Source organism: Typopeltis vanoorti, chromosome 14 (assembly GCF_054136105.1).
Source record: "Typopeltis vanoorti isolate ZY-2024b chromosome 14, IOZ_Tvanoo_1.0, whole genome shotgun sequence".
NCBI classification, from domain to species: domain Eukaryota; kingdom Metazoa; phylum Arthropoda; class Arachnida; order Uropygi; family Thelyphonidae; genus Typopeltis; species Typopeltis vanoorti.
In genome coordinates, this window is record NC_143562.1 from 70,656,022 (window position 1) to 70,800,200 (window position 144,179).

The following is a 144,179-nucleotide window of genomic DNA, read 5'->3' on the forward strand; positions in this document are numbered from 1 at the left end:
TAGATCACATAAACGTCCGAGCACCACCAAATATTTACACTGCATCAATCATAAAATGCAAAGTAGCAGATCATTACTTCACAGCTCTAAACCTGAACACTAAGACAACATCCATGAAACGCTCCGCAGAAGAAAAGTAACACAAATAATAATAGACGAAGAAGTAGTCAACCACGAAATAAGAAAATCCAACTGGCAATCCAAAATCCTTGGATAACACAAAACTTAATCCTAGAAATACACAGAAAGGACGCCCTATGGAAAGAATTAAAGCGACACCCAAATAACACAGCTTTAAACACTGAATATATGATAACAAGGAATCGCCTTACAACAAAAATAAGAAATGCAAAAAGAAAGCACTACAGAGACAAATTAACCTCTGCACAAAACAACATGAAACAAACCTTTCACTTAATCAACGAAGTGCGAGATTGTGCTCCCAACACCACCGCCTCCGACACCATAAAACCCACATTCATGAAAGACGCAAAACCTATCCAACAACTAGCAAATAACTTTAACCAATACTTTGCAGACTCCATCCATGAACTGCTCAGAAATATTCCCCAATTCACAAAACGTGATCCTCCACTTGGACCACAATCAAATCGGACATTATGGTTCCCAACGATGAAAGAAGCAGAACTTCTCTCTGCAATACATCAAATCAAACCAAACAAAGGCTCAGGAATTGATGGTATAAGACCTTTCAAGCAACATGCAACTAGCTTAGGTCCTATCCTACTAAAATTAATAAACAAAATATTTAAAACAGGAGGGATACCAAGTATGGTAAAGGTCGCCATAATCACACCCATATACAAACATGGAAAAAGAAATTTCATCAGCAATTACAGACTCATTTCAACATTACCAATTATCAATCAAATTATGGATCGGATTGTACTGAAGAAACTCACAGCATACACTGAGACCTTTCATATTATCCCCAAAACAAAACACAATAAGGTTTTCAGAAAAATAAGGGAACAACATCTCTCTTGGAAGACTTTACAAACGCAATTATTACCGTCTTAGACAAAAACAAAATTGCTATGGTAGTCTTTATTAATCTAATTAAAACATTCGATACACTCACACATCAAACCTTGTTAGAAAAGCTGAGGCATGTTGGAATAGACTGCCTCTTCACAGGTGGTTTACAAACTACCTCCAAAAGAGAAAGCATATCACACGTATCGGGTGAAACCGAAGTAGAGAGCTACGAGTAACCTGTAGTGTGCCACAGAGAGCAGTACTCTCCCCAACTCTATTCAACATTTACGATATTAATCGGCTACCTCTCAAAGGTAAGATATTCCAACATGTAGACGATACATCAATAATATCCATTCATAATAACAAAAATATAGCCCAAACAAATATGCAACATGACATAAATGTAATCACAGAGTGGCTCTCGAAAAACTCCACACACCTAAACTCAGATAAGACAAAATTAATGATATTCAGAAATCCACTGACTCGACCAGTTGTTAACAAATATATAACCATCCAAAATCCACTCTCCAACATAAAAAACACACAGGACAGCGAAACCACTATAATCACTCAGATTGAAACAATACGATACCTTGGAATTTACTTCGATGCAGATAAGAACTGGAATAGCCACATAAACCATCTACACAACAAACTCCGAACAATAACTGGCAAAATCTACAACTAGGATGTAGAGTTTGACAGTAATTGTTCTAAGAACTATATCTTTTAACTAGAGTGAAAGATATAGTTCCCACGTGCCTAAAACACTAATATACAAAGCACTATTCCAAAATATACTAAGATACGCCATAACAACGAATGTTTTCGGTGCACCCTGCACACGAAATAGATTTATCTCGTTACAATACAAAATCATGAAACTGATCTCTGATCTTTTGGTAACAAAGAGACAGTAACGACTTTACATGCACTGCAATATCAGAACACAAAATACTGTCAGTAAAACGTTTATGTCACGATGCAGCTTTGCTAAAACATTATTTCGATGCCAACTAAAGGACAGTCAGAAACATATATCGTATAAGAAGACCTCAGACAACTAATTGTATCACATATAAACACAATAATCACTACGGAAAGGCCACGCGAAACTTCTACATCCCAGACATGATAAACAAATTACCTTTCGATTACAGAAACCTTACAAACTACAATAGCCTGAAAAGAGCTCTAAGAACATAGTATGAACAAGAAACACGCACCCAAAATACCATACAAACTTAATGAAACACAATATATTCGCTCATGCTTCCACTTCAGCGACGCATCAATACATTCCAAGTCATCGTGGGGGGAGGGGTGGGGGGTACGTGCGTGCGTGCGTGCGTGCGTGCGTGCGCGAATTTCTCAATGATATATTTCGTAGCTTCCCAATACAGCAAAAAAAAATTACTTCTCATCCAAGAAATTACTTTTCATCTAAGATGTATCATATGTAATGAAATGCATATAATGTACGTATCACATCTAAACCAATATATGTAATGTATGTATTATATGTAAAGAAATATATGTAATAACTTATATTTACGTAATTATTATTACGTAACACCTGCCGGAGTCCGGAAACTCATGGAGGGCACTTACTCTACAACACTCTGCCTCCAGCGCTCAATCGACCAACTACCTCGAACCGCAACTATCATCATCATACACACTAACGCCATCTACGCCGAACATCACCACTGGTATTTTCACAGACAACCAAAAATCTCCATCCCCATGGCGGGATTCGAACTCGCAGCCTTTTGGCTGGAGAGCGGCCTGGTTGACCACTTGGTCAATCCGGGCGGCTGTTCTATATAATGCATAAGTATTTTGTCAATTTTACACTAAATGATTATATATATTAAAGATTATTGTAATCTAACCTGCCATGCGAGAGCCGTACTCTAAATAAAGAAAATACATTCTTCCTATCAACAGGATTAATGTATTATAAAATGGAGAAGGTACATTTAAGACCATTTTTTCAGAAATTCCTCTAACATAGGGTATGGCTATGGCATTCTAATAATCCCTTTTGGTTTTAGTGGTATTTTTATGGGGGATGTTTTGAATTTTTTTTTATTTTATTATTATAGCTATTTTTTATAAATGTATGGTTAATGATTTTGAATTCTTGGTTTAGAGCTTGTTCGTTCGATAAAATAGTTAGTACTCTCTGTTGGAGGGTGCTTATGACTCCTAGGTTTTGTTATGTGGTGGTATGAATTTTTGTGTAGGCATTGGTCCAGGTGTGTAGGTTTGCGGTAGATAGAGAATGAGAGACACCCGGTGGAAAGACGTATGACCAGTGTGTCCAGAAAAGGAAGAGAGTTGTTAGTTTCGATTTCAATGGTGAATTGGATACGTTTGTTTAGTTTGTTCAGGTGGCTAAGGAGTGTATTTAGTGCTTAGCGGCCGTGGGGCCAAATGGCGAAAAGATCATCAACGTATCTAAGCCAACTTTTGGGCTTAAGGCACGCTGACTCTAGAGCTAGTTGCTTAAAGTCTTCCATATAAAAGTTAGCTATTAGGGGGAGAGAGTGGTGAGCCCATGGCTGTATCTTCTTTTTGAAGATAAAAATGTTTTGCCGCATTAAATATCCAGAGAGGAGTATGTGGGCAAAGAGAGCCGTGATGTCGTGTGGAAATATGTTCTGTAGGAGCACAATAGTATCATTGATTGGGACATTAGTGAAAAGGGCAGATATGTGAAAGCTGACTAATAAATGTTCGTTGAGTGTGATGTTTTTTATTTTGCTTATAAAATGTGTAATTTTTATGTAGGAGGGAGAATGACCTATCTTGAGTGTGGGCACTAATTTCTTGGCTAAGTGGTAATTACGGCTTTCGGTTCCTTCAAATATCGGACATAGTGGAATGTTTGTTTTGTGTATTTTTGGCAGGCCATAAATTATGGGAGCGCAGGCATGAAAAAAAAAAACGACTGTATAATTAATCAATTTGATTAATTAATCAATTGATTAATTTTATAATTGTGTAAATATTAATTACATGGATTCAAAACAAGGAATTATCATGACTTTTAAATTAAAATTATATAATAAAACACAAAAATAATGTTACAAAATATGCATGAAATTTGTTTTAAGTAGAAGAAACCAGAGCCCCTCATTCGATTTTTGTCCCCGTGGGGGGATAGTTCCTGTGAATATTTGTGGATTGTGATACAGGGTAAGGGAAGCTTTTATGTCTTGATAATTTGTTAAAATTCTTAGTCAATAATTGGCAATTCGCCTGTTCATTGTTTAAACAATTTAGCTATTCTGATAACGTTCTTGAAATTCTGAGAAACGATGTGTTCATAAATTATAATTATTGCTCTATGACGTGCAACTTCTGCTGCGTTTCACGTGTTCGTGACGTAATATTCTCAAATTCAAGAATTTGCGAATATTAAAATAACACTTAACAATTCTTGTTAAATGCTATTTTAATTACATGAGGATCAAATCTAAATTCATTCAACGCAGAAAATATTAGAAACTACTCTATGTTCTTTATATTTATCTTATTTAGAAAAAATATTAATAGAAGGTCAGTTTTTGTAGTATAGTTTTAATGCCTTACATACTTGGTCTAGCTGATAAGCTCAGTTGATAATGTAAAGGTATGTCTACTCATTAACAATTAACAACGGGAAACGACTTATGCAATCAAGGAAGTCGTTTTCGCGTCATGAAAATGCATTTCCCTGGAATTGCTGACTATTATAAAAAGAGAGCTTCATTCTCCTACACATATACTGTCACCTTATTCTCAGAGAGCAAAATGGAGTTCAAGTTCAGTTTCCTGGTTTTACTGGTATTGCCCTTTTGCGTGAATGGAGCGCCTACTGAATCGAGTGAAGAATCAGAACGCCCTAAAGCGAGAAATAGCGACCCTGCATATATTGCTTTGTGTGGTAAGTGTAAATAAATTCATCTATATTTCATTTTTATATTACTCTTACTCAGGAAAGGATGCAAATCTATAATGCATTAGCAGCTGGTGGTTTAGCGACTTATTATCTTTATTGGTGTGTGTCTCATAGCAAAATCATAAGATTGCTCATTGCTTATCCATTAAAATTTTCCCACGTTGTGTTTAACTTAGTTTTCGCTACATGATCATGTAGATGATAATGAGACGAAAGGTATAACGTAGAATTGTATACTATTGTGTGTGTATACACACACACACACACACACACACACACACACACACACACACACACACACACACACACACACACACACACACACACACACACACACACACACACACACACACACACACACACACACACACACACACACACACACGCTTGTATTTTCTTTACCACTGGTTGCTGTTTACCCCACAGACCACTCTTAATAAACCATTGTATTGTTCTAATATGATGATAACTCTGCTTTGAAGGTAACACTGACAGCTGCTCTTCGTTGTCAATAATCATATTAAAACGAAATTAGCTCTTCCTGGTGCTGCCTTTCACCTTAATTTAGTTTTGCACACCCAGGTTTTTGAGTTTCCTTTCACCGCTACGTTTCATGTTTTAATGAGTAAGTCAAAAATTACTTCAGCTGTTCTGAGTGTGTTACAGCTGTACAAAATGATTGCTGCATAATATGAAGGTACTATAACACCTCTTTGGGAGTACGTTAATTCTAAACACTCCCTATTTCTAACAAACGTTTCTAACTGCAGTCAGAAGTTGAGATGATTTCATGCGCAAAGCGAATTACCAATTATGGACATTGACCGAATTAGTGATAAAACAGTCAGTCCTGTTTTTTTTATAACACTTGCGGAATACAACAGTTGCAGTGTGGATACAGTTTTAAGCACACCGTAATATTCCCACATATCTGAATATTATAACTACATTAATGCATCCAATGTATCACATTAAGCTAGTTTTTAAACAACAAAGATCTTTTTCGAAATTTATTGTCCGGAGACCTCGAAGACTGTTTTCTGTTCATGTGTACCAATTTTCACCGAAATATTCAATAATAGAACCCATTCAACAGAAAAAATTAACCTTTGCATTGATATCTTGTAGTCATGTATTCATGAGTGCTTAACTTTTGTTTTTTTCAAGGTGTGCCATAAAAAAAATAAAATCGAAAGAAAAACATTTATTGAGCATCTTGTTACCTAAATTATAATGGTTGAATATAAGATCCAGTTCTTAATCATATACTCTAAAACCAGATGAAATATCTCCACGGATATCTACTACGATATTATGCTTTTTCAATTTTAGAAATGAAAACGTGAATACGCTAAAATTGATTTCATTGAACTTCCTTTAGCTCTTTTTAATGCATTCTCTGAAGATAAAATATGAAAATTGGATAAAATATCATATATAATTATGTTGGAGGGTTTTAATTATGATAAAATCCGTTTCTTTATGCTTATTTGAATATATTATTTTATTTCAAATTCTTTTTCTATATTTTATATTAGAAATTGGAATAATCCAGCCAGACGTTGCCGGATGCTTCACTTTACTCACAGGAAAGGTATTAATTAAATATTTCTTTCCATTATTTTTATTGTTAAAAATAAATCCGCAGTTTTAATGGCCTAAAGCAGTGGTTCTTAACCGGTGTTCCCAGGAACACTTTTGTTCCATGAACTGGTTACAGCTGTTCCGCTGGTGAAAGATGTAACCTGACACAGTTCTGAGTGTAATTGACTACTCTGATCCTAACAACTGAAGACTGCTATGCGCGTTGACTTCCAAACCAATAGAATACCGTTTATAGGTCAATGGTAGGCTCTATTAAAGGATTTGTTACTCTTGCAAAGAAAATAAATCCAAATATTATATCTATGCACTTTTTTTGCACAGAGAATCCCTAGTTTCAAAAACATTACCGGTAATAGTAAAACCTGTACAAGACCGAGTTGTAAATATGGTAAATTACACCAAGTCAATCCCCACCCCCCCCCCCCCCCACCCCCCCCCCCCCCCACCCCCCCCCCCCCCCACCCCCCCCCCCCCCCACCCCCCCCCCCCCCCACCCCCCCCCCCCCCCACCCCCCCCCCCCCCCACCCCCCCCCCCCCCCACCCCCCCCCCCCCCCACCCCCCCCCCCCCCCACCCCCCCCCCCCCCCACCCCCCCCCCCCCCCACCCCCCCCCCCCCCCACCCCCCCCCCCCCCCACCCCCCCCCCCCCCCACCCCCCCCCCCCCCCACCCCCCCCCCCCCCCACCCCCCCCCCCCCCCACCCCCCCCCCCCCCCACCCCCCCCCCCCCCCACCCCCCCCCCCCCCCACCCCCCCCCCCCCCCACCCCCCCCCCCCCCCACCCCCCCCCCCCCCCACCCCCCCCCCCCCCCACCCCCCCCCCCCCCCACCCCCCCCCCCCCCCACCCCCCCCCCCCCCCACCCCCCCCCCCCCCCACCCCCCCCCCCCCCCACCCCCCCCCCCCCCATAACCTTTAGTATACATCTGACCTATGTCAGCAAATAATAAAGCTCACGTGTGCAAAACTTACAGAACAAAGAAATCGCCTCTGACTGGAGCCAATCTCTTTGTCTGACCTACTGGAGTTTATTCTCAACTGAATTTGGAAAATTTATTTAGTTTCTAGCTGAGCCAACAAATTCGTGCGTGGGAGGTGAATCTCCCACCCACGAATAACATACAGAATAACATATAGTAAACCACACGGAGCTCAATTCTAAGTAAATCAATTTAGTTCCTTATCATAATCAATTCTAGAAAGACCACGTGTCTATAATTTTCTCTCGTTAAACATGGTAATACTCAGATCAATTTTTACATAACTAAAGAAGGGATCATTCGCATTGAAGACATTTTTGGACCTAGTGAGTGAAGCGAAATAAACAGGTTATATATTGTGCTTCTTTATATGTCACCATCATCAATCTAACTGTTAATTTTAAGGAAATACAACGTATACTATTATATTAATTAAATAACTTTAATTAATACTTCCAATATTTCGGTATAATGTTACATTACCATCTTCAGGAACATAAAAATTAATCAAATGTGCACGCAGGCACTAACACTGAACAAATATGGCTGAAGACAACAAGTGTAGTCAGTCCTAGGGTCCTAAAGGGTGCCATCTAGTGGTCCAAATTGGTATTAATCTTGGCTGTTGGGCTGACGTTCTAAGAATGCATGCCTTCCATATTTGGAGCAGTCTCATGAATCGAATTTTATTGTGGTTTGGGGAGTTTTTTCGAGCTGAGGCTGATTCCAGGAACAATCTCTCATATTTAAACTTGCTGCGGTGTAGTAAAGAAGCTTTCTTCCAACGTATTTTATGGGAGTGTCGAAAGAATGGTCAGCAAGTCCTCAGTGGCTGTAGTGGTGGAATCGGATATAATCCATGTGTTCAGATATCCTGATATTAGCTCTCCTGCCTGTTTGTCCGTAGTAAGACAGTTTACAACTATAAGGGACCTGGTACACTCCAGGTAGGTCTAGAAGAAGTGGCTGGTCCATGGGAGAGCGGATAAGAGAAGCCAATTTTTTATATGATTTGTAACAAGTTGTCAAGTCATATTTTTTTATTTGGATTTTTTGTTAATTTTTCAGAACTACCCCGAATATAAGGAATAGTGATAGATTTAGAGTAGTCCCCGTTGTGTAGAGGGGAGGGGGTTGAGGTTAATTGGTTTTAATATTTTTTGGATTTTATGGGGGCTGTATCCATTGGCTACATGGTGTTAAGAATATGATTAAGTTCGGTAGTAAGGGCCTTGTTATCTGAACTGATAGGGTTTTTATAATTCCACCTTGTTAGGAGTCGGGGAGGGTTTGATGGTTGGTGAATGTATAACCTGTATGTGTGGGTTTTGTGTAAACTGAGAAAGCCAGGGATCCATCAGGCTGGCGTGTAATCAGAGTGTTTAGGAAAGGGAGCTTGTCATTGTTTTCTTTTTTCAAGGTAAACTGGATCCTGGGGTGTTGATTGTTTAGGTGTGATAGGAAATTTTGTAATGTGTCCAGGCCATGTGGCCAAATAGCGAAAATATCATCTACATAGCATAGCCCGACAATAGGTTTAAGTGGGGCCGAGTTTAAAGCTTTTTCTTCAAAGGTCTCCAAAAAGAAGTTGGCCAGAGGTGGAGAGAGAGTGGAGAACCCATGGATCTCCCCTCTATTTGTTTATAGAATTTTCCTTGCCAAACGAAATAGCCTGAGTTCATGGTAAACTGAAATACGGCTGGGATATCAGGAGGAAATTTGTCTTGGATGAGGTCCAAAGTATCTTTGAGTTGGACATTGGTGAATAAGGAGGAGACATCAAATCTGACCATTATGTCACTGTGTTGGAGTGAGAGGTTTTCGATACTGGCTTTAAAGTGGGCTGAATTTTTTATGTGTGAAGGTGTGTTGCCAGTATATTGTGTGAGCACTTTGGCTAATTTGTATGGGGGGGGGGGAATCGATGCCGTCCACAATGGGACGTAATGGCACATTCTGTTTATGGATTTTTGGAAGTCCATATATTCTGGGGGGTATAGAGTTAAAAGGTTTTAGTTTGTTAGTAATTTCCACAGGCTAAGAAGTAACCTTCTTAAGGAGCCTATGGAGTGTTCTGATTTGTGAGCTGGTAGGGTCATATTCTATAGGGAGGTAAATAGACCGATCTAATAGCAAGGAGGAAAGCTTACCTGTGTAGTCGGTTTTGTTTAGAACTACAGTGGCATTTCCGTTATCCGCTTTAGTAATTATTATTTTACTGTTATTTTTTAATTCCTGTAGAGCTTTGAATTCTTCTTTAGACAAGTTGCATTTTTGAGGTTTAGCTTGTGTAAGAACACCAGCTACATCTAGTCTGATATTGTTGGCAATATGGTTGGGAAGGTTGTGGACATTACGTTCTAACTGAATCATTATTTGTTCAGAAGGGATTTTTTTCGGTGTTATAGCGAAGTTGTGGCCTAGGGAGAGTGCGCTGATTGCTTCAGGCTTCAAGATAAGGGATGACAGGTTTAATACTGTGTTGAGAGGCCGTTGGGGTTTGCTAGCTGAGTTCTTTATTAAACTTTCGAATTTTTTGATGTACAGACAACGTACTTTTTAGAATTCCTTTTTTGCTGAACAATTAGAGACGTCGGAGAGGATCGTCCAAAGGGCATCATTCAGTTTGGCGGATAGCTCTTCTTCTAGCGTACGAATAGCCTCTTTAGTGTTGGCTAAGAGAAAGCGAATAGAGGTAATTTGTTCAGTGTAAGTGCTTGCGTGCACATTTCAATAATTTTTATGTTCCCTGAAGATGGTAATGTAACATTACCAAAATATTGGAAGTATTAATTAAAGTTATTTAATTAATATAATAGTATACGTTGTATTTTCTTGAAATTAATAGTTATGTATCACCAACGTATGTCTATCTACATGCATCAATGTACGAGAGAAAAATACGAGATATTTTTGTATCAGTAACTTACGAGTAGTTATATAAGAAATATAATTTAATATCGTTTGAATTTGAAAAGAACAGGTGAACTGCAGTTTGAATTGCTTAGAAAATAAGGTTTTATTTTAACCAATTCTACTTAGCTAGGTAATAAAAATAACTTATTTGCTCACCACATAAATCTAATTCGTTTTTCAATAGGATATAATCTCATTATATGCTATCAATATCTTATTTTATAATGTCAACTTTAGTAGCAAGTCTATAGAAATCCAATAGCACCCCTTATTTCTCAAAGTCAAATAAGGGGTGCTTTTCATTCCCAATTAAGTTTTCTAAACTGGGGGATATCGAATCTCCACCCGTATGCAATTACATATAACTTGCCTAACACCATCAATGGTTTTAACTGACATGCTGAGAAGAGCGCGAATAAACAGTTATCGCTATTTTGGATTACTGATTCGAAAACTATGCGATGTTGTCTGAAATAGTGTGCGTTCTACGGTCGATTTTTTGAATTATTACATTAAAACCTGAGTTTTCTAGATCAAAAAACTCTTAGTGTCCTCCAGTGATGTGCTAATTTCTAACATGAGAAATATGTCTCATCCACTATAGGTTTTAGGAGGGGGGGATTTAATTTTTGGTAATCCGTATATCCGGGGACGGGGAAAACTGAAGGGTTTGAGGGGTTTTTTTTTGTGATTTCAGGAGATCAGGAAGAAACTGTTTTGAGTAGACGTTCGAGGTTTTGATATTAAATTTGGTGCCATCGTAATTTAAAGATCTATAACTGGAGCTGTCTGTGAGAGTGATGTCCATTTTTCCATTGTATTTACTTGTATTAAGAATAACAGTAACATTCCCTTATTAGCTCTGATGATAACTATACTGCTATATTTGCATAGTGTCTTCTGAGCACTGAGTTCGCAAGATGATAATTTCTTTCAAGAGGCGAAGATCGAGAGAGAGAATGCTGGAGACATCAAGCCTAATGTTGTTAAATGTTGCTGTTAAACTTTATAAACTACTATCCGCCTCAGTTATCACCATCTGGACTATACTCTGCGTAATAACTTCTAAGAAGGGCAGAATATGTAAATTTTTCATATCTGACATTCCAAGCCAGAGATTGCTAAACTTAGAATTTTTTAAACTTAGCAATGGAAAACCATTCGAACTTTTATTTTTCCAGTATGTAACATGAACTGTCATTTTAATATGGGATATTTGTAAAAGAAAGAGCCCCAAATGCCCATAAGTGTATAAACAATATCTCGAAATACTAGCACACAAAAAAGAAAACATGCCCTAAGCTATCCTATACATCCAATGACCGTACTGAGAACAAAACGCTGCTTTACTTAACTTAACATTACTTTACTTAACTCTACTTTTACTTACTTTACTTTACTTTACTTAATTTTATTAATTAAACTCGGTTAATCTAACTTTGTGTTTTAACTAACTTGTCTCTTTTGTCTACCAATGGAAAAATTCTATTAATTGTACAAAAAAATTATGGATATTATATAAGCAACAATTTCGAATTTTATTTAAACCTTTTGTGTGTGTGTGTGTGTGTGTGTGTGTGTGTGTGTGTGTGTGTGTGTGTGTGTGTGTGTGTGTGTGTGTGTGTGTGTGTGTGTGTGTGTGTGTGTGTGTGTGTGTGTGTGTGTGTGTGTGTGTGTGTGTGTGTGTGTGTGTGTGTGTGTGTGTGTGTGTGTGTGTGTGTGTGTGTGTGTGTTCTTACGTATATAATGTACATAGCATAAATAATAAAGGTTGATAGATTGATAAAAATGTATTCATCTCCATGAGGTTCTTATGAACAATACAGAACCAAATATAAACCAAAAGACTATAAGTGAAACATGTGACAGGCATTTTTTATGACTGTACAAGAGTTCATGCGAGCGAGGCTGATGTCCTGTTAAGGCAAATATATCTGCTGATTGATAATACGTAACAGGATATATATGCACTTTTTTATGCAGGAAGTCCTTTTCATCATGAGATAAAAACGAATTTCCCCCGGATTTGCTGCTCGATTATAAAGCACTAACTGCATTCTCTTACACGACTGATATCCAAATGTTAAAGAGTAAGATGGAGTCTAAGTTATGTTTATTTGTTTTGGTGATAACCATTTTCTCTGTGAGAGCAGTAACCACTGATGAGAGCGAAGAATTAGAAAAATCTACAGCAGCTGATCATAGTGAAAATGCCAACCCCATGTGCGGTAAGCATTTAGTATAATTTGAAAACTGCCTTGTTTTAATTATTTAAACCAAACTTTGTTGATACATCTTTTAGTTTGTATATAAACTTAAATTGCATACGCTTTAATGATCAGTTCGTATAGTTTATTTTTTTAAGTTTATTTAATCGATTGAAATCCATAACTGATCTTATATAAATAAACATTAGCTCATAATGATTTCACCACCGATATTTTTGGCGATATTCTTTTTAGGAAGTGAAGAGATTCAGTTGAATGCTGCCGACTGCTACATGTTATTGAATGGGAAGGTACGCATAAATTTGTATCATTTCAATTGTTTTATTTTCATTAATTTAATGTTGTGAAATTTCATTTGAATTCTTTATTATTATTTAAGACGTATGATTCATTCTGTCTACATCCAACTAAATGACGTATTGAGTGTATTCGCTAGCGAATTATTATTTCACAATATAGGATAACAGATCTGATGTACAGAGTGAGAATATCTGTAACAGTCAGAAGTTAATATATTCTCGAAATGGAGTGAGTCTGAGAGAGATACAGGGAAAGATATAAAAATGTAATGATCATAGGTACACTTCATAAAAGTATCAAGAAAGAAATGTTTCATAATTGGGCTGAAATATATTGTTTCAGACTCACAGATATTTTACACTCAAATCCTACACGTCTTACAATGGATTATCAGAAGTGTTGTAGGACTGTTTACAATGACCTACTTTATAATAACCCGACACAGTGGCCCTCATTCCAACGTAGTAAGTAGGAATCAGATTAGCACAGAGAGCTTCCTGCCATACAATAGGCATGAAAGAGAAACCTTGCTACATCAAAGTTTAAACTTATGGAGAAAAGGAGACATAATGGACCCTCGGCAGTTTGTGCCCTGTGATCCTTCGAGATATGGTGGAAGCAGATAAAAGATTTTTATTATTAACTAATAAAATCATATTATAGAAAGTTTTTTACCTTGGGTATACTATACGTTAAAGATACATAGCAATTTTATAAACTTGGTTTTAATCCTTTTTCCCAAGTAAGCAAACAGACAGATAATATATATATATATATATATATAAATATATATAGTGATTAAATCTATATTTGAAAAAAATATAGATTTAATGACTATAAGACCGAGATAACATATAAAGATTTTAATGATAAATACTACTAGTTTCGGCATATAGCAGCCTTCTTCAGGTATTTATAAAGGAAAAGAATACTAATAAACTTAAAAAATATAATATCAGGACCTTCTTCACCACACTTCCAAAAATCCGTTCTCTAATCAGCCATCCAAAACCTACTCATCACAACCTTAAGTACCCTGGAGTATATAAATTGTGGTGCGATTGCAATATCCCATACTTTGGTCAAACTAACAAATCTATTGAACAACGAATAGAAGAGCATAAGAGAGACATCTCTTACAAAAGATCTCATGCAACTGCGTTATCCAGTCATGTTCTTTTTTCAAATAATCCTAATGATGACCAACGAAGCCACTCTGTCTGCTGGAATAGATCAGAAAATATCTTTCGCTGTGATGATGAGTTTGAAAGGAAAATCGTAGAATCAAGGGAAATCCTACTGAACCCGGTCCACTTAAAGAACAATTTAAGTTATAACATCCCAGATAGCCACGCTACAGTTATTCAATATTGGCGTTCACGTGAACCTGCACGCACAATTGTAACAAACAATGGCACGCCAGTTGGAACAACTTGAAAAAATACAACGTTTTTATGTATCGATTATGTGAGGCAATTTGTACCTCTAATTTCCAGTTTGTTTAGATAATTCAATGTTTATTAGTATTCTTTTCCTTTATAAATACCTGAAGAAGGCTGCTATATGCCGATACTAGTAGTATTTATCATTAAAATCTTTATATGTTATCTCGGTCTTATAGTCATTAAATCAATATTTTTTTCAAATATATATATATATATATATATGTGTGTGTGTGTTGATATATGGTGATTCTTTTGGTAAGTTTGGAGCTTAGCGGTATATGGGTGTTGACAAGCATCGTATCCGTACATGAGTTAATGAAATTAAAAGAATTCATCTATGGGAAAGCGACAGGAGAAGGCCACTGAGCGTGCGGGGTTATTAACTGTCCGATTTTTTCTCCTCTGAATGACCCCGCACTCTAAGTGCTCCCCCCTTCTACTGTCGCTTTCCCTCCTGTTAGACATTCTACGAAACGATTTAGATTCAAAATCCCGAATATGAGAATAATATTCTAAGATCGTGGGATTTCAGCTTTACAGAGGATCAGGAGAGAAACACTGTTTAGAATGAAAAACAATAAAATAATTTCTGGGGACTGAAGTGGCTATGTACGTGACGAATATATGCCAGGATGCTAGATGTGAAAGTCAAACTAAAAATAATACATTGCTTCACACTATGTCTGTAATCGTAATTACTGATAATAAGAACAACCTCAACTCTGCATGCGAAATTGGGGTTTGATTAGCTAATACATTAAGTTTATGTTGAAACAGAACTTTTTCTAGGCAATAATGATGCATTCTATATATGGAAATATATCATGAGGATTCAACTTGGTATACTGTTTCTAGTAAAGCCCTGGTTTACACTTCACACAGGCACTTACAGGCTAATTTTATCTCTAACAGTTAGTCAGCACCAAAGTGAGTAATTTTTCTTCTTTGTCTACCCCATTTTCTTATAAATACGAAAGATGAATCGCAAAGTAGATGACGAATGCAGGGCAAATCAATGCATACACCCCGCTCTTAATGATTATATTTAAATCTGCTCCAATTAGTTCCATATTTGTATGGTTAGATAAAAACGTACAAAAGCGAACTTAATTTTAGTTCTTATATTTCTTTTTAGGTTAGAGAAGTTATGGAATCATGCATAGAACAATATTACCATCAAGAAGAAAATAAGCTATTGGCATTTGTAAAGGGCATATGTGCCCAAGATTCGACATACCGCCAGGTAAGTTCAATAATATACGTCAGTTATACAAAATAATCAAACGCCCTTAACCAATTGCTGTAGTACGTATTGAAATAAGTATCAGAAAGCATGTAACTAACAGGCATCTTAGGCCCTGGCACACACATCTTCAATATCATGAGGTCTCTATTTTTTCCCATAGTACATTCTCCATCTTGTGATATATTCTCTACTAGATTACAATAATGAATAAGAGTAGTCTACCATTATTCATTCAGCCCAATCCCCACCCAAAAAAGCACTGTTGAAGGAATAAGCTCAGCCCATATCGGAGATTCTAGTTCTCCCAAGAAAGGTGTTCTCTAGGATTTAGATTAAGATCCTGCTCGATGCATTAAAGTTGTTAGATATCATCACAATAGTGCTTGTGCTATGATTCTGGTGTATAGGAAGCATTGCACATCTGTTAGCATTTATCGTTCCAGGCACCACAATCAAATACCCAAATTCAGAAGAAATAGTTCGAAACTTTTACTCATACGCCACCAAACTTCATTTATCAATTGATACATTCTCCAATAGCGCCTTTACCAGATATATAACACTTCTCTACTGCCCACTCTTGATTCCCGTAGCTCATTGTAATCTCTGTTCTTGATCTCCAAGGATGATATTTGGCGTACGTGAAGTTGCTCATCCATAGAATCCAAAAGTGTTCAGTTGTTAGCCACTCTGGTATTAATAATATGTACCCCTTAGACACCTGAAACTTCTGGTAATTAACCCCAATGTCTCACTACCAAGATTTCGCTACAATTCTTCTCATCTCCCTTTCTAATTTGGTATTAGCTTCTGGATATAAAAGTGCATATAAGCGGCATCGCATACTTCCAAAGTGTATAAAGTAGGCGATTTAGCCCTTACTAACTTTTGAAGACTAATTGGCAGCTAGCCTCTAACCATAGCTTTTCACAGAATAACTATCCCAAGATTATTCCTGATTTTAATTGGAATGTGGTAGGAGAGTATGGCAGACAACCGCCGCCATTTTGATCTGGTCCGTAAACCTAATAAGATTGTCTGAAAACAGCGTGAAATCTACTATTGATTTTCTTGAGTTTACTATATGAAAAAAAAATAAATAAAAGTTTCTCTTATAAAAAACCTGCTGACTCGTGAATCGGAAACAAGTTGCTTAGAAAAAAGCAACTTGTTTTGAAGACTATGATGTATACTCGGTAGTGTGCAAAAAGTTCCGATACCAGTCCTAATGCCTACCAATGATATAAAATGTAATATAGAATGGAATGGTTTGATTTAAATTTTCCAGTAGAACACAATTGGAACAAGATGGGCATTCAGCATGAATCAGGAGATTTATACTATTGACAGTTTTATTATTATTATTATTATTTTTTTATTTTTTAGTTTAGTTTTTTTTCTAAGTTAAGGTTTTTCTGAGATATAGTTGTCTTCTAATATTTGCATGATGCTTTCCGTTATGTTTTCTATAATGCTGTTTATAAATATTGTTTGTAATTTCCACTAGAAAGAGAAAAAGCCTAACCCAATGGCACAATACCGTCTTTCGTATTCCCTGCTCTATATTTCTTGAACTTTCAAAACAGTATTCGCATTTGAAATTTCAGTACGCGCAAGTTGTTTGGGTTCGGAATATAGTTTTATAGTATGGGCACTGAATTGTCATTTCCTCAAAATCCAACTAATAGTAAACAAAACATTTAATAATGTGCTTTTGGGCATCACGAATACTATGATAGGAAAATGCGATTCGATTTCCAACTAATAAACAATTTAAAATTTATTATGTTGTGATTCTGATATCCATAATACTAATAGCTTTATTCCTCACAGAATATTCCGCATTTTTTTTTCACTTTAATTAAAGCAAAGAGGTTTTGTTAAAATATTAAAATTCGAAAAGTTAAAAAAGTATTGTGAATAAATGAAATATAAACCTGCAATTTTGTATATTTCGTAATTAATGTGAATGGTAAAGTTTCTCATAAACACAATGTTTCTGAAGGCAAGGGTATTCCATTGTGAAATATCGTTTTCATAAGAGTTGGTATACTTGAAAATATGGTGACAGTTATTGTTATTTTTTATTTCGAAACATTCCATCCAATTTGGTTAATCTACTTTAAGCTGAAACAGTCTCATAAATTTTAAATCCTTGAACATCAAATGCATGGAACTCAACAAGCCTGGGGCGTAATTAATAGCATAGATGCATAACAGTTTATAAATTTGACCCTACGGGGTTGGTCAATTTAAATGAAAACGGAGGAAAATAGTTTGTACAAATTTTATCATCCCAGCATTGAATTTCAAGTACAGACTAATGAAAAAAAAATTATAATTAAATAAATAAAATAAAATAAAACTGAAATCCATTAAGTGCTAATGCATTACTAACCCCTACCAAAATTCTATATTATGAGCTGTTATTGCTAGGATCTTGCGTAATTCTCTACACTTTGTCGTCATCCAACTTTTATTACGTAAGCATGTGAAATAGTCGGATTACAAATCTAATCTTACACAGCCATGTTGTGTAACCAAATATTGTTAATAAATACCTATCGTTCGAAAATGATTGTAGATTCTTGATGTCATCGTAAAATAAGCATCCGAAGCTTATGGCACACACGAAAATATCTTTCAAGCTGTTTAATGACCAACCATTTAGCTTAAATGTGAATTGTAGTGAAGGAGAAAAGCATATTTGATCATTAAAGAAATCCTTTCTCATTGACAAATATTGTATATGAATATAAATGTATTTTCGCCTTTTTATTTTTTTCTGATTATTCATTTTTCCTCTAAATTATTTTCAGGTTAACAACTGTATTATGATTACATATGCATCTCTTGTGAGTATTCAAGTTTTTTGTACTTTTGAAATGTTTAGTAATCAATAATTTGCTCATAATAAAAATATGTGTGTAAATCGATAACAACAGTTGATTGCATAATACTTTCACTAGTGTATTATCTAAAACTGCATTACTTGATAGCTTAAAGACTGTTAATTATCATAGTGTTATGAGTACGAAAGAACGGTTAATACTGCCTGAAAATTATGTTTTGTGTGGACTTTTGGAGGAGACGTAATCAGTGTGGGGTATTACCAAATATAGAAGCGTAATGAAAAAGCTGGTTACAGAAACGCAGGACCGACTTGAAATGATGATCACAATAAAAGGGTAAGGTTCGATCAGATGAAATATATCATCAGTAGAAGGTGGTTCCAGAAGTAGAATTATCATCATTATCATCAGTGGCTCTTTGAATTCAATAAACATTCAGTAAGTTTACAAATTATCACAATTACAAGCAAGCAGAAAGGATTATTAAGTCCACTCTATTGATCTTTTATCGCAACTGTTTCACGTGATAAAATCTCACAAAAGCTCGTCGAAAATTTTCAACGTACCCAAAATGATTACAATATATGAGATTTTCTTGGAAGATAAATGTTACTAAGCGAGTATTTAACACACCAGAAATATTTGTATCAGACAAGAAAAATAAAAATAAAAAATAAATTATCGATCAGACGTTCAAAATATTCCGGAAATATCATACCTTAGAAAAGGTTAATAATTTATATCGATAAAGTAAATGTTTTTAAACAATAGACCATCCAATGTGAAATAATCTGTAAAATCATGCAATATGAAATTAGAAATTAAACTGAAGCTACTTAATTTTGTATTTTGATGAAAGTATGATGTTGTTTACCGCATCTACATGGAGAATTTTTTTTTCGTTCGACTTTTCATGGCAAACGTTTAATTATAGAAGCCATTTTTACTCGGCAAATCCACAGAATTTTCACATCTGGAAAGATTTAAATTAATCTCAGCCTATATCTAGATTGTCCAATTTTTTAATTTTTTTTTACTTAGATTTTTTAAATTTCTTATTTTTAGAGAAAAAAAAATTACAAGACAGCGATCACCTGCTGTAACTACTCCGAGTGTTCTTCCCCACTTTTACTCTGTCCTAAAGGTCATAGTTTTAATTCACATTTATACTATTCTAGTTTCGATGCTATGCTATGATAATAATATGCAAACTAGCATATCAAACCAATACGGGGCGTTTGATTCATATCTCAGACCTTGAAAAACCATTTCAATATTATTTCAACTGGAGGTGGGTTACCTGGTCTCATTGTAAGGTAACAAGGTTTTTTCCCCTTCCAGAAAATCGAGATGTCCCATTCTCAAGACAGCAAGAATATAATGTACAGTTTACAAAAAAAAAAGTGCATATCATCCAATAATAATATATCGGTTTAATAAGTTAATAAGGTGATGGCGTATTTGCCTTTATGGGGATTACCACCATTATAAAAAGCATATCCTATATAAAAAAAATGAAAAAAAGGAAGAAGATGGCATTTTTGACGTGTACTCTAGATGCTACATATATCGGCATTAAACTCACTCCGTACAATATATATATATATATATATATATATATATATATATATATATATATATATATATATATATATATATATATATATATATATATATATATATATATATATATATATATATATATATATATATATATATAGCAACAAATAAAACTGACATGCTTTCAAAAGAAAGGCTTGGATAACACCGAACGATTTTAAATATATAAAAAATAATGTTTAAGACGAGCGTTTCTCAAGTTGTGTTCCACGATCAATGGGCAGCTTGAATTTCTTGGTGGGCTGAGAGATAAGATATTAATATATATACACAGCTTGAAAAAAAGTCAACGGACACTAACTATGAGGAAAAAACAGCCAGAGCACGCATCTTAATAAGATATAGGACCTTCTTTAGTTGCAATTACAGTAGTAATCCTACGGGGCATATTTTCCACAATCGTAAAGTAGCGACAAATGGCAATTTTGGAACATTCGTCCTGTAAGCATATAATAAGATCCTGGACTTTTGTAGCGCTGAAGTACCTTGACCTTACCCGACACTCCAGATCATCTCACACATCTTCGATAGGATTGCGATCTGGGATCCCTGGAGCCCAGTCAAGTGTGATGAGGTTCATGCCCACAAACCACGGAGTTAAAGCAGCAGTAGCCTTATGACACGGTTCATTGTCTTGCTGAAAGAGACATTGGTCAGTTCCGTTAAAACGCCACAAAGTAGGAAGTATTTTCCACTGAAAAATATCGATGTTGCGTGTGTTATGCCAACTACATCTGGTAAAATATGATATTTTGTTTAGGCAGGCCGTGAGGTGCATCTTAAAAACCATTGCTCTAGACAACAACTTTTCAGAATGATACAGTTTCAGAAGTTCAATTTAAAACAATACCAAACCACTTACAACGTAGTCAAATTCTAAATGAAAAATGTATAAACAAAATAATCGTTTATGTACAGTAATTGACAACGGGGTAATTTACTTTATATTATTTTTTCTGCAGAACGGCGAAAAAAGAAAATTAGCAGGTCTGGTTGGCCAAGTGGTTAGCGTATCCGCTCTCTAGCCAAAGGCTGCGGTTCGAATCCCGCCATGGGCATGGATGTTTGTGATTGTTGTGAAAATACTAGTGGTGATAGTCGACAGTAGATGGCGTTGGTGTAGATGATGAAGGTAGTTGTGGTCGGTGGAGTGGTGGAGACGGAGGGTTATAGAGGAGATGCCCTCCCTCAATGAGTCTTTGGACTCCTTGAAGGTGTTACGTAATAATAATAATAATAATAATAATAATAATAATAATAATAATAATAATAATAATATAGAATAAGGAGATGTTGCTTTAAAAACTCTAAGTTTGTTTTAGAAAACCAGCTGCCTTAAATTCATAATATATATAAATATAAATATATATGTTATATATATATATACATATATAACAATTTGAAATCGTAAATTTCAACTTGCTGGAAATTTCAAAAGTATTAGCTTCACGTGAAAAGCTAGCTCTGAATTCCAGCAAAACAGCTACATAAATTAAAGGGCTGGCTGCTCCATATATAAAGACACTACACTTAATGATATTATGATATTTGCATTCTGTGCAGACAAGAAACCGAAAAGAGCAATATCACTAGAAAATTGATTGATAAACAATATGATCAAAGCCCTACCGTGAGAATCTATATCTTAAACTACCACTGTTTTCTATTGTATGTGCAAGTTTCCTAAACAGCGTTTTGAATATATGATCTACTATCTCTGTTTGAGTAAATCATCAAGTTTATCGACGTGCATGTTCAATATTATAAACATATTTCATTCTATTTAATTTTATTAAATAAAATTCTTTCAATTCCAGACTCCGGAAGAAAGAGTTCATTTGCAGGTGCATACACAAATTGATTTTATGGTAAGTATTCACATTATTTTTTGCCACCATTAAATGAGCATATTTCAAAAACAAACAATATGTGCCATATGCAGCATATTTATACATGGAAATATACAAATAAAATATGTCAATTATTTTTATTTACAACTGAATGAAATATATATTCTAAATTAGCAATTTCTTCTTCTTCTTCTTCTTCTTCTTCTTATTATTATTATTAATAGTAGCAGTCGTAGAAAATATTAACAATTAAACTGTTAATTATATAAAAAAACGCATGCTTTGTTATTTGTAATTATTGGGGAAAATTAATCAGTTTCTATGTTGTAGTCTACGTCGAATTTTTATAAGTTGGAGTGCTAAAACGTACTTGCTTCAGATTTTAAAGCATGATCGGAAAATCGCTGAATTAATAAAGTGAATATATTACTCAGCGTTCACTGGACATTTCTTCTTATTTTCCTCATCTAGTCTTATTATGTTATGCACTGAATACACATTTTTTTATTTCTGCTTTTTAATCAATTTGAATAACTTTATTATGCATTTAAATAACCGTTACAAAATTTCACTGTGCAGTTAGTCTTCAGTCTTATTTTAATTCTGATGGAACGAAAGTGATGGATCTCACTGTTAGTGCTGTTTTGTAACAGCGATCATTTCGTAAAATTAATGTAAGACTTGTCACATTTGTTACCTGAAACTTTTATTATGAGCTGCTCGTTAAAATTTATTCTTTGTTATACAGAATAACAATTATTCTTAAACCCATATTAAACGATCGTCATGAGAATGCAATGTGCAGTTAGAATTTCACATACAGTTAGCAGCTTGTTTCGTAATTTATCCGACTATTAGTAGTATTATCCGACCTTTCATTCACAGTAATCAGGTATTGTTTATTTTGTTTTATTATAATCAGAGCACTCAGAAAATCTCAGTAGAACTTACGTTAGATCAGATAATAGTATACCACTTAGCTTTAGGAGTAGGATATGGCAGACTGTCTGGCGTACTGTCTTCCCTAATTCTTCAAATTGTCATTTGATATGAATTTAACTGCTAGCAACGACTATGGATTAAACCGTCTGCCTATTGATATCAAAATGTTTATTAAAGGCTACAATAGTTTCGTATGCTTCCTGTTTGCAACTAAGAGATTATAAAACATCTTTTTATATTTGTAAGCAAAATATAATAAAACAAGTAAAATAAATTCGCAATTTATACCTCTCTTATTCTTGTTATGTTATTATTTTTTTTACTCAGAGATTTTTCTTTATGTAACTTAGCTTACTATTTCTTATATATATTGAATACAAAATTTTGTTTAGATTAGAATTAAATAGAATTACAGTAATATGAATTAGTCTTCTTTGTAATACTCATAGTGCAATTTCCTTAGATAATATTATTTTATTACCTTGTCTGTTTCAGTTAGATATTCTTTATATTGCGAAAAATAAAAAATAAAAATTACACATTAAAAAAATTAAAATTTATTTTATAGAGATGTATGGGCAACATCTTTAATGAATCTGAGTCAGAGGAAAGTGAAGAAGAATGAAAAAAGAATGTCTGAGGCAGCATTTGCTGAATAATAAGGAATTATAAAACAAAAAATATAGTCATGTAGTGCGTGTAATATCTTCATGATCATTTTTGTATAATGATCTCCATTTTGGTGTGTAAAAATAAACTGTAAAATCATTGTATCATTATTCTTATCTGCCTTTTGTTTTTATTGCTTGATACTTTTCAGAAATTATTCTAACAGACATGCTTCTGTATTATTTAATTATTTTCATTATATAGATTTCATTTTGCATTTGATAAGTAAAGCGTTTATAACATTACGTGAGGTAACTGTAAAATTCTGTCTACTCGGCTGACTTTCTGAATATAGGGAAGCAACTTTTTATTGTAAACATCATATATTGTTGTGCAAATCACAACTTATTTTTGATGTTAATGAAAAGTTCAATTACCGTGTATGTGCTATCCAAAACACTGGAAAATGTACATTCTGCTCGACAAGAAAGAAGAAACAAGAAATTGTATACAAAAATGAAAAAAAAAAAGATACATCAAACGAAAAATAAAATAGAAAAGAAATGCGATAGTGCAATCACGGAAGAAAATCCAATTATTAAATACTGAATATTGCCAAAAATACAATAGCTTTTTTTTCCCCAACTTTAATCAATTATTTACATTTTCAAAATAAGATCTTTGTAACGTCATACACTTTTTGAATCTTAGATATTTACCTTATTAAGAGTTTAGTCACAAAATTAAGTAGAGTAATCGAATTGTACATATGAAAGAAATATGCATTTTATTAATACTCATCTCGTAAATCTCAATCACTGAGCACTGATTATGTATAGCAATAAATTTATTCAAATTTATTTCTCACAACAGGAAAGATCGTCGCCTAAAGGATCTGAACTTTACTGGAAGCTAAACTAAACGCAAAATATCTCAAAATCTCGATATGTGTTTTTACTCTCTGATTTGATATTTGAGACTTTTGCAAAAATTTGTCGAACCGTTCCAGTTTTCAATTCAAATATGTCGACACTTTCATATTGCAATAACTCTCTGACTTAGTGGAATACGCACAAACGTGAATTTGTAAAACGCACAAGAAGTTTGTATTATTCAGTTTTAGTTCCAACAGGATCACTTTTATTAGAATATTTCGGTAAAGAAGTTTGGAAATTATATTAATAATTCTGCTCTGGCAGGATAAAATTTAATTAAATTTTATAGTTAAGATCTAAATTAGAATATGTCAGTTATGATTTCAATCTGACCATTGTTGTTGTGAAAAAAATTAGGTAGAACGATCTTTACAGAAAAATGCTATTAATTGGAGCACGTCGTGTGTATTTAAGTAATTTTCGTAGCATATAGTATAATTTAACTTTTTGTGATTGATAGAGAACACAGCAATGCATAGTATACGTGAATTACGTTGTAACGACCATTATGCCGTTAGTGAGCGCTGAGATCGCACAATTAATGAATATCTTGCAATTTTTTTATTCATTTCTATATCAACCGCAGAAGTTATTATGTCACGAGATAAATCACTGTCTACAAAATGAAGTAGAATTACGCTTAGAGAATAATGTTGTTAAAAAACAAGAAAATAATTATAACGTATCACATGACTAGCTACATATGTTGTCTACAACTTGGGTAACATCATGTGTTCTTATCAAACAGCTTAAAACAAAGTTTTCAAGAAAATTCATCTTTCGACGAATTACTAAAGAAGTGAGTGTTTTCGCACATCCTCAAAAAAACATCTTAACTAAGATTTGACTGAAGCACCTTATTTGGCTACGTCATATCAGCAATCAAATGGTCTACCTATTCAAATTCTTGAAGGACTTATTCCAGTAACTCGAAAAGAGCAGCTCTGGAATACACAGAATAATATATATATATATATATATATATATATAAAGGTTGAAACCGGTCTGGATAGTGACCCCCCACCCATAATGTATAACAGTATACATCTCCTAGTGAGATGTGTTTTACGTTGTGGGAAATACTAAGAATAGTGATCAGCACTTTATCCACCTTTACTACGAGTTGCCCTAGTGTTGCACTACCTTTAGATTTGAACTACGTTCAGGCGCAAACTTAACTGTTTTGCTTACTTGGCAGATGGAGTAAAAAACCAAGTTTATAAAATTACTTGGTATACTTAATATATATATATTTCTGTGATAAATATTTTCTAATATATACTCTACGGTCGTTCTTGGACTATGGGATGAAAAAGAAGAGGAACATCGCTGAAATGAAGCCCTTATCCCTATTGCTCTTTCTTCTGCGATACACTACTCCATTTTGTTAGAATTAAAAGTATAGTTATAATTGCAGAACGGCTTTTTGTTTGCTCATGAATAATATTATACTTGTGGGGATATGGTATTATAGTATTATTATTACACGCATAAGCAACTTACCCCGTGTAGAGAAATGTGGAATATAGTAGGAATTCCAGTATGTTTCATTCAAGATAAAATGAACATAGACAAAGCAAGAGAACGAAAGGTAACTACCTTTAAAAATTGATTTACAAAAACAATTGGTCACTTTTGTTATAAATTCATTTCCCTAGAAACAGCAAAAAACAGTCAGTTTTACCTGTCAAAATAATTTGTTCATATTGAAAGTTCAAACAACGACAGACAGTCCTTCTCCACCTTTGGTTGACTACTTTATGGAACAGCTAAATGTCTAAATTTTATATTTACTTTTTAATCTTTCAAATTAAAATCACTTTTTGTCACCAATAACTATACGAAATTATCATGAAGAGAATTATTATTAGTAGTAATAGTAATAAGTAGTATACAGTCATTTTCCATGGAATCATAAGACTCATCGCGGAGGATCCATTATTCACAAAATATCTATCATACCTCTCCTTAAACTTATTTACTGAAGAAGCAATCACAAGCACCTTCGCTAATCCATTGCATCCATTCATCACCCCGAAGCAACAAATCTAGTTCTAACATCCTTACGAACCATATTCTTACACAATTTCCACATGAGACCCCCTTGTTCTGTCACTTCTTTTGATATTGTTTTTTAAAATCGTTTTGTCTATCCCTCCTATAAAATCCCTTTAATACCTTGTAATATTCTGTCATATCACCTCTCTTTCACCTATCAGCTAATATTTGAAACTCAAAAGCCACTAACCTATTTCCGATGGAGAGGACATTTCATTGACTTGCTGTTTAATTTCAACTTTTCCATCGCTAAGGAAACCGGGTGTACCGATCTGTCAGCAGTAGTCCATGCATGACCTTAATAACCCATTATATATGGGAACAATAACCTCTCCTATCCCTGCTTGTTAGTGTGTTATTCAAACCACGTAATCTGATGTGCTGTTTAGGTTCACTTCGCAACATTCTCTCTCAACTCCCTGTTCACAATCGCATCCAAGACACAGGCGTCATCAGTTTCCTGTAATCTTCCAAATGCTTTCTTCCAAATTTAGCATCAACAGCAAACAATTGAATATTTCTTGTCAGAGCATTTCCTATATCACTGATGCACAAAAATAATAGAGGACCAATTACTCAGCCAGTGCTGTTACAGCACTGGTCACTTGCCTTCTTTTGGACACTACTTCTACATAAACGTACTCTTTGTTATCAATCATTTTTTACCGCCCTGCACTCAGTACTTTGTTGTCACCTTTCCATAGTCATTGCTCCTTTAATTTGCTACATAGAAATAATATAATAAAATTATAAAGACCTCTTTATCATTTCCTTTGGCGTCATCCGCTAGCTTTCCCGATTAATTTGATTTGGCCTTCCTTATAATACATGTCACCCTTCTTGCCTGTGCCTTTCATTGCTCATGGGCACATAGTCCCTCCACAACTTTGTGTGTGCAACTCCTGCTTAATGAAGCTCTTCATTAACTTAACTGCTGCCTGATTTATCTTCGTGATTCCGATTCTGGGTATATTTTCTGATATACTGATATACGTTATTATCTTTCTTCAAAGATCTCTTGGGCAATTCCCATGCAGCACCAACATTTGTCTACTTCAAATTCTTATGACAACACTGTTGAAATCTGAATCAGTTAGTTAAAAAATCATTTGCATTGTAATTCTACAAATAACCCATCCTTCTTAAGAGAAACGTTTTTTATCTTTAGCAATCATCTACAAGATTTCAAGGTCACTTTCCCAAGCAGAGGCAGCTCAAATCGATTGTTTAACCTTAAGTTCTCTGATGCTGTGATCAGATCCAGCAATATTTAACCCCGTGTCCTCTTCTTTAGATGCCTTACGTAATTATCTCATGCAAATATAAAAATTACATTTCCTTCCTAGCTTATGACAATTCCTTTCTCAAATCTGTCCCCATAATGAAATCCCACATAATTTCTCAACCTGTACTCGTCATGCTAATTTTCAAGGCATGTAATCTACATTGTCCATTATACCTCCTGGATTATAGCAGAAAGAAGCGAAATATTTCATACTGCGCTACGAATCCCTGTTCCCCTGATAAACATCTATCCTGAAGTACTCTTTTCGGCTTCAGTTTTCCTCTGCTGTCATTATCAAAACTCCTTTCCCAATCCTATTACTTCTATGCACTATTATACTATATTATGCTACTTATACTAACATAAGACTGTTTTAGATCCAACTGATAAAAACAGTTTACCGAATGGAAATACATCGAACGACAATTCATCGAAAAACCATAGTCAAATAAACAATTAATCGAACAACTTAACGAAGAGCAATTCATCAAACGACCAACAATTAATTGTAAATGCAATTCATCGAACGATAATTCACAGCAAATGAGATTGATCGAAAAATCTCCTTTGAAGAGGATCAAACTTTCACTTCTAAATTTATAGATGTACCGAATTAACTAGTGTGTCAATAGTTAATTCAGTATATCGATAAAGAAGTGCAAGTTTGACCCACTTCAAAGAAGACTGAAAACGTTTGCTGGTTTTTGAAATGAGTTGCTAATGACGACTCCTAAATATAAACTGATCTCATCACAAAATTTGAAGTAAGAAAAAGAATAAGTTTTCTCGCCGGTCCTCAAGATAACATCTTAACTAAGATTAGATTGAAACAACTTATGTGGCTTGGTCATATCCGCAATCAAATGGTCTACCAATTCAGATTCTTGAAGGACTTATTCCAGTAACTCGATAAAGAGGCAAAAGCTGTTTATAATTGTTAGCTAGTTATCTATCTAAAGTGATTTTAGTTTCTGGAGTGCTGTTTTTGCTTTTGCAATTTATCTTCTAATATATCATCTTATCTTCCATGTTCATTACAGATATTGCCTACGTATTTAAACTGATCAACTTCTATAGGTGTATCCTCAGTAGGAGTTTTATTTATTTTTTTCCTTTTCTCCTATGGCGCTTCCTTCTTGGTCAGAAGCACAGATATTTGTCTTCGATTCATGGTTATTTATAGCAAAGCCATATTTTTAAGAGTATAATCTAATTCTTTCGTAATTTACTGATGATCTAATCAGTTTTCTGATAGAAGAACAATATCATCAGTAAAGATTAGATGTCCTATTCTTCTTTCTCCTACCGTCACTCCAATATAAGAGTTTTCCAGGGCTTCATTAACAACAGATTCGAGGAAGCCGTTAAATAACATTGATGATAATTTGCACTCCTGTCTCATTCAGAGCTCCATCGGAGAAGGAGTCCTATAACTCCGGTTGATTTCAACCCTAATTTCAGAAGATGAGTACAGAAATTCAATTAGTCGTGTTATTTTGCTGTGTGTTTCATAACGTTGCAGAATGTTCCAAAGGGCAACATGCCAAATTAAATTAAATACTTTCGTAAGTCAATAAATTATGGCACATTGTTATGTGTATTTTATTTCAATGATATAGAGTGTAAATATATGGAACATTTTAGTTCCGTTCATCCTAAATCCAATTTGTTTATTATTCGAAAATGTATATTATTGAGAAATAGGAGATATTAATGATTCAACCTTATTTCAAAGTCGAATTTATGTAGAAAATTCCCAATAAGCTCTCTAACCAAATTTTCGAAACTTTCAAAGTTTCTATGTATATTAGTCTCTCAAATAATGTGGTATTTATATTATAACCTATTTATATATAAAGACTTAATAAGAATATATGCTGCATTCTTGGATGAAATATTTGGCAAAATTTATTATTTTAGAAAGGTAGTTTATTAGGCATAGGTGCATGGATCCATTTCAGAATATTCCTAAAAATTAGGTTTTAATTTTTTTGTTTAAGGGAAAAAAATGTTGTAAATTGTTAAATAAAAATCTTTATTTTAAAGAATAACAAAAGGAAATAAGTCTCTGCACTTGGAACATTGAATGTTTTGATTAATATAGTACATTAAGCAAAATTTGTATATCGCATTACTATGTAATATTTAGTCAGGATTATGTTATTCATAGACTACAATACTCGCATTTACAAACGATGATTCCGTAGTTATTACGGAATATTTCCAATTTGGTTGGATCCATGTTCAGCAATCAACTTCAACAGACATTCCTGTGAAAGCAAAATATAGTTTTTCTATTATTTTATTAATAATTTTAATTGCATGAGTTAAAATAAAAGTCAAATTAAAATTACCAGATAATTCCATGTTAAGTATCGATGAAGGGTTTTCATGATAATGAATTTAATCTAAGATTTGTAAATAACTATTTCTCCATATTTGTAAGATTTGTATTATTTGCATATTTGCATTACAAATTTATAGTTACACTCTACATTATTAAACTTCTAAAGGCACCGCCGAATCATAATGATTATGATTCAGTTGTACACTTTTCATAGCTTCCATAAGTTTCAAAGTTGTGTCCAAAAAATCAAATAAAATAAATGACTGCATCAGGAGGGATTGTTGTATTTTTAAGGAATTAATGCAAATACAAACGGTGTTTTTTCATTAATAATTTTACACATTGTTTTAAAATAATTGAAAACAATGATGGAATATATATAAATGTATCGAAGTCCCATTACAAAGGAATATGAATTCTGCCCTTTGAATTTTAATGCGGTAAAATGGAATATAAATGGAATGTGAGTGCAAGCCACATTCAAATAGATCTTACTTTTCTCTGGAATAATTCTAGTTAAGCACACCTACCCCAGTGATATTTGGTGAAAACAGCATTTGTAAAGGTTGTCATAGCAATGTTCGCTAATATTATTAAAGGGTTATTAATTTCAATGACATTAAGAGTACCCATTATCAGCACAAAGAAACAATACGATTTAACGTGCCTGCCAGTGTGTGTGTGTGTGTGTGTGTGTGTGTGTGTGTGTGTGTGTGTGTGTGTGTGTGTGTGTGTGTGTGTGTGTGTGTGTGTGTGTGTCTTAATAGGTGAATTTTTATTAAATTAAAAACTAATTAAAATACTTACTTCAAGCTGAGGTTGAACGGCAAGCCATGGATTTTGCTGAAATTTAAAGAAAAATAAACATAAAAATACAGAATAAGTCCTATTCTTGGAATCAAACAATTACGCACCGATAGAAAAAAGGAAATAATCTAGTTTAAAATACAGGCATTTCTCGCTTTATGAGTTTCTGGGTTTACGAGATCTTTTTTGGAGTTTCAATAACATCGAATATATGTAATTTAACTGCGATAAATAAACGCATTCATAAATATTACATTCAAACAACGGGCGTAGTTATGCAATATAGTGCGTACGTGTGTTTATCAAATCGATTACCAAATAATAGTTACGATGTTGACGTGGTTGTGCTGCTGATCGGTTTTGCTATCTTGTCTGATTTTAAATTTATGCACCATATTAATACTGTACAGTATGCAGAGCCGAAGTAATACAACAAGTAGGGATACTAAAAAAAACATAGCAAAGTGACATAATAGTGGAAATGAAATATGAAATCAAAAACAAACTTGCTGTAGGATGACTAACCAGCCGCTCCTGTTGGGTGTAACATAAAAATTTAAATAAAGTGAGGAGGGGGGGTGACGTAACTACCGTTGTGCGAAATATTATTTAAGAAATTCTACGTTTATACTACTGTACACATTTAAACTATTATTATTATAATTATTTTACAGCATCCATGGAATCTGGAGATGGATCGTGGGAGATCCTAATTAACCAGGTGTATATACACAAGTCTTATGACACCTTTCCTTGAATCCATACACTGTCAGAGAACTCGCAATAATTTCTGGCAATCCGTTCTACTTACTCACCACTCTTATGGCAATAAATCTGGTCCACATACTGCTAGTAACTACACTCCTCCACAGTTCCCACGAAAGGTTCCTAGTTCTCTGACTTTTTCTCATATATTGAAAAATGTCACTGTCATGAATTTTATAAAATCCCATTAATATCTTGAACGTTTCTATCATGTTCCCTATTTTCCGCCTATGAACTAAACTTTTTAACCCCCTTACTTTGTAACTCAAAAACATTCAACCGATCCTCATAAGGAGTATTCCACAGATCTGCCCCATCACAATCACTTTTCTCTGAATCCTTTCGAACAACTCCTCTTCCCAAGAAACAGGCGACCTAATTTGCTGAGAGTAATACAGATGTGGCCCAAACCTAGCCTTATAGAGAGGGATAATAGCTTTCTTATCATTATTTATTAGCGAGTTTTTCAACAACCAAATAATTCTTTGAGCGCTTTTAAAAACTTTTGTGATATGCGTTTTGAACTTTAGATCTTTGTTATCCCAAATGTCCTTAGCCTGATCAATTTCCTGCACACCACTACCATCTATATGTTACACCTTATGCAACCTTTTCAACACAAAGCGCATAACCGTATATTTTCCAACATTAAATTGAAAATTCTATCATTTATGAGTATAGATAATTTCATTATCTATACTCACCTGTATTATCTATTGCTCTCCTCAGTTTTGCATCATCATCATCGGTAAACAAGTGAAAATTCCCTCAAATCTTTCTCTATCATGATATAAAAATTAAAGAGTAGTGGCCCTAGTACAGAACCCAAAGGTACTCCACTACTCACAATCATTCTCCTGGATTCCACTCCACCATATACTACTCTCTGTTGTCTCTCCAACAGCGACTCTCATTCATGTTAATTGCCTCATATCCATTCCCACTTGCTCTAGTTTTTGAGACTTGTTTTCCATGTGGAATTATGTAAAATGCCTAGGCGAAGTCGAGCAGTATTATGCTATAGCCATTACCTTTATCCAGTTCTGCTGTCACTTTATTATAAAGTATGGATAAGTACTAATACAGGACCTAATCTTTACAAAGCCATGTTACCCATTATACAGTATCACAACCCGATCTACTTATTGTTGTCTGTAGTTTCCTACCTCTGTCTTGGAGCCACCTTGCTGCTTTGGAACCCTGCCAGAGCTCAGAATTTGATTGAACAACTTCGTCAGAGGTAATGTCAATTCTCATTCACATTTAATTAGTACACTGGCTGATACTGAATCCATCCATTTGCCAACTGCTGTGTTCACTTTGATATTTTATAATATGCTGAACACCTTCTGTTTATCTACCTTGATGTTGATATTCATCTCTGTAACATCGGGAACTGTAAAATTACCACTTGGATGATCCACATTTGAAAACTGATCACTCAGCAACTGGACTATTTCTTTTTGTTCGGCCACCTTCCTACTATGAGCGGTGTTTTGCCATTCTATCATAGTCAGTTTTGCTCTTACTTGCTGCATAACAAGAAAACCCTTATGGGTTTACTTTGGCTTGTTTGGCTAATTCTCTCCCAGAGTCTGATTTGGCCTTCTTTACAATACTAGACACCATTATTGCAGTTACTTTGTTATGCTTATGAGTAGGCTGATCACCTTTTTTAGTTATATTTTCTCCACCATATTTTCTTTTCAAGAAGCTCTTCCTTTATATCCTACTCAACCTCAAAATTCCAACTTGGCATATCCTCCTGACCTTGAGTATGACATCTGAAGCTGCAAGGAAAGAATGCACTACTGACATTCTTTCCTTATAGCTTTTCAAGCCATAGCACTGTTTCAAAATGACTCCTGGATCTCTCATTATCACCATCCATATAGTAGAACATAACCCTTCTCTTGAGAGAGAAATCTACATGTTTGGCAACTCCCTAGAAAAACTCCCTTTTATATTGTTATATTGACGTTGTTCATATTCGCAAAAGTAATTCCACAAAAGAAATAGTTTAACAATTTACTATTTACTTATACTTAATAGTTCAAATGAAATACCATTAACTATGTAAATGGTATTTGTTTAGTTGAACTATTAAGAATAATTAAATAGTAAAATATTAAACTATTTCTCGGAGACCTAACAATAGAAGTATTGCTATAATTTCTTCCGCTCCGAGAAGATGCTAATATTGAAATAACATAAAATAATTCATTATCTTCTATTGATAGAAATGTGTGCTTAGCAAGTACGAAATAGGATTTGAAAATGCTTTGATTCGAGTTGAAGAATTAGCAAAACGTTTATGAATGGATAGTTGCAGAAAAAAGAACAGTTCGTAAAACGAAATTATTTAATTACGAAACTGAAGACACCATTCTTGATGTTGATGAGAAAACAGAATTTAGAACAACGATAAATATCATTTAAGACACAATCTTAACATCTCTTGAAGAAAGATTTGAGCAAATAAAAACGTTTAAAAATTTGGGATTTTCTCTTTAATTTAACTAAAATAGGTAATTTAAATGAATTACATGAATGAATTTAAATGAAAACATTGTGTTAAATTCTTAATGATGAAAATAGTAGTGACATTGAAGGGAACGAACTCTGAAGAAATTAAATCTCTAAATACAGTGGTATCTCGCTAATCCGAAATAATAAAAACAGAGCTCGTTCGGATTAGCGAAAAGTTCAGATTAGACAATTTAACCCCCCAACAATAACTAGAGTTTAAGACAAAAATAATCAGATTATAATGACATGTCAATTTAATTCTGTAAATAAATGAAGTAACTGATAGAAAAAAGCTACTGCACTGTAATGTAAAACTTAAAAAATAATACACAAGTTTATTTTGGTAAAAAATTTAGTTTGTATGTACCTGTATTGGTGAGGATTGTGATTTAATAAATTTGCATAGTTCAGTATAACTTAATTTGCGTAAAAAATATCACTTTCTTGTACACAACACAAAAAACGTTTCACAAAATAACACAAAAAAAAAGTTTTTTATTTCTTTGTAAAAAAAGTCACTGATTTTCTTTTGCTTCTTGGACGCTAAACTTTTTTCGAATACTTCTCAGAGCTGCATTAGCAATAAAATTTTGTGGAATGGCTCATTCTGCTTAGCACATTCTATACACACATATTAAAACTGTCAACTGCCTCTTCATGGTTTCCTTTTTTTTTATTCGAGTTCTTTATCGTCATCTTCGTCTTCTAATTCATTTTGTGCGGTCATATTTATAATTTTAGCATCTGATTTGATTTCGAATTCACTTTCGGTTCTACATGTAATCCATTCCGTAGCATCTGTTTGTGAAATTTCAACATCTCAACATCTGGATTTATATTTTTAACCAAATTATGCACATTTTGAATTTCCACTTTTTGTGTATCACCGTAGTTATACTGTATTGTAATAATAATAAAATAAATAATAATAGTTAAAACAATAATTATTAAATAAAAATAATAGTACACAAAATGATGCGTAATAAATAAAACTTTAATTTCTTTCAAACCACAGTTCGGATTACTGGAGGGTTCGGACTAAAGAGGTTCGGATTAGAGAGATACCACTGTAATTTACTTCGGGAAAACATCAGCTTGCTGTTATAAACTTTACAAGTTTTAAAAGCAAGCAATTTTCAGAATACAGTAGTTCCAAATACGTGGGTCGCATTGAGACTTTTGCTGACAATTCATATAACGGTAGCAACAGCTGAAAGAAGTTTTAGCAAATTAAAACTTATCAATATTACCAAAACGAATATCAGCACATATGCTAAACAAATGTTATGGCGAAATGACTGGACTCTTCAAATTGCATCTTGGAGGTTACACCAATGATGTCTGTTTTTCCTTCCTAAGAAAGGGCCATATCACGTATTAATAAACTTACCAAATTTGATTCTCAGACTAGGAAAATCCCTACAGGAATATAAATAATTTATGATTATCGGATTGAACAAGGATGTAGGAAAGACTGATTTGACTTACTATCCTGATATCAGTATCTGTGGAACTATTGTGAATACTTTAGATCAGTTAGTAAGGACTTATAGAAATTTGTACAAACTTTTACAATGTCATTTTACTGAGTTATTTTTCTGTTTTATCTTATTTGACGGGGGGGTGTCGTGGTGTATACTCAATTTGTTCCTTGCTGTGTTGGGTTTAGAATCATCCTCCATTTCCACTGAGGCACAAGCTTTATTGTTTCATACGTAAAGTATATATAATTTAGAGAAATATTTTTCAAAAATAAACAAATTCTACTTACTTCTCTCACTTTATCGAAGGTACAACGTCCAGTCTGTAAATAACAGAAAAAATGCATTTGTTGCAAAATAAAACTTGTTACCCATTTTTGTATTAGTTCATGTTTATAATTAATAAAACACATAATAATAAATGTTAGATTGTGTAGCAGCAGTCATAAAACGCAGTTATGATGTTGACAGATATATTGCTGAAAAAAAAAAACATTTAAATGAAAAATTGAAAATTACTTATTTATTTATTTATTTATTTATTTATTTTGCAAGAATAAACAAATCAAATAAAATTCATAGGTCTTCTGGAGACATTATTGTAATCTGAAATTCAAAGTAACATTTAGTTTTTCTCTGGTTTCGTACAAAAATCCATTAACTGGATCTTCAAATTGCACCTTGGAGTTTGATTTTCCTTTCTAGGAAAGGACCATATCACGTATTAATAAATTTAACAAACCAGCTTTTGTTAGCTTTCCTACCAGATTTTCCTATTATTAAGTGTACGCACGTAATGGTGGCTGGAAAAGCAGATGACAGTTTTGAAGTAGTATGAATAAGAAGTGCTGCCCACAAATTATCTACATTAGGAGATTTAGTAATCCTACACACTCAGGAATACTCTATACTGGATTAAATATCATTTATATTTCCATAGCAAAGACAGTAGTAAAGAAATTGAGAAAACACTGCAATTCGGCGTATCAGTTATTTTAAATACTTTGATTATTATACTAAATATATACTATGCTCACTCCATTGAGTAAGCATAGAAATAATTATATGTACTCCATGTATATTAGTACTCATAATAATAATAATAATAATAATAATAATAATAATAATAATAATAATAATAATAATAATAATAATAATAATAATAATACTAACTCCCTAACTCCGTTTTATACCAAATATCAGTAGAAGAGGCTATTTAGCACTGACTGCATGTTGTTGAATCCTACAGGGCAACTAATATCCATTCTTAGCCAATCACTAAGGATCACTAAGGTTGAGTAAGGAGAATTGATTTTCAGTTGTTATCCATTTCAGAGAGTACGACAGACAACTGCCGCCATCTCGTATTTCCTTAGCCCTAACACTGAATATTACTGACTATACTAGTATGAGTGCTTCCGCCTATTTTCATGACTTTACAGGATGAATAACAATAGTTTCCGGTAGGAAAGGGAAAAAAGGTGTTTGGTTGGTCAAAGATGACAAGATACAAATGCAAAAACCAAACCAAAGAAAATGCATTCAGCGTTGCAATATCAAACAAAGGCAGCAGAGAAAAACGATACCCTCCTAGATTGTAGCAAACACAAAAGAACTTCATACACATTTATCCAACTCTTTCCCCCCAAATACATGAACAGGTAGATGCAACACTTAAAACAGAATGTGAAAGTTTTTCCCGCTTATTACCTTTCGAACAAACCTCGATCTCTTCAGAAACCTATTGGTACCAACAAAAATACTGACCCTTCCAGAGATCGGGAAATTCTTTCACATTCCCTCCGTCCTTTCTATAACCCATCTAATAACCAAAAGCATACCATTCAACCTATATTACCCTCCTTACAAGGTCATAAATTGAGCGAAAACATATCTTGTATATCCCTTACAGCTTACGTTATGTCAAATATCAACTATCTATTATTGATAGTTAATCGATCCTGGAAATACAAATGTAACGCACAAATCAGCAAAGATAAGCCATTTATATTCTGTAGTGTGAATGTTTCTATTCATAAACACCTGATCTTGCAGCTGAGAAATTCGCAGCAACTCGTTTATGTATTCACTGTGCAAATATAATCAAAGCTCAGGACAGGTGATAATAAGAGGACATCTGCTTTGAGTTATATTAGTAAAAGCAAATTTGTTGTCCATCTCCAATTCTTGATTATCACTTGTTCTCAAGAACCGAAGAGCGCTAATGCCAGTCGACTACTGTTGCATACGTTTATCCTGGTTGTATTTTTTGGAAAACAAAGGCCACTACGCATTTTGAGATCTAGTCTAAACCTGATTTCAAAATCAGATCCTGAATCATTTTAGTAATCATGATGAAAGTTCCTAGTGCCCTTACAATTATACAGAATTAGGGAATTACTACTGTGTTCTGGAATCAAATTACTATTGGAATCAGAAGTATTTTTTTACAGTAGTGGTCGATGTGTTGCCAATTCCTTTAAAGGGATGATCACTGAAAAAAATGTTTAGTAAAGTAGGTTGTCTTTAAAGGAAAAAAGCCTCTACTACTAATGGCTCAGTTAAGTAAGTTTGAACGCGGTTAGTAGTTGCAAGGGGATAATCTTTTGATGCTGTTGGCGCACTCTACCTCGATTAGTCTTTGGACTCCCTGGAGGTGTCAAATAATAATAATAATAATAATAATAATAATAATAATAATAATAATAATTAAATTGCGCTCCAATTATTCTAAATTGGAATGCAATTTAGAATAATCCTTAAGAACCGACTGAAGAAATCATTATTTGAAAAAAACCTTTAGTAATTTATCCCACACATCCGTAGAGAATGCCAGCTTACCAAAACAAGAAAATAATTTTTAATAATTTCACATGCATCGCTGTGTTTTTCTATTTTCCAGGAAATTGATTGGATTAAAGAACTTACCAGAAAATGATTGTTGTCTTCACTGCAAAATCCATTCACGAATGCCATTGCTTTATTTTCTTCATCCGGATAAAAACGAGCTGCACAATCTCGAACGATGTCAGTAATCTAAAAAATAAAACAATACTTATATAATAAAAATTCAAAATTATTTTCTTAGAAAATGTTTGCTGAAATCCTATATAAACATAAGCAGTTTATCGTGAGTTAAAACGCGTTTTGAAGCTGCTCTAGACTGTGTTATTTAAAATGAATCTAGAATGAATGTCGTTCAACAACTGAATCTAGAATCATACATCTAGAATGGAATTAAACCTAAAAATATAGTGTCATTGCGGATAATTTTAAAATAAACCTCCTCCAACCCCTCCCCCACAAAAGACACTTAAATAACAACAACAAAATCTTACATCAAAATTTCTGTATTCAATACCTACTTTCGTCACTTCAGTGCTAGATTCAATTCACGTGCATTCTGAACTGCACACGTTCAAAGTGTGTGTTCTGTTTCTTACAGACCCAAATCTCTTCCTCCTCCTCCACCACCAATACCACCGCAACAACAATAACCATATCCCAATTTAACTGTTCAAATTACAACCAACATGATTCTTTCCGCTTGGTAGATGCTTTTCCTTCGTGTAATTCGGTATTCTTTCCAAGCGATTCCTAACCTAGAATTTCCTTTTTCCATCTTCATTGTCCATATGCTGTCTTCCTTTTTTCTCAATTCTCCGCCGTCTTTGACTTCCTGTCTTTCAAGATTCATTTCATTCTGTCAAAATTCGAAAACTATAAAATAAAACTAATCTCTCACTTGATGATATTAATATACCGACTATAAACGAAACCCTTTTCTCTAATTTCACTACCTAAGCACAGAATAAGTGATTTTGGCTGTAAGTACTGAATTAATACACATCATTCACCTCTTGATAACCCTTTTTACTCGGGAACCCAGCATAACTAACCCAGATACACTGTTTAGATGATTATTTTGCATAATACTTCAGATGTCAATCTCATTCAAGATTAACTTTCGGTGGAAGATGCTTCCGTCAGCCATTCAGGTTCATCACCTCTAGTACTTTGATTGCACTATGACAAAACCAGCGGGAGGGTTTATACGTATACTCCTCCTCTCCATGATTCGAAAACTGGTTTCATGTTTTAGATCCAGATATTCGCATCATCTTGTTTCAGAAATATTCCATACTGGAATGAAGGCTTTCATTCCACACTGTTCAAAATTTGTGCCGTATATCTCTGACACGATTTTCATAGAAGTGTGCCAGGACGGTCCAAGAAAGGAAACAACGTATTGTAAGTAACTTGTAAAAAAAAAAAAAAAAAGAAAAAGAAAGAAGCTTTGTTCATAGCCTTCATATTTGCTGACTGACAGGGTAAAATGTCAAAAAGTAGTGGCCTATTTAAATGGCAATGATTCGTTCCAATAGAACGAGACTGTCGGGGGAAACATTTTGAATCTGCATTCCTCCTCCATTTCATGCTATTAGGAACACTGTGTCTTAAACTACATAAAAGTTACTGCTCTTGCTTCATTTTTGTTTTCTACTCTCTGAACGACGACCAACACAAAAATATTTTCTTTCTTTACCTTGAACTGCATCCAGTCCCTCCTGTTTACACAAGAACATGAGAAGAATGTTACAAAACGTGGACTCTACAACTGCAGTGAAATCTCAAGGAATCCCACTTATAATGCTCAAGTTATGAATTCTTAAACTAACACCAATTTTTATCTTGTATTCATTATGTTATATAATATTCAACTGGTATACATTAAAAAGCACGGAAACAACTTGTTCAACAAATTACAAAAAAAAAAAAAAGAAAGGAAAATAATATATCATCATCCGTTTCCTCCCATCTCTCTTTTCTTGCTCCTGTACGTTCTCGAATTTCACTTATTCCCATTACTTCCCTACTTGAGTCATTTCTTCTCCTCCTCTCACTCCCGTAACTTCTCACGTTCGTTTGCTGATAGTCTATGGTCTCGTTTCCCAAAGACATCCATTCAGGTTTCCTAAGCCCCCTCCCCCATTCTTCACACGAGTGAAATCAATTTTCATGACTTGCACTTCAAGCAACCAAAGCAATGATTTGGAAACGGCAAGTTCAGAAAGCAGGAAAAACCGTTACGTATAACAACCATAAACCAGTATTTTGTTTTTAATTTTAAAAATTTCCTTGAATCTATAAATGGACGATAAAACTGTGCTTGCCTTGGGGATGCATATATCTCCTGACAACGGAGACTGCTCTTTGTGTCATCTGTATTTTATACAAACATTCATTCTTTGGTTTCTTAATAACTACATGATTAAATGAAAGGAAGCGGATATTCCGTGGTCCTAATCTTGTAGTTCCGTGTAAAAGCACATTCTACTGTACTGATGTAAAACGTACGGATATTCTTTCGTTAATTTAATAGGGATCCATGAAAAAATAAAATCACTGATTTTCAATCTTCATTCCTATAGGTTTATTATATATCTAAACGAGAGAAATAGCAGAAAGTAATTATCACGCTCCAAAAATGGAAAATCAGTATTCATTAGAAAGTAAAGTTCTACATATTTAAAGGTATTTTGATACTCACCTCTCCAGTCAGTAATCTAAAACAACCAGCAAATCGTGACGTCAGATCTGTATTGTCTAAAGCAAAATGAGGAATTTTATTGTTGACAACCATGTATGCTTATTATATATTTGTTCATCAATAAATCAGTTAGATAAAAAATATGTGAACACTTATTTTGATATAACAAGCTAATATTAAAAATAAATAACAAAAATTATATGATAATATAAATAATGAGCCAAAAGGCTTCAATTCGGCAATGCAAAATTAAGTGAAATAAGTGGATATTAAATCCAACATAATTTCCTAGTAATTTCAGAGCCGAATACAGAAGCAATAAAAATTTCGTATCGAAACTATAAAAGTTTCGAATTCGAGCCTTTTATAGTTTCTGTATTCGGCTCTAAAATTATGTTGGATTTAATATCCACTTAATTCTTATATGATAAAGTTTGAGAGACATTATTAAGCCTCATACATATGCACTAAAATGAAAATCTTCAGAAGGAATAAGTAAGCGAGAGTAAGTAATGGATTGGACAAAACACACTAATATTCGGTAGACGTACACAGTGGAACATGGGGATTCGATTTAACGAAAAACACGTCATGCAGGATGGTGCACCACCCCACATCGGACTTCAGGTACAGCGTGTTTTGCGACATTTCTCTGACAGAAGAATCATTAGTCGTGCATTTCCCACGCCATGGCAACCGAGATCTCCTGATCTCAATCCTTGTGACTTTTGGCTGTGGGGATTTCTTAAAAGCATTGTGTATCAAGGGCAATATACCCGATATTCCAACTTTGCAAGATCGAATAACGTTACACGTGAGACAAATCTATTCCGATATGTTGCGAGCCACTGTGGAAAATGTCGTGCACCGTATGCAGTTCCGGAAACATCAGAATGGTGGTCATATTGAACCTCATTTGTAATTAACAATAAACGTCATGAAATTGATGTGTGCTGTCTCTCATTTGCCATTTAGTCATTCATTAGTCACACCTACTAAAATTAATTTGGCAGCGCCAAAATTTCCCCTGTTGGCGACTTTTGGTACTATTTATTTTTCGTTAAATTGAATCCCCATGTTCCACTGTGTACGTCTACCGAATATTGGTGTGTTTCGTCCAATACATTACTTGCTAGAAGGCTCTGAACACTTGACATTATTTGATAATCACCCGGTATATAGAAATATGCTCCTGATTTTATAAAATATGCTATGAACACAATGGAACTCTAAAAAATCCCTTCATCCCTCTAGTGAGCAGGGTGGTAGTCTCGTATATCTTTATGAAAATTTTCTGCCACGTGATTGAGCTTCACTCTCTATAAATGCAGCGATATAATAAAGCAGCAACTACTTAATAAGCACATTTTCTCAGGTATCGAACAACTTCAAAAAGGGGATTAAAAATACCTGAGTAAATTTAGAACATTGTGGTGCAGTCTGTTCATGTAAAACAACGAAAGTCTCCTCTCCTAATAAATTTGACTGTTTTCTTGTAATTTCTGTTATCGCTTATATATTATTATATTATATTATATTATATTATATTATAGCCTCAGGGGCTCACTTTAGTGAGTACTGGCGTGGCAATCCCTAGGTACCTGATGCTGAACCATGCCTTACTTCGTGTAATATACAGGGTGTTCGGGATAAATTTGACATATTTATAATTAATTATATTTTTCCGTAAGTTACATGTATTAACACACACTTCTCTTCATTTAAAAGTTTGGACCCTTCTTCATTCATATACAAGATGTCAGAAAGGATGGATAGCTGGAACCCACCTGAATCATGGAAGAGAATAACTTGTATCATGATGATTCGTGCCCGCCATCAAAATAAGGATATTACGACTGCTGCCCAATGCTCCCTGAATACAGTAAAAACAATCAGGCATGAACTAGAGACTTGCAATGGTGACTACGAGGATGTAGCAAGAAGAAAGATCCCTAGCAGACGATCTGATTGCGTTCGTACAGCAGAATTCCTCGCAAATCTGCAGGAACAGGTGTTGAAGAACCCTGGCATTGGAATTCGGACTTTGTTCGTGGAGTTGCTAACTGTAGTCAAGCCCTGGATAACAAGGGTAGCCAATGGTAGGCCGTATGTATGGCAGCAGGATTCGGCCCCTTGCCACACCTCTGGGAAAAGTCAAAAATGGTTGTCTGAAAATTTCTACGACTTCACCAGTCCAAATGTTTGGCCTCCAAACTCCCCAGACCTTAACCCCATGGATTATTTTGTATGGGGCGCAGTTGAAAAAGACACCAATCGCACTTCCAGTAATACAAAAGCCCAGTTAATGGATAAAATTAAAACAGTTTTTGCGGCCCTTCCCAGGGAGACTGTACATCAGCTTGTTCGAGGTTCCGAAGCAGAATTGAAGCTGTGATCGATGCTAATGGTGGTTATTTTGAGTAAATCTTGTTGATAGTATTGTAATTAACTCTGCCTGTAATGTTTTTTTGTCAATTCATTAAATTTAATAGATACAAAGAAGATTTTCTTTTTCCTTACGAAACTGTCAAATTTATCCCGAACACCCTGTACATCTGTTATATTACCTGTAGACTGGTCCCTCCTCTTCCTGCCTTGCTTCTTTCTTTCTTCTCTTCTTGCTCCTTCCCCCGAATGCTATTAGAGTATTCGAAGGGAATCTTTCCTATTTTGCTGTATCATTTCGTCTTGTGCTAACAGGACAGCATCAAACACTGGAATATGATCAGGCCACAAAAAATATTCATACCGCATAGTCCGTCGGGGCGGGTTACCAAGGGACGCGTTCGGGTTTAGGCAGAGGGATCCGTTCGAATATTATGTTACAGTCTCCCTTAGACACCACTCCTCAGCACTCTGCTAGAGGAAACTCCATTAATGGGCCCGCTACCCGTTCGGGGAGGTGTTTAGTGTAGGAGCAAAGAAATGGTTCTACAAAAGAACGGAAATGGCAACGACAACCGCACCAGACCATGGCTTTTGGCAACTGGAACATCTCTCTGACAGGAAAGGAGTTGGAACTGGTCGAGGAAACCAAGCTCTACCGGCTAGACTTAGTCGGGCTCTCTTTTTGACCAAGAGAAGAGGTTCTGGAACTGTCGACATGGATAATGGGGTGGAAGCTCTACTACTCTGGTGTGAGCCAGACAATGTCTCCTCAGGAGGGTGTGGGATCCTCACAAGCCCTCAGCTGTCAGACTGCGTTGCTGAGTGGATCCCATTGGGGGACGGGTATGTGTGTTAAGGCTTCAGATGAAAACCCATAATTTGGCTGTGGTGCAAGCTTATGCACCTAATCTGGAGGCAGAATACTCTGCCTTCCTAGAGGAAGTCTCTGCTGCTTTTGACAGGGTGGAAGACATGGAATCAGTCCTGCTAATGGGTCACTTCAATGCACGTGTTGGAACAGATGACCAGACATGGATCGGTGTGGTTACGTCATGGTCAGGAACGGCGCACCTGACCTTAACGCGAGTGGGTTGAAATTATTGGACTTCTGCTGTACTAACAGCCTGTCCATAATGAATACTTTCTTCCAGAACAGAGAAATCCATAAGTATACCTGGTACAGGGATACACTAGAACGAAGGTCTCTGATTGACTTCATTATAGTCTCAGTATACCTATTTTCCTCAGTGTTGGACGTTCGTGTGAGAAGAGGGGCAGAACTGTCAACTGACCACCACCTTGTTGTGTGCACTCTACGGCTTCAGGAACCAAATGCTACCATCAACGCTGGTAGGCCTAAGTAGCTATACCGCGTGAAATGGGAGGCATTAGAAAATGAGGCTGTGAGGAGGAATTTTGCATATGACATTTCCTCCAGGTTCAAAGAGATTCCCAAGCAGAACAGCTGTCACTGCCTCTGCACTCTCATCCTGTAACAGAAAGCGGCTCGGCATGGCAACGGGTAGTGAGAAAATAACACCTTGGTGGAATCAAGAAGTCCAGAAGGCTGTCCGGGCAAAAATGGAGTCCTACTTAACAAGGCTTAAGGTGAGGTCACCTGAGATTCGTTTGCGGTATGCTGAGGCACGAAAAGCTGCTGCTGAGGCAGTAAAGACAGCAAAGCAGAAGGCGCTTGGGAATCCTTTGGAGAAAGATTAGTCTCATCCTATGCAAATGCAAACAAAGTATTCTGGCAGACCATCCGCCATCTTCGAGGGAGGAAATCGTGCACAGCAAGGGCAATCAGGGCCTCTGATGGTGCACTTTTAAAAACCGAGAAGAATATGCTCTACAGATGGAGGGAATACTTTAAGAGCCTTCTTGACCCGGGTGGCCCAGCAGTTGTGACATCCAAGAGGTGCACATCGGCGCAATGACTAGTCTCACAGCAGAAGAGGTCCATTTAGCAATAAAATCGTTAAAATCGTGCAAGGCTGCTGGTGATGATGAAATTCGGCCCGAAATGCTAAAAGCCTTAAATCGAGACAGTGTTCTCTGGCTGATCCGAGTGTGTCAGGCTGCTTGGATATCTGGGCGAGCATCAAAGCAGTGGCGAGAACCAAAGCCTGCCAGGGAAAGTGCATTCTAAGTGCTTGGAAAGAGCATAGTTGAGTCAAAGTTCCAGGAAGAACAATGTGGTTTTCGTCCTGGTAGAAGCACAACTGACCAAATCTTCACTTTAAGGCAAGTCTTTGAGAAATCTTGAGAATATGCCTAGAATGTCTACACATGTTATGTGGATTGGAGAAGTCATATGACCGGGTTCCTCGGGATAAGCTTTGACAAGTTGTACAGAAGTATGGAGTGGATGGCCAACTGTTAGGTGCCATCAAGTCCCTGTATGAATGCCCAGAGTTTTGTATCAGGGTATACAGCACAAAGTTTGAACCTTTCACATTCTCCGTTGGCCTCCGCCAAGGGTGTGTTCTGTCACCCCTCCTTTTCATAATATTTATGGACTGGATTGATAGGCACAGCCGAGGCAGTGAGTGTGTCAGAATTGGAAGATGTAGCATTGGATGTCTGCTTTTTGCTGATGTCCTAGTTCTGCTTAGCTCTTCCACAGATGACCTCCAGCTGACCCTGGATAGGTTTGTAGCTGTTTGTGCGGACGCCGGAATGAAGATCAGTGTGGCTAAAACTGAAACATTTGTGGTCTCAAGACAACAATCCCAGTGGACTCTACATGTAAGGGGAGTCCCAATGAGGTAGGTGGAGAAGTTTAAATACCTTGGGTCCATATTCACCAATAATGGAAAATGGGACGTTGAGCTAGATACTGGAATTGGCTTAGCAAGCTCAATATTGCGGGAGCTTGGCCGTTCGGTAGTATTGAAGCGGGACTTAAGCCAGAAGGTAAGGCTATACTCAATACAATCTATGTCACCATCCTCACCTATGGTCATGAGAGTTGGGTAATGACCGAAAGAATGCGAACACGAATCCAAGCGGCTGAAATGAGGTTCCCTCGAGGGGTTATGGGGCTGACAAGACTCGACAGAGTCAGAAGCTCTGCAATTCGGGAAACCCTCAATACTCAACCGCTGCTTCTCCATGTTGAGAGATCACAGTTACGTTGGTACGGGCACCTGATCAGAATGCCACAAGAGAGAGGCTCCCTCAGCAGGCCCTCTTTGCCAAGCCCGAGGGTGGGAGCCCATGTGGAAGGCCAAGGACTCGCTGGATAGATTATATCCAAAACCTTTGGTGGACACGTTTGGGAATCCCACCAGAACACCTGAGCTTGGTGGCAGAGGATCGTGACCATTGGAAGTTCCTCTTGCAGCTGTTGCCCCCACAACCCAATTAGGAAAGTTAAGTTAAAGATACAAGCAAATATATGGAGTCATACGCCATTGCAGAGAAAAAGAACAAGCAAAATGCAATTCGGTAATGGTATTCTGGTGCATAATCAGCAATGTAAGACACTTTTCTGACTTACTCTACGCTAAAAACACATATGTGATGTAAAGCTTGACAGAGGATTTACTGTATTCCACACAGGGAAGAGATAGTAAAAACGTTCAATACGAAAAGTATTTTAATAACAACAGTGTAGAAAAATAGCAGGAATAATTATCACTTCAAAACAGAAATGAAGTAAAAATTATGAAAACACAAATATATATTATACAAATACATAATGCAAAGAGAGACTACAAATAGATAATAAACAGAAACGAATCAAACAGAATTATCAATATAGAACATTCAATTGAGATGGCAGGAGATATGGCAACTCGTAATGTTGGAATTCTTCAACATAACATAAACAAATACCCTTTCTTGCAGCTGAGGCCTAAAATTAGTAATTAATTTAATATATAATTTCAATTATGTTTGATAATTAATTTCAGTATCAAAAACATTTAAGTATCAAACAAAAAAATACCAAAAACCTATGAGATCATATTCTTACAGTATTCAAGAAATTTACCAAGAAACGATGTTTATTTAGAACAATACCTCTCACTTATATCCATAATCCTGTATTGACCCTTTTCTGCTCCTAATCAGATAATACAGAAAAAAACCTCTACAAATACATTCGATTAAGATTCTCAGATATTTATGAAAATTTAGGTTAGTAACAAGGTCATCTCAGTAAGAATGAATACATTGAATCTCTAAGGGACATCTTGTATTAAGCCGAATACCCGCTTCTGATCATTATCGAATATTATAGAATTGACTGTGTTGCAAAGGACTAGCATATTGTACAGGTGCTATTTAAATAGAGGAGAAATTTTCTGAAAGCTGAGGACGCTTCGCCCTGTAGACTCCCTAGTTTTCCTGGAGTCTACATTGCATATGCAAGCTCAAAAAGAAAATTGGAAATTCTTTGTAGGTGAAAGAAACTTGAACGGTAATGGATTTGATGCAAGTTCACGACTATGTAAGTAATGATAATAGTTTATACTCGGTTCAGTTTGGTACTTATCTTATTCTTAAAAATAATACTGAAAAAATAAAAGATAAATTCGAATATTGGATCATACTTCAATACAGACTGGTAGAAATACGCATAAAGCTGCTTATTTAATGTCAACTTAGCATTATTTTTTATTGTACATTGAAGGTTAAAAGACAGCATTCACAACTTACTGCACACAAACTTGAATTCCGAAAACACCGACCAAGTGTCACCATTTACAGAGCACAGAAATGGTGTGAAGATCAGCACAACTATAATCTTCAACATGTTAGGATTGATTTTGCTTTCAACAAATGAATAAATACACAGCAGTTAGAAAGAACGAGTACTTTTATTTGCTACGTGTATGACTTATTGCGTAATCTCTCACCGCCCCACGTTAACGCCTTTGATTCCCTTTCAGGAAGTAGGCGGAGACCGTTTTACCTCTATCTAACATTTTAGATAACATAAATAGAGAAATACAAAAAAGTATACGTTACAAGAGGCAGCTATGATTAATGTCTTTTTAATTTTGTTCATCACACATGTGACCATACGGCTCTAATTATTAATATGATGAATAGAATATTTTTCAATATAATCTAATATGTTTTTACTTTCTTCTAATAAGGTCGTAAAAACGTCCAACTGTCATTTGTATATTTTGTATGAATATTCTGAAATGTATATTCTGTTTCTCTTCTTTCTCTTTGATTCCATCTGACTATTATGTGGTCACCGTTCCTCACACTCTTTTCGGAACGACTGCAATCACCAGCTTTTCAATAAAATATCTTCATTTAGGCAATTCACATGTGTCTGATGGATAATATAACAATCCGCACTCATCCTCATGAATATTGATGAAATTTAGATGATTTCCAAAAAGCAAAGTTTGTATGAGAGCTTTTCGATCTTTTTTTTTAAAAAAACTAACAATCAAGCAAAAGCGAAAATATAACTAACTTCAAAGGGATCATAATAACCCTCCTTAATAATAATCCTCCTTAAGTGTAAGGGAAAGGAAAGAAAAAAAAACATTTTATCACTTGATGGTTTTTTTTCTGAAGCTAACGAAGCAGTTCAGTTCACCTGAAACCGAAGACTGCTATTTTGTACAATATTGTACAATTTTATACAATAATCGACGAAGATTATCAACCGAAAAAGATTGCGTTTATGTTTGTCAAAGGTATCCTATTGGAACAATAATGGTAATAGACATAATTACAAATGACAGTTTAATGAAAACAAATCAGATATTTTAGATGTTTTACATCTCATTATATGATTACAATGAAACTTAGTTACAAACTGGAAGATGGGAATTGGAAGATTGCGCATTGTGTAACATGCAAAATCCCGTCTGTTCGAAAATATAGTAGACTCAGTTCTAAACATATCAATTTAAGAATCTTAATTGGCACCAGAAAAAGCAAGCTTATAATTTGAGTAACAGAAAAAATTGCTGAAAGAAATGATGAGATAATGCGATGAATTGCAATTGCACAAAAAATTAAGGAAACAAAATAAGTAAGAAAAGATTTTGTTAAGGCTTTTGACAGGATACAGTGGTATGAACTGGCGACATCCCTTGGTGAAACTGACTGCTTATTGATGCAGTATGAGATATAATCTCACTTGGACTGTTGCGCACAGGTCTGGTGTCCTGAGTTTCGTTGATTCTGATACAGTAGGAGGAGTAAACATAAGAGTATTATAATGATATCTGTCTTGTAGAATACTGATTATGAACATAGATTGAGAATTTCTAGGATGCAGACAGTAGTAAACTGATAAAATGGCATCCTTGGAAGCTGAGAACGAATACCGCTAACAATGGGGCGAGAATTATATATTTCTCTCATACAGTGATTCGTATAATAATAATAATAATAATAATATTTAAGTAATATTATATTATCTGAGCTTTTCACTCAGAGTATAATTAACATGTATTAATTTTTAGAATCTCTGAATTTTCACCGCAACCGTCAGAAAATCTCAGCAGTACTTGCATGAGACCAAGCTAATGACAATTACCAATTAGATAAATAAATAAATAAATTAGTTATTAACGTAGATTAGTTAAAATATATTATTAATTCACACTTCTCCTTTTTTTAAGCTATTTTCAGTGATCCAAAAGAATGAAGTTTTTTAGCTGATTAGGATATTAATGATTTCCGGCGAGCTAAAAACCGGAAGCTTCAAACAACTATTTCATCTGCAATTTAATATAATGAAATGCTATGTCAAACATAAATAGTAAAAATGAAGCTAATTTTCGTTTGTCACGAAAGTGTACACTATGGAAAATAGTATTAAACAATTTGATTTTGCAGGAAGTTGTACGTTATATTTTTGTAATACGGCAGAAGGTATTTGAAAGGGCGTATTTAAGAATCACAGCTGCCACTTTCTGGAACAATCTGAATTCTGTTCATTTCATCTTAGCTAGATCTGACTAAAGAAGATGAAGATTATATTTTTTTAATTGTTCTTGTCATTACCTTATATTCTGTATATAAAGGATTTGAATTAATTTGCAGTAAGTTTCGGACAGCCTTTTGAAATATTTAATATAGTAGTTAGGATCTTTAACTTAAAACTCAAAAATCAATTATGTATTTCTGTGCATTTGTGATTAAAGCGTTTCTTCATTTCATTTTTTAAATTACTGATTACGTTATTATAATTTTTATGATTATTAAAAGGGAATATAAATAATAAGCAGAAGTCAGTTACAGAATAGTTTCGCCTTGATAATGTTGACCATCTTCTATAATCATTTTATGTTAATCCCAGCTTCCAAATGGTGTTTGCATATTGCATACAGATTCTGATTTAAAGACCAAACATGTAATTTTGAAAACTTATTAATGGCTTCCAAAAAGCAGGAGGTTTATTGTAAATCGCGATGAAATTAATAAATCCCTAAAAATATTCACATCCATCCATGTTTCGTCAGGCTTAGAACAATTGATCTATTCAGTGCCTTAACGAGGGGGTTGCGAAAGAGGCGCCCCCAACGGGTGCAACTAGGTTTGGGGCGCAACACGTAAAAAACTGAAAACATAAAAAAATAATAAATAGCTATAGAAGTCCGCTATTTTATATGGTATTTTTAAATTTAGGGAATATGCTGCTTTAGACACAAATTCTGCAAACTCACTGCAACTCATTTTGATGGGTTGATAGTAAGTTAATAGTAAGTAATTAACATATTGCATTTAGTAAAATTTAACTTGTTATTTTCCACATGTAAGTTACAGATGGAAAATAAATAGTTTGCTTTTGTTGGTAATTTTTTGTTTATTGTTGGTATATCATCTTTTTTTTTTTTTTTTGAGTTGTGTGATATTGCTTCTGAATGCGTGGTTGAATGATTCTTCTAGTTCCTCTTGGTTTATATCCTGACCGAAGCATTTTGCAATAAAATCTTCTGCTGAAATTTTATTTTTTCGAGTCAGTAATTCGTTCAGTATAGCCAATGTTTGCTTCATATTATGATTATATTCTGTAAATGTTTTGAAAGTGTCTTTTTTGCTCTACAATTTTTTGTTGTTAGTTGATTTCTTGTGTTTTTACATAATATTTTTAGTCGAGTGTTACTGGTTGACTTTTTTTTAGTCTTTTCCATAGATATTCTTTTGGAATAATACTATTTAGAATATCACCATGTATCCATGGATTATTGTTTGTTTGTTTGTTGCCTCTTTTGTGTAGGTTTTGTTGCTTTTTATATATTTCTGTGAATATTAGTTGGAAGTTCTCATATAAAGTTACATGATCATTTATTTTAATTAGACAATTGAAGTCCGTATTTTTTACAAGGTTGTAGACAATGCTCTTTAATAGTATCGCGTTTTGTCGACTTTTATGATGGTGGGATGGGGGGGAGGAGTTAGCGTAATGAAACGAAGTTGAGAAAAAGTAGTGATCGGCAATTTTGGCGTTTATTACTGATAATGTATATGTATGGATGGAAGCTAATTTCTTGATATGATCCATGCATGATTGTGTTAGTGAAATGTTGAGTATTTCTTCTCTTGTTGGGGAATTTATGGTAGATTTTATGTTGTACTGACTTGCTTGGTTTAAAATAATTTTAAAGTATTGAGCCCAGTGTTTAGGTATGTAGGTTGGTGTTGAGAGTTTCTTGTCAGTTAGGATCGATGTGGTCGGTCTTGTTTAATTTCTTTTTGAAAGAATTCGGTCTCTCAGACTTCTGCTGCTATAACGAACGATGATTGGTGGCGGCCTCTTTTTTTGTTTGTTTGTTTTTTGTCGTCTCTTTTAATAGAGACGACGTGTCTGGTCGTGAATGGAATGCCTATTTTGGTGCCGATCAGTTTTTGGGCGATTTTTTTTTAGTCTTTTCCATAGATTTTTTTTGGAATAATACTGTTTAGAATATCACCATTTATCCATGGATTATTGTCTAGTTGTTGCCTCGTTTGTATAGGTTTTGTTGCTTTTTATATATTTCTGTGAACGAAAGACAGAAGACTTAAGCATTTGCTTAAGTCTTTTGTCTTTTGTTTTGGTATTCTCTCTCTATTCGAAGTTCTGTTTTCGTTCTTTTTGTAGTATGTGCCCGATTTCGCACTTCGTTGTCTTTACATCTTTCCACAGTTCTTAATTTTTGGTGATTGTCGTTTTCTAGTGCTTCTATCAGTACCATTAATTCATCTTTATGGATATGTCTCACACAGTCCCTAACATTTCATTAAATGTCTCGTCATTGTACATTTATGTAATGTATGTAATGTTCATACTCCTCGAATTTTTTGTTAATTTGTTCCATGTGTGTATTTATCAAGTCTTTAACCATGAGGTTGAATGAATATAAGTTATCTGTAATTTTAAAATCAGGAAAGGACTTAACTTAGTGTGCGTAATAAATCTGCTAACGTCTTTTTATTCCCCAAATCAATTGACAAGGCCATTCGTCCCTAGGTGAATGTTCTTAAACCCTAGTGGACAGCAAATCCCCATCCGTAGTCAATCACAGAGTCGATCAATGATTTTCAATTGTTATCCCTGGCAGACAACTACCACAATCTCGGCTTACCGAGCTCTAACACTCAATATTATTGACTGAAATAATGTGAGTGCTACTGTTCAATTTCTTGTGTGTACAGAATGAATCACAAGAATTTCCGGCGTAGGAAAGGGGAAAAGATATTTGGTCAGCAGTGACGTCTAGCTCGAACTTCTTCCAAGAAATCGCACTCGATTAAGCAGGTAGATGCAATACTCGGAATTAGTGAGAAATTTCCTCCACCACTTACGAGTACGTACCTTTCGAACAATGATTAATCTATTAAGAAACATATGCTATTACCAACAAAAATATCCGACCCTTCTAGAAACCTGGATCCCTGTGAAACTGAAGGATATGGAAACGATCCCTGCTGCTCACAAATGATTTGCACATCAAAATCAGGTAAGGAATTCATTTACATTTCCTCATTCCCTTTCTATAACCCGTTTAATAAATAAACGCTAAACATCTGACTTCTATGACCCTCCTCACAAGGTCATAAAAACAGTAAAAACATATTAAACATATTTACCTTACAGGGACATTTAGGTCGCCTATCATATATCTGTTTTTGACAGTTAATATAACCTGGGAATTAAATGGAAATGCACTGATCAGCAAAGATAAATTCTTTATATTCTGTTGTATGAATGATTCCATTCATAAATAGCATCGTTTCTCTAATAAAAGCAGACCTGATGCTGCAGATGAGAAATTCTCAGAAACTCGGTGAAGCACCCACTGAACAAATAGAGTCGCATCTCAATACAGGAGATTATAAGAGGACATCTACAGTGAATTATGTTAGTAAAAGCAAATGGCCATGTGAATTCTTGATTTTCACATGCTCTCAATTAGCGATGAGAGCAAATGCCAGCTGACTACTGCTGCATACGTTAACTCTGGTTGTAGTTGTTGAAATATAACAGGTGCGCATTTTGAAGAATGGCCTGAACCAGATTTCAAAATTTAATCCTGAATTAAATTTCGTAATCAGGCTAAATGTCGTTTTGTGACATTAAAATTACAAAACCAATAAATTCGGACTCCGTTCTGGATTCAGACTAGTATTAAAATCAGAATTATTTCTTTACTGTGGTTAATATTCATTTTCTTTGTTCCCCTTTTTGATGTAAATATATAGTTCGATGTGTTAACAATTCATGTGATGAAATATTTAACTAGAATTGGTTCATCTCTCTCTCTCTCTCTCTCTCTCTCTTTCTCTCTCTCTCGCTCTCTCTCTCTCTCTCTCTCTCTCTCTTTATCTGTCTGTCTCTGTCGACTTGCATTATATGCACTAAAAAGCACATAGTAATTATCATTAAGTTAAGCATTATTGTCAAAGAACACAAACTCAAAACTCCCAATTCATATGCAACATTACTATATATATCGGTGTTGAAATTTTTCTTATTAGTAATGATGCATAAGTGTCTGTAGCAACTTCACCAAATACATATACGTCTAGTCTATTGATAATGGTACAATATTGACCAAACCAAAATTTGTCTTGAATGGAGGGATATGTCATCTTCAGACTGTTTGAACCAGCTAATTGCAGTTCTTTTGTGTACACAAGCTTTCTTCATTCAAAATGACAGATTATAAAGATAGCATTACGAGAGTCATTCCACAGTGAAGTAATGAAATGGTAGAAATTTAGATGAATAACAAAAGAGAATATTTAAAAGGATGGTCACTGAAGACCACGTTTAGTAAAATAGGTCGGTTTTAAAGGAAAATAGTTAGGCAACATGGTTAGAGTAGAAATTTAGAATATTCCATAACACTATCTGAAGCAATCATTAGTAGAATTCCTTTAATATTTTATTCCACTATTCCGTAGTGAAAGTCAGTTTACAAAAACAAGAAAATAACTATAAGTCATTTCATGCGCATCGCTGTGTGTTATTTTTCTGCAGGAAATTGTTTGGATTAAAGAACCTACAGTATATGATAACAGTCTTCATTGCAGAATCCATTTACGAATGGCATTACTTTATTTTCTTCATCGGGATGAATTCCTTCTGAAAAATCTCGAAGAGTATTATTCATCTGAAACAAACTGCGCTTATGTAATTAAAATTCGAAATTATTTTCCTGGAAATGATTTGGTTCAAATCGTTTATAGGATATAGAATACTCCTACAATTGAGACCAGAATTGTGGATCTGGAATGGAATTAAACCTAAAATATATTGTCTCTGCTGCACTGTTTAGATTAAAATAAAGCTGTCTAAGTCCGTCCCTTCCCAACAGAAAACTTAAAAACAAAAAAAAAGTCTTCCACGAAAACTTTCATATTTACTAACAACAATCGTTGTTTCTATGCTAGATTCAACAACCTGCATCATGATTTTCAAACATTCAGAGCCTGTGTTCTGTTTCCTTCCCCCACAAAAACAACAACAATTATACTCCGAGTTAACTGTTCCAATTAAAACCAAAATGATTATTTTCGCACATGATAGATTCTTTTGCTTTGTGCGATTCCACATTCCTTTCCAAAGGATGTCTAATTTATAATTTCTTTTCTTCACTTTCATCGTCCGTATGCTGGCTTTGCTGTTCTTTCAATCCTCTTTGTCTTCCTATCTTTCAGGATCGATTTCTTTCTGTCCAAATTCGGAAACAATAAAATAAAATTAATCTCTATCTCTCTCTCCCTCTCTTGTTTATATTAATATATTAACTGTAAATTACCGCCATTTCTCTAATTTCACAAAGCAGGATGAAACGGAGTCAGTGAGTTTTTCTGTAAGTACTGACCTAAAAGAGATAATTCACATCCGTATCACCATTCCTCATCATCCTCTTCACTCTGTATTCGGTTTAACCTAATCTTCTTCCGGATACACTGTTTACATAACTGTTTCGCTTAGCAGCTCAAATCACAATCTCTTTTGATTTAGTTTCGGTGGAAAGTGCCTCCCTCAGACATTCATGTTCAAAATCTCTAATACCTTGGTGGTACTACGACAAAGCCAGCAGAAGGATTTATGTGTCGCATACCTCTTCTTTCCATGGTTAGAAAACTTCTTTCATAATTTAGATCTAGGTATTCTTATTGTCTTCTTTCACACATAAATCAATATTGGAAAAAAAGGTTTCAATCCTCTCCTTTTTAAAACGTTTGCAGTATATCTATGTCATAGTTTTCATAGAAGGGTGCCAAGACTGTCCAAGAAAGCAAACTAGATTATTTTAAGCAATTGTAAGAAAACTCTTTTGGTTCATGTCGTTCATATTTGACTGCGCAAAATGTCAAAATCTAGCGCCCTATTTGAAAGTCATCGTGCCTTCCGATCATTGCAAGCTGCTGGATTCAACTTTGTCCATCTGTGGTTCTTCCTCTTTACATCCTAATAGTAGCTTTGGATAATTTTTGTCTTCAAATCTCTGAATAACCTCTACAAAAATGACAAAATATATTGTATTTCTTTGCCCAAAACTGTATCGAATGACTCCAGTTTTCACAAGAACAAGAAAGGTGAACTTGAGTGAAAATATTTTTAAACATTTACAAAATATGCAGAGGACACGGTCATGGTATTCATTCTCAAGAACGCAAATATCGCTTACACAAATATCCCACTAGACGACATCAATGAACAATATATATATATATATATATATAAACCCTGAGAAAACAAACTAATGATATTCAAAAAAAAAAAAAACACCAAACCTATAGAAACTGGATATCTCACTATCTAACATCATATTCTCCTATACACAAAGCACTGATCCTAAACTACAACCATCACACGGGTGAAAACAATACGCTATCTCGGTGGGTAGGCATACGAAGGGCTGATAGTTGATATCGCAGCTCCTGTTTTTATAGTTTTAAAGTGGTTGTAATTGCTGTTATAGTTTAGAAGTGTTGCGAGGTAATTCTACATGTCATGCTAAAGACAGTGATATATAAATCACCAAAATCAGCTAAGTAGAATCTAAAATTTAAGTGCTGAAAATTGAATACGGAGTGGACTGCGGATGACCAATGAAGCACAGAACAAAGGATGACCATCTTTACAGTAATGCGACAGTTGCTCAAGGGAAGAAAGGTGAGTCATGAAGTACAACAAGTGCCTGAAGGATTTATTGTACGACGGAAATCATATAACCTGCAAGGAATGCCTTAGAAATCTTTACTTTGGATGTTCAGAAACAACCTGGCAATGCAAATGTAATGTGAAATGCTAGGAATGCAAGAATACTGCAGGGAGAACAAAGAAGTGCTGCCACCCATGGCACAGCCGATTACACTGAAGGCAGAATCAAATCATGGAGTGAACAGGCAAAACAAAAATACAGGTCAGTCGTATAATTTGAATTTTTCTAGGAATAACCTCTAGGAAATGCCTTAGGAATCTTCACTTTACATGTCCCGACCTTTCTTAGACAACCTGACAATAAATCCAATGCAAAATGCGAGGAATGGAAGTTCCCCTATACAGTAGTAAGAAAAAATAGAAACGCTGCCACATGTGGTGCAGCCGATTATATTAGGGGGATAAACAGACAATGAACTGAACTGAACAAACAAAAAATACAGGTGAGTGATATAATTTGAAATCTTTAAATAAACTTCTAAAAAACGTTTTAGAGACTATAAAATCCCGCTTATTAGATATTGTCCAAGAAATCTTTGATAAATAGAACAAACAAATAACAAAAACATTTTGCAAATATGAGATTTTGTTATATATAATAATTTAGCAGTGGGAGAAGTCTTGCAAACGCTAAAGACATCAAAATTAGTATTTACTTACTAAGTAAGCAAATAATTTGATGAAAGAGAACTCTGTAAAGAACTTGGTTTTCCAAAACTAAAATACGAATTTTTAATCAGCAACAATATAGGAAAATAAGATTGGCTGTCACAGTGAAAACAAAATACTCCTAATTAGAAAAAAAGAAGACCTGACACAACAAAAATTGAATGTGAACCATCAGACAGATGTAATAACACCAGAATATATCAGCAATGGTACCTTTGATTCGGTACCTTAATAATGGTGAAGCAACTGCCTTCCAAATTCCAGGCTTTCGACAACATATATCCTACCACCAAACAAAAAGAGGGAGTCGAATATTAATATTTATCGAACATAAATTAATAGGAAAAGATACTGTTTATCAGTTTAAGCATTCGAACTGACCACTAATCGACAGCATCCCTTAGCATGAAATGCTGTTTACAGGCCACTAAACTTAAACATGATAAAATTCTGGCATAAACGCAATTGTTGGCTTTCACACCAAGAATTATGCTCAACTGAATACCTAATGATAGTCGATTATATAAACATAAATATTGCAAACAATAACCATAACAACACGGTTCAATTTTTATATACTCCGCTATCTATGTATAACCTAATACCAACCAAAACATCAAGCTGTAGAGAAGAAATAGACAGAAATGCTGCACTGCTTCTTGCGTAGATCATATAAACATTCGGGTACCACCAAATAGTTACACTGCAGCAGTCATAAAGTGCAAAGTAGAAGATCATTACTTCACGTTTATATACCTGTAAAAAGACAATATCCATGCAACTCCACATATGAAAAGCAACACAAAACAATAATAGACGAAGAAAGAGTCAACCACGAAATAGAAAAAAAAAATCGACTGGATACACATGGCGTCACCAGATTCAATAGATACATTATACAACAACATTAAACACTCACCGGATGAAATACCATTATATAAGAAAGCTGCAAAGAAAGTCAGAATTCGTTCAAGAGCCCAAATCCTTGGATACCGCAATACACAATACAGAAAGGACTTCCTATGGAAACAATTAAAGCGATATCCAAATAACGCAGTTTTGAAAACCGAATATATGACAACAAGGAGTTGCCTTATGATGCAAGTAAGAAACGCAAAAAGAAACTGCTACAGAGACAAATTAACCTTCTCAGAAAATAACATGAAACATACCTTGCCTCTAATTAACAAGACGCTTTGCTCCCAGTACCTGAAACCATAAAACAGCTTCATGAAACAAGCTAAACCATCTAGCAAAAGACTTTAACCAATACTTTATAGACTAAGTCAAAGAGCTACAGAGAAATATCCTTCCAATCTCAAAACGTGATCCTCCACTTGTACCACAAGCAAAACAGATATTATTGATCCCAAATATAAAAGAAGCAGAAACTCTCTATAATACAAGAAATCAAACCAAACAAAGACCCAGGAATCGGTGGTATATGACCTAAGAATATCAATCAACAGGCAAGTAGCCTAGACCCTATCCTACTAAAATTAATAAATAAAATAAGAAAAACTGGATTTATACAAAGAATGCTGAAGACGGCCATAATCACACCCATGGTCAAACCACAGTAGAGTGCCGCCAGTAACGTGTACAGTGCCACAGGGAACTGCTTTCTCGTCCCAAATCTATTCAACATTTATATGCACGATATTAACCAGTATTTCTCAAAGGCAAGATCTTCCAAAACGCAGTCGATACAGCTATAATATTTATCCATAATAACGCAAAAACAGCCCAAACAAATATGCAACATGACAAAACTCTGTTCATTGGCACGCTCACCAAAATCTCCATACATCTGAACTCTGACAAGAAACAATTAATGATATTCAGAAATACACTGACTCAGTAAGTTGATAATATATATATATATATATATTTTTTTTTTTTCAAAGTTATATTAAATTAAAGTTTTACATTAAAGTTTTTCTTACCTTTCTCGGTGTTCTTAGTGAATATATCATTAATTTTTAAAATGTCTAAAGGTCTGTGCATACCGCAAAATAAATGATTAATATCATTACAGTACAAAGTGAAAAAAATGATATTTTGGGAAAGAGAATATCGCAATATCAAAACACAAAATAATAAAATCAAACACATATGCAACCAAGCAGCTATCTTAAAATATTAGTTCGATGCCAAGTACAGGACAACCAGAAATATATACCGTATAACAAGACCTCAGAGAACTTATTATATCACATATGAATATAATAATCACTACAGAAAGACCACTCGAAGGTTTTACATCCCAGCATGCTAATAAACTATCTTTTGAATACAGGAACCTTACACTCTACACTTGCCTGTAAAGAGCCTTAAGAACATACTATGAACAAAAAACATGCACCCTACACACCTTGCAAACTTAATGAAACACAACATACTAGTTCAGGCTTTCCAGTTCAGTGACGCATCATGACATTCCAAATTATCGTGTGGGAGGGGGGGGGGGTTAGTGTGTGTAATATAGGGTGGCCATAAAATAACTTTCTCTCTTTGGAGGCATCTGTGTAGCTAAAACTAATAAACGGAATGAGATCAAATTTTATATTGAGACTTTTGAAGGCATGAAGAGATTTCCGCGAAAAAAGCATTTAGTACCAAAAGTCGCCGATAGGAGAAATTCTGGAGCTGGAGCAGCCGAACACAAGCGAATTATTACATTAAAAACAGATAAAATGGAATAACATTTCGACAGTGTCTAAATGTTATTCGTCAGTCATTCGAATAACTTCCTGAACGGTCCCAATATCTTTTTAAGTGGAATTGGTGGCGCTGCTCTCACATACGTACAGTAAAATTTGCATAATCCTTTTTACTTGCGTTTACTGAAAAGATTTGATTGCTTTCGATTCCGCCAGCGCCAAAATTTCTCCTATCGGCGACTTTTGGTACTATTTTTTTATCGCAGAATTCATCTCCCTGCTTTCAAAAGTCTCAATATAAAATTTTGTCTTATTCCGTTTATTGGTTTTAGCTACAGATGCCTCCAAAGAGGGAAAGTTATTTTAGGGCCACCCTGTATAATTATAACTTAAATAATAAAAATGATTGAATACTGTATTTCTTATAGAAATCTAATGTAAATAATGAGCAATAATCAGCAGCATTTAGTTGCAGTACTTTGTAAAATAACATGTTGGAATGCCGCTTAAAACAGATTATTGCATATATGTGAATATATTGAGATCAATAAAAATATTTTATTATTATTATTATTATTATTATTATTATTATTATTATTATTACTGGCTACTCCATGCGATCCTTAGATTCAACCCAGAGGCGCGTACACAATTTGTCAAACGATATCCAACATTTTTTCAGTATCTATCATACTTTGCTTTGAATTCATTCACAGCCATTTCACTCACAACAGACTTTTTTGCCGTCTTAATCCACTCATTCACCACTCCAAACAAGAAATCTAGTTCTAACACCCTTGCTAACTTCACTTCCTCAATTACCAAGGATGGCGCTTGTTGTCGTAACATTCATTCTATAGACCTGGTCACTCGTCTCTGGATTGCATCCACCATCTTCTCATCGTCATTGAATCCAGGTTACCAGATCCTGGATTCAGTATTCAAGATGGGATCTTATCAAGGTTCTATAAAAAGTAATAATAATCTTTTTGTCTCTAGTCGTCAAAGCATTCTTCAGCATCTAAATAATCAGAAATGCTGCTTTAGCCACTTTTGCTATGTGCCCTCTAATCTTCGACCACCCTATCTACCAAGACTCCGAAATCTCTGGTTTGGTTTCCTGGAGTACATATCCATCAATGTAGTATGCGGCTGGTAATCTTTTCACCTCAAAATGCATAACCTTGCACATGCCACATTAAAATGACATCTCCTGTACCGCCTTCCGTTCTATCCAAATTATCCTGCAAAATTTTAACACATTCTGTATTACCTATTGTTCTAGTCAATTTTGAATCATTAGCAAACAACTGAACAGCCACTCAGATCCCTTCCTATATCATTAATGAACATATTAAATAAACAGTAGCGGCCCAAGAACAGAGCCGTGTGGTAAGACAATATTCACAAGGCCTCCTTCGTTTGGACTCTACTCCTCAATAAACTATTCTCTGATATCTCTCCATCACCACACCTATATCTATCCCCATCTGCTGCAGTTTATTGATTAGAATTTTGTGTGATATCCTGGAAAGGCTTTTACAACGTCCAGCAGTGAAACTGTAAACCCATTACTTTGTGGTAAGTTTTTGGAATTGAGATCACATTATAATATAAATTAGGAGGTTTTTTTTCTTTTCTAATAAGCAATTAAAACCGGACAAATATCACGCGTCGTAGGACTTTCCTCATCATTGGTAGTGGTACATAAACGTTTTAAACAACAAAAGCCTATTAACAATTCATTACACATATTAGATGTTTTCGATGACTTCAGAACTGTTAAATAATTGATAAACCAGAATACAAATGAAAAATTCGTTACCAGAATACAAATGAAAAAAGTCGGGATATATTCTAGTTCCGTAGAAGTTAACAGCTTAATGTAAGCAGACAATATATGATGCAAAATTAAGCCTTGATATTTATTTCATGGTCTAGGGATCCTAAACATTTGCGAGTCTTCTTTAAATTTTCTTGTGAAAATGTTGTTATCTATATATGACATTTTTTTTATTGAAAGAGTTCTTGATTACCAGTGGTGATTATGGGGAATGCCAGGTCTTATTTATGCTCTCTCCGTTTTTCGATGTCTTTTAGGTGTTCAAACATACTGATCTCACGTGACCTCCGTTTTTGCCCTGCATAACAAATGACACAAGTGCAATGAATATCATAAACGTTTTTTTTTTTTTTTTTTTTTTCATGGCGAGATGTGAAGGTTTTAGTGGATGTAGGAAACTGGATATTGTTTGTAAAGGTTAAAAAAAAAACTTTTATGTTGTACTCGCAGAGCAAGGCAGCTAATTGGCTTGTGACATTCTTGATGTAATTGCAATCTTGTTTATGTAAAAGAGTTGTAGGAGATGTATTAGAATTTTTCTGATCGTCTTGGGTTCAAACCATTTTCCAAGGCTTCATTTTTCAACATATTCCAGGAAGAAGTTAAATAACATTGGCCATTCTTTGCACGTGGGTCTCACTCAGCGCTCAGTTGCAGAGGGTGTGCTATAATTTCAGCCATAATTTAAGAAGATGAGTACAGTAATTCAATGAGTCGTATTATTTTGTTGTCTATTCCGTAATGTTGCAGAATTTTCCTAATCGCATCATGCCAAATTGAATAACAGACTTTCTACAGGTCAGCAGATTATTCCACATTATTACGTTCTGTGTATTTGTACCAAACACATTCATCATAAATATATTGTAAAATGTACTCCCGTTCCTTTTAAACTCGATTTGAAAAAATTGAAACATTTGAAAAATTGATATTGTTTATTTATAAATAGGATATATTAATGATTCAACGGTATTTCGAAGTTGAATATAGGTAGAAAATTCACAACAAGATCTCAGATCGAAATTTCGAAACTGTCAAAGTTTTTTATATATTCGGCTTTCAAAGGTTGTTGGATCTTTATTATACCTTATTTCTATATAATTCGATTCAATCCTACATTTTTGGGTTAAATGTTTGGCAGAAGATATTATTATAGAAAGTTAGTTTATAGAGCATCATCTAATTTTAAATTTTTATTTTTATATGTGACAGGTGTGTGGATCAATTTCAGAAGTATTTTTACAAAAATTAATTATTGTTATTATTTTTTAATTTTTGCTTATTAAAAAAATAAATCTTTTAAATTATTAAGCAAGAATCTTTATTTTTCAAGAATAACAAAAGCAAATAAATCTCCACACTTGGAACACTGAATATTTTGTTTAATATAGTAAAATAAGCAAAATTTGTATACTGCATTACAAAGCGATCTTTATCCAGGATTATATTAGTCATATTCTAAAATCGCATCTTCAAACGATGATTCTATGGTTATTCAGGAGTATATCCTGATTGGTTGGATCTCCATTCAGTAGCCAACGTTTCTATGCATTTCTATGAAAGCAAAATATAGTTTAAATTATTTTATTAATAATTTTAATTATTGAATGAAATAAAAACCAAATTAAAAAAGGACTCATGAAGAGTTTATATTCTTTTTAGTATTTCCATATTTCTAAAATAACTGTTTCAAAATTTATAATTATTCCCTACGTTATGAAACTTATAATGTGCACAGCTGAATCATAATGATTATGATTCAGCTGTGGAATTCTCATAGCTTTCAAGAGTTTAATAGTTGTGCACAAAAATTAAATAAATAAATGAGTGCATCAGGTGAGGTTATTCGTATTTTTTAGGAATTAATACAAATGCAAAAGGTGCTTTGATTATCAATACTGTATACATTTTCTTAAATAAATTAAAACAATGATGGAATGTATATGAGAGCTGAAGTCACATTAAAAATGGAATGTGTTTCCGCCTACATTCTTTGAATTTTAATATGTTAAAATGGAATGTGCATGGAATGTGGGTGGAATAGACATTACAAATATCTCTTACTTTTTCTCAGGAAGAATTCTTGTCAAGCACACCTACTGCAGTGATATTTAGTGAGGACTGCATTTCTAAATTTCGGAATAACTATGTTCGCTAATATTTTGCTTAATAGAGAGTTGCTAATTTAATGACTTTAACAATACCCAGCATCAGCACACAGAAGCAACGTGATTTAATGTCCCTGCTGTGTGTGTGTGTGTGTGTGTGTGTGTGTGTGTGTGTGTGTGTGTGTGTGTGTGTGTGTGTGTGTGTGTGTGTGTGTGTGTGTGTGTGTGTGTGTGTGTGTGTGTGTGTGTGTGTGTGTGTGTGTGTGTGTGTGTGTGTGTGTGTGTAGGACACTTTTGATTAAATTAAAAATTAATTCAAATACTTACCAGAAACCGAGGTTGACGGACATGCAGTTGAGGTTGCTGAAATTTAAAGAAATATAAACATAAAAATAAAGTATATGTCCATTCATGAAATCAAACAGGTTTACACCGATTAAAAAGTAAATAATCGAGTTTTAAATACAAGCATTACTCGTTCAGGGTTTACGGGTCTTTTTTAGAGTATCAACAGCATCGAAAATAAGTAATTCAATTGCGACGCAAAATGCTATACATTCAAAAATATGCATTTCAAACAATATGCGTAGTTGTGCAGTACACTTCGTTCATTTGTTTCTCTCACTGAATTACATAACAGATAACATTTACGATGCTGACGTGGGTTGGAAACAAAATATGACATCACAAACAAATTTACTGTAGATGACTTACCGAATTCTCATGTCTGAGTAACATAAAAATAAAAATAAAGTGAGGGGGAAATTGACGTAAATATTTTTGTAAGAAATATTATATAGAATAATCAACATTGTATAGTACTGTACACATTTAAACTATTATTATTATTATTATTATTATTATTATTATTATTATTATTATTATTATTATTATTATTATTATTATTATTATTATTAATCTTAATAATTAATAATATTAATTATTATTATTATTATTGATAAGCTTTGTCATCCTCAGATAAGCTTACATATAAGCTTCGAGGATGAAAGCAAAGAAATTAGTCCTCATCCAAGATGTATCATATGTAACCAAATGCATGTAATGTACGTATCACATGAAAACCAATGTAATGTATGTACTATATGTAAACCAATGTACTTAATGTAAATATCAGATGTAAACAAATGTAAGTAATGTATCATATGTAATCAAATGTATGTAATGTATATAATAACTGTAACAAATGTATGCAATGTAAAAAAATTCTTTTAAATGTAAATCCTGAGTTCACACTGTATGTTTGTGAGAATAAGGATATAATATTTAGATTGCATATGTGTAAATACTGTTGTATAATCACACCTTTTCAAACTTAAAAAAAAAAATAGTAAACTACAACATGTAATATTATACAACTTATGTAACAATAAAATTGTAAATTATTATTATGATTGTTATATATATATAAAAAAAACTCTTATCATCATTACTATTTAAATCTCATTATATGTAGCACAAAGAGCTGAATCTTGTAAAATAATATACTGAATAGATCTTTGTATATATGTAAATATTTGAAAGAACAATAAAAAAAATTATTAAAATATTTAAAAAAATATATATTATGTTGTGGCTTTTGCAATGAGACCGGATATTCATCGTGGGAGATCAGAGTTAAGCATTATACACACAAATCCTGTCTTACCTTTTCTTGAAACCTTCAAATGTTACGAAATTCACAATCAATTCTGGCAATCCGTTCCAGTGAATCAGTCACCACTTTCAAGGCAAGAAATGGGTTCCGTACATCCCTAATAACAACACATTTACACAGCTACCACGGATGGTTGCTAATTTTCTGACTCTTTTTTGTATATTGAAAAATTTCACTTCCATCAATATTATAAAACCCTATTAATATCATAAAAGTTTCTGTCACGTCCCCTCTTTTCCACCTATTAACTGAAATTTGTAACTCACAAATATTCAACCTATCCTCATAGGCAATGTTCCAGAGATCTCTCACCATCATGGAACACAGGTCATCTAATCTGTTCACAGTAGTCCAGATGTGACCCATACATAGCCTTATAAAGAGGGATAAGAACTTTAATGTTTTTACTTGTTTGCATGTTTTTCACTAAAAATGTAATTCTTTGAACTCTTTTCCAACTTTTGCAATATTCCCTTTCAACTTCAACACTTTGTAATCCCAAATCCTTAGCCTCATCAATTTCCTGCACTCCAATATGAGCTACATGATACACTGTACGCAACCTTTTCAACAAGTGCATCACCTTCCATTTTTAAGGCTGTGCACTGAATTGAATTGAACACAGAATTGATAATCATTTTCATTTGCTCACAATGCCAATTTATTAAAATCATGATGTAGATATCCTACAGGATGATTATTAAAATCAGCCTGTAGGATATCTACACCACCTTTATCAACTATTACTATCCCCAGTTTTGCATCATCAGCAAACAACTGAATATCCCCTCAAATCTTTCCCTGTCATTAATATACAAATTAAACCGTAGTGCACTAGTACTAAACCGTGAGATACTCCACTAGTCGCCATTATTCTCCTAGATTCCACTTCAAAATATAGTCTTCTCTGGTGTCTAACCGCCAGCCTCTCTGAGTCATGATACTTATTTCATAATCATTCCCATTTGCCCCAGTCTTTGTAAACAACGATAGTTATCCATCTGGTGTTCTCTCAAATTCCTTGGCAAGATCCAGCAGTACAGAGTATCGCATCCGTATTCATCCACTGTAGTATGTTACCTTTCACCAAATATTCAAATATTTTAACAACCACTCCTGATATATTAATTGGTCAGTAGTTTGTTATACCTCTGTCTTTGAACACGTTTTATGCAATATTACTATGTTATCCTCTTTCTGCTCTCTTGGAACTCTGCCAGAACTGAGACTTAGATGAATCAACTTCGTCAGAGGCAATGCCAATACTCATGCATGTTCACTTAATACACTGGCTGATATTCCATCCGCTCTCACACTGCTGTGTTTAGATTCATAATTTTTAATATGATCAACACTACCTTTTGATCTTCTTTGATGTTTATATGCCTCTCTGTAATAGCGACTGTAAAATTACCACCTGGAAGATCCACCTTTACAAAATGCCAATCAGCAGCACAATCATTTGTTTTGGTCCAGTCACCTTCCCATCATGTTTAACGATTCTACCATAGTCATTTCCCCTCTTACTTGCTACATAACGAAAAGATTCATTTGGGTATACTTTGGCCTGTTTGGCTGATTCTCTCTCATAGTCTGATTTGGCCTTCGTTACAATACTTGTCACCATTCTTGCTGGCAATTTGTACAGCTCATGATTATGCTGATCACTTTTTCTTTATATTTCCTCTACAATGTTTTCTTTTTTTGTTGTTGTTTGCAACTCTCTTGCTTTTTTTATCTCCAATCATCCACGTATTTCAAACTTGGTTTATTCTCATGACTTTGGGTATGCAACCCAAAGTCATGAGAAAGTCATGAGTCTGATAGTACTACTCTCAAGCAATCTTTAATCACATGCCATGCACTACTGACAATCATTCCTTGTAGCTTCTCAAGCCATGCTATTGTTCCAAAAACAATCCTGAGTTTCTCATAATCACCAGTCTTATAGATAAACATAAATATTTTCTTCACAGAGACCTCCGCGTTTGGAAAATTCCTATAACAAGACACTTTATATTGTTATATCACCTATGTTATATTAACTTGATTATATTAACTATAATTGTAATATTGTTATATTATCATAATCATAATCCTATTTCGTTATATTGACATTGTTAATATAACACGAATTTCTTTCACAGTTTGCTGTTTAATCATTCTTAATAGTTCAAAATAAAAATAGTATTGATTATTTAAATGGTATTTGTTTATATGAACTATTAAGAATAATTAAACAGTAAACTATTAAATTATTCTCGGGAGAGCTTTTATTTAACATCACTGTAGATAAATTTCATTGTTAAATACGCAAACCCTAAAAACATCATATCTATGGGAATTAAATATTCCCGCTTTACCAGTTTTTAATTTAGGGATGCATTAACTAAGTGGAGACCTACCTGTACTTTCCTACAAGCAAATCCCAACTTGAAAACACGACGCGTTATTGGAAATGGGTTTATAAGTTGAATATATATTTCCCATGATATACTATTAGTTGTTAATTCATTTCTAAAATAAATTACCTGAGATAGTATAATGAATAATTTAGAAATAATTAATTCTATTGAATTAATTAGATTAACTAAACATACACCTTTTCTGTTCCTTCATCGAAAGAAATAAAGTACAATATACGTAAGATTAATTAACTATATCTTTACTTAAATCTTTCATACTGATTAGTTTGATTAACTGCTTAGTTAGAAATTACATGCCATGTAAGGAAAATAGATCATTGGATAAAGGCTCAAAGAGAGAGAGAGAGAGAGAGAGAGAGAGAGAGAGTTTAGGTATGTATGATGTGCAGATAAAAATAGTGATAATAATTCTATTTCTGTGTGCATGGTTATAAATCTGGTGAAGGGAAAGACTATGGTTTGGTTCAGGCATTTTGAGTGTCTGGAAAGGAAAAGAGAAAGTTGACCAACCGAGCAAAGCAGATAGCAGATGTAAGATCGAAAAACGTGATAAGGCGTATTGTTATGTCTATATTTGATGTGAGGCTATTTAGTGTGAATTCCAGGCGAAGAGAATGAAATATATGGAGCGATTTTATTACACACACTGCTGGTTCAGTTATTGAGGAAGACGGAGTTCATCGCTAAATAACCCTGATGGTCTTCTAAACAAGTAATTAGTATGGGTGACTGATATTATCCAAACATTGTTTGGATGGCAGAGAAATGAAAAGCATGATAAGAAGTCAAAAGAATTTACTGAGCTGTTGCGATATAACTTTCTAATGCAGCATGTGAAAGAAGCAACTCGCCAAAGAGTACTTAATATAATCATAAAGTCACAGGTATCCCACTTAAGATTATAACTGTTTCGCCATCACTTGGCAAGAATAAGAGTGGACTAGGAAACAGTGATACTGAAATGGGAATTATTCATGGTGAATATTTCCCGCTTTATTGATAATCCAATGGGAATATGATGAACTAGAAAGTTAGACCTTACTACAAACTCAGGAGAATATTGTCTATGCTATCAGGGCATTAATCGTTGAACAGAAATGATATTGCAGTGCATGGTAAGCTTTGAAATAGTACTTACACGAGGCTGTTCGAATGTGACCTTGGAATTCAAATAATAAATAAAGTGGGTGTGAATTGAATGTTTAGTCTTATTAAGCAAGAGATACATAAGAAGACGAAGTGCATGGATATCTTCAGAATAAGAGAGAGGAGTGGACAAATATATAAAACGAAGAAAAAGAATTTTACTAATATGCTGCAATTACAAGAAATAGTAAATATAGAAGAATATCGTTATTGAACGCAGATGATTCCTTTGTCCCAGAAGCTAAAGCGACTGTCGAAAATAATGAATGTTCTCTTCGCTAAGACTTTTCAAGCAGGTCTATATAACATTAGTGTATAATGATAGCACATCGTCCGATGTGCTATCATTATACACTAATATATATAGTTATATATACACTAATATAATCTGAATAAATCGAATAGAGCTATTGCAATATCACCAAAATGAATATCAGAACATATGATAAACAAAATGAACGCCGAAATGACTAGACTCTTGACATGTGTATATCATTTGATTCTGAGTCCAGGAAAAATCCCGTAGGAATAGCAATAATTTATGATTATCACATTGAACAAGAATGGAGGAAAGACTGATTTGTCTTACTGTCCCAAAATCAGTACCTCCGGAGTCATTGTGAAGATTTTAGATCACTTGTAAGGACTTGCAGAGATTTGTAGAAAACGTTTACAATGCTATTTTACTGAGTTTTTCTTCTGTTTTATCCTATTCTCTGGGGAACGTAAATGTGTATATGGGAAGATTTCACTGTTGTAAAGTGTGGTTCAGTTTATTCCTTGCTGAACTGAGTTTAGCATCATCCGCCATTTCCACTGAGATAAATTTAGCCTTATTGTTTAACGTATATTTAATTTATAGAAAAATGCATGCTTACTTTTTGCACGGCAGAATCGACGCAACGTTCAACCTGTAAATAACAGAAAAAATTTATTTGTTGGAAAATTAAAATTGTTACTGATATTTGTATTAGTAACAGTTTTTAATTAAAAAAACACTTAAAAATAAATGTTCGATTGTGTAGCAGCACAGATGATATGGTTCAGAAAATGCAGTTCAGAAAAATACGACATTTAAATGAAAAGTTCAAAATTATTGTATTTATTTATTTATTTGTCACAATACCAAAATAAATAACGTACATCTTCTGGAGAAATCATGTAATCTGAAATTCATAGAAAAATTTAGTTTTTGACTGCTTTCTTACAAAATCCATTAACTGGCATCCACAATCTTCAAATTGTATTTTGCAGGTACACCAATTGTGTCTGATTTTACTTCCTAGGAAAAGGCCACATCACCGACTAATAAACTTCAAGCACACCAGAGTTGACTAATTTTCCTAACGGCCTTACTTCTAATACTAATAAGCACGTAATGGCTGGTGGATGTAAAGCAGATGGCAGTTTTGAAGAAGCATGGATAAGAAATACTGGCCATCAATTATCTACATTATGAGAATTGTAAATTCTACGACCTCAGGAGTATTCTACACTGGATTAAATCTCATTTATATTTACATATCAGGGACAGTACTACTGAAAATGAGAAAACACTGCAATTCACAGCATGTCTATGATTTTAAATTCCGTTATGGTTACACTAAATGTATATGATAGAATAACTCGAAATAAATCAAGTGAGCTCCTGCTATGAGTCTTTTCACTCCACGGAGTACTCATATAAATTATTATATGGGAACTACATGAATATGGGTATGCCAAATAATAATAATAATAATAAAAATAAATTAAAATGGTGAATTTTTTTGTTTTTAAACGCTTTATTGTCTTGCATAAATATAATAACTACATTATAAAATTATAGAAATTACAAAATTTCAAAAAAAATATAAAACTGACATACATATAATAATAATAAAGTATTTTCTTTAAAAATTGAATGATTTTTATTATTAAAGTTATGAATATGTACTATGCATTTTGAAAACATGTGGTTCAAGGTTTTTTTTTAACAATGAATTTCGAACAAATTTTCCTTTTTTTGTATAACATATTAATAATAGTTACTCTCGACGGTAATTTATAGTTGCAGTTGAATAAGATTACATTTTTAAGTATGTTTTTAAAAGTGCTGTAACTACAACACTTCAATGAAATAAATGGATTTTTTTTCTTTCTGTTGTCTTGGTTGCGATAATATCTCAGCTTGCATCCTCGGAGCTTTTTAGTAAGCTTATCTGAGCTGACACCAGTTAGATATCCTTTCATTAATTTGATTGCTGTGTTGAAAGTAGGCTGATGTTTGGGAGATCAAATGAATGATTTCAATCATTAATTTGATTAATTTGATTAATCTGATTAATTTGATTGCTCATTAATTTGATTGCTGTGTTGGAGGTAGGCTGATGTTTGGGAGATTAAATGAATGATTTGAAAGGTCGGATCAAAATGAAATTGTTGATCTATTCTGGTGATATTACATCTATCTGGAGGTTCATATTCATTCTTTTATTTTGGTAGAACTAATTAGGAGACTGTTTTTCACTCTGGCAGCCATTCTATGTCTTCTGAGTTTTTGATTTGTATCGGCTTTGAAGTTTATGACTTTCTCAAGATTACCTTGGCATCTGTTATCAAGAAAAATTGGTAATTTGTTTCTGTTTTTGCATTTCTTGCTTGGTACAACAGATTCTGGTTGAATGGTGTTAAATATTCAGATAGGAAGATTGGTGTGTTGTCTTGCAATGCGTTCAAGTTCTTCGAAACTAGTTTTTTCTGTCTGATAGCTTTTATGAGATTGTGTCTTGTGGACTTGCTTGTAAGACGAACAATGACTAGTGCAGGGCGTGGCAAACCTTGTTTTTTGCTCTTCCTGGGAATCCGATTTACAGTCTGAATGTCGTTATGCTGTAGAGGGATGTTGGCTGCATTTCCTAATATTAAAACTATGTCTCTGATGTTTTCTGTAGGTGCAGTTCTGGGAAGGCCGTTTATAACAAGTTCTTTATATTGTTGTTGATTTAATCGTTCTTATTGTACTTTTAGGGAATTAAGTTCTTAACTGTGTTTGGATGTCTCTTCCATCAAATTGTGTTGAGTATCAGTTAGTGCGTTAATTTTAATGTCTTTCATCCTTTGTAAGACTTCTTTCACTGCTGAATTATGATGTTTGACCATTTCTTAATATTCGCTAGATTTTTTTGTTATTTGTTCATTCTGTTTGTCAGAGAGTTCTTGCAGAAGATCTACTAAACTGGCTTTTATAATTCTCTAGACCGTTTTCTATTAGTATATTTAAGGAGTTCAAATTATAGGGCTCACCTGTATTTTTTTGTCCGTTCATTTCGTCTTGTAATTTTGGCTCTGGTATAATCAGCTGTGTGGTAGATGGCTGCCTTAGGAGCATTTATTTGTTCTTCCTGCAGAGTAGGCACTTCCATTCCTCGCGTGTTGCATTGGAATTACATTGCCAGGTTGTTTCTGAAAGGCTGGCACATGTAAAGTGTAGATTCCTATGGCATTTCCTACAAGTTATATGATTTCCATCAGACGATAAATCCTTCAGGCATTTGATGCACTTCATGACTCAACTTTCTTCCCTTGAGCAACTGCAGTGTGATTGTAAAGATGGCGACATCCTTTGTTCTTCACTAGTTATTGACCGGTCCTCTCTGTTCATTTTTCAGCAATCAAGATTCGGTTTCTTCTTAGCCGATTTTGGTGAATGTTTTTTTATCAATGTCTTTGGCATGACAAGTAGACTTACTTGGGAACATTTTCAAATTAAAAACAGCCACTCTAACATTATAATATTGGGAGCAGAGCTTTCACCGTGAGTATGTTGTATGCCTAAGCATCCTAAATAATTTTAAAATAATAATAATAAATTTGTTTTTGTTTCATTTCTGATTCTATTTCCTTAACCCATGAGGCATTTAAATCTTGATCAACTGGATTATCCCAGATTAATCTCTAAAATTTCAGTGTTTCTTATTTTTCTAGTGAATGATTGTTTACATATCTATTTCTCTGGAGAGACTAAAAGAAATGACGTTGATTCTGTAAAAAGTTCAATTTTGTGCATATTGATTTATTTTTTATTGCTTCTTTTTTATTTTATTTTTTTTGCAGTCACTACTTCCAGCAATTGTTTTATTGGCCAAATGTATTCTAGCCACAGAAGTACAAGACGTACAAATTAACGTAATCATAGCAAAAAATTCGAACATCAGTAATAAGAGAAAATGCAGATTATGTGATCAGAAATTAGAGACTGCAGAACACCCGATCAGTGCCTGCAGTGATCGGATATTCTACATATTCTATTTATTCTAGTTATCAGAAGTAGGATATGGCTTTCCTACTTAGGATAACTGGTGGCATCATAAAATACAGACAGTATTGGAAAACGAAAGAGCGAATATTCTTTGGGGACTTTAGAATACAAACTGTTCGGCATTTGAAACACAGTTGATTTGACATCACAATTAGCGAACATCGAAATGTTTCGATTATTGATATCGCTGAGAGAAAGAGATTAATTTCCCTCTAATTTTCAGTCTCGCTTTAATATTTATATACCGTATATATATATAATATATGCTATAATATATAATATAATATATATATTATATTATATATATAATATAATACATATATATTATATATATAATACTACTAATACTACTAGTGATAATCATAATAAATCCGGTAACGTCTTTTTTTTCAAAAATCAATAGAAAAGGCCATTCATCCCTAACTAAATCTTCTTGAACCCTAGTGGGCAGCTAATCTCAATCTTTAGTCAATCAGACTAGTTAAGTAAGGACTAACAATGATTTTCAATTGTTATCAAGTGCAGACAGCATGGGCGACAACTGGTACCATTTTGTGTTACCTAGCCCTAGCACTCAATATTATTGACTGAAAGTGAAAGAGTGCTACTGTTGAATTTCTGGTGTAGAAAGAGGAAAAGTTGTTTTACCGGTAAGTGAGTGAGTGAGAGCCAGCTCGAACTTCTTTCAAGAAAGAAATTAACCAAAGATTATATATTCCGCGATGAAAAGGCACCCTTCATCAAAATACAAACGCATCAAATAAAAAACGAAAGAAATGAAACAAACAATGAAGTACCTGAGACATCTTTCAATCCCCACCCCGAATGTGCAGGTAGATGCAATACTCGAAAAGAATGAGGAATTAACTCCACACTTATGTACCTTTCGAACAAAGATCGATCTCTTCAGAAACTTATGCTGTTATCAACTAAACTACCAGACCCTTCTAGAAACCGCTATCCCTGTGAAACAAAGGGATATAAAAACGATCCCTGCTGCCCACAAATGATTTGAAAATCACATTCAGGTAAAGAAATCTTTCTCATTCACTCGTTCACTTTCAATAACCAAAAGTGCTTCATCTCACTTCTATTACTCTCCTCAGAAGGTCATAAATTCAGCAAAAATTATAAGATATGTTTGGCTCCCCTCTCAACTATCTATTTTTGACAGATAATCGAGTCTAGTAATAAAAAGGAAATGGACTGATCAGCAAAGTGAAACCATTTATATTCTGTTGTATGAATGATTTCATTCAAAAACAGCATCGTTTTTCTTATAATAGCAAACTCGATCCTGCAGGTGAGAAGTTCTCAGAAACTCGGTGAAGCATTCACTGTACAAATAGAGTCACATCTCAGTACAGGAGATGACATCCACAGTCAGTGAATTATGTTAGTAAAAGCAAATGGCCCTGTTGAGTTATTGATTTTCACATGCTCTTAGTTAGTAATGAGAGCAAATGCCAGTTAACTACTGCTGTATACTTTAACTCTGGTTGTAGTTGGTGAAAAATAACAGCTGCGCATTTTGAACAGTGGCTTGAACCAGATTTAAAAATTTAATCCTGAATTCAATTTTTTAATCAGGCACAATGATTACCAAATTTAATTTTACAATCCCAAAAGTTACGTTTGGAACAATGAAATTACCAAACCATCAAATTACGACTCTTTTCAGGATTCAGACTAGTATTAAAATCATACATATTTCTTTACTATGGATAAATATTTAGTTTCCTTTGTTCACCTTTTTGATGTAAATGTATAGTGTGAAGTGCGAACAATTCATGCGATGAAATCTGATACGAGAATTGGTTCATAGCTCTCTGCACTCATGATTGATTTCAATGTTCGACCAATTGCAATATATGCACTAACAATCCCACAGTAATTATCATTAAGCATTATTGTCAAAGAACGCAAACTCAAAACTCACAATTCATACGCAACATTACGACATATATCAGTGTCGGGAGTTTCCTTATAAGCAGTACATTTAAGAATTAGGCTGATCATGTAGATGCATAGTTGCCCGAAACAACTTCGCCAAATTCATATACCTCTAGTCTATTGAAAATGGTACTATATTGACCAAAATTTGTCTTGAATGGAGGGATATTTCATCTTCATTTCCTGTTTGAAGTAAATGCAGTGCTCCTGTGTGCACAAGCTTTCTGGGTGTCCCAATAACAGATTATAAAAATAGCATTGCTAGAAGTAATCCCACAGTGAGAGAAAGAAATGATAGAAATTTAGATGAATAGCAAAAGAGAATATTTTAAAGGATGGTCACGTAAAATACGCTTCGTAAAATAGGTTTTATTAAAAAGAAAATGATCAGCCATCAAGTGGTTGGTAGGCATATTTCGAATACTCCTTAGAAATGTCTGAAGAAATGATTATTAGAAATCCTTTCATATTTTATTTCAAATTTACGTAGTAAATGTAAGCTTACAAAAATAACTTTGAAAATATATTTGAAAAGTACAGTTTTTTTTTCTATTCTGCATTAATTTTTTTGGATTAAAGAACTTACCAGCACATGATAGCAGTCGTTATTGCAAAATCCATTTACGAATGCCATTGCCATATTTTCTTCTTCGGGATAAAAACGAGCTGCACAATCTCGAAGAGTGCTATTCACCTGAAAAAAAAAATTGCACTTATGTAATAGAAATTCAAAATTATTTTGCTGGAAAACATTTGCTCAGATCGTATATAAGCATAAACTGTTTATTGTGAGTTAAACTCTTTTAGGCTGGGATAGATTGTATTATTTAGAATGAATCTATTCACTGTGGATAATTTTAAAATAAATCTGTCATAAACCCCTCCCTTCCTATCAAAATAAAACTTTAAAAACTAATTTCTTCAGTGAAAACGTCGATATACACTATCAACATTCCTGATTTCAATGCTAGATTCAATGACGTGCGTTATGAATTTTACAAACTCAAAGCCTGTATTCTGTTTCTTACAGACTACAGATCTCTACATTAACAACAACAACAACCATAGCCCAATTTAACTGTCCAAATTACAACCAAAAAATTCCTTCCGCATATTTTAGATTCTATGCCTATATGCGATTTGGTATTCCTTTCGAAAGGATGCTTAATCTGGAATTTATTTTCTTCATTTTAAACCTCCATCTGCTGTTTTTGCTATTCTTAAAGTTCTCAGTCCTCTTTGACTTCCTATCTTTCAAGCTCGATTTCATTCTGTCCAAATTCCGAAACAGTAAAATGAAAGGAAGCTATCTCTTGGTCATATTAATATATTACCTGTAAGTGATCCCTATTTCCCTTATTTCACCAACCAAGCTGGAACAGAATCAGTAAATTTTGCTACAGGTAGTGACCTAAAAGAGATTATTCACATCCGCATTCACAATTTCCGATTATCCTCTTTACTCTGAATCCCGGCTTAATTAACTCTTCTTCTAGATGCACTGTTAATATTATTGTTTCGCTTCATACCTCAGATCACAGTCTCATTCAAGATTTACCTCCGATGGGAGGTGAATCTTGAATGAGACCGTGATCTGAATGTAGATGCCTCCCTCAGCCATTCGCGTTCATCACCTCTAATACTTTTGTGGCACTACGACAAAGCTAGCCGGAGGATTTATGTGACGTATACCCCTCCATTCCATGGTTAGAAAACTGGTTTCATAATTTAGATTCAGTTATTCTTATTATAGGTATTCCAATATTGATTGTGTCTTTCAGACATAATCAATATTGGAGTGATGAATATTCACCACTCTTGCATATTCTTTTCATTCATCACTCTTTTCAATATGGTAAAGGTATATCTATGCCATTGTATTCATCGAAGTGTGCCAGGACGGTCTAAGAAAGGACAACAACCTATTGTAAGTAAGTTGTAAGAAAACCGGCTTTCTTCATATCATTCATTTTTTAACATGGAAAAGAGTCGAAAACCAGTCGCTTATTTCAATGTCAGTCATAACTTCCGATCATTGCAAGCTGCTTGATGCAAAATATTCCTTTTGTGCTTGTTCCTTTTTTCTTAAAGGAACAAGCACATAAATTGTATAACCGCATCATAAACTGCAGAGGGTGTGATGTTCTTACATCATTTTTGTCTTCCAGTCTCTGAATAATTAACAAGACTTAACCAAGGTTTTCGTTCTTTGCTGAGAACTGCATCGAATGCCTACTGTATCCACACGAACGTCGAAAAATGTTACAAGATTGAACTATAAAAAGGCAATGCATCCTGAAGGAATACCACGTATTGTGCTCAAGATATGTTCTCCTGAAATGAAACCTATTCTGTATCATGCATTCATTATATTATATTCAACTGGTATTCATCTTACAGCATGGAAACAAGCCGATGTAGAATAGATTCCAAAAAATAAAATATTCCAATCATCTGTTACTTCTCTTTCCCTACTTCACTCATTTTTTCTTCTTCTCTTATTCTCATAACTTCTTCTCATGCTTTTAGATCGTCTCAGATCAGCAATCCTGTTTTTTTTCTTTTTTTAGTTTTTCCCTTCTTCACACGATTTAACTCATTTTTTATGACTTCCACTTCAAGCAACCAAGACAATGATTAGGAACGGCAAGTTTAGAAGGTAGCAAAAATCGTCAAGAATAACAACCAAAAACCACCTTTTTTTATTTTTTTATTTTACATATTTCCTTGAATTTATAAATGGACGATAAACGGCGCTTGCCTTGGGGACGTATTGGGATATACTCTGACAACGGGGACTCTTTGCATAATCTCTATTTCATACAAACATTCATTCTTTGGTCTCTTAATAACTACATGTTTAAATGAAAGTGGACATTCCGTGGGCCTAGAGTTGTAGTTTCGTGTAAAAAAAAAAATTGTACTCATGTAAAAAGTACGGATTTTCTTTCATTATTTTAATACGGATCATTCAAAAAATAAAATTAGTTTACCCAATCCCCTTTCCTGTAGGTTTATCATATCTAAACGAGAGAAATAGCAGAAAGAAATTATCACACTACAAAAATAGAAACTCAAAATCAGGATACATTAGAAAGAAGAGCAGTGACATATTTGCTTTTAATACAGAAGTGAAATCAAAAATCGTATTAAAGTGCGCATATTTAAAGTATTTTGATACTCACCACTCCAGTCAGTGAATTGAAACATCCAGCAAATCGAGACGTCAGATCTGTATTGTCTAAAGCAAAATGAGGAATTTTATTGTTGACAACCACTTATGCTTATTATATATTTGTTCTTCAATAAATCTCTTAAGTAGAAATGTTTAAACACTCATTTTGGTAAAATAAGGTAATATTTTAAATAAATAACTAAATTGTTTCATAAAGGTTGATAGATCTTATTAAGTTTCACACGTACGATCCACTCAAGTGAAAAGCTTCATAGGAATAATGAAGTTAAGAAGGTGAGATATTAAAGATATTAATTTCACCCACTAAGATAGTAAAGCTAGTAATATTACACCCTGTAGTAATATAGGTCTTTTAGAAAACAATTAATCCAGAAATCATGCTCAACAAACCAATTAGACTTTAACAAACCACGTCAGCCCTCTGATGAGCAGAGTCGCCGTTTCTCACATCTTTATGAAAATTTCTGGCAAGTAAGAGATCTACATTCTCTATAAATACAGTGATACAATAAAGCAGCAAATTTAATAAGTACATACTGTCAGTATCAAAGAATTGGAATATGGATAAAAACAGACCTCAGTAAATTTAGGAGGTCGACCTGCCGTCAGTCGAAGTGAAACACAAGTAACCACTCCTAATAAATTTCCCATTTTTCAATTTTTCTAATTTCTTTACCCCGATGCGAATCCCACATAAGGCTTGAGAGAGTATATACAATCTGTATATATTCTCCCAAGATGGACTGGGTCATCATGGAAGAAAACACCCAATGGGAGAAGCCTTCACCCAAAATTGGATGAAAATACAGGCTGATCATCTTCATGAATAATAATAATATTTATATTATTAAAATTAACCATTATTGGGTTTCGTGACTAGATACAAATACTACTAATTACAGAACTAATAGCATTAAGCATCACAATGACAATAATAATAACTACGAAGCGTAATAAAGAATCCGGTAAAAAATATAAACGCTGTTGAAAGCAGGTGACATTAATGTGTTTATTTCCTTAGAAGGTGTGCTTTTCTGGAAGTACAAAACAAGTTACTCGCATTGCTTCATGGAAAGTGTACTCTCAAGCGTTAGGTTTACATCTTACATTATGATTTAATTATTTCGTCATCCTACAACATGATTAATGATTTAAATGTTTTCGAGAGATATAAATCGTGCATGATGAAAGTAGGCCCCTTGACTGTTAGCTTGAAGAAATATAGTGATGTCCATAGTTTAATTTCTTTTGTAAACAATCTTTATGTAATTCATATTCATTATCCTCATGAATATGAATATGCATTACATATTCACATTCATATTTTATCCAAATCATTGACTTTTTCCATTAATCCGACACATCATAGTAGCAAAACATATAGAAATGAAACACATGAAAAATGAAATCATTTCCTAATATTTGTTTGATCGGCTCGATCTTCCAATCTTTGGGAAACTAGTGTGAGACATTATGTGCCTAAGAGATTCAGAAAGAATCGAACTCAAGCAAGTTCGTTGTATAATTATGTAGTTATACGGTACAGATATTTTCCACAGGATGAAGGTTTTCCGATCTAATTAATGAAAAATTGGAAACATGAAGAAAACCGGTGCTGAAGATCAAAAAATATCATTGAACATATGATAGAAACAATCATCTCAGTAATACTGAATTACAGTGAATCTGTAAGGGACGTCGCGTATTAAACCGAATACCCGCTTCTGATCAGTATCAAATATCTTAGAATTGATTGTGTTGCAACGAAACAGCACATTATATAGGAGAATAGAATGATGCTGTTTATATAGAGAACAAGTAATTTTCTGAAAGCTGAGAAAGCTTGGTCCTGTAGACTCCCTAGTCAGTCAGGAGTCTACATGGCATACGTTAGCTCAAGAAAAAAAATCGGAAACTCTCTAAAGGGACAAAAACATGAGCGGGTATGGACTTCTTAGAAGATCATTTTTATTAGTCTAGGCCAGCGGTCGACCACCTTTTTGGAGTGAAGAGCCATTTATAAAATTATATCTTTGAAAAAAAAAAGTAGGGAGCCGCACGCGTTAGCAATCACGAGATGGCGACAATTGTATTGTGCTCTCTTTAGCGGTTGCCGTTTGAAATCATTAATTCATTTGGAAGCTATTGTTGATTGGCTAAACATGGATGCTGACTGCCCATCAGTCTTCCAAGATTACATAGAACTAAAACAGCCTTTTGTACTCCATTGAAATAAAAGGCCTTTACGGATTTAGTACGTTTTTTGTGTATGCTTTATGTTACCCCCACTCCCAAAAGATAGTAAATAAAACACACTAGTAAATGGATGTGCTAAGGATTTCTTTTATTTTTATTAATTTATTATTATTATTTGTATTTTTATTTATTTTTACATAATTCGGAAACCTTACTGTACAAACCAAACATGTGACTTTTTCAAGTCACTTTAGCCACCAGAATGAACAGAGTAATGTATTTTAAAAAACAAACAAATTCTGACCTAATTAGAATCAATTTGGTACTTATCTTTAGCTTATGCTTATAAATAATAGTGAAAGAATAGAAACTCGAATATTAGATCATACTTCTATACAGACTGGAAGAAATACGAATAAAGCTGGTTATTTAATGAGAAGTTAGGATTATTTTAATTGCTAAATTGAAGGCTAAAAGACAGCATTCACAACTTACTGCACACAAACTCGAATCGCCAAAAGTGCGCCGAACTATTTACATAGAACAGAAATGGTGACAAGATCAGCACAACAAATATAATCTTCATCATGTTAAGTTAATTTGTCGTTCTCATGAAGTGAATTCACAGCAGTTAGAATGCGCAAGTACTTTTATTAGCTACGTATATGATTTATTGCGTAATCCCGCTCCTCGGCGGAAATCAAACGCTAACGCCTTTGATTTCCTTACAGGAAGTAGGCAGGGCCGTTTTATCCCTATCTAAGATTTTTGATAACATACGAAGAGAAATACAAAATACACATTACAAAATGCAGCTATGATCAATGTTTTTTTTCCTTTTTTTTCTTTTTTTTTAATTATGTTCAATACACTTCAAATGATGCGGTTTCCTCAATTATAATTTTCTGTTCCTATTAATATGATGAGTAGAATCTATTCACTATAGTCTAACATGTTTTCACTTTCTTCATATAAGGCCATAAAAACGTGGCGCCGCTTAGAAATATGTATTCTGTCCAGAAAAATACTTTAAAATTTTCTCTACTTTCCCTTTGATTCTGTTAACTATTTTTGGATCGACTTTCTTCATAACACTGTTTATGCACGTCCAGCTTTTCAAAAAAATATCGGCAATTTTCATAATGAATATTGATGATATTGAGATGATTTACAAAAAGCAAAATTTGCTTGACAGCTTTTCGGTCTTTTATTTTTTAAAAAGTGACAGTCAAGCAAAAGCGAAAATTTAAATAAATTAAAATGTAAAATATAAATAAATAAATGTTGAAAGTTTATTTTATTTTATTTTATTTTTTCACTTGGTTAGACTTTATCCAAGTGTGAGCAAACAAAGTTAGCGCCTGAAAATATCTTCAGGACTGAATATGGTGTTGTACTACCTCACTGGGGTAAGGTAGGTGTACCTTACCCCAGTAAAGTAGTACAACACCATATTCAGTCCTGAAGATATTTTCAGGCGCTAACTTTGTTTGCTCACACTTAGATAAAGGATTAAACTGAATTAATTATAAATAAATAAATTTAAATAAATGAAGGAAAAAAAAAACATTTTATCACTTGACTGTTTACTTCTGAAGCTGACAAAGCATTTCAGTTGACCCTGTGACCTGAAATGCAGATTTAATTGAAGGCTGCCATTTTGAAACAGATTAACTCTGCAATAATCAACGAAGACTATCAATCTTAAAAGTCTGCTTTTATATTTGCTTAAAATTCTCATAGTGGCTAAAAATCGGTAATATACATCATCACAAATGAGCGTTTAATGAAAAGAAAGAATATATTTTTTTAGATTTTTTACATGTCATTATATGGATGATGTGTAGCAGGAAATGATGTAATCTGGAGGATGCAAAATCAGTTATTTTCAAAAATTAAGCAGAAGCTCTAAACCTAGCAATTTAAGGAATCTTAAAGAATACCAGTAAAAAGAGGCTAATAATTTGAGTAACAGAAACATTGCTGAAATAAATGAAGAGCTGATGCGATGAATTGCAATTGCACAGAAAAATAAGGTAAAGAATTAAGGAAAGAGTTTGCTAAGGATTTGGATAGAATGCAGTATGCGAGACTCTTGCATAAATTGGAGAATATGCGGTTTGGATTATAAAATATTAGCCTGCATAAGACAATGGCTGACTAACTGTTATCAAAAAGTGGTATAGTGGGGATATGACTCTGCAATAGGTATGATAACCAGAGGGGTACATCAAGGATCAGTCCTTGGTTCACTGTTATTCAATCTGTATGTGAATGGCATTGAGAAGGATTTGACAGACAATATACAGCTATTTGCTGATGATGGAAAGATAAGTATGGTAATCAAGAATGCTGCTGATATGTAGTACTTGTAAATTTATTTGAAAATTTTGGAATTGTGGGAAGAGGAGAATAGATGTTAGTTTAATGTCAGTAAATGTCAAGCCTTTCACTTCGGTGTGATTAGATATCTAGCGCTTTATTATATTGGTAGGATCATGCTAGAAGAAACTGATGTGGCTAGGGATTTTGAAGTGTTAGTGGATAGGAAGTTGAAGTTCGGAGGCCATGTTGCAAAGATTGCAAATACATCTCAAAAATTGCAATGCAAAATGAACTTTCACGAGTAAAGATAATATGTCATTTTGCCTCTTTAGTAGCTTTGATAAGATTTCAATTCGACTATTGCACGCAAGTCTGGTCTCCTCGTTTCAATTGAGATTTTGATATATTGGAGAGAGTGCAAAGGAGAGTGGTAAAAATGATATCAGGATTGTGGAATACTGATTATGAACACAGATTGAAAACTCGTAGATTGCTGATACTAGCAAACTGGAGAAAGAGGGGAGGGACGGATATGAATGAGATTTACAAACTTCTGAAAGAATCATATAGCAGTTCAACTCATGGAATTTTTCATTTTATAGAGGGTGGGGAAATGACAAAAAGGCATCCTTGGAAACTGCGATCGAGTGCTGCTAAGAAAGGGGGGGTGGCTGGGGGGGCTAGATTTATATCTCATAGAGTGACGCGTTTAATAATAATGATAATACAGATAATAATAATAATATTTAAGTACCATTCCCATCTTTTCACTCATACTACAAATAATCATGTATTATTTTTGGAAATTTGTATTTTAACCGCAACGCTCAAAAAATCTCAGCAGAACTTGCATTAGATCAGCTAATATTACACGAATTAGATTTAGGTGTAGGAGATAGCGGAAGTTGTCTGTCGTACAGCATTTTGTAATTCTTCATATTGTCCAGTGGTATCAATTGACCTGCTGGCGACGTCCATGAGTGAAACTGACTGCTTATTGATATCGAAAATATCCTTATGGCACACGAATCATTCGCATGCTTTCTTTTTACAATTAATGCCGTTAGAAAATAACCTCTTTCTGTATATATATATATATATATATATATATACGAAGGATTATAAGTATATAATATATATATTTATTTTGTATATTAGATGAAGAATTGTAATGAGTTATTAACGTAGATCAAGTAAAATGTATTAGTAATCCATATGTTTCTTTCTTTCTTTCTTTCTTTCTTTTTTTTTTTAAGTACCGGAAAAATACTTTAAAAAGTACTTCTGCAAGAAAGTGTTTCCTGCATTTTGCAGCTGAATGATATCCGGTGTGCGCAAAACAACGGAAGCTTCAGGAATATGTTTCATCTCCAAACTAATATAATGAAAGCAATTACCGCTTATTTATATAACGTTACATAAAAAATAAAGAAGTAAAAGCAAAGCTAATTTTCGTTTACACGGAAGTGTGTGTGTTATTGATAATTAAACCATTTCATTTATTAGGAAATAGTGTTATATTTTTTCAATAGGGTAGAAGGTAAATTGAAATGTCGTACTTAATTAACATTAACAGCCACTTTCTGGAACAATTTGGTGTCTATTCGTTTCATCTCAGCAAGATCTGACCAAAGAAGATGAAGACTATATATTGTTCTTATCATTGTGTTGTATTCTCTACATGGAGACTTTTGCGCCGGGTTTGATTAGTATTCGGTGAGGTCGGACAGCCTTTTGAAGTATTTAATTTAGTTAAGGACTTGAACTTAAAACTAAACATTCAATTTTGTACATCTGTGTGTTTATGATTAAACATATCACGTTTGTTCATTTCATTTTTTTAATTATTGATTATGTTGTTATTATTTCTTATTATTATTTGAACGTAAAATAAATACTGAGCAAAACTTAGTTATAAAATAGTTTCGCTTTAAAAAAACACAGTTATAATAATTTCCTTCCTTTTCTTTATTCAAAGAAATGAGAACGAAATTACACTCTTATGATTTGGCTTTCGCCATTTGTAATTATTTCGATAATTTCCAGTAAGTACTTGTAAGTACTGGTGCATGAGTTTCTTTTGTTTTCAACGTTCCTCCTTTTATACCCGAGATATAGGAAGAACATCGTGAGGAACATGTTTCCTATTTTTGAACTCTAATGGTTCACAGTCATAATGTTGAACATCTTCTATAATCATATTATGTTAATCCCATCTTCAAAACGGCGTTGATATATTGCATACAGATTCTGATTAGAGACCAAACATGTAAATTTTTAAAGCTATTTCTGGCTTCCAATAAGCAGGGTGTTTCTTCGAAACCGCGATGAAATTAATTAACCCCTAAATGATGATAATCTTTGTCATCATTAAACGGATATAATGATGAAAAAGATCTTCTTTCTCTCCTAGTGAAGTGAATGCAACTTTGTTAAATACAATGCTACCAAAAACTCTTCCTGTTCTAGGCAGAAAAATGCAATTCATCTCCTTTTACCTTTGATGCTACTAATATACACCCCTACCACTGCGGAAAAAAATACATGACATCTCTCTCTCTGCTCAGTTGCTCAATTTAGTTCCTCATGCTTGTTCTTTAACTCTTCAAACTTTCGCTATCAGTTGCTCAATTTAGTTCCTCATGCTTGTTCTTTAACTCTTCAAACTTTCGCTATTAGTCGCTGTTCCTCTAGCTTTACTAAAGCTATAGAAACACGAGTTGATAAAACTTGTACTGCAAAATATACATTCCCTGAATCTAAAAATGAATAAAATATTTTCTCTCCCTTGGCTTTGATTTTTATCTATATCTATTCTGTAGAATAACCTTCCACACTGTCACGGTGCAGCTTGCCGAAATAGATATCATTACGTTACTTCCTTCATTATACTATACGTTCATGCTCGGCATTGATGCACTATAGCTTTGCTATACTTCAGCTGTTTCAATGAATATAAGACAATAATAAATAATCAAAGACTATTTTCTATAATGAGTGTCATGAATTTCAGTGAAAATATTTTAAAATATTTGCATAACACATAAATGTGGACTCCTGTTGACGATGATATTAAAATATAAGAAGACCGCCAATGAAGCAGAAGCCCGGGATATTAACGAGAGAGTTTCTTCAAAAACACTCGGTTTTAAAGCAAATCTATTCTCCCATTCGGAGGGTCTAACCGTAAATGTAGAAGTGTTATAACAATTGATATTTCATCATTAAAAAAATAAAACAAACAATTTTCTTCCAAGTCTTCGAGAAATGAGCTGCCTGAATTCGCTGTAAAGTGCTGAATCAAGACCGAGTGTCCTTACAGAAACAGTACTATCGTTGTAAAATCAGACGAGACTTCCCTCGTACCAGACCCTTACCCAAAATAGTCTTTTGAAAGAAGAAATGAGAACCATAGCTCAATGATCAGAAATAATTGACCGACCCATCAGAAAGATGCATTCAATCGAACAACTTCATAATGAAGTGAAGCTGAGAAGTGACTGCGGAATAGAAATTATATAAACCCTGGACTTTATGGAATAGTTGTATATTTTAATAACCTTAACCAGACGTTCTTCTATCTATTTCTCTAAAGCTCTAAAAATCTCGGAACGTGCAGAGGTAGCTTGGAAACTGCTCCGCATTTTTCGGATAAAAATTCTCACTTAACACGGATCTGCTAGAAAGCAAAGCAAGCTGAAATATTTTCACCAATCGATATTAAAAGTTCCACTAAGATTCACGACCTGACTGTAGAAAGGGCGTATTAGCACAAACTCAGAACTCATACATCAGCCAAATTCCAAGTTACCACACGTCTCTCCTACTTACGGATATACAAACAGAACAAACAACGAGGATATCAAACACCTCCTTCTAATTAATAAAGGTAAAATTTACATTTAAGAAATTTACCTGAAACTACTATGCATCAGTATGGGTTTATGGGAATCATTCTATGGCACATATTCGGAAATGGATGATCTAATAAACGTGTTCTACTCTAAATTTTGAATGAGGGAATTTGTAAATTCCTGTTCATTCAGTTAAATAATGGATCTTCATTTGATACACCTACGATTTCTGCCGTTTCCTTTACGGCAGCTTCTGCTAGCCGCACTCCAATTATGGTACCTTTTTGGAGATCACTTTGGTCTGATATTCCGCACACTAATTGCGCAACATATAATTTAATATGGTCTATGTCACTGCTACGTGATAGCCGATATTCATACTTCACCGTACTATGTACCTCACTTCTCGAATGACGATGTCCTTGTGATTGGCATCGAAATGTTAGACCGCAGTGACCTAACAAAATGTGCGATAGTTGAAGTGCGTCTTGCAGCAGCTGAGTTAATTGAAACGGCTGAAATTGCTTTTGTATCAAGAGCCACAAATTCGGAGAATATGAAGAAGAGCCAGCTCTAGAATGCCATTTGAATAACCACAAGCCAGTGGTTTTCGCATAATCTTGCAACTGAAGCTAGTACGTATAGTCTGAAGCTGTATAGAGTACTTTTATGTTGATAAGTTTAGATAGATTTGGTCTGTAGGTTCTCCAGCCAACAGACTACAATTTGCCTCTCACTGAAATGTAGATATTTGTAGGTGTCTGTTCTCATGATCAACGACAACCCAATTCCTTTTTAGAGACTTAAAAATTACTTACGAAAAATTTCGCCTGAGATCGCTAGACAAGTCTACCAATGTTTTCATACATGTATTCCAAACACGTTACTAATCTGCTGCAGTTTTACATTTTTCGTCAATGATGATTTAATTTGCCATTGAGATTTAAGTTTGTTGTCCTTGAGATCCCGTCTGACTATAAAATGCTTTTAATGATTTTCTGCCGGAATTTAATCCAACTTTCACCTGCATAACAAACGCTTGATGTTTTTCTCAATTGTATAATAAACATAGTTACCTCTTGTTAGGATTAGTGGTCAAATAATCAAAGATTAGGATGTCTGCATTCTAACTACTATACATCATATGGATACGAATCATGTCGTGTGCACGAATAGTTGTGATTGTACTGAAGTTAGGAACATATATATACGAACGGTGGGAAACCACCTTGCTAAAAGTATTCTTTGCACGTTCTCTTCAGCAAAAGTGGATTCAAAAATTCGGTCTCTGCAGCAGGATTATGACAAGCTACTAAATGGAGTCCTTAGATTCACCTCTGAAAGCCCTAAACAATTATGCGAAACACTATACAACATTTGTGCAGTATCTATCCTACTTTGCGATGAACTGATTCATAGCCATTTCACCCTCAACAAAGTCTGCACTCCTATTCCACTCATTCACCACTCTCCAAACAAAAAAACCTAGTTCTATCACCCTTGCTAACTACACTCTTCCTCAGTTTCCAAGAATGGCCAATGTTTTCATAAGGTTCATTATATAGACCTTGGTCACTCGCTTCTGGATCCTCTCTGCCTCTTCCTCATTGCCAAGTAACTGAGGTTTCCAGAACTGTATGGAGTATTCAAGAGAGGTTCTTACCAAGTCTCCATAAAGAGGAATAATAATAATCTGCTTTTCTCTATTCGTCAGAGTATTCTTCAATAACCGAGTATTCGGATGAGTTTTAGCCACTTTTGTTATGTGCTCTCTAAACTTCAACTCCCTATCCATCAACACTCCAAAATCTCTGGATTTCTTAATTTCATGGAGTGCAGAATCATTAGTGTGGTATACAGCTAGTAATATTTTCACCTCAAAATGCATAACCTCGCACTTTGGCATATAAAAATTACATCCGTTCTCCTTTACCAGGCTTCCGGTCAATCCAATTACCCTGCAAAAGTTAACATCATCTGTATTACTATTGCCTTACCCAAATTTGCATCATCGGAAAGCAACTGAAGCAGCTGCTCAGATCCTTTCCTGTAACAATAATTTTCACTTTAAACAGAAGCGTCCCAAGAACAGGGCGGTGTGGCATGACACTAGGCCTTCATTTGGACTCTGACGATGATGGTTTATCCATCAATCGTTTCCGAATCTAGGTGACTCTGTAGGTATATATTCTGGTTTATCAAATATATTATAACAGTTGTGAAGTTATCAAACACATCTGATATGTGTATAAGGGCTTCGTCTATACTAACCGAGCTATATTTGGACTCTAATCCTTAATAAACTACTTTGATATATCTACATCGTCACCTCTTTTCCACCTCATCAACCCTATATCATTCCCATGTGCTGCAGTTTATTGATGAGAATTTCGTTGATATCCTGCGAAAGGCTTTTGCAACGTCCAGCAGTGTCACTGTAAACCCATTACTTTATGGGGAGTTTTCAGTATTGAGATCATATTTTAATATATATGAAATTTTGTAATAAAATTTTAATTTATATTAAAATTATATTTTTAAAAATAAAAAAATATTAAAAATAAGCAATTAAATCCCTACAAGTATCGCGCGTAGTAGGACTTACACGATTACGGGTAAAGGTATAAAATTTTACGATAACAACAACCGCCTATTAACAATTAATTATTTCCACATATTAGATGTTTTTTGTTAACGTCACAACTACTAAATATAACTGATAAACCAGAATACAACTGATAAATGCATTACTAAATGTGTTTTGGAACATTGGGAGTTGTTGCTATCACGTTCTTTGGTATCAGGCATAACGTAAGCAGATAATATTTTATGGATAATTGAGCCTCAATTTTAATTGAATTGTGTAGCGATCCTAATAAATTGTGAAGCTTCTTTAAATTTTCTTGCGAAACAGTTGTTATCTATATATGACATTTTTAATTGTTGCCAGTGTAGTTGATAGCAGTGATTGTTTGGGATGCCATGCCTGATTTATGATGAATTCTTTTTTTTCCACGTCTTGTACGGTTCAGTCAAATCCCCGACCTCGCTGTCTGGCCTACATAACAAATGTCACAAGAGAAACGATCTCATAAACGCCTGGTTTTTTCATGGGATGATGTGAACGTTTTGGTGAATGCAGGAATCTAGATATTTTTTGTAAAGGTAATAAAACCACTGTTATGCTGTACTCGCGGAGCAAGGCAGCCACTTTGTATGGGACATTCTTGATGTGTATATGATATTCTTGATGTAAGGCAGCGTGATTGCATTCCTGAAATCGTGTTTAAGTAAGGGAGTTGCAGAATATGTATAAAGAATTTTTCTGATCGTTTTGGGTTCAAATCAATTAACTAGGAGGTTCTCTTTCACGTAGTACACTCTTTCATTACTTTTAGTTGATTGACGTGATTTATTTTAATTTATATTATTTTAATTTAATTTATAAATTTTAGTTATTCCTATTTTTTAAAATGAATGATGGTGTGAAGCATCATTTAAAAATGTTCCATTTTTAAATGATGCTTCACACCATCATTAAAAAGTAGGTTTTTCTATACATAGAGAAGGATATATCCTTTTCCCCTTGGTTTACTTTAACAAGAATATCAAGGAAAAGTAATTTTTTGTGTTGTTCGAAATCAAGAATGAATTTTTTGGGGGGATGAGAGTTATTCAGATAATCTTTGAAAGTAATCAGATCATCTACCCTTCCGGCCAAATGAAGAAAATAACATCGACGTTATGTAACCAAATTTTTTTTATCTTCTGATAGATTTTTAAAGGATTAGTTCAAAACAAATACTGGGAACAAAAAGACAGCCTTAGATAACCTGTTTAGTGAATCGCATTTCAAAAAGGATCAAAAAAACGGCCCAAAATTAGACGGATATGCAAAATAAAAGAGGATATGAAAACCAAATCAAATCACAACCAGCGACACCAAACTGGACAGAATTGTTCAGAATATCTTCGGACGGGACAGGCAGAAGAAGATAGAGTTCATTAGGCCTCATCATTATGCACATAGATAAGGTAAGAGAGAGAAAGAAGAAACACAAGTGAAATACTATAATTCACTATATCGACATTAGGTTGTGGATATATTGCATGCTTCATAAGCATACGAAACCAACCCCATGCAGCAATTATAACTATAGTTTTAATTCCAACATAATGAAATATTGTATCGAAGAAAGAAAGGGCCATAGTGCCTAGGCTTTATTTCCGTGATGTTGGTCTTCTTTTTCATCCTTTACTCCCAGAAGCCCAGTAAAGTATATGTTAAGAAATATTCATCACAGAAGTCTTCCACGCAATCCATGATTGACACTTTGTTTTCGGCTCTGAATATATGAAGTACTTGTCCAATTTTAATGTAATATATTCTGTGTATTCCAGGTGTGCGTCTTTTTCGAATTCCTGGAATAAGACCTTCAAGAACTTAAACTGCTAGACCATTTGATTGCTCATATAACCTGGTCACATATGTTGATTCCTTCTAATGATAGATATGAGGTTACATTTATTCAAAGAACGGATTCTTTTTCTTACTTCAAAATGTCTGATGAGATCAGTGAGTGGAATCTTCAGGCGTCGTCAATAGCATCTCATTTCAAATGCCAGCAAGCGTTTTCAATCTCCTTTTAGGAGACTCCAACTTTCACTTCCGTTTAGATATGCATGTACTGAATTAAAAAGTGTGTCAATAAAGCGTAATTTGTTAGTAATTGTTAGCTAATTATCTATCCAAAGTGGTTTAAATATTTGGAGTGCTGTTTTTGCTGTTGCAATTGTTGTTCTAATCTATCATGTCATCTCCCATGTTCATTACAGAAATTGGCTAGTCTCATCAACTTCTATAGGGATACCTTCAGTAGGATTTTATTTTTTTATTTTCTCTCGCGGCACTTTCTTCTTGCTCAGAATCAAAGATATTCGTCTTTGTTTTTGATTTATGGGGGCTTATGTTCAAGCCATATTTTTAAGAGAATAATTTAATTCTCGGATAATTTATTGATGATCTGATTTGTTTTCCGCTAGGAGAGCAATGTCATCAGAAAACCTTAGGTTCTCTTTTCTTCTTCCTTCTACCATCTCTCCAATATCAAATATCTATAAGTCTTAATTTAAAAGAGATTCGAGGAAGTATTTGGTGATAATTTGCACTCCTCTTTTACTTAAAGCTCCATTGAAGAGAAAGTGCTATAATTTCAGTGAATTTCAACCATAGTTTTAGAAGATGGGTGCAGTAACTCAGTCAGTTATTATTTTACATTAACAATATATAGAAATAGGATATATTAATGATCCAACGTTATTTCAAAACCGAATATAAGTAGAAAATTCACAATCAGCGTTGTGATCAAAATTTCGAAACATTCACAGTTTTTATATATATTCGGATTTCAAATAATGTTGCATCTTTATTTTACCATATTTCATATGATGCGATTATAATCTACAATTTTAGAAGACAGTCTTGGCGAAAGATATTATTTCAGAAATTATATAGAACAATTACATGGAAATTACATGGAACAATCTTAGAAGTATTTTCACAAAAATTATGTTTTTCATTTTTCATTTATTAAAAAAATAAATAATACCTTTTAAGTTATTAATCAACAATGTTTATTTTTTAAAGAATAGCAAAAGTACATAAGCCTCTACAATTGGAACACTGAATGTTTTGATTAATATAGTACAGTAAGCATAATTTGGATATTGTATTACTATGCAAATTTAGCCAGAATATTAGTCATATTCTAAAGTAGTCGCATCTTCAAACGATGAGTCTGTAGATATTACTGCCTGTTTCCTGATTTTTTGAGTAAATATTCATTGATCAACTTGTTCATGCAACCCTGTGAAAAAACACATAATTTAAATTATTTTTTGTAATATAATTTTAATTGCCAACTTTAAAAAAAATCCAAATTAAGATGGCCAGATAATTCCATATTAAATAATCCATGAAGCGGTTTTATTCTTTTTTATTTAACATAAGATTTGTAAAAAAAATTTGTCCATATTTCTAAGATAACTGCTTCACAATTTATAGTTATTCGCTACGTTATAAAACTTCTGAAGTCCACAGATCAATCATACTGATTATGATTCAGCTGTGTAATTTTCATAGCTTTCGAGAGTTTAATGGGTGTGCATAAAATATAATATAATTAAATATAATAAATGGGTGGATCTGGTGAGATTATTACTTAATGAATTAATGTAAATGTAAATCTGCTTTGTTTATTAATATTCTATACATTTTTTAATAAATTAAAACAATGATGGAATATATATGTGTGTGTGGAGTTCGCATTAAAAGGGAATTTGGCTTCTGCCCTAATTCTTTCAATTTTAATGGGATAAAATGGAATGTAGTCGTAAACTACATTAAAATGACACTTACATTCTCTCTGGAAGAATTCTTGTTAAGTACCACCATAGCAGTGATATATATAGTGAAGAGTGAATTTCTAAGTGTTGACATAGCCATATTGATCAATGTTTTGCTCATTAAAGGGTAATTGATTTTAATGACTTTAACAGTAGCCATTATTAGAACACAGAAGCAAAATAATTTAATGTGCTTACAAGTGTGTGTGTGTGTGTGTGTGTGTGTGTGTGTGTGTGTGTGTGTGTGTGTGTGTGTGTGTGTGTGTGTGTGTGTGTGTAATAGGACAATTTTGATGAATATAAAAACCAGTTAAAATACTTACCTCGTATTCATGTTGAGGGGTTCCCCATAGATTTTGCTGAAATTTAAACAAAAAGAAACATAAAAATGAAGAATGAGTTAATTTCATGGAATCAAACAGTTATTCACCGATAAAAAAAATGAAATAATCAAATTTTAAATACAGGCATTTCTAGCTTTATGAGTTCCTGGGTTTACTAGTTTACTTAAGAGTATCAATCATATCGAAAATATGTCATTTAATTGCGATGAATAAATACTCCATATTCAAAACCTTTGCATTTGCAAACAACGTGCTCAGTTATACAATACAATGTGGGCGTTTGTTTTTCTTACTGACTTATATAACAGATAACAATTACGATGCTGACGTGGTTGTGGTGCTGTTGAGTTTTGCTGACTTCAATAAATTCAAATTTATCAATCCTATTATCAGAGTACAGTAAGCCAAATCGAAGAAATACTATAGGGATTAATGATAATAAAAAGACAGCGCAAAGCAAATTAATATTGGAAACAAAATATGAGTTCAAAAGCAAATTTATTGTAGGATGACTAAGCAACATCGCATGTTGGATGCAACATAAAAATAGAACTAAGTGAGGAGGTGGGAATTACGTAAATATCTTTGAGTGAAATAGTATTTAAATCATTAACTACTGTACACATTTAAACTATTTTTTTTTCTTCAAAATCAAACCCGAAACACATGCAAATTTGGTCTTTACAAAGATTGTCACCTTAAATGGACAAAACATATATAATTCCTACATACTAAACTCCGTATCATCGCAGCAAAACTCTTTCAAGTAAAAGCCTTGATTCCATCTGACATTAAAATCTCCGATATCCCAGTATTTTCGAATCTCTACCCATGGACGGTATAACGGTATACGCAAACACATTTTTTTTGTAATGTTTTAGGTGTCACGTTTTTTGTCAAGTTATTTGAAACTCAGGGCTACACTGAGAGTCGAGTCTTCAAAATTCGAGTCATCAGAATTCAAGGAGAACCGGCCTACCAGTCCGGAACTCCAGGGGTTGGGCACCGTAAGCGTCGGGGGGGGGGAGAGCCACCTAGTATGAGATATAAAAGTAATAAGTAAGTTCAAAGTTTTCAACTTTCGAAGTATACGGTGATCAACCATGCGAGAGCAGACAAAGGAAGTCGCCATTTTAGAACCCACACCAGAATTCGTCAAAATCAGAAATATGAAGCGCTATGCCAGGAAGAGTTAAATGGGGAAGAATACGACATACAACATAACGGGGGAAGAATACTTTACCAACCACTCCTGATAGAATAATTTGTCTCTAGATTGCTACATCTGTCTTGGAGCCACCTTTATGGAATGTTGCTTAACATTGGTACCATGTTACATCTTACCCTCTATCCACTCCCATGGAATTCTGCCAGAAATGATACCAAGCCTGAACATCTTCGTCAGTGGCAATGGTAATTCTCATACACATCAGAAACAACATCAGAAACTGTGAAATCATCACCTGGATGATTGTTGTTGTTTCTGTTGTTTTTGCTATTGTTGTTATTATGAAAGGTTTCCAGGTAGTCAGAGACTACCTGGAGGCCTTTCAAACATTCCACACATACCAGCTATCATACTTATTCTTGAATTTATTCACATTGCTTCCATTCACAACATCCAATGGTAATTCATTTCGATCACGCACCACCCTATGAGAGAAAAATCTAGCCTTCATCCCCATCTAAGCGGTATTCATTCTTAGCTTCCAAGGATGCCCTCTCGTCCATTACCCATCCTTCATAAATTGAAAAATTCCATCAACTGAAATCCTGTATGACTCTTTCAGAAGTTTGTAAGTCTGAATCATATCACCGTTCTTTCTCCTGTTTGCTAATGTCTGCAGTGTAAAAATTCTTAATCTGTCTTCATAATCAGTATTCCACAATCCTGATATCATTTTACCACTCTACTTTGCACTCTCTCCAGAACATCAGAATCACAAGAGAAACCAGGAGACGAGACCTGCGCACAATATTCCAAGCGAGGTCTTATCTAGGCCTCATAAAGTAGCCAAATTGCATCCTTATATTTACATGTGAACTTTGTTTCAGAATTGCAATTATATTTTGGTTGTATTTGCAAACCTTTTCCACATGCACTTCAACTGCCTATCCACTAACGCTCCAAGATCTCTAGCATAATCCGACCAATTAAATACGACATTGGATGTATAATCACGCTGAAGTGAATAACTTTACATTTAATGATTTTGAACTGACATCCATTTTCCATGCCCACGGTTCCATCCTATTCAAATCATTCTGCAAGTCTTGCATATCAGCAACATTCCTGATTGAATTACCTATCTCTGTATCATCAGCAAATAGCTGTATGTGGCTTGTCAAATCCTTCCCATTATCATTAACGTATAGATTGAATAAAAGTTACCCAAGCACTGATCCTTGCGGTACACCATTTGTTACCTTAAATATTGTAGACTCCCTTCCACCATATACAAATTTTTGATATCTGCCAGGCATCCATTCCTCTTATCTATGCTAATATTCTCTAACCCATTCCCATATTCTGCAATTTATCAAACAGACTATCATGCTGCTTTCTGTCAAAAGCCTTAGAAAAATCCTAGAGTATCATGGTGGATCCATTTGCCTTTGTAGTTTAATGTAAACATTATTATAGAATGTGAGAAAGTTGTTAAAACATGACCCCTTCCCATAGAAAGCCCATGTTTTTCATTGCAAAGTAGCGATTCACTGTCAACAAAGTTCTGAATGCAAGCCCCTAACCAATTTTCCCAGAATTCACCACCTCTAATGAGATACTAATTGGTCGATAGTTGGATACATCGGATTTTGCACCAGCCTTTTGCAACGGAATTACCGCAAATTCTTTCCGTTCCCGTGGGATCTTTCCTGTTCTGAGACCCATATTAAACAGCCTATTCCTTTGAACAGGCGGTTTTATATGAGTTCAGCTGAACACTCTTTTGGCACATGTGATGATATTCCATCAGTCCCTACTGCTGAATTCTTATTCAGTTTCTGCAACAGCTCCAATACCTCCTCCGCATACAGCTGAGTATCTTCATCCAGTGAATAGGTAGCAGTGAGCTCAATAGTGCGTACACCAGGTTGATAGATTTTAACAAAATGGCACTCATTAGGTGAACAACCTCTTCTCTGTCTGTAACCTTTACACTGTCTGTATTTAGATCAGTTATTCTTTCATATGCATTCTTTTTTTTTTTTACTTGAATCATATCGATAAAGTTCTTGTGAATCGTTTTTAACACGCAGAACCAGTTTCTGTTCATGCTCACACTTTGCTTTCCGCACAATAGTTGTGACTATTCTAGCCTGCTGCTTATAACTTTCATAATGGATGTCATTCTTATACACACGGTATTGCTTTCACATTAACATTTCCTTACGCATCTTTGGTTTAATAAGATTACGCATTCATTTGGCTTCTACCCTATTTATTCTTCGAACTCTTGGGACGCAATCTGATATCGCATCATTTAAGTATTGCTTAAATGATCCACAAGCACTGTCGATATTCTTCCTATCTAGCAACCGATCCAATTCCACTCAACTAAGGATACTCCTTTATATACATTTTGAGCATCTGAAAAGGAAAAGAGAAAGTTGACCAAGCGAGCAAAGTATACTGCAGATGCAATATCAAGAAAAGTAATGAGGTTAATTGTGGTGTCTATATTTGATGTGAGGATATTTAGTGTGAAGTCCAGGTAAACAGGATGAACTACAAGGTGAGATATTGATACTACACACCTAGTGGTTCAGTTGTTGGTGAAGAAGAAATTCATTGCTAATTTACCTTCTTCTGATCATCTTCTAAACAAGTAATTATTATGTATGAATTATGTTACTCAAACATGGTTTGGATAGCAGAGAAATGAAAAGCATAATATGATGAGAAGACCACTTCCTGGGCTTTTGCGTCATACCTTTCTCAGTCAGAATGTGAAAGAAGCAACTAGAGGCCAAAGATTGCTAATTTTGATCATAGAGTCATAAGATATCTAAATTACTCATGTTTTGTCATCAGTTGGCGACAGGGATAGCGGACTAGCAAATAGCGATACTGAAATGGGAAATAATCATGGTTAACTGGGAAATATCCGGCTTTTTGGATTATCCAATTAGAACATGCTACATTGTGAACTACAAAGTTACTTGGATAATCCAAATTGGATTATCCAAGTAACAGGTAGACTCAGGAGAACACTATTTTTGCTATCACGGCATCATTTGTTGAATGAAAAGGATATAGCAGCGCATGTCACGCTCTAAAATAGTACTTGCATGAAAATATTTAAATGTTTTCATGGACTTCAAAGAATAAATGAATAGTGTGTGAAATGGATGTGCGATCTTATTAAACAAGAGAGTCATAAGAAGATTTGGAGAAATATATTCGGAATAAGTGTGAGAGGAGCGGCGAAGCAACAAAATATAATTTTCTCATTCAGCTATAATAAAAGAAAGAGTGAAATATAGAAGGGTATCCTTAATAAACGCAGTTTGCTACTTTTGTATGATCCTAAAGAAGCTTTCAAATAATGAGTGTCCTCTTTGCTAAGACCAATAAACCCTTTATTGGTCTTAGCAAAGACCAGTGTATATAACTTTAGTGTGTAGTGTTATCCAACATTTTATGAAGAGTTACAGGTGCAAGAGGAGGTGAATTAAGAGCTATTGCATGGACAAACCAGGATAAATTCCGAAATATCACCAAAACGAATATCAGCACATATGCTAAACGAATGTTAGGCCGAAATGACTAGACACTTGACACGGGCGTATAATTTGATTCCTAACTGAAGAAATACCCTACATGAATAGAAAACATTTATGGGTATCATATTGAATAAGGATGCTGGAAAAACTGATTTGTCTTACTGTCCTGATATCAGTTCGTTGGTGTCTTTGTGAAAATTTTATAGTTTAGTAAGGACTTACAAAAATTTGTACAAAAATTTCAGAATTCCATTTACTGAGTTTTTTGTTCTGGTTCATCCTATTTTGTAGGATGCGTAAATGGTTATATGGAAAGATTGCATTGTTGTAATATGTGGTTCACGTTGATCCTTGCCGTGTTTAATTTAGAAACTCCCGCAATTTCCATTGAGACACACAATCCTTATACTTGAAGTATATATAATTTATAGAATTATTTTTTAAAAATAAAGAAATTCATACTTACCTCTTTCAGTTCAGAATAGGAACAACGTTCAGTCTGTAAATAACAGAAAAAAGTATTTGTTGCAAAATATAAACTTGTTACTCATATTTGTATTAAATCCAGTTTTAATTAATAAAATACTTCAAAATAATGTTAGGTTGTGTAGCAGCACAGATGATACAGTTGCAAAAAAAGGCAGCTATATTTGTTGACAGATATATTGCTGAGAACAAAATGACATTTAACTAAAAATTCAAGTATGCTTTATTTTATATATGTATTTTATAAAAAAATCATAGGCCTTCTGGAGACATTCGTTTAGTTTGAAATTCCAAGAACGGTTTACGTTTTCTCTGATTTCTTACAAAATCCAAAAACTGGAATCTACCCCCTTCAGATTGCATCATGGGGGTTACATCAATGATGTCTCATTTTCCTTCCTAGGAAAACACCATATCACTTGTTAATAACCATCACAGATCAGAGTTGCGTAGCTTTCCTACTAGCATTTCCTATTATTACATGTACTTTGATAAAGGCTGGTAAAGAAGATGTCAGTTTAAAAGTACCTTGTATAAGGAATGATGTCCATCGATTATCGACATTAGGAGATTTCGTAATTTTACACACTCAATAGTACTCTATACTGGATCAAATCTTATCCATTTATATTTCCATAGCATAGAGAGAGAGAGAGAGAGAGAGAGAGACTTAAAATTATAAAACACTGCAATTCACTGCCTATATGTGATTTTAAATAGCTTTATTACTACATGAAATATATATCATGAAATAAACTGAAGTAAATAAAGTCGTCTGCAGCTATGATTATTTTCACTCTGCTAATTAAAAATATAAATAATTATATGGGTACTTCATGTATGTCGGTACTCAAACTACGAGTATAAATAATAATAATAATAATAATAATAATAATAATAACAATAATAATAATAATACTACATTCCCAAAATCAGTAACAGAGACCATATAGACCTGAATGCATGGTCTTTAACCCTAGTGGGTAGCTAATTTCCATCCTTAGCCAAACACAGTCTAGTTACGTGAGGACAATGAATGATTTTCAGTTGATATCCAGGACAGAGAGTACGCAGAGAACTGCCACCATGTAGTGTTAACTAGCCCTAACACTCAATATTACCGACTAAAAGTGTATGAAGAGTACTATCAATTTTCTAGAGATTACACGATGAATCACAATAGATTCCCATAGGAAAGGGGGGAAAGGTTTTGGTTGTTCAAAGGCGACTAGATAGAAATACAAAAACCAAAGAATATGGAATGCTAGAAAAAGAAGGTGAAATTTTTTCCCACTTCCCTACACTCCGAACATAACTTGATTTCTTTAGAAACATGCTGTTACATGTTTCAAAAACAGTGACAAAAATACTCACCCCTTCCAGAGATTGGGAACCCTATGAAGCAGCAGAAGGATTTCTGCTGCAGACAAATGATTTGCAAGTCAAAATCAGGGAAGTAATTCTCTCACATTCCCTCCTTCCCTTTCTATAACTCGTTTAATAACAACCGAAAGCACATCATCTAACTTCTACTAGCCTCTTCAGAACGTCATAAATTCAAGCACAGAGAAATGATGGGTTCATTTATCCACCATGTGCAATATATGTGGTACAAATCCCACAATAGTTATCTTTAATCTTTATTGCAAAAGAATTCAAAACTCACAATTCATACGGAACTTTGCGATATATCGGTCGAGTTTCTCATTGCACGATATTATTGTTATTATTTTATTATTATTATTATGTGACTCCTCCAGGGAATCCAAAGACTCATCGAGGAAGAGTCTACCAACAGCATGGAACGATTGATTCCCTTCCAACTAATAACCGCGCTCAAACTTGCTTAACTGTTTGATATCAAAAGTTTCCTTAGAAGCAGAAAATTTCACAATTTTGCTGATCATGTACATATATAACTGGCCGAATCAACATCACCAAATTCATATACCGATAGTCTATTACTAATGGTATTATTTTAACCAAAATTTGTCTTCGAAGGGATTATGTCATCTCAAACCTGTTTGAAGCAGCTTTTATGTACACGAGCTTTCTGGATTTGATAATAATAGCTTATAAAATAGCATTACGAGACGTAATCAACCAGTGAAATAATCACGTGATAGAAATTTATATGAATAGCAAAGAGAATACTTAAAAGGATGATCACTGTAGAACACATTTAGTAAAATAGGTTGTTTGTAAAGGAAACTAATTATCCATCACGAGGTTGAAGGGCATATTTAGAATACTCCACAGAACTATCTGAAAAAATCATTATTAAAATTCTTTTAATATTTCATCCCACATTTCCGTAGTGACTGTCAACTTATAAAAACAAGAAAATAACTTTGAAAATTTTCACACGCATTGTTGTTTTTACTATTCTGCATGAACTTATTTGGATTAAAGAACTTACCAGTACATAATTGCAGTCATAACTGCAAAATCCATTTACGTATGCCATTGCCGTATTTTCTTCATCCGGATAAAAACGAACAGCACAATCTTGAACAATGTTTTTCACCTGAAAAAAACTGCACTTATTTAATAAAAATTCAAATCTCCCTAAAAAAGATTTGCTCAAATACTATACAGGCATACTCTAGTTAACATGAGTTAAAACACATTATAAGGATGGGCTACATTCTTTTATTTAGAATGAATCTAGAGTGACTGTAGTTATAGGTCTGAATCTAGAATCACAAATCTAGAATGGAATTAAACCTAAAAATAAAAATAAAAATCAATGAGGATAATTTTAAAATAAACCTATCTCCAACTATTTGCCCTCAAAAGGAACTTAAATAACAATAAAAAATCTTCCTTGAAAACTTTCATATTCACTTCCAACATTTGTAGCACTGAAAATGCTTGAGTGCTAGATTCAGATCATTATGAATTTGAAAGACTCAAAGCATGTGTTCTGTTTCTTACAGACCCTAAATCTCTTCCATGACAACAACAAAACCATAGTCCAATTAACTGTCTAATTTACAACCAGAATGATTCTTTTCGGACATGGTAGATCACTTTGCCTCGTATAATTCGGTTATCCTTTCCAAAGGGGTGCATACTTTGGAATTTCTTTTTCCATTTTCCCTATGCAGTAATTGTTTTTTCTTAAGTTCTAGGGCGTCTTTGACTTCTAATCTTTCATTTTCCATTCCATTCTGTCCAAGTTTGAAAACTATAAAATAAAACAAATTTCTCTTGGCGATATAAATAAACCAACTGTAAATGATTCACTCCCTGTAATCCCCCTGTACTTACTCAGCTGTAAAACCACCTTTTCTAATGGTACATGTTTCCTTGAATTTATAAAGGGATGACACAATATTCTTGCCTTGGGGAAGCATATACCCTCACAAAAGCACCATCACAATCGGCTGAGAAGAAACCAAATTTTGAAGTGCTGAAAAGTGAATAGAGAGGACCACGGTCAACAGCGCGAAGAACAAAGTACTTCGCCATTTTTGCAAGCACACCACAATTGCTCAAGGGAAGAAAGGTGAGTCATGAAGTGTATCAAATGCCTGAAGGATTTATCATCCGCCGGAAATCAAATATCCTGTACGAAATGCAGTAGGATTCTACACATAAAATGTGCCGACTTTTCAGAAACAACCTTGCAAAGTAAATTCGATGCAATTCACGAAGAATGGAAGTGCGTAATCTGCAGGAGGAACAAAGAAACGCACCTACTGCGCAGCAGATTATACAGGAGACAAAAAATAACGACGAACTGAGAGACAAAAAAATGCAGGTGAGTCCTATAATTTCAACTCTTTAAATATACTAATAGAAAACGGTCTAAAGACCATAAAAGCCAGCTTAATAGATCTTATGCAAGAACTCTTTGACAAACAGAACGAACGAATAACAAAAAAATCTAGCGAATATGAAGATTTAGTCAAACATTATAATTTAGCAGTGATGGTAGTGCTGGTAGAAGACATCAAAATCAGCATTGACACACTAAATGACAGACAACACAATATGATGAAAGAAACATCTGAACTCCGTCAAGAACTTCATTCTCTAAAACTACAATACGAAGGTTTACATTAGCATCAACATGAAGAAGATTTTATCATAAACGGTCTTCCTGAAACTGCAACTAGAGAAAACCTCAGAGACGTAGTTTTAAAATTAATCCATGCATTTGACTCCCCCCCTGCAGCTTAATGAAATTCAGACCATAAAACGGATTCTAAGGAAGAGCAAAAAACAATGCTTGCCATTACCTGCACCAGTCATAGTTCATCTTACAAGCAAGTTCCTGAAGAGACAATCTCATAAACGCCGGCAGCCAGAAAAAAACAGTTGATATTCCACCAGAATCTGTTGTACCAAGCAAAAAAAGCAGAAACCGAAAAAATTACCAATTTTTGTGGATCACAGATGCCAAGATATTCTTGAGTAAGTCACAAACTTCAAAATCGATTCAAATTAAAAACTCGGAAGACATAGAAAGGCTGTCACAGGGAAAAAAAAAGTCTTCTAATTAGTTCAAAAAGAAGACCACAATAAAAATGAATGTGAACCACCAAGACAGATGCAATAACACCAGTACATACCAACCTTTGAGATCATTCATTTGATCTCCCAAGCATCAGCCAACTTCCGACACAGAAATCAAATCAATAGAAAAAATATAAAAAAATGCATATATACAGATAAGCTCATTTAAAAGCTCCGAGGATGCAAGCTGAGACATTATATCTCAACTGAAATCAATAGAAAGGAAAAAAAAAGAATTATTTTTTACATTGAAGTGCTGTAGTTACAGCGGTTGAAAACATTATAAAGCAAAAATTTTAAAATATATATAACTTACTGCTATACTATAAATTCCGTTAAAAATGTAACCTTATCCAATTGCAAACTATAAATTACCATCCAAATTAACTATTATTAAGGCATTTTAGAATAGAAAAAACGGAAAAATTTTTATGAAATTCACTCTAAAAAAACATATATATAATATGTATATACGTATATATATATATGTAAATGCTCTGTAAGATGATAACTAAAATGTAAATGTTAAAAAAAGTTACATGTAGGCAATTTTTCGAATTTTTAAATTTTGTAATTTTTATAATTTTATAATGTAATTGTTATATGTATGCAAGACATCACTAAGTGTTTCAAAAAATTCTTCTTATTATTATTATACAAATTTATGTATATTATACAAAACAAAATAGGTACATGTCACAGCCGGGTATACAAATAAAAGATGGTGTTCCTCAAGGCGCATATTATCACCCACACTATTCAATATATACATTAATGATGTTCATAACATAGCAATAGGAATTCAAATATTTCAGTTTGCAGATACCAACGCACTACTAGCAATTCACACAGACATCTACACGGCTCTCTACAAAGCACAACAAGACCTAAATGAAATCACAACATACTTCCACCAAATCGCAATTCTAACCAACGGCACCAAAACAAAGATGTTGATAATACACAACCAAAGAATCATGCGCCCCGCACCACTATCATACATACCGCTGCATTAACAACAAAAATACCTAACATAATATCATAACATACCATGTTCCGAAATAAAACCTGTAACACATGCAAAATACCTCGGTCTCTATATAGATTCCCACGTTAAATGGACAAAACATATAGAATACCTACATACCAAACTCCGGATCAACGCAGCAAAATTCTTCCAAGTTAAAGACTTTATTCCACCAATCATAAAAAAAACTCCTATATCACGGTATCTGCGAATCACTACTCAGATACGGTATAGCGGTCTATGCAAACACATAAAACAGCCACCTAACAAAATTATGAACATTACACAGGAAAATTGTGTCAAGATTTGGACACCTTACACGCAACAACCAATATCTGACCAGCACATGGCGATCCATAAAATCCTGTGCGTTAAAAACATGAAACACTACATGATATTAACAAGGAATTACATGAACATCAGCTATCGAAACAACAGAGACACATATCGTATAACACGACCCACAAAAACTCTTTACAGCACTACAACCTTCAACAACTCATACGGTTCTTTTGTGAGATCACATCAGATACCAACGCAACTCAACAATTTACCGAGAAATTTAAACCACATAGATAACTACAGAACATTAAAAATGAACTCTGGAAAATATACCAACAATGTTAATACGCCATTAACACTAATATACACGTCACAAATCACCAGCATCCAATGCTACAGCCCATGCATAAAGAGTAACAACAACATAAATAGTGAAGCCAAATCCCACTCTCTTCATAAAAGCTAATCCAATCTTCGAAGTAGGTGGGTTTAACTTGCCTCACCCATTTACACGTAATCCTTATAATCAAATGCAGAAATGTGACAAAACAGTGAATAAATTACATAACAATAAGAAGATACTGATGATACTGATTATTTTGTGATAATAACCTTAATATAATATTACTCTTTTCATCTTACTATGTAAGATGATAAAAATAATGTAATAAATTATTCTTCTCATTAAAAAAATATGTAAATAATGAGTTTACATTGTATGTTTGTGAGAAATAAGAAATATAATATTTTAGTTGCATATTAGTAAATACGGTCGTATAATCACTCTTTCTCAAACTTAGAAAAGTTTGAAAAAATATTAAAAAAAATATTATTATTATTATTATTATTATTATTATTATACCGAGAATGAAAATTAGAAAAATTTCCGTTTCTCTCTCTCACACACGCGCGCGCGCAGGCACGCACTTGTATATAACTTGTGTAACTCTGTTAATTTATTAATAATAATAAAGATATTATTAATAATAATAGTAAATTATTACTGTGATTGCTGTTTTAAAAGACAGCGAGAAAACTATATTATCATCATTGTTATTTAAATTTCATTATATGTAACACTTAGTGCTGAACCTTGTAAAATAGTATACTGAATGTTACTCAAGATGATCATTCATCATTGTGTATATGGAAATACTTGAGAGATCAATAAAAAATATATTATTATTATTATTATACCGAGAATGAAAATTAGAAAAATTTCCGTTTTTCTCCCTCTCTCCCTCACACACACACACACACACACACACACACACACACACACACACACACACACACACACACACACACACACACACACACACACACAAGAAAAAAGTATGACAAACCTCCCTCAAAAAACACCAATACAAGGATACAAACAAACACATGTACAAATCCAACCCAACTTGAAAAAAAAAAATTTTAAACTGTGTAGTAGCAGTTCAAGCCCTCCACGCACGTACCAACAAACAGTAAAATCAACACTCGTCTCCCGACCTGTATCGAAACATAACCACAAAACCACTGCCATCTATTATCTTCCTCAGATAAGCTCTGTAAAACTTCGAGAGAGAAATCAGAAATGCATCCCAAATTATTACTATTAAATTAGTTATTCATAAAAAAAGAAATTCTGTATAATCATCACTCTTAATATTAGTTCATGTGTCGTAAATGCATAATACAGAGGCAAAGAGTGTTATTAAAATTATTAACTGAAATTCAATGTAGAAAAATTTGGTAAAATAATACTCAAGATATTGTACATATATGTGTAAATATTCTAGCAATGAATAATAATATTATTTATTATTATTAAAAAAATATATTATTATTGTGTGCATGTATGTAATTTATCTGAGAAATAATGAAATGTTAAAAAATATATTATTATTATTCTCTCCCTCTCTCTCTCTCTCATACGCACACACACAAAACCTATGACAAACACTCTCAAAAAAGACCACTACAAGGACAAAAACAAAAACAAACACACTATGTCCAAATCCACCCCTACTTGCAAAAAAAAAAGCTAAACTGTGTAATAGCAGTTGAAGTCTTCCAAGCACGTATCAACAACAGCAAAATCAACACCTTGCTTGCGACCAGTATAGAAACATAATCACGAAACCACCGCCATCTATTATCTTCCTCTGATAAGCTCTGCAAAGCTTCGAGGAAGAAATCAGAAATGCCTCCCAAAGAAAGAAATTATTACATTATACAGAAAAAAAGAAAAGAAAGAAATATCTGTACGCACTTCACTGTTATAAAAAAAAAACAAAAAAAAAACACGTAATGTATGTGTGATATGTAATCAAATGTATGTAAGGTATGTATCATACGTAATCAAATGTATGTACACAATGTATGTATCATATGTAATCATAAATTTTAATGAAAAAATTATTATTATTATTATAAAAAAGTATATATGTAAACGATATAAATAACAGATAAATATATAAATAATAAATAAATATAAATAAGGAATTATCACACAATAAAAATGGAAAATCGAATATGTTAGAAAATAGAGCACTGATATAATTGCTTTTAATATGGTAACGAAATCGGAAAGTCTTATTAAAATGCTGCATATTTAAAAATATTTTGATACTCACCTCTCCATTCAGTGAATTTAAACATCCAGCAAATCGTGCCTTCAGATCTGTGCTGTCTAAAGCAAAATGAGGAATTTTATTATTGACAATCAGTTATGCTTATTAAAAATTTGTCGTCAATAAGTCCTGTAGAAAAAAAATGTTTAAACACCTATTTTTGATAAAGGAACCTAATATTTTAAGAAATAATTAAAATATTTTGATATGGGTTGGCAGATCTTATTACATCTTACACACATGATGCAGCGAAATGAAATGCTTCATATGAATAAGTGACTGAGAGAGTAAGGGTATATATAACTTTTATGGGAATTTCAACAATTAATATATTAAACCTATCTTCTAGTAGAAATAGGTGTTTTAGAAAGCAAAAAATCATGCTTAACCATAACTTGAACAAATATCATTTCAGTCAGCTGAGGATTACAAACTAATAAATAATTATCGGCTTACATAATCTCACGAGTAAAAATCCAAAACTAGTCAGGTCATAGTTTTACAGAACGAAAAACCTAAGCCAACAATAACGATTCTTATTGAAAACATTACATATAATCTAATATTGGATCCACTACTATTCAGAGCCAGTAATACAGAAGAAATCTACAAATACAGTGGACTTGAGATTCTCAGATATTTATAAAAAGAGTTGATCTAAGTCTAGTGTATGTAATTTCAATCCATTCGATTTAACCATCTTGCAATGGTTCACCTTCATATCGTTACTCAATAACTTGCTGACATAATGATTCTGATGAAGATTTCTCTAAATATGAATATCATGCATATAATATTGACAGTTTTAATCCTACACCTGGAGTATATGAAAAAAAAAGGTGGGGGAGGAATACCAGGATGGCCGTCATTCTCATGAGAAAAGAATGGGTGGCGGAATATTATTGATAATAGCTGAATAATATCTTTTCCTGGGTGTTGTGGCTAAGAAAAGTTACAACACCCAGGAAAAGAAAAGAAAAGCCACAACACACATTCTAGTTTTTTTTTTTCTTTTTTCTTTTTCCGTATAATGTATTATATTCTTTCTTTGGAAGCCGTTTCTCATTTCTTCCTCGAAGCTTAGCAGACTTTATTTGAGGAAGACAATAAATGGCGGTGGTTTCATGGTTATGTTTCTATACTGATCGCAAGCAGTGTGTTGATTTTACTGTTTGTTGGTACGTGCTTGGAAGACTTCAACTGCTATTACAGTTTAACTTTTTTTGTAAGAAGGATTGGATTAAGACATGGTGTGTTTGTTTGTTCGTGTTCTTGTAGCGATGGTTTTTGAGAGAGGGTTTTCATAGGGTGTGTGTGTGGGAGGGGGAGAGAAACAGGAATTGCTCTAATTTTCATTCTCGTTATAATAATAATAATAAGAAATATTATTATTAGTAGTAGTAGTAGTAGTAGTAGTAGTAGTAGTAGTAGTAGTAGTAGTAGTAGTCAGAGGGCGCTGTGTACGCAGACGGATGCACGTACTCTTTATCGCTGCTCCTGGTTTTATAGGTTAAAAGCGTTATTTAACTCATGTTTTTAATTTGAAAGTGCTGCTATATAATTCGAGTAGATTCGCTGAAGATTGGGACGTCCAATCACCAATTTTGTGATTAAGTAATATTCAAATTTTCAATGTTGGAAGTTCATAGAGTGTATTGCAGTGACAAGCCAACGAAGAACAAAGGAGGTCGCTATTTTAAAAGTCGCACTATAGTCGCTAACGAGAAGAAACACTGAAGGTCACCAAGACAGCGAAGATGTCTTCGCTGTCTTGGTGACCTTCAGTGTTTCTTCAGTGACCTTCAGTCTAATAAGTGCAATAAGCCATTAAGCGATGAAGGGGACGGGCCGCATTGTTCCGGATGTAGCAAAACACAACACTTCCACTATTTAAGGTTCCCAGAAAGCATGTGGAAAGCAAAAGGAGCCGTGAAACGTACCGAATGGCGATATCAACAGTGCCGTAAGAAAATGAAGAACAAAGAGCAGACACCAAAGAAAAGTAACGACGAACTTTGTTAACATTATAGGAACATGTGTTCTTAAAAAAAAACATTAAAAATTTTAGTTGAAATCAATTAGAAAATGCAACACTTAGGGCTGAATTCTGTAAAATTACAAGTTGCAATGTCACTCAAGATGTTTATTGTATGTGTAAATATTTTAGCAATCAACAACAACAATAATAATAATAATAATAATAATAATAATAATAATAATAATAATAATAATAATAATAATAATAATAATAATAATAATAATAATAATAATAATAATAATAATAGTGTAGCTCAGTGGATGTGGCGTTTGCATACCACGGCGCTTGGCAGCACGAAGAAAGATTTGATTTCGAGTCTAATCGGCGACTAGAGGAAATTTTTCTAAGCCTTTTTTCCACCGTTTCCCGACATAGTTGATCTCTGGCATGGGCAAGTTGGTTTTTCCTCCCAGAAACTCGGGTTTTTCGTTCCGTAAATTCAAGAAAATCGACCGTAGAATCCACATTATTTCAGACATTAAATTCTAATGTTAGGGTTAGGGATCACAAGATGGCGGCACTTTTTGTGCCGTCCCAATTCTCTGCATGCCGCTTAATTAGTGATAGCCTTGTGCCAACTATCTCTGATTGGGTACCAGTGGAGATTGAACTACCCACTCAGTCTCCAAAAGTTAGATTGGCTGGAAACGGCCTCGCCTGTTCCCTATATATGGGAATAAAAAGACGTTAGCTGATTATTATTATTGGTTTCTTTATCTTGGTATCTTTTTTGGTTTTCTTGACTAGTTAAAGTTACTATTAATTACTGAAATAATTGCTTTAAGTATAGCAATAAGTATAATTATAATAAATGCAATTATGTATTAAAAACCTGCAGTAAAAACATAAACGTGATTTTGGAAGGAGGCTTTGAAGTCTTTCTTATCTATTAGCTGTTGTACTTTTCTCGCAGCGAAAAACAAGCTGCTCATATTGCTTCAGTGAATGTACTCTCAAGCATTGTTTGTACTAAAACATTAATGATTTTTATATTTTCGAAGGATATAAATCGTACATACTGAAAGGTAGGACACATACTTTAGCTTAAATCTTAGATGGTAGATACATAGTAATACAGAAGCAGATCCAAAGTTTACTTTCTTTAGTAAACAATCTCAATGTAATCCATATTCATGATTCTGATTATGGATTGTTTATTAATCCGAAATAGCAGCGTAGCAAAACGTATAGAAACAAACCAATGAAAAATAAAGCGATTTCGTAATATTTCGATGATCAGTTGGATGTTGCACTCTTTGAGAAACTAGTATGAGATATGCTTGCGAATTTAGAAACGGAGAAGGAATAGAACTAAACCAAGTTCGTTGTATAATTTTCTAGCAAGAAGGTATAGTTATTTACCACTCTCTGGACGTTTTCCCAATTCTAACTAATGAAAAATTGGAAACATGAAGAAAACTTGTTCTGAATATCATAAACGATTATTGAGGATATGATCCCGGTAAGATTCACCCAGCAAGAGTGAATACATCGAAACTCTGAGTGACGTCGTGTATTAAGCTGAATAGCCGTTTTTGATCAATATCAAATTCTTAGATTTGATTGTGTTGCAACGGAACACCATATTGTAAAAGCGAATGGTACTGTTTAACTGAGAACAAGTTACTTTCTGGACGTTCAAAAAGTATTGCTCTGTGGACTCCCTACTCTTCCGAGAATCTTCATGGCATACGATAGATGAAGAAGCAAAATGTGAAAATCTCTGGAGTGATAAAATCAGGAGCGTTTATGGAATTTTTGGAAAATGACTGTTATTAGTTCATGCTTATGTAGTGATGGTGTCTTAAGTTTGTCTCTTTACCAACAGAAGATAGAAAGAACAGAATGTTGTTTAATTCAACAATTCAGATAGCTGCACGTCAGGAAGAAGTAAAGATCAATTCTTCCTTCCAACCAATAGCCATTGTTTAGAAGATTGAATTGATACTTTTATCTTCCAGTGGGTGACATTACAACTTATCCATGATTATTGAACGAATGAGCTGGATTGAAGAAGTTCGAGCTTTCATTTCTTTCAAAATAATTAAAGGTTCTTACTTATAAAAGGGTAACACGTGATGGTGACAGTTGTCTCAAGCACTCTTTAGCGGTTGCCATTTTATATCATTTATACATTTGGAAATCATCTTTGGCTAAGCATTAAGACTGATTGCCCGTCACTCTTCCAAGTTTAGATAGGACGATAACAGCCTGGCCTATTTCATGTGAATAAAAGGCGTTCGCGCATTTAGTACGTGTTTGTGTGTGCCCACATGTTATCTTACTCCCACTCCTAAAAGATTGTAAACCTATACAACATTAGTAACATGGTTGTGCTAAGGACTTTTCATATTTTTATTCGTTTATTATTATTTTGTTCTATTTTTACATAATTCGGAAACCGTACTGTACGCACCAAACAATGGTCTTTTTCAAGTCAATTTAGCCACTTGAATGAACACTGAAATGTATTTTTAAAAAATAAACTAATTGTGACCTAATTACAATGAGAATAGTTTATACTCGTTTCAGTTTGCTACTGATCTTATTCTTCAAAATAATAATGAAAGAAGATAAAATCGAATATGAGATCATACTTCATTACAGACTGGCAGAAATACGAGTAAGCTGGTTATTTAATAACAAGTTAGAATTCTTAAATTAAAGGGTAAAAGACAGCATTCACAACTTACTGCACACAAAATCGAATCCCCAAAACATCGGTTCATCTCTCCCATTTACCAAGCACAGAAATGGTGACAAGATCAGCACAACAAATACAATCTTCATCATGTTAGATTAGATGTTGCTTTCAAGAAGTGAATACACAAGAGTTTAGAATGGGCTAGTACTTTTATTAGCTACGTATATATGATTTATTGCGTAATCCAGTCCGCTACACTACCGCATTTGATTCCTTCACAGGAAGTAGGCGAGGCCGTTTTTCCCTATCAACATTTTGGATAACATGAAAAGAGAAACACAAAAATATACATTACAAGTGGCAGTTATGATGAATGCATTTCTAATTATGTTCATTAAAGACATAAATACTGCAGCTAACTTAATTATAATTTTCTCTCCTTATTAATATGATGAACAGAATCTTTTCCATATAGTCTGATATGTTTTCACTTTCCCTAATAATGTCGTTAAAACGTTCAGCCAGTTAGAATTGTGTATTCTGACCAGCAAAATACGTTTTTAAAAATTTTTCTCTAATTTCCTTTGATTCCATCTGATTATTCTTTGGATCTACTTTCTTCACAAGATTGTTTACGATTGCAAACTCCCCGCTTTCAAGATAATATGGGTAGTTTCATTCATTATCTTTTAATGTGGTCAAGTGTTGTATCTTTGTTATGGGTTTTGCTATTTACATTTGCCTGATTGATAATGAAACAATCTTCACTCACGATAATAAATATTAATAAAATTGAAATGATTGACAAAAAAACCTTTTGTGAGAGCTTGTTATTATTATGTTCAGTTTTGAAAAGTAAGTGTTGAGCAAAAGTGAAAATTAAAATAATTTCGAAGGTACCTCAAATCAGGAATAAGCCTCCTTACATTTACAGAAAGGAAAAGAAATCCCCAAACATTTTATCACTTGACAGTTTGCTTCGAAGAATGATGAATTGTATTTCTTTGATCGCTACAAAGAAATACAAAAGCAAATAATCAAGTGACTTCTAAAATAGCAAATATTGAATTTAAAAAAAAACTCATTTGATATTGAGTTACTGAACTTATTGTTATTAGAATGAGAACCAGAGAATCATCAAATCATATAGATAGTCGAGATATGATCATCTTCTGGAGGAAGAAAAAGCCGTTTCCAGGTGAACAAACCCTAACCCTGTACTGAAACCAGCTGGCTCACCTTTAGTCGAAAGAGGCCAGATAAAAGTTTCTCACCGTTTGGATGGGAATCGAAGCCAGGTTTTTCCAACCGAAGTGCTTCTTCTATACGCATTGAGCTAATGAAGGGCTGTTTTCATACAAATTAAAAATTATTAAACCCATATTAAAAATGAGAACAAAATATGAACAAAATGTGCAATGCGAATTGCAAATTATTTTTCAACGAAATTATCGACCTAACGCCTTCTTTCATAATTTAGCATTATCACATTTCTATATGGCAATGTTATAGAATTTTACCGATAAGCTGAAAGAAAAAAAAGAATGAATATGAAAGAATAACTCCTCTGAATGCGGATGGAGTGAGGAGGTACAGATGCTGAAGAGGTTGTTCAAATAATAAATGCCCATTTTTCTAAAAGCTATGAACCTACTGAATGCAAAATTGACTTCACTGCTTCCTCTTCACTGGATGAAGAAGAAACTTGAGGGTAGGAAGATGAGGTATTACACCTGTTGCACAAACTCAATAACAGTTCATCAATAGGGATTGCTGGGATATCAGGGCAGGTACTAAAAGAGTGTTCAGCTCAACTGGCTATTCGTTTTAACAGGTTATAAAATTTGAGAGTCGAAAGAGGAAGGAATCCGCAGAAATGGAAAGTGGAAAGAATGATTCGTAATCCCCATGCACAAGTGTGGTACAATGACCGACGTATCAAACCATTGACCTCAGTAGTGGTGGTAAAGATTTTGGAAAACTTTGATTAGGCTCGAATACAGTAATGGGTTGACAGTGATTCTACTTTGCAATTAAAAGCAGAGGTTTATTAAGTGAAGGTCATGTTTGAGCAACTTGCTCACATTCTATTATAATGTTACCATTGAACTCTATACGGGGAATGGATACACCATGATACTTTTGGATTTCGCTAATGCTTTTGACAGAATTCAATATTGGAGACTCTTGCATAAATTGGATAAAATAAGTTTGGATTATAAAATATTAACTTGGATGAGAGGACTGCTGACTGATAAATATCAGAAAAGGTATAAAGGGGATGTGGGTAGTATGCAAGATTTTAGGTAAAAAGGAGTGTGTACCACAAAAATCAATCCTTCGCCCACTGTTATTCGATCTGTACGTTAATAACATTAGGTAGAATAGGACAGACTGCATTCAGCCATTTGCCGATCATACAAAGGTAAGTAGGATGATCAGGAATCCTACTGCTATGTGATATTGCAGTGTGATTTGAAGAGGCTGGAATTGTGGTCATGTGAATATGAATATCAGTTCAATATCAGTAAATGTAAAGTCATTCATATTGGTATGATTAGATATCCGATGTCGTATTAAATGAGGGTAGGGATCGTGGAGAATTAGCAGATAGGAAGTTAAACTTCTGGGACCATGTAGCAAAAATTGCAATTACAACTTAAAATATAATTGAAATACTGAAAGGAACTTTCAAATTTAAATATAAGCAAGTCATTTTGCATCTTTACAAGGACGATTTAAGGCCTCACATCGATTGTTCTGCACAGGTCTGGGGTCCTGGTTTACGTTGTGATTCTGATACAGTGGAGAGAGAGAGAGAGTGAGTGAATTAGAGATTATGCAAAGGATATTGTTAAAAATGATATCAAGAGTGTGGAATAGTGATTATGAAGACAGACTAAGAATCTGTAGACTGCTGACACAAGCAAACAGGATGCAGAACTTGAACTTGCATTAGATCAGCTAACAATATACCAGTTAGATTTAGGTGTAGTAGATAGTAGAAGCTCTCTGCTGCACTGTCTACCAAACCCTTCAAATTGTGCAGTCTTAAATTCAACATTTGTCGACGTCTGTGCATGAAACTGATTTCTTATTCATATCGAAAAAATTCTTATGGCTCTTAAACATTCGTAAACTTCCTTTTTAGAATTAAAGGTGTTAGAATATAACCTATATATATATATATATATATATATGTGTGTGTGTGTGTGTTGTATATTTATATAAAGAATTTAATCAGATATTATCCTAGATCAAGTAAAATATATTAGTAATTCCTACTTCCGTTTATTTTAACTGATTTTAGTTTAAAAAATAGGAAGTGTGTTTCCTGCTTTCTGCAGCCGATGGTTAGGCTAATAAATGATTTCCGCCGCGCAAAACCGGAAGTTTCAAAAAACTATATTAGCAATTAATTCATTTAAAACAATCCCCGCTTTCTTATATAACCTGTAAAAAATAATCAAGTAAAAATAAAGCAAATTTTGTTTTTTAGGAATGTGTATGCTATCGATAATAATACTAAACCATTCCGTTATTTTGAAGGAAGTAATGTTTTATTTTTTTCAACAGGTCAGAAGATCATTTGAACGGTCGTACTTAATTAATATAAGCAGCCACTTTGTTGAAAGATTGGTGTCTATTCAATTTATCTCAGGAAGATCTGACCAAGAATGATGAAGATTATATTAATCTCTCAAATATTTACATATATACAATAATCATCTTGAGTAACATTCAGTATATCATTTTACAAGATTCAGCACTAAGTGCTACATATAATGAGATTTCGATAATATTGGTGATAACATGGTTTTTGCTATTTTTAAAATAATAACAGTAATGATTTACAATTATATAGTTACAGAGTTACACAAGTTAAATAATATTACATATTGTAGTTTACTACTTTTTTTTTTTCAAAGTTTGAGAAATAGTGATTATACAACAGATTTACACATTTCTTAATTTTTAATTATTAATAAGAAGAATACGTTAATGAGAATTATCAATTTTCATTAACGTATAATTAAAACTCATTATTTACATAGTTTTTTAATGATAATAATGCTTTATTACATTATGTTTTCTAGTCACATAGTGATATTATATTAATGATATTATCACATAATAATAATAATAATAATAATAATAATAATAATAATAATAACAACAAAATTTTTCTTTGTTTCTTTCCTTTGAGAGGCATTTCAGATTTCTTCCTCGAAGCTTTGAGATCTTATCTGAGGAAGATTATAGATGGTGGTGGTGACTTATATGTTATGCAGTTTGTTGACTGTGGTCTTGTTATTTGATATGTTGATCTGGTTACTCTGTAGGTTGGGCTGTAATAATATTTCAACATGACTGTGTAGTGGCATAAGTGTTTCACCTTAAACATTTTGTATTGTGTCCATGCTGCTTGCATACGTGTGGGTTGTTCCCAGAATATCAGTTTTACCATTTTATAATGCAACCATTGTGACCGGTTAAATCTGTAGTCTGCACAGAATGCATATGATGTGATGGGTATCTTAAAATGTTTTCACATAATGCTTTATAGATTACTATTTTTATGTGTGTCGGGGCTATGTCTTTTTATCGGTATAGTTTGCTTGCTATTATCCTAAGTTTAGTGTGTAGGTTGTTTATATGACTATTCCGTCTTTGATCAGCATCGAAGTGAAGTCCGAGATAACGTGTGATTTTCACCTGTGTAATGGTTGTGGTTTTAGGTTCAGCGCTTTGTGTATAGGAGGATGAATGTCGAACAGTGAGATATATAGTTTTCTTTGGGCAGGATTTGGAGTTTTTGAATATCATTAGCTTTGTTTTTCCAGGGTTTACATATATGCCATAGTTCTGCAAACTGCAGTGTATACCCTATTTGATCACAAAAGCAACGAAGATATTATGAAAGAATTAACCCAAGAACCAGTAATAGAAAAAAATAAAAAATATAAACATAAATGGATGGAACACGTTGAAAGAATGAAAACAGAAAGATTACCAAAACAAGCCTTAAATTGCAAGCCATTAAGAAATAGAAAACCAGGACGTCCTCGTAAACGATTCAACGATGACTTCTAAGGCCGGAACAGGCCATGCTAGGCCTAAATCCTTGATAGGCATGATGATGATGACATATATGCCGTTTACGGTTAACCAGCAAGTGATTTAATTGATGTGTTGCACATTTGTCTAAGCGATATTTGCATTGTTGTGAATGGATACTATGGCCCTGTCGTCTGCGTACTGGAAGATTTTACTTTTTAGGGGAAGATGGCTTATATCGTGTGTGTATATGTTTAATAGAAGGGGAGATAGGATAGCTCCTTGCGGTACTCGACAGGTTACCGGCATCTCTGCAGTGGCGTAGTTGGGGGGGGAGGTCCAGCCCCAGGCAGCATTTTGAATGTTTTTGAACTTTTGCAGTTAATTCTAAAATACAGTCTCGAGAACTCATTTCAATATTGTAATACTAGTGTGAATTTTCTTGAAAATTGCTGTAAGTGTTGCTAGTTGTGAGAGGAGTTTTAATAATTAAAATAGATTACGAATTACTTAGGTTACTCTGAATTAGACTTCGCCATTGTCTTCGACGAGTTTGCTAACAGAAAATCAAGAAAAATAACATTTTCTAATGTTGAAAATAAACATAGTGATTTAATTTTTTTCCTATACGTCGTTTTGACTTTTTGAAGTATTTTTTTAGTGTGTGTTGAGAGGGAGGGGCAAACTCAGGGACTGCCCCGGGCGACAAAAGCTCTAGCTATGTCACTGCCTCTTTGCTATAAGCTGATCCTATACGTTTGATGTGCTTCCTGTTTTTCATGTATGCTTTAAACCATTGGAGTAGACGACCTCCGATTAGGATATGAGTTAGTTTCGTTAACAAGGTTTTGTGTGTTAGTGTGTCAAATGCTTTTGTTAACTCAATGAACACGACTAATGTTATTCTGTTTTTATAAAACACATCGTTTATTAGGTCTGTGAAATCTTCCAGGAGTATTGCTCTTCCTTTATTCTTTTCAAAGTCATGTTGTATTTTGGGTATGATTTGAAAATTTTCAACATATGTGGAGGGTTTGCAGTGCACGATGCGCTCTATGATTTGGTTGATTACAGACAACGTGGCGATGGGTCTGTAATTACTTATGATATTTCTTTTTCCATGTTTGTGTATGGGTGTGATTAATGCAATGTTTAGTGTTTCAGGTATGTGTCCTGTTTCGAATATTTTTGTATAACTGGACAAGTTTGTTGAGGTTTTCTTGATGTCTTTTGGTTTGATTCCGTCTATACCGGTCTTTTCTTAGAGATCGTTTATTGAATTGCAAGTGATAGTTCTTCTTTTGTTACTGTGGGGAACCATATCGACTGGGTTGCTCGTGGACCTAGTGGAGAATGTTCGTTTGTGTGAGGAAAGGTTGTTTCTTGTAGTTTTTGAACAGAGTTCAGAATATGCTGATTAAATTTTTTTGCCAATTGTTTGAGGGATTTGGGATCGCAAGGAAAGCTGTGTTTTATTGTTTCTGAGTCAGTGGTTCTGTGTATAATGTCCAGCATTTCATTAATCAGGTGCTAGGTTTCCGTTATGTCATTCTGAGCTGTCGTTAATTTCTTCCTGTAGTAGCTTCTTATTGCCGTTCTAATCTATGTTGTTAGGAGATTCCGTTTTCTTTTCTATTCAGCTTATAAAGCGATATTGTTTGGCGACTTCTTAAGTTGTTTCCATAGGGCATCTTTTCTTTGTATGTCTGTTAATATGTTGTCTGTTATCCATGGATTGTGTTTCGTTTGGGAGATTATTTATATTTTAGTTAATGCTTTGTTATGTATTTTATTAAATGTAAGTTTAAGATTATTTAGACAGCTTCAGCAGTCTAAACATGCTATCTGCATCCAGTCTGTTTTTCTGATTTCATCGTTTACTATTGTTTCGTTTAGAATGCTATAATACTGTTTTGTAGTCTCAGTCAGTTTTATTGGTTCTGGTTAAGTGTGTAACTGTAATGCTGTGAAATAATGGTCTGACAGTTTTCATGTTATGCGGCTTCTGTGTGGCTGTTTGGAGGGGCCGTTATATTTATATGATCAATGCAGGATGAGGTTGTATTTCCTACTATCTCTTCTCGTCTATACGAATGTATGGATGGGGTTATGTTGCATGCTTATAAGAGGTCTAGGTATTGTTCGGTCGGTATATTGCGTTTAATATCAAGGAGTTTTCTTTTTTGATGTTTTTAATTTCGATGCATATGTTTTCTGCATATTCTAATTTATAGTTTATTTCTGCTATTTCTAGTTAATGTTTGGTAAATATTATTATACTGCCTCCTCGTTTGGTTTGACTGCAGTGGTTGTGTTGTTGAAAGTGTGGCATTTGGTAGATGGTTGCTTCTTCGTTTGTCGTAGACACTTCAGTCAGTTTTAAAATCTATATGTTGTCTATATCTTCATTCAGATAAGCTTGCAGGGTCAGCTAGTATTTTTAAATGCTTCTGATGTTGATGAGCATAATAGACAGCCCTTTTTTGGGGATGGTTACTTGTTTCCATTCTGTTATTGATTTCAGAATGTGGCAATTATCATGGGGGTGATTACATCCCCATGCAACACATACGCTGATCTTAATAGGAGTATTTCCCTCCAACCGGCCAGGACGTATATATACGTCCAGCTAAATCTGGATACGAATCAATACACCTGTTGAAGGAACATGGATAAGAAGTGCAATTTGACTGTTCTGTCGTTTAGAAGATGGGATAACCCTTTACGCTGTAGAGCACACTTAAACAGATTATCTTGCGAAGCTGAGTCTCAGTTCTCTATAACAAGGAATGCATTTCCTGGTTTTATGCTATAAAACAGGACTCTTAGTTATATTAGAGACTAAAAATATAGAAATTATTTTTCTTTTCTCTTTTTATTGTACAGTTTGTAATTCCATGACAAAATATAAATCATTACATACTTTCTTCACTTAAATATTGCATTACCTAGGAGAACCAATGGTTAATGTTTTTTGTGCTAATTTTGTATAATCATTTATTCGACAGAGCATTTCTTTGTTTTCACGATATTTCAAGACAATTATTTGAAATATTATTTTAAAAAAAAAATTGGCTGCCGATGTTCTTGATTATGATATCTTTATTGAAAATCATATTTCGAAGAATAATTCACAGATTTCAAATATGCCTGCTATAAGTTTTTTTTTTTTTTTTTTTTTTTTGTAAATAAGAATATAGTTTGCCGAAACTTTGTCTATTAAATTTTCATAGCAGTGTGTGCCACAGATTTGAAATTTTCAAAGTAATACGAATATTTTTTTATTACAAAACAGCAACGTTTGATAATAAATATTTGTGCTAGAAAAAAGTTCGACAGATTGGACAATATTATTGCATTATTTCGTTTCTCCTGTTTGAGAAAAACGCAAAATATCACTCGTATCATTACAGCAGATTTTCTATTGGCAAAAATGGTAAGAAAATAATAATTTGCACTTTCATTTCAAAACACAAAGAAAGAAGATTGTAAATTCACTCTGTAAAAGAATATACTACATATTTTTCTTCTGCTATTATCTGGTTTTTTCTTGTAATAGGAAGAAGAAATTACTGCACATATTTCTTTTGTCAATACAAGAGTGCAAAAATTTAAATTGATTACATTACAGCTGATAGAGAACTCATGCCAAAAAATATACAGTATATATGAGTTCTAACATCATCATCAGATATAACGACATTTTATTCTAGTCTTGACATATGACATTATTGAAGTAGTTAAACTTTTGCTACTATTTTATACTAAACTACATGAGCATGTTCCCGAAGTGATTTGCGTTTGTAACGATTGCCTGCAGATTGAACAGGTCTAAAATCCTCCTCCCCTCAAACCAAAACATAAATGATTATGTAACAAATATGCGCCTTTTCTATTAAAAATTCAAATCCTTTTTTTCAAGATAATTGTAACAAATAATTTAGAATTTTTCGATAATAAAATTGAAACTGATCACTATAAATAAGAAATCATTTTGGGCATAAATACTGCCTATAAAGGAAATGTCAGTTTTTCTCTGTTGGGATGTCTGAACAACTGAAAACGAACCAAGATATTCTTGCTTGAGGCAATTTAGTGTGACTTCTGGGAAACTTTCTCTCTTGTGTTCAGCTAAGAGGATTATTTGTCCACATTTCTAAGACGTATTTCAGAAATACCAACCAACAGCAGTGGAAGTAATAATATTTAGAATTTCTTTAAAAAAAAAAAGAAAAGAAAAGAAACAAACAAAAATAACACAACTGAACTTTCTTTTGTGCGATATGCATAAACAGTTTTACATATTGAAAATATAGCATAGTATTTCTAAATCTTAAAATAATTTGAGCAGCCCCGCTGAACAGCTGATTTGATGCAAAGAAAGAGTACAAAATGAGAAACTGCGAATATACAACAATATTATTGCTTTATTTCTTTTGTCAAAACGGCAAACCGAAATAAGAGGTTTTGAATACTGTCTGAAAGCTTTCAAACCAGTTTCAAATCAGTTACATAACTGGAACTCAGTTGTGTAACTCAGTTCCAGGAGAGGAGAGGTGGGGAGGGAGTTGCTGTAAAAATTCTTAAAAATGAGCATAAATTTTGAATCATTCCATACAGGATATCCTTCCTGTTATTTCAATATATCTACAGTAGCAGTAGTAGTAGTTAAGCACTGGATATTATAGTAATTTGCATCCTACAAAAACAAATATGTTGCAATTTTAAGCAAAAGAAGAAGGCGAAGAGTCTCTGACAAAATACCATTCGATATCAATTTCCGATACTAAAAAAGACATAATCGGAAACCGAGTAATGCAGTTTATAATCATTTGTTTTTCATAAAAATAAAAAATAAGAAAAAAACATTCGTTCCTAAAATTGAAATGTGGTGATCCATATAAAGATACTTTGCAAAGAAATAAAGCAAAATGTCATATTTATTTCACTAAATGTCATTTAAAAATATAAATATTTAACAAAATATGTTAAGTGCAAACAAACTTTTGAAACTTCGCGGGAAAAAAATCTATATTGTCAGTAAAGTGAAGGAAATTGACTATTAATAAAACATATTCATTGCAAAGGATGATCTGTGGTCATTTCAGGACTGAATATTTATTTTGGCAGATTTGAATCTCGTTTTAATTCGTTTTCATTAGGATAGATATTAAGATCAATATTCTAATACAGTAAAGGAAATTCCAAGTAACTTAGTACATGCAAAGTGAAGTGACACAAAAAGTCACTCCACCACAGTTAATCCGCTAATGCCTCTAAAATCGCCATTAAAGGATTAACGGCGGCCGAGCGTAAATAATTGATAAAAGATGGAACGTCAATGAAGTTTGATCGATGAAAAATGCAGCCTATTTCAGGGATATTTATATTAACCCTCCTGGTAGGAGGGTTAATATAAATACTCTTGACGACGCTTCTTCATCCACTAACACATAGCTTGAAATACTAAGTCAGTTCTACCTAAACCATACCATGAACTCCCTAACATGAGAAGAAATGCTCAACAATTCCCTAACAAAATCACGCATTGATCACATCAAAATAAGGGCTCCCATCCATACATATACATCATTAGTAATTAACGTAAAAATTGCTGATCACTGCTTTGTCTCAAATTCGTTTTATTGTCGAATTTGTGGTGGTGGGAGTGAGGAAGGTAACGTATAGTATAGGTAATCTATATGTTTTGTCCATTTAAGGTGGCAATCTATGTAGAGACCAAAGCATTTTGCATGTGTTACAGGTTTGAATTCGGGACATTGTAGGGTTTTTTGTTGTTAATGCAGCGGTGTGTGACAGAGTATCGGTTTACCAAACAAAGTAAAAGACATTATTCCATCCAACATAAAAATAACTCCTATATCACGGTATCTGCGAATCCCTACTCAGATACAGTACAACACATGCAAACACATCAAACAGCCACCGAACAAAATTAGAAATATTACATAGGAAAACTGTGTCAACAGTGATTTGGACACCTTATATGCAACAAGCAATATTCGAGCAACACAGGGCGATACACAGGATCCTGAGCATTAAAAATCTGAAACACTACATAACATTAATAAGGAATTACTTCAACATCACCTATGGAAACAACGGAGACACATATCGTATAACACGACTTACAACAACTCTCTACATCCCTACACCCTTCAACAACTCACACAGTTCTTCTGTGAGATCACATCTGATACCCACGCTACTCAACATCCTACCAAGAAACTTAATACACATAGATAACTACAGAATATTAAACCACGAACTCTGATAAATATGCCAACAAAGTTAATACACCGTTAACACTAATACACACATCAGAAATCACCAGCATCCAATGCCTACCTCCTATCCATAAACAGTATCTGCAACGTAAATAGTGAAGGCAAATCTCACTCTCTTCATGAAAACAAACTCAAGCTTTCAAGTAGGTGGAATGCTCTTAATCAAAGACTGCAGATTATGTAACAAAATAGTCAGTAAGGTATATAACAATAATGAAGATACTGATAACATTATTCAGATAAGCTCTGCAAAGCTTGGAGGAAGAAGCCACCCAAAGAAACAAGTAAATATTATAATCGATTTAATAAAAAATGAATTATTGTAAATTTAAATGAATCATTGTAAATATGAATGTGAAAAAATATATAAAACACATTCTTAATATCATTATTAATGCAATTTAAATAAGTAATTTTCCTAGCATTTTGTACTGGAAAAAAATTATATAGATAGATAGATAATTGTGTAATATATACTTTGTTACTGAACTATAACTGATTATAAACTATTACTAAGATCGTTATTATTACTACTAGTAACACATGAATTGTTTAACTATATGACTTGAGCGCTGTACAAAGTTTGCAAAAAATTGGAATCTGAACTGAACCACAAGTGAAAAATTGTAGTATAATCTTTTAAATTTTGTAATTATATTAAACTGTATGTATTATATAAATATGTGTATTATATGAATGTATTATATAAATATGTGTATTATATGAATGTATTATATAAATATGTGTATTATATGTATTATATAAATTGAATGTATAATTAAATTGTATGTATATGAATATAATTTATTTGACAGATAATAAAGTATTATTTGATATTGAAAAAAAATATTATTAATATTATTATTATTACTAACAACTTTTAAAGGAGGTAGATATATCTTATTATGGAAAACTCCAGAGAAGCGAGTTAGAAAGAGTGAAATAGCAGTGGGATTAGCAGTTTAATAGATGAGCATTTCAAACGTAGAAGCTAGTGACTAATTGCTATTGGTGTTATTTTATTCTCCATAAAAAGTTTGAGTAGAAGATCTGTGCTATTATGAATTGCACGAGTACTTTGGACAAATTAAAGGTAAATTTCAGTACAAGTAAAGATAACTGTCTTAACTCTTATGCTGAGTGCCACCAATTGTGCAGACTTAGTATGGATTTGGCAGTCTTTCTATGGCACATATCAGGATATGGGTTATACAGAAAGGTTCTATACTAGTATGGGTTATATAGTATACAGTTCCATTCCGGATTTTGAATTGTGGAATATTTTAGTTGTGGGTCGTTCAGTTGAATGATGGATCTTCATTTGATACACCTAGATGATACAGCTACAATTTCTGCCTCAGTCCAATTATCGTACATTTTTGGAGGTCAGTGTCACATTCTGCACACTATCTGCACAACAGGTAATTCAACATCAACTATGGCATTGTTGCTGATAGTCGATACCATACTGCACCATAATATATATATCCTACTTATGGATGATGTTGTCACTGTGATTTGCATACCAAAACATGAGACCTCAGTGATCTCAAAAAATGTATGATCATTGGGGTGTGGCTTGCACAAGCTAACTTCTGCAAGCCACAATCAGCTGACCAAATCGGCCGATATGATAGGTGTATCACGAGCAACAGTACAGATGATTATGACGAAGAGTCAACTCGAGAATTCCACTTGACTGACCACAAGTGGTTTTTGCTGAGATCAATTTTGCATCTGTAGTTTCTGGGTTTAGTCTGTGGATGTAGATTACTTTAATTTTAGATTACGTTTGTTTTTTCGTCTTTACTCATTATAGTAATAAGGTTATTAGTTTATCGGCCTATTTCCTAATATGCTGATTTTCAGAGTGGTTCAGTAATGTTGATTCGCTTAAAGCTTGGTATTATTTCATCGTGAAAGTTTCAAAAACTAGTGTAATAGATCGATAGGTCAGTAGATTTTCCAGCCTACAGGCTCCATTTTCTGTCTAACTGTAGTGTAGATATTTGTGAATATTGGTGTCTGTTCGCACAACGAAAGACATTCCACTTCCTTATTAGAGACTGAAAATCACTTAAGAAAATTGCGCATTGTTTTAAGAAAATGGTACCCTTGTCTGCGATCGCTAGACAAAGGTACCATTATTATCATAGATTTATTCTAAGCACGTGACTAATCTGCTTTAGGTTTAGGGTTTTCGCCAGTGAGATTTATGTTTGCTGCTCTGTTCTTCACAGCCTGTCTGACTATGAAATGTTCCTTAATGATTTACCGCTTGTTAGGATTGGTGGTCAGATAGACAAGGATTAGTATGTGCATTCTAACTAGTATAAATCATATGAATATGAATCCTGACGAGTGCACGAATATTTGTGATTGTCTAGAAGTCAGAAAAATTTCTTCGCAAAAAAAATTAGAAAAAAACCTTCCTCACGTGTTGCCTTCAGCAAAAGTAGATTCAAAATTTCCATCTTTATGGTCACTAGACTCTAGAGTCTAGAGGATGATAATTTGTCTATGAAAAAAAAAACAGGAAAATGTTATAAAAATCTCATTCCACTTTTGATACTAATGTACAAAAAGTTTACAACAACCTTTTATGGAAGGGAATCACATACACAAATGTCAGATAAAATAAAAAAATATATATGTTTTCATTTTCATGTTATTATAAGTGTTGTTTTGATAGAATGAATAAACAGGTGAAGTTTGCAAATATTTTAAAATTTTTGTACTATTTCATTTTTATTTATATATTTTCATCAGAACGTAATAGGAATAGTGAAATAATAATAATTCATTGAATTTGATAGGGAAAAAATGCTTTATTTTTTAGTAATAGAGAAGTCACTTTTATAAAATTACCAGAATTGAGAGGTTATAATCAATCATCAGGAACTCTTTACTAATATTAAGTATTTACATTTTGCAGAATGCAATAATTTACGTTATAAACAGTTAAGGAAATCATTTTTATACAAAACTCCTAGAAATGACAACCATTGAGATGGTCAGAAGAACGGTTATGAAAACTTAAAGATAAACTAATAACCAATTCAGCGAATTAATAAGAAATGCTTATTTGTAAGCAATTCCAAGATAGAAACTTGCTTCACTTTATCTACAAGAGAGGTCATCCTGAAAGATGAACTAAGATTGAAGGACTTACAGAAGAGTATATCTTCCGTAAAATGACGACATAACTTGAGCAATTGTACAGGAGATAATTTCGAAGTTTAATACTTGCTCATATTAACAACACCTTTCGCCGTTCAGCTTACTTACAAACAACATTATACAATTAACAAAAGCAATTGTGTTTGATATTAGCTATACAGTTCTTATGACCATTTGCATTCTGTCGAAAACAAAAATGTAGAGAAATTATTATTATTATTATTATTATTATTATTATTATTATTATTATTATTATTATTATTATTATATTATTATTATTATTATTATTATTATTACCCAGATGTCATTTTCCACGGAATTTACCTTCTTATGTGGTAAGACGTGAATATCGCTTCCAAGAAATTTTATTATGACGAACTACATACAAGAAGTTGAAGTTTTATTATTTAAAAAAAAAATTATTTAGCAATGAAAAGCACTTGCACCAAAAATTAAATAATTAATTTTGATTTCTTTGAGTTTATAGTAAAGATTAAAATTTATAAATGCGATTTTTATATAAAAACGACGGATGGAATGTTCTGCGTCACGTGTAGCAAATTAACAGTATTGGAGAAACTTGTTTATCACTCTTGTCATTTTCAGAGAATTTGAAAGTATTATTTATACAGTAACATTGGAATATTGCATCTCATAATACATCCTTTCTTAGTTTGACGATTTATCACAAGGTATAGCCCAACTCATCTAGTATCTGTCATGCCATGGGATGATTTGCCGCCATAATGTCCTTCCCATAGTTGACTCTTTATCAGAAATCTTAAATCACATTCATATTTTTGCTGGTGAGAGTGCACCAATTATTATTATTACACAATTAGAAATATTACATAGGAAAATTTTGTCAGCAGTGATTTTGACAACGCATCTACACGTAATGCTCTTAATCAAAGACTGCAGATAACGTAACAAAACAGTCAGTGAGGTACGTAGAAATACGTGTATTATGAGTATTGCTATAAATTGTATGTACATGTATATAATTTATTTGACAGATAATAAAGTATTAAATACGAAGTAATAGTCACTCACGAAATAAGAAAATCCGAATGGGAACATATGGCATCAGATTCAACAGATATCTTATACAACATTAAACTCACACTGGAGGAAATATATAAGAAAGCTGCAAAGAAAGTCAGAATTCGTTCAAGAATAACCCAAATTCCTCCGATAACACAAAATTATCCTAGAAATACACAGAAATGAAACTCTATGGAATGAATTAAAGCGATATCCAAATAACGCAGCTTTAAAAACTGAATATAAGATAAAAGACTCAGAAGTGTTCTCTATAATACATCAAATCAAACCAAAAATTTCCCAGGATTTGAAGATATAAGACCTTAGGATATCAAGCAAAATGCAACTAGCTTAGGCCTTACCCTACTAAAATTAATAAATGAATATTTAAAACAGGACAGATACCAAGAATGCTTAAGACCGCCATAATCACACACATATTCGAACATGGAAAAAGAAATTTAATCAGCAATTACAGACCCATAAAAACATTATCAATTATTAATCAAAGTATGGAGCGGATCGTACTAAAGAAACTCACAGCATACACAGAGAACTTTCATATTATCCCCAAAACACAGTACAGTTTTCAGAAAAATAAGGGAACAATGATTCTTTTGAAGATTTTACAGACGTAATTAATACCGCCTTAGACAAAAACAAATTTGCTAGGTTAGTCTTTATTGATCTAACTAAAGCATTTGATACACTCACACATTAAACCTTATTAGGAAAGCTGAGGCGTGTTAGAACAGATGGGCCTCTGCACAAGTGGTTTACAAACTACCTCCAAAATAGAAATCATATCGCACGTATCGGGTCAAACGGAAGTAGAGAGCTACCAGTAACCTGTGGAGTGCCCCATGAAGCAGTACTCTCCCCTACCCTATTCAACATTTACACGCACGCTATTAATCAGCTTCTTCTGAAAGGTAAGATCTTTCAATCCGAAGACGATACAGCTATAATATCCATAATAATGCAAGCATAGCCCAAACACATATGCAACATGATATAAATCTGATCATAGACTGGCTCACGAAAAACTCCATACACCTAAACTCAGAAAAGACAAAATTAATGATATTTAGAAATCCACTGACTCGACCCGTTAATAACAAATATATAACCATCCAATATCCACTCTCCAACATGAAAAATGCAACACAGAACGGCAAAACCACTACAATCACTCAGGTTGAAACAATACGATACCTTGGAATTTACTTCGATGCAGATATGAACTGCAATAGCCACATAAACCATCTACACAACAAACTCGGAACAATAAGTGGCAAACTCTATAGGTTAAAAGATATAGTTCGACATGCCTAAAAACACTAATATACAAAGCACTATGCCGAAATATACTAAGATGCGCTAAAACAACGTATGCTTTCTGTGCACTCAACAAACTACACGTAAATATATTAATGTCGTTACAGTGCAAAATGATAACACTGATCTTGGGGAACAAAGAAATAATATCGACTTTATATACACTGCAATTTCAGAACAAATATAGGGAGTGCTATAATTTCAACCATAATTTATAAAGATGAATACAGTGATTCAAATAGTCCTATTCTTTTGCTGTCTATTTCGTCATGTTGCAGAATTGTCCAAAGCACATGATACCAAATTGAATAAAAGACTTTCTGTAGGTGTATAAATTATTTCACTTTATTATGTCCTGTGTATTTATACCAACCACTTTCATCATAAATATATGGTAAACTGTACTCCCGTTCTTTTTAAATTCGATTTGGAAAAATTGAAACATTTGAAAAAGTAATATTGTTTATTTATAAATAGGATATATTAATGATCCAACGTTATTTCAAAGCTGAATATATGTGAAAAATTCACAATATGATCTCAGATCGAAATTTCGAAACTCTCAAAGTTTTTTATATATTCGGCTTTCAAAGGTTAGATCTTTATTATACCTTATTTCTATATAAATCGATTCAATCCTACATTTTTGGATTAAATGTTTGGCAGAAGATATTATTATAGAAAGTTAGTTTATAGAGCACATCATCTAATTTTTAATTTTTATTTTTATATGTGACATGTGCGTGGATCAATTTCAGAAGTATTTTTACAAAGTATTTTTACAAGTTTTAGTTAATTTTTGTATTTGTTTTTGCATATAAAAAAATCAACCAAATCTTTTAAATTGTTAAACAAAAATCTTTATTTTTCAAGAATAACAAAAACAATGAGTCTCCACACTTGGAACACTGAATGTTTTGTTTAATATAGTAAAATAAGCAAATTTTGTATACTGCATTACAAAGCGATCTTTATCCAGGATTATATTAGTCATATTCTAAAATAGTCGCATCTTCAAACGATGATTCTGTGGTTACTGAGGAGTATATCCTGATTGGTTGGATCTCCGTTCAGTAGCCAACGTTTCTATGCATTCCTATGAAAGCAAAATATAGTTTTAATTATTGAATGAAATAAAAGTCAAACTAAAAAGGACAGATAATTATATATTAATAACCCATGAAGAGTTTATATTCTTTTTAGTATTTCCATAAAAATAACTGTTTCAAAATTTATAGTTATTCCCTACGTTATGACATTTCTAAATTGCATAGCTGAATTATAATGATGATGATGATGATTCAGCTGTGCAATTCTCATAGCTTTCAAGAGTTTAATGGTTGTGCACAAAAATCAAATAAATAAATGAGTGCATCAGGTGAGGTGAGTCGTATTTTTAAGGAATTAATACAAATGCAAAAGGTGCTTTGATTATTAATACTGTATACCTTTTCTTAAATAAATTAAAACAATAATGGAATGTATATGTGAGTTGAAGTCACATTAAAAATGGAATGTGCTTCCGCGCACATTGTTTGAATTTTAATGTGGTAAAATGGAATATGGATGGAATCTGGGTGGAAGCCACATTACAAATATCTCTTACTTTTTCTTTGAAGAATTCTTGTCATGCACACTACCCGCAGTGATATTTGGTGAAGACTTCATTTCTAAATCTGAGAGTAACTATGTTGGTAAATATTTTGCTTATTAAAGGGTTGTTAATTTAATGACTTTAGTAGTATACCCATCATCAGCACACAAAAGCAATATGATTTAAAATCCCTGCAGTGTGTGTGTGTGTGTGTGTGTGTGTGTGTGTGTGTGTGTGTGTGTGTGTGTGTGTGTGTGTGTGTGTGTGTGTGTGTGTGTGTGTGTGTGTGTGTGTGTGTGTGTGTGTGTGTGTGTGTTAATAGAAAAATTTTGATTAAATTAAAAATTAATTAAAAATACTTACGCGAAACTCAGGTTGAGTGACACTCTGTTGATTTAGCTGAAATTTAAAGAAAAATAAACATAAAAATAAAATATGTCCATTCATGAAATAAAACAGTTATGCACCGATTAAAAAGTAAATAATCTAGTTTTAAATACAAGTTTTACTCGCATCATGAGTTCCAGGTTTAAGAGTCTTTTTTAGAGTATCAACAACATCGAAAATAAGTAATTTAACTGAGATCACCAAATGCCATACATTCAAAAATATTGCATTTCAAACAATATGCGTAGTTATGCAATACAGTGTATGCTTTTGTTCCTCTCAATGACTTACATAAAAGTTACGATTCTGACGCTGCTGTTGGAAACAAAATAGGAGATCACAAGCCAACTTACAGTAGGATGACTTACCGAACTCTCATGTTAGAGTAACATAAAATTAAAAATAAAAATAAAGTGAAGTGAGTGGGAAATGACGTCAATATTTTTGTACGAAATATTATATGGGATATTCAACAGTGTATACTACTGTACACATTTAAACTAGCATTATTATTATTATTATTATTATTATTATTATTATTATTATTATTACACAGACTGGATGCAGATAGCATCTTTAGACTCTGCTGAAGCTGTATATAATAAACTTAAACTTGCATTTATCAAAATATATAACAAAGCATTAACAAAAATAAAAATACGCTCCCAAACGAAACAAAATCCATGGATAACAGACAACATGCTAACAGACATACAAAGAAAAGATGTCCTATGGAAACAACTTAAGAAGTCGCCGAACAATATCGCTTTAAAAGCTGAATACAAAAGAAAACGGAATCTCCTAACAACCCAGATTAGAACGGCAAAAAGAAACTATTACAGCAACAAATTAACAAATGCTCAGAATGACATAAAGGAAACATGGCACCTGATTAATGAAATGCTGGACAATATACACAGAACCACTGCCTCAAAAACAATAAAACACTGCTTTGCCTGCGATCCCAATTCTCTCAAACAGTTGGCAAACAACTTTAATCAGCACTTCGTGAACTCTGTTCAAAATCTGCAAGAAATAACCTTTCCTCACACAAACGAACATTCTCCACTAGGTCCACGAGCAACCCAGTCGATGTGGTTCCCCACAGTAACAAAAGAAGAACTATCACTGGCAATTAATCCTAACAAAGGTCCGGGATTAGACCGAATCAGACCAAAAGACATCAAGAAACACTCAACCGACCTACTTCCAGTTATACAAAAACTGTTAAATAAAATCTTCGAAACGGGACACATACCTGAAATACTGAAGACTGCATTAATCACACCCATACACAAACAGGGAAAAAGAAACATAATAAGTAATTACAGACCTATCGCCACGCTGCCTGTAATCAACCAAATCATGGAGCGCATTGTGCATCAGAAACTCTTGACATACGTTGAAAAATTTCAAATCATACCCAAAACACAATATGGCTTTCAAAAAAATAAAGGAACAGCAACACTCCTGGAAGATTTCACAGATCTAATAAACGCTGCATTGGATAAAAACAGAATAACATTAGTGGTATTCATTGACCTAACAAAAGCATTTGACACACTAACACATGAAACCTTGTAAACGAAACTTACCCATATCGGAATTGGAGGTCGTCTACTCCAGTGGTTTAAAGCATACACGAAAAACAGAATGCACATCACACTTATAGGATCAGCATACAGCAAAGGGGTACATGTAACCTGTGGAGTACCGCAAGGAGCTGTCCTATCTCCCATTCTATTTAACATACAGGGTGTTCGGGATAAATTTGACATATTTATAATTAATTATATTTTTCCGTAAGTTACATGTATTAACACACACTTCTCTTCATTTAAAAGTTTGGACCCTTCTTCATTCATATACAAGATGTCAGAAAGGATGGATAGCTGGAACCCACCTGAATCATGGAAGAGAATAACTTGTATCATGATGATTCGTGCCCGCCATCAAAATAAGGATATTACGACTGCTGCCCAATGCTCCCTGAATACAGTAAAAACAATCAGGCATGAACTAGAGACTTGCAATGGTGACTACGAGGATGTAGCAAGAAGAAAGATCCCTAGCAGACGATCTGATTGCGTTCGTACAGCAGAATTCCTAGCAAATCTGCAGGAACAGGTGTTGAAGAACCCTGGCATTGGAATTCGGGCTTTGTTCGTGGAGTTGCTAACTGTAGTCAAGCCCTGGATAACAAGGGTAGCCAATGGTAGGCCGTATGTATGGCAGCAGGATTCGGCCCCTTGCCACACCTCTGGGAAAAGTCAAAAATGGTTGTCTGAAAATTTCTACGACTTCACCAGTCCAAATGTTTGGCCTCCAAACTCCCCAGACCTTAACCCCATGGATTATTTTGTATGGGGCGCAGTTGAAAAAGACACCAATCGCACTTCCAGTAATACGAAAGCCCAGTTAATGGATAAAATTAAAACAGTTTTTGCGGCCCTTCCCAGGGAGACTGTAGCATCAGCTTGTTCGAGGTTCCGAAGCAGAATTGAAGCTGTGATCGATGCTAATGGTGGTTATTTTGAGTAAATCTTGTTGATAGTATTGTAATTAACTCTGCCTGTAATGTTTTTTTGTCAATTCATTAAATTTAATAGATACAAAGAAGATTTTCTTTTTCCTTACGAAACTGTCAAATTTATCCCGAACACCCTGTATACACACACGACATAAGCCAACTCCCCCTAAAAAGTAAAATCTTCCAGTATGCAGATGACACGGCCATAGTATCCATTCACAACAATGCAAATATCGCTTACAAAAATATGCAAAACGATATCAATCAAATCACTAACTGGTTAACCGAAAACGGCATATATATAAACCCTGGAAAAACAATGCTAATGATATTCAAAAACCCCAAACCCTGCCCATAGAAACTAAATATCTCACTATCAAACATTCATCCTCCTATACACAAGGTGCAGAACCTAAAATCACAACCATCACTCAGGTGAAAACAACACGCTATCTTGGACTTCACTTCGATGCTGATCAAAGATGGAATAGCCATACAAACTACCTACATACCAGGCTTAGGATAATAGCAAGCAAACTATACAGATTAAAAGACATTGCCCCAACCCACATAAAAATACTAATCTATAAAGCATTATGTGAAAACATTTTAAGATATGCAATCACATCATACGCATTCTGCGAAGACTACAGACTCAACAAGCTACAATGGTTGCAAGATAAAATGATAAAACTGCTATTCTGGGAAGAACCCACTCTTATGCAGGAAGCACGGACAAAACACAAAATATTTAAGGTGAAACACTTATGCCACTACACAGTCATGTTAAAACACTACTACAGCCCAACATATAGAGTAACCAGAACAACATATCAAATAACAAGACCACAGTCAACAAAGCACATAACATATAAGTAACAATCACTACGGCAAATCCACCCGAAACTTCTACGTACCTGACATGATAAACAAACTGCCGTTCGTCAACAGAAACCTAGGAACATACAGAGAGCTGAAACAGGCACTATATAAATATTATAGCGAGAATGAAAATTAGAGCAATTTCTGTTTCTCTCTCCCCCACCACACATGCACACACACACAAACCTATGACAAACCACCCCCTCTCAAAAACTATCACTACAAGAACACAAAGAAACAAACACACCATGTCTAAATCCAACACTATTTGCACAAAAAAAAGAAAAAAAAAAGTTAAACTGTAATAGCAATCGAAGTCTTCCAAGCACGTACCAACAAACAGTAAAATCAACACCTGGCTTGTGACCAGTATAGGAATATAACCATGAAACCACCATCCTCTGTCATCTATTATCTTCCTCAAATAAACTCTGGTAAGCTTCGAGGAAGAAAATAACTAACTTGCAAGTATCTGTTACACACAATTGTAATGCGTTATAAATATTATATATATATTTATAATTACTACAGCAACTATGTATGCAATTCATCTGAGACATAAAAAAATAACAATAATAAATAAATAAATAAAATAAATAAATTATTATTATTATAATTATGTATATTCTAAATTCAAAAATTCTGTATAATCCTTATTGTAAATATTGTAAATATTATTATTGTATGTAATTTATACTGAGACATAATAAAATGTTTAATAAAAAAATTATTATTATTATTATTATTATTATTATTATTATTATTATTATGTTAGGCTTCTTCAAGGAATCCGGATATTCATTGAGGGAGATCCGAATTAACGATTATACACACAAATCCTATCTTACCTTTTCTTGAAACTCTTTGACTGTCAGGAAATTCACAATCAATTCTGATAATCCGTTCCACTCACTCACCATTCTCAAGGCAAGAAATCTATTGGAACATCCCTAGTAACTACACTCTTACATAGTTCCCTCGGATGTTTCCTAATTCTCTGACCCACAAATATTCAATCTATTTTCATAGAGAGTATTTCGCAGACCTGTTACTATCATGGTCACTCGCCTCTGAATCCTGTCGAACAACTCCAGGTGCCCAAGAAGCACAGGTCACCTAATCTGTTCACAGTAGTCCAGATGTGGCCCAAACATAGCCTTATAAAGAGGGATAAGAACTTTATTATTTTTACTTGTTTGCATGTTTTTCACAATAAAAGTAATTCTTTGAACTCTTCTTTTTCCAACGTATCCCCAAGTCCTTAGCTTCGTAAAGTTCCTGCACTCCAATACGACTTATATGATACACCGTACGTAACTTTTTCAATAAGTGCATAACCTTGCTTTTTTAAGGCTGTGCACTGAATTGAATTAAATTAAGCATTGATTAGATAATCATTATCATTTTCTCACAAGGCCAATTTCTTAAAATCATAATGTAGGATATCTACATCACGTTTATGAACTATTGCTACCCGCAGAATTGCATCATCAGCAAACAACTGAATATCCCCTCAAATCTTTCCCTCTCATTAAATACAGATTATACAGTAGTACACTAGTACCCAAAGAGGCAATACTCTGTTTAAGAACAATAATAGAGTGAAGATTAGACCTTAGTCAAAATACTTACATTTGCTTCTTTGATTTAGAGAAAGCATTTGATAAAGTAAACCAGCAAATACTCCTAAATTGTCCAACTAATATCGGCATAGATTTGAGGGATAGGAAAATGATTTATCAAATTTACAAAAATCGAAATGGACAGAATAAAATAATAAATATCAGGCGTGGAGTAAGACAAGGATGTATACTTTCACCACTTTTATTTAATTTATATATCGAAAAGGCCATTCAGGAAACTAAAGATAAAATAAATAGTGGCATAAAGATAAATGGTGAGCAAGTCATGTGTATGAGATTTGATGATGACATAGCCCTTGTAGCAGAAAACAGAAGAACGTTAAAACAATGCTAGAATTACTAAATAATAACCTTGTAAAATATAAAACGAAAATCAATACAAATAAGACTAAAATCATTGTTACATGCAAAATTCCCTATCAATACAGGGCATATAGACATGAGTGGGAAACAAATAAAACAAGTGAAAAGCTTTAAATATTTAGGAAGCCTAATATCAGAAGATGGCAGAACAAGAGAAGACATAAGATCAAGAATAAACAATGCAAAAGCCCAATTCTCCAAGATGAAAAGCATTTTAACACGAAACCTCAGCCTACAATTAGAAAAAAAGATTAGTAAAGACATTGATAATGAGCATTGCACTGTATGGATGTGAAACTTCCATACAGTGCAATGCTCCATATCATTTTAGGAAGAGAAGATGTAAGAAGATTGGAGGCTTTTGAAATGCGGTGCTGGCCCCGCATGAACAAAATAAAATGGATAGAAAAAAATCAAACGAACAAGTCCTGAGAGAGATAAACGAAACAAGAATTCTAATTAAATCGATCAAAATTAGAAGAGATAGGTGGTTTGGACATATACTTTGACATGATGGACTTGTGAAACGAATAACTGAAGGCAAAATAGAGGGGAAAAGAAGAAGAGGCAGACAAAGGAAAAGCTTTCTTTACTAAGTCAAAGACAGCACGGGTTTGAGGAGTTACCATGAGGTTAAGAAGAAAGCCAATGACAGAGCGGAATGGAGGAAATTGCTGCTGAGCTACCAGTCCCAAGACTGATGCACCTGACGATGATGATGACACTAGTATCAGACCCTGAGGCACTCCACTAGTCACCATCATTCTAGATTTCACTTCAAATTATAGTCCTCTCTGGTGTCTAACCGCCAGCCACTCCCAGTCATGCTATTTATTTCATAACCATTCTCATTTGCTCCAATCTGTGTAATAGTTTTCCATGTGGTATTCTCTCAAATTCCTTGGCAAGGTACAGAAGTATCTAGGTGCAGCCCATTACCCATATCCAATTCTGCTATCATTTATTATAAAATGTGAATAAATTACTAAGTCTTTTTACAAAGCCACGCTGGCCTCTTTAAAGTATAGTATCGCATCCTTATTCACCCGCTGTAGTATTTTATCTTTCACCAACATTTCCAATACTATAGCAAACTACTTATGTTATATTAATTGGTCAGTAGTTTGTTATACCTCTGTCTTTGAACACGTTTTATGCAATACTAATATGTTACCTTCATTCTGCTCCGTTGGAACCTTGCCAGAGGTGACACTTAGATGAAACAACTACGTCAGCGGCAATGGCAATTCTCATGCAGATTCACGTAGTACACTGGATGATATTACATCCAGTAGCACACTCCTGTGTTGACATGCCTATTTTCAATATGATCAACACTTCCTTTTCATATTCTTCGATGTATATATGCCTCTCTATAACAGCAACTGTAAAATTACCACCTGGATGATCTAGCTTTTAAAAATGCCATCAGCAACTCGACTATTTGTTTAGGTTCAATCACTTTCCTATCATGATCATTGTTTAAAGTCATTCTAGCGTAATCATTTCCCCTCTTACTTGCTATATAAAGAGTAAATTCATTTAATTCGGCCTGTTTGGCTAATTCTCTCTCATAATCTGGTTTGGCCTTCCTTGCAATACTAGTCCCCATTCTTGCTGCACTTTGCACAGCTCATGATTATGCTGATCACGTTTTCTTTATATTTCTTCCACAATGTTTTATTTTAATGCAGTTCTTACTTTTTATAAATCTACTCAACCACTTAATTCCAACTTGTCTTATCCTCCTGACCTTGAGTGTGAAGTCTGATACTATTACTCTCAAGCAATCTTTGACTACTTGCCATGCCCTATTGACATTCATTCCTTGTAGCTTCTCAAGCCATAGTGCTGTTCCGAAATGACTCCTGAGTATCTGATATTCACCAACTTCATAGTGGAACATAAAGCTATTCCTTACAGAGAGGTCTACGCTTGGCAACTTCTCAAAAAAAGACCCTTTATATTTTTTATCTCCTATGTTATATTAACTTGATTATATTAACTATAATTGTAAAATTGTTATTTTAACATAATTATGATTTCATTTTGTTATGCTGGCATTGCTAATATTCCCAGAAGTAATCCCAGAACAAGAATTTATTTCACAGTTTACTGTTTAATTATTCTAAATAGTTCAAATAAACAAATACCATTAATTATGTAAATGGTATTTATTTATTTGAATTATCAAGAATAATTAAATAGTAAACTATTAAATTATCCCTCGGGAGCCTTTATTTAACATTACTGTGGATAAATTTCATTGTTAAAATCGCAACCCCCCTGTTTTTATCATTATATCTATGGAAATTAAATTCCCGCTTTACAAGTTTTTAATTTAGGGATGCATTAAATAAGGAACTGGAGACCTACTTGCAAGGAAATCCCAAGGTGAAAACACAACACGCTATTGGGAAGGTGTTTATAAGTTGAATTTATTTTTTACATAATATACTGTTAGTTTCTAATTGATTTCTGAAATAAATTGCGTTAACGTTGAGATAGTATAATGAATAACTTAAAAATTATTAATTCTATTGAATGAATTAAATCAACTAAACAGATGTACGTTTTGTTCCTTCATCGAAAGAAATGAAGTACAATATACTTAACTGTTAATTAACTATTTCTTTACTTAATTCTTTCATAGTGATTAGCTTAATTAATTGTTTAGATATATAAATTAACTTTCGTACATAATAATAATAACACTAGATGGTTCGTCTCAAGTAAGGGAAAAGAGATCATTGAATAAAGGCTAAGAGAGAGAGAGAGAGAAGAAAGAGAAAAAGTTTAGGTATGGTGGTCAGATAAAAATAGTGATAAGAATTTTTGTGAGCATCATTATAAATCTGGTGAAGGGAAAGATTACAGTTTGCATTTGGTTATTTTGAGTGTCTGAGGAAGGAAAAGAGGAAATTGCCGAAATGAGAGACTCACTTCGCATATGTAAGAATAAGAAAAGTGATGAGGAAACTTGATATGTCTATATTTAATTTGAGGCTATATAGGGTGAAGTCGACGGAGTTCTTCTCTAAATTACCCTGATGGTCTTCTAAACAAGTAATTATTATGGGTGACTGACATTATCCAAAAATTGTTTGGATAGTAGAGAAATGAAAAGCAAGACAATAAATAAAGAGAATTTACTGAGCTGCTACGAAATAACCTTCTCATGCAGCACGTGAAAGAAGCAACTGCAGGCTAAACATTGCTAGATTTAATCATAAAGTCACAAGCATCTCAGTTAGGATTATAGCTTTTTGGCCATCAGTAGGTGACAGTGATAGCGGACTGGGAAACAGTGATGCTGGAATGGGAAATACTCGTAGTGAATAGCCGGCTTTATTGATAATTCATTTAGGACAGTGTTCATCGTGAACTAGAAAGTTAGACATTACGACAAACTCAGGAGAGTATAATCTTTGCTATGAAGACATCATTCGTTGAACAGAAAGGGTATAGCAGTGGATGGTAAGCTTTGAAACAGAGCTTACATGAGGCTATTCTAATGTGTCCTTGGATTTCAAATAATAAATAAAGTGGATGTGAAATGAATGTTTAGTCTTATTAAACAAGAGATTCTTAGAAAGGCGATATGTAGAGATATCTTCAGAATATAAGTGGAAGGAGTTGCGAAATATATGAATCAAAGAAAACGAATTTTATTGATATGCTACAATTTAAAAAAAACAATAAATATAGAAGAATATCGTTAATGGAAGCAGATGATTCCTTTGTCTCAGATGCTAAAGCGACTGTCGAAAATAATAAGTGTTCTCTTCGCTAAGACTTATCAACCTGGTCTGTGTAACATTAAGGTATAGTAATACCACATCATCTGATAAAGATTTAGAGGTGCGTCAAGAGGTGGTTTAAGAGGTATGACATAACCTGGATAAATCGAGCAATATCACCAAAATGAATATCAGAACATATGATAAACAAAATTAATGCTGAAATGACTAGACTCTTGACATATGTGTATCACTTGCTTCTGAGTCCAGGAAAAATCCTGTAGGAATAGCAAAAATTTGTGATTATCGCATTCAACAAAAGAATGGAGGAAAGACTGATTTCTCTTACTATCCTGATATTAGCACCTTCGTAGTCGTTGTGGAGATTTTACATCACTTAGTAAGGACTTACAGAGATTTGTACAAAATTTTTAGAATGCTATTTTACCGATTTTTGCTTCTGTTTTTCCATATTCTGTGGGGAACTTAGATGTGTATATAGGAAGATTTTATTGCTGTAAAATGTTGTTCAGTTTATTCCTTGCAGAATTGAGTTTAGAATCATCCCCATTTCCACTGAGATAAATTAGCCTTATTGTTTCATAGTTAACGTATATTTAACTTATAGAAATATATTTCAAAAATAAAGAAATTCATGCTTACTTTTTGCAGGTTAGAATCGACGCAACGTTCAACCTGTAAATAACAGAAAAAAATTATTTGTTGCAAAATTAAAATTGTTACTGACATTTGTATTAGTAACAGTTTTTAATTAATAAAACACTTAAAAATAAATGCTGAATTGTGTAGCAGCACAAATGATACGGTTCAGAAAAAGCAGTTATGTTTGTTGACAGAGATATTGCTTGAAAAATATGATATTTAAATGATAAGTTCACAATGATTGTATTTGTTTATTTATTTGTCAAGAATACCAAAACAAATAAAATCGCACATCTTCTGGAGAAATCATTTTAGTCTGAAATTCAAATAAAAATTTAGTTTTTGTCTGCTTTCTTACAAAATCCATTAACACACTCCTCAAATTGCATTTTGCAGGTATACCAATGGTGTTTGATTTTACTTCCTAGTAATAGGCCACATCACTTACTAATAAACTTCACACACACCAGATTTGACTAACTTTCCTAACAGCCTTTCCTTCTAATACTAATAAGCACGTAATGGCTGGTGGATATAAAGCAGATGGCAGTTTTGAAGAAGCATGGATAAGAAATACTGGCATTCAATTATCTATATTATTAGAATTGGCAATTCTACGACCTTAGGAGTATTCTACACTGGATTAAATCTCATTTATATTTCCATATCAGTGACAGTACTACTGAAAATGAGAAAACACTGCAATTCGCAGCATGTCTATGATTTTAAATTCCGTTATGGTTACACTAAATATATATGATAGAATAAATCGAAATAAATCAAGTGGGTCTCCCTGTTTATAAGTCTTTTGACTCCATGGAGTACTCATATAAATAATTATATGGGAACTACATGAATATGGATATGCTGAATAATAATAATAATAATAATAATAATAATAATAATAATAATAATAATAATAATAATAATAATAATAATAATAATAATAATAATAATAATAATAATAATAAATTAAAATGTTGCTTTTTTGTTTTTAAATGCTTTATTATGTCTTGCGTACATATAATAACTACATCATAAAATTACAGAAATTACAAAATTTCGAAAAATATATAAAAATGACATACATATAATAATAATAAAGTATTTTCTTTAAAAATTGAATGCTTTTTATTATTAAAGTTATGATTATGTACTATTCATTTTGAAAACATGTGGTTCAATTTTTTTTTTTAACAATGAATTTCGAAAAAATTTTCCATTTTTTGTATAACATATTAATAATAGTTACTCTCAAAGGTAATTTATAGTTGCAGTTGAATAAGATTACATTTTTTTTTTAAAAGTGCTGTAACTACAACACTTAAATGTAATAAATAGAGTTTTTTCTTTCTGTTATCTCGGTTGCGATAATATCTCAGCTTGCATTCTCGGAGCTTTTTAGTAAGCTTATCTGAGCTGACACCGGTTAGATATCCTTTCATTAATTTGATTGCTGTGTTGGAAGTAGGCTGATGTTTGGAAGATCAAACGAATGATTTGAAAGGTCGGATCAAAGTGAAATTGTCGATCAATTCTGGTGATAATACATCTGTCTAGTGGTTCATATTCATTCTTTTATTTTGATTGAACTAATTAGGAGACTTTGTTTTTCACTCTGGCAGCCTTTCTATGTCTCTGAGCTTTTGATTTGTATCGGCTTTGAAGTTTATGACTTTCTCAAGAATATCTTGGCATCTCTGATTCAAAACAAATTGCTAATTTTTTTCAGTTTTTGCTTTTCTTGCTTGGTACAACAGATTCTGGCTGAATGGTGTTAAATATTCAGATAGGAAGATTGGTATGTTGTCTTGCAATTCGTTCAAGTCCTTGACAACTAATTTTTTCTGTCTGATAGCTTTTATGAGATTGTCTCATAAAAGCTATCAGACTTGCCTGTAAGACGAACTATGACTGGTGCAGGTGGTGGCAAACCTTGTTTTTTGCCAATCCTGGGAATCCGATTTACAGTCTGAATGTCGTTATGCTGTAGAGGGATATCGATTGCATAGCCTAATTTTAAAACTACGTCTCTGAGATTTTCTGTAGGTTCAGTTCCGGGAAGGCCGTTTATAACAAGTTCTTTATATTGTTGCTGATTTAATCGTTCGTCTTATACTTTTAGGGAATTAAGTTCTTGACTGTGTTCGGATGTCTCTTTCATCAAATTGCGTTGCCTCTCAGTTAGTGCGTTAATTTTAATGTATTTTATCCTTTGCAAGACTTCTTTCACTGCTGAATTATGATGTTTGACCAAATCTTAATATTCGCTAGATTTTTGTTTTATTTGTTCATTCTGTTTGTCAAAGAGTTCTTGCAGAAGATCTACTAAGCTGGCTTTTTATGTCTCTAGACGGTTTTCTATTAGTATATTTAAGGAGTTTAAATTATAGGGTTCACCTATTTTTTTTCCCGTTCATTTCGTCTTGTGATTTTGCCTCATCTATAATCGGCTGCGTCGTAGATGGCTGCCTTAGGAGCGTTTCTTTGTTCTTCCTGCAGAGTAGTCACTTCCATTCCTTGCGTGTTGCATTGGAATTACATTGCCAGGTTGTTTCTGACTGGCACATGTAAAGTGTAGATTCCTATGGCATTTCCTACATGTTATATGATTTCCTTCAAATATTTGATTCACTTCATAACTCGCCTTTCTTCC

At 33.7% G+C, this 144,179-nt stretch overlaps 5 protein-coding genes across 5 annotated transcripts in view; 1 reads left to right on the plus strand and 4 right to left on the minus strand.

Moving 5' to 3' along the window:
• The first annotated feature begins 12,507 nt into the window (after window positions 1-12,507).
• On the plus strand, window positions 12,508-23,722 carry LOC150099599 (uncharacterized). Its single transcript, XM_090404255.1, has 6 exons — window positions 12,508-12,682; window positions 12,917-12,972; window positions 15,563-15,670; window positions 18,493-18,528; window positions 21,963-22,013; window positions 23,506-23,722. The coding sequence occupies exons 1-6, from the start codon at window positions 12,535-12,537 to the stop codon at window positions 23,560-23,562; spliced, it is 456 nt and encodes a 151-aa protein (XP_090260381.1). The 5' UTR covers window positions 12,508-12,534; the 3' UTR covers window positions 23,563-23,722.
• Window positions 23,723-29,748: 6,026 nt separating this feature from the next.
• Window positions 29,749-48,504, minus strand: LOC150099600 (uncharacterized). The gene is made up of 6 exons (XM_090404382.1): window positions 48,358-48,504; window positions 41,305-41,360; window positions 38,682-38,789; window positions 36,044-36,076; window positions 30,979-31,014; window positions 29,749-30,094 (listed from the first exon to the last, which is right to left on the minus strand). The coding sequence occupies exons 1-6, from the start codon at window positions 48,452-48,454 to the stop codon at window positions 30,035-30,037; spliced, it is 390 nt and encodes a 129-aa protein (XP_090260508.1). The 5' UTR covers window positions 48,455-48,504; the 3' UTR covers window positions 29,749-30,034.
• Window positions 48,505-63,812: 15,308 nt separating this feature from the next.
• Window positions 63,813-82,144, minus strand: LOC150099601 (uncharacterized). The gene is made up of 6 exons (XM_090404135.1): window positions 82,011-82,144; window positions 79,309-79,364; window positions 76,710-76,817; window positions 70,749-70,781; window positions 64,951-64,986; window positions 63,813-64,069 (listed from the first exon to the last, which is right to left on the minus strand). Exons 1-6 carry the CDS (start codon window positions 82,102-82,104, stop codon window positions 64,007-64,009), a joined length of 390 nt encoding a protein of 129 aa, XP_090260261.1. The 5' UTR covers window positions 82,105-82,144; the 3' UTR covers window positions 63,813-64,006.
• An 11,160-nt stretch (window positions 82,145-93,304) lies between these two features.
• On the minus strand, window positions 93,305-113,014 carry LOC150099602 (uncharacterized). Its single transcript, XM_090404243.1, has 6 exons — window positions 112,843-113,014; window positions 108,115-108,170; window positions 102,077-102,184; window positions 99,638-99,670; window positions 94,423-94,458; window positions 93,305-93,561 (listed from the first exon to the last, which is right to left on the minus strand). Exons 1-6 carry the CDS (start codon window positions 112,940-112,942, stop codon window positions 93,502-93,504), a joined length of 393 nt encoding a protein of 130 aa, XP_090260369.1. The 5' UTR covers window positions 112,943-113,014; the 3' UTR covers window positions 93,305-93,501.
• A 17,544-nt stretch (window positions 113,015-130,558) lies between these two features.
• Window positions 130,559-144,179, minus strand: part of LOC150099603 (uncharacterized) — a 24,499-nt gene continuing 10,878 nt past the window's right edge. The window contains exons 4-6 of the mRNA XM_090404137.1: window positions 141,524-141,556; window positions 131,679-131,714; window positions 130,559-130,817 (exon numbers count right to left, since the gene is read on the minus strand). Coding sequence (XP_090260263.1) covers window positions 130,755-130,817; window positions 131,679-131,714; window positions 141,524-141,556 — 132 coding nt within the window. The 3' untranslated portion in view covers window positions 130,559-130,754. The remainder of the gene's footprint in view (window positions 130,818-131,678; window positions 131,715-141,523; window positions 141,557-144,179) is intronic.

Bases quoted from the DNA above. Each gene is read 5' to 3' on its own strand.
- LOC150099600 (XM_090404382.1), bottom strand. From the start codon at position 48,454: ATGTTGAAGATTATAGTTGTGCTGATCTTCACACCATTTCTGTGCTCT. The intron at 41,361-48,357 runs GTAAGTTGTGAA...ATTTTGCTTTAG, and splicing joins GGAATTCAAGTTTGTGTGCA to ACAATACAGATCTGACGTCA. The intron at 31,015-36,043 runs GTAAGTAGAATT...TTTAAATTTCAG, and splicing joins CCTTCGATAAAGTGAGAGAA to CAAAATCCATGGCTTGCCGT.
- LOC150099601 (XM_090404135.1), bottom strand. From the start codon at position 82,104: ATGATGAAGATTATATTTGTTGTGCTGATCTTGTCACCATTTCTGTTC. The intron at 70,782-76,709 runs GTAAGTTCTTTA...TGTTATTTACAG, and splicing joins ACGACTGCTATCATGTGCTG to GTTGAACGTTGCGTCGATTC. The intron at 64,070-64,950 runs GTAAGTATTTGA...TTGCTTTCATAG, and splicing joins TCCGTCAACCTCGGTTTCTG to AAATGCATAGAAACGTTGGC.
- LOC150099599 (XM_090404255.1), top strand. From the start codon at position 12,535: ATGTTAAAGAGTAAGATGGAGTCTAAGTTATGTTTATTTGTTTTGGTG. The intron at 15,671-18,492 runs GTAAGTTCAATA...AATTATTTTCAG, and splicing joins AAGATTCGACATACCGCCAG to GTTAACAACTGTATTATGAT. The intron at 22,014-23,505 runs GTAAGTATTCAC...TTTATTTTATAG, and splicing joins ATACACAAATTGATTTTATG to AGATGTATGGGCAACATCTT.
- LOC150099602 (XM_090404243.1), bottom strand. From the start codon at position 112,942: ATGATGAAGATTGTATTTGTTGTGCTGATCTTGTCACCATTTCTGTGC. The intron at 108,171-112,842 runs GTAAGTTGTGAA...ATTTTGCTTTAG, and splicing joins GGGATTCGATTTTGTGTGCA to ACAGCACAGATCTGAAGGCA. The intron at 102,185-108,114 runs GTGAGTATCAAA...AGTTTTTTTCAG, and splicing joins TAAATTCACTGAATGGAGAG to GTGAAAAACATTGTTCAAGA.